This window comes from Patagioenas fasciata, chromosome 13 (genome assembly GCF_037038585.1).
Source record: "Patagioenas fasciata isolate bPatFas1 chromosome 13, bPatFas1.hap1, whole genome shotgun sequence".
Taxonomy (NCBI): domain Eukaryota; kingdom Metazoa; phylum Chordata; class Aves; order Columbiformes; family Columbidae; genus Patagioenas; species Patagioenas fasciata.
In genome coordinates, this window is record NC_092532.1 from 22,537,397 (window position 1) to 22,681,575 (window position 144,179).

The 144,179-nt window shown below is 41.1% G+C and overlaps 1 protein-coding gene across 4 annotated transcripts; it reads right to left on the reverse strand.

The window, feature by feature from the left end:
* Positions 1-26,779: 26,779 nt before the first annotated feature.
* ADAMTS18 (ADAM metallopeptidase with thrombospondin type 1 motif 18) lies at positions 26,780-94,873 on the reverse strand. 4 transcript variants are annotated; one of them, XM_065848580.2, is made up of 23 exons: positions 94,627-94,873; positions 94,380-94,458; positions 92,207-92,523; positions 67,662-67,944; positions 66,423-66,622; positions 65,611-65,694; positions 64,622-64,781; positions 63,900-64,005; positions 60,505-60,642; positions 58,906-59,059; positions 57,840-57,935; positions 56,890-57,038; positions 52,235-52,407; positions 50,381-50,511; positions 50,121-50,244; positions 48,662-48,906; positions 40,652-40,793; positions 39,063-39,189; positions 34,591-34,795; positions 32,156-32,347; positions 31,667-31,879; positions 30,227-30,374; positions 26,780-27,058 (listed from the first exon to the last, which is right to left on the reverse strand). In XM_065848580.2, the coding sequence occupies exons 1-23, from the start codon at positions 94,726-94,728 to the stop codon at positions 26,943-26,945; spliced, it is 3,684 nt and encodes a 1,227-aa protein (XP_065704652.1). In that variant the 5' UTR covers positions 94,729-94,873; the 3' UTR covers positions 26,780-26,942. The 4 variants fall into 4 exon arrangements, with proteins under 4 accessions (XP_065704652.1, XP_071670452.1, XP_071670454.1 ...); XM_071814351.1 differs by having other exon boundaries at positions 64,622-64,823; XM_071814353.1 differs by having other exon boundaries at positions 64,622-64,823; positions 94,623-94,706.
* Positions 94,874-144,179: the final 49,306 nt, after the last annotated feature.

Genomic DNA, 144,179 nt, shown 5'->3' on the forward strand with positions numbered 1-144,179 from the left:
GGATTAATTCCATGTGGCATGATGATTTTCTGTTGGCTGTAGGAGGAAAAAAATGAAGCTCTCTCAGACTCATGAGCATTTTAAGACTTCTATTTAATTGTTTTTCTTATAAAATAATATAATCTGGTTTTTAGCTGTCTGACTTGAACAGATAGGTAGCATCAACCATCAATAACATGCCATACTAATGTGGCCTAACACTGGTCTTGTGCTGTTTATTTGAAAGCAAAAACGGTGGGGCTTTAAAATGCAACAAACACCATCTTTTTTTGCTCAAAGGAGCCAGATATCCTGTGTAGCCATGACATGATCTCCACCTCACCTTCAAGGAAATTATAGTTATCTGTCTAAAATGTGGTTGCTCAAAAAGAGTTTGATCCGCTGTTTGGTCCTTCTCTGCAACCTGCCTCGGCAGAGGAGACAAAACCGGAAAACACCACGTTATCACATTTCTTTCTTTGTTAACAATTGCTTTAAGATAAGAAATGAAAAAAATTACTTGAGTTCTGCTGATGGAAATGAAAACCTAAGAGGTAGGCATTGTTACTGTTGTTATTATTATTATTATTGAAGTGGTAGGAAGTGCAGCGCTATAAAACCTCACTCCTCCTTACAGACCATTAAAGGTTCACTTCACACTTACATCTCTTTTTTCCAGACTGAATCCCGAATCATTAATTTTGCACTTGATGTTCCTAAACGAAAGCTTTTTTGAGGCAAAACCTTCTCTTGATGTCTGAATGCACCCTGAAGATGTTCATCACCAGAGCTGTAAATTCAAGACAAAAAGCCATCCAGGTACCTTGAATTTATTGAGACTTGAAAGCAATAAGATGCAAAGACTTTTGTTTTATTTCCTAGCACCATACAATGTCCAAGCTTTAGACAATATCCTTTATTAATAGCAATCGGAGAAAGCAAAGCTGCTGAAAATAATATATGGCCCAAGACACTATATGAAAGGGTGATAAACTAGATTAATGATTAAAGGGAATCAAACCAAATCCTTCCTCCGCCGCCTTGCCAAACTCAGCTTACAGATCAAGTAGTTTTAAAGATAAAGTTTAGAGAGTAAGTACAATCTTTGGGTTCTACAGGTAAGATACCCCTAACAAAGAGATAATCTGGGGTTTTTTATATTCTACCTACCTCTATAAACTTATTTTTATTCTTCTCTTTCTCATTTTCTCTTTAATTTCCCTTTTGCCTCTCCTTTCCTTTCCAAGAGACTTTTCTCTCTTGGTGCTTCACCAAGATCCTAATTAAATTCAGAGATCTTAAAATCAGATTGAAAGGATTTTGACAAGAGTGAGATACTAAAAATTTTCTAAACTGTCTATAGGCATTTATCTACACCTTTCAAAATGCAATGTCTTTTAACTGTGACCCTAATCACTTTCTGAGGAGAGTAGACCATGTCATTCCAGTACTGGGTGTGTTACACGACACTTCTAAAACCCATTTTGCCAACATTTTTATGTGTCTCCTTGACCTGTCTACAGGAAATTAGTATTCAGACAGCTTTGAGAGGATGATTTAAAATCTGATCTTGAACAAGTCACTATTTTTCTAAAAAATTGCAAATGTCTCTAACATTTCATGCTCTGAAACTCTTTTTTAAACGATGCTCATAACTAGGTTTTTATGGTGAATCTTTATGATTCAGAGAAATCTAATCTCAGAGTGATTTGTGCCCCCCCGCTTTAGCTATGGATATAACTTTATAGTAATCTTAGGATGTGCACTAGTTGTCTTCTATATTCAAGGCCCATTAAAAGATTTATGTCTGAAGCCAAACGGGTAAATGCACTGCAGGTTGCACAGTTTCCTAGTGCATCATGAGGCCAATTGTCTTCTGTATGTGGCTGAAGCGAGAGGTTTTCCAGACAGGAGTTCCACAAGAGCCAGGGAAGACTTCAAAGCAGCCACAAAACCATCTGAAGATTTCCGTCATAGCCCACAGCAACTGCAGCCATCACCGTTGTAAAACACTTGTCTCCGTGGGGGAATCTGTTGGGGTAACAGCAGAGAGGCACTTGGCATAGCTCTTCATGTGTGTTAAACACATTTCTATCAATGTGAGAGGAGACTTCACACGACCCAACAAAAGGCACAGTGTGGAAATAAGCTCTGGCTGTTTGCTTTCTGTTGTGAGCAGCACAGCTGTACTGGCTGATACTAATGAACCTGCAGCTGTGATCTCTGAGCAAAGGAACCGGCATGGCGCACAAGCTCCCTTTGTCTGCTGGCTCTGGGACACTGCTGCCTGCCCTTGGGTCATGACTGAACTTGCTGCACTCCTGATTTTCTACAGAGCCATTCACAGTAGTAGTGTACGCAAGGAGAATTGCACCTTTGCCTCTAGTTTGAACTGGACATGAACAAGATATTTTTCATGGTCAGAACACAAGGGTTGTTTAACTTTGGGGGGATTTAGTCCTTAATTTTAGCATAATTAACCTAGACTGGAAGGTGGGCTGCTGAGAAATGCAAGAAAATCCTTTTGAGTTCAGAAAACTTAGAGGTCATTGCTTGAACCTGCCCGTCCCTGTGTTCTTCCACTCCTGCGCCAAAATGGAACCATGGACAGTCATCCCTTCATACTCATTAGGTCTGTTCCCTGTGTGACTTTTTCCTTTTGTATGGCATAAAATTTGTTAGTCCTGTAGAATTGACAGAGTAGTAGGGAAGTGGTTTGGATTATTTTCTTTCTCTCTTATATTAACAACAGAGTTTTAACTAATACGCCACTTCAAAAGAGCAGTAATGAAATGCACAAGTCAAGGAGAACACAGCTGTGACTTTCAGAGTTTGCAGGGCTGTCAGCGAGAGAAGCTGCATCTTTACCTGTAAAGTGGGGAAATTCATTCCGTAAGACTTTGAGAGAAAATGAATTTGGAACTTCGCAATGCTATTTATTCAGAGTCACTTTTCAGCATATAACTACTTCTTAAAGTTCTCGTAATAGTCAGTAAGAATCTCATAAGCATCTCAATGCACCTTACATTCTTACCTCTGTCAAGAGCCAGCAACCAAGTTTATAACAAGACCTATCTTCTTTTATTTTGCTGGAGAGACTCTCTTAATCAGTTCACAGCTGCCTGGTATGGGTCTAATTTTATGCAGGAAGGAGATGAGCATATCCTTACTGACTTAGCAAGTTCAGAGGTATTTTGCTTTGAAATTTACAAACAGATAGGATCCATGACTGGAATTACAAATGTAGATAAGCATAACGCATTTAGAATTGTATTGCTTTTCTTCTAAATTGTTTCTCTGCAGCTTGTCATTGCTTGTGTAACATATCAGCAGACTCAGGACAGGCACAGGAACACAAATGTCATTGGGCCACAGTCAAGAGCAGCACGCAAACTCTGCTTTCATATATGCAAATACATATTTTAAGATTGTTCACATTTGAAAAGAAAGCTGTACATGAGATATATGGGAGAATAACAAGGAACTAGAAAAGTTCAGCTTTAAATGTATCCTACCACTATGTCTGGAACATCTCTACTGCCTTCTGTAGAGTTTAAATCTGCACTGAAGAAATAATTTGGCCCTGGAACTAGCACAGGACTACATTGTGTAGGTCTAGGCAGGAGTGTGCTGAGCTGGAGGAAGAATTGGGTCTGTGTGGCTTCAGACCGTAGTTTCTGCCTTGAGTCCCATCAAGCAGAACAACGGCTAAAAGCCTGTATTAAGCATCATTCTTTAGCTTAGAAGCTAATGTCTTAAGGGTTTTGGTGGTATTATGTATACCTCCAAGCAGGTACTTAGCATCTAATGCATTTTAATGGAAGCAATTTGATTCAAGACTTTAAATGTTAAGTGATAGCTCATATTGGGTTTTGAAGGTCCAAGCAGCTTAAGCCTTACTAGTTTTGGTACCTAGGGTCAAGCTCCTCTTCGTGTTCTCAGAATCGTATCTGTCCTTCCTGCCTGTAAGGTGTGAACACAAGTGTGACCTGGTCTCCACATTCTGGGTTTCCTCTAACTGGAGAGCAAGAGGGTTCAATATGGAGGGCTGTACCTCTTAGAGTCTGGGCTCACACCCTCTGAGGTACATGGCCTTCAGCTGGCACAAGATGCAATAGGTGCTTACCTTTATTTAGGGTGTAGACCTCAGGTGCTGGAACTAATTAGCTCCTTAAACCACTGCTGAATGGAAGGTGCAGAATGAAAAAGCTTTTTACCTTCAACATAGTCCTTTCCAAATTAGGAGGAGATGTTTGCTGAGGACAGAAAATACCTTGACCATGCTGTAGTTGCACTATACCTGTTCCATAGGTACGCAGAGCACCCACAGTGCTGGCACCTCTCCCGGACTCTGCGCTATGTTCACTTTCAGTTTCAACCAGTTTAGCAGTAAAAGAGTCTTCTTTGGCAGTGGCTACAAATCTCAGAATTCCTGCTGTGAGGAAAAGTTTAAATATTCAGAAATTCCCTTTCAAAGCATTAGTTGAAAATCACTATAAAATATTCTGCACTTGTCTTTGTCTTTTATCTTGTGAAGAAAAGCAAAACCATAGAACATGAAGAAACAAAATCTGTCTTTGACCTTACCCTTGCCTGGATATATGGAACTAGGGTACTGTTAGCAACCGAACGTGTTTGCAAGTTTAATGATGTGGTGGCCAATCTATTCAATTACAATAACAGAGCTTAATCACACTAATATCAAGCTCTTAGAGACCTGAAAGTCATATTCTGCTGATACTTGCAACTTTTCTTCTACCTGTTATAGAGCACTTGGGTATCTGCTACTTTCGGCAAATTCAAGTTGACATTGTCTCAGAGAGGCGAGAGAAGACCACAGCTGCATGCCCTGATTTCCATTCCCAGAGAACCTGAGCTGGCCCAGCTGTGGAAAATTGAGTTGTTTTCTTGGTCCAGGGCAAAAAGAATCTGGTAAGTGCTGTTCTTGTTGGCTGTTTTCAGGGCAGAAGGGAGGTCTTTATGGCAAAACCCTCAGGTAAAAACACTATTAGAAAAAGTTTTTCAGAAATTTTTGAGTTCTGTGTTGTAGTTCTTGATTACCTTTTTCTAATGGTCAGGCTGCAGAGCTGTCCCTTTGTTCTTCAGCTCTGTGTTTAGCATACAGGAAATTACTTGTCTTTCTAAGAGGCTATAACTGTAGGCTTTGAAACTGTAGTTGGCTTGATATGTTCTCGGCTTGCTGACTTTGCTTTATCCTCTTAACAGTATAAATGATCTCATGTAATAGCAAACCTGACAGATCTTCATAATTGATCACTATTCCTCGCAGACAAAGCGCGCAGGATGCAAGCGGAATGAAGCAATGTAAGTATTGTGCAATTTAAGTATTGATTCTTTTAATAGCAGTGCTGCTTTTCTCTGTAAGTGCTCACCTCAGCAACAAGAAATTATGGAGGGAAAAATAGAAGTGGGAAGTAAAATTAGACTTAAATGAAAAAAAATATGTAACTGATAATTCAGTGCAAGCCTGCCAAGGAGTCTCATTGCCTAAGGGTTCCGCTTTACAGAAGGTCCTTAGCTATGCTGATAGATTCCTTTTGGACTACTGAAAGCTGAACCAAGTATAAGTGGGGGAGGAGTAATAAATCAGGCCTGCTTGTACTAGACACAATTTAGTAGTGTTCAAAACCCCTTTATACCTTTAGAATGATTTAGAGATGAGTGATTGGCATGGGCTAAGAGGTGCTGTGGGCAATGGGTAGTGTGGTGTGGGGAGGGTTGCTCACACCTCTTACAGCAAAATTATAATCTAGTAAATTGTGCTTTCAAAGCCTGATATCCTTGATAAACAAGAAATGGCAATACTTATTAAAGCGTAGTCCAATCATTGTTATACCCTGACACTGGAAGAGACAGGTGTCAGGTTCTGTTACTGCTGAAGTTTTCACAGCATCCCAATGATCTCTTTTGAGCTGTGTGAGAAGGCACATTGGCACATACGATGCGCACACCTATTCCCAAACCTGCGAAACCACTGCAGGAACCCTTTAACCTGTTCCTTCATCTTCTCTTATGCACCACCGTCGTCTCGCAATCTGCTCCCACTGAGCATGCCGCAGTTGTCTAATGAATTTCACATTCAGATGGTTGACTCGCATGGCACTCCACAGGGTCATATAAATGTTCTGAAACTGACAGTTGTGATTACAAGTTAGTTGGGTAAGAAGAGGACCCCTGGGCGCAAATCTCTGATGTACCTGAAAATCTTTTTGGCAGCAGTGACTAAATCTATCCCAAGCCTACAAGGTCAATTTGCAGCTCGGTTGCCATCTGTATTTATCTGCATCACACACTGAAATTTTACTCTGACAGTGATTGGATCTCTAGGAAATACCTCAAGTAGATTATTTCCATGGATAGCCTGTAATCCTTATTCTCTTGAAACAAGCTTCCAGGATATGTTATTCTCCTGATTATGCCATCTTATGTGAAGTTTTGGGGTTTGTCTTTCGAAAATTGCAAATCTCGGTGGCGTGTAACTTGGTACACCTTGGTCAGCAAGTTCTGCTAAATGGTGGAGGGAAGGGGTTGGCTGCTAGAAGGGGCAAAGAATGCAGTGTAAGATCAATAAGTGACTTAAATTTCTCGTGTTAGTTGTGAAACATATTGTGAGGGCACTTACAAATAGAAAAATATGGAAGATGAGGAAAATCCTGTTACACATCCAGTCTCCTTTCTTCTAGGGATCTTCAGTTTCTGATAATTTGTCATTAGGAGTTTCTGCTGAGAACTAATGTATTTAATGAGAGTAATAGTGAGACAAAACACTAGATAGCTACAGTTGTGAAAGCAATCATTCCTACGTGTATTGTGTGGATTTTAGAAACAATAGCCATTTTAGAAGCAAGCGGAGGGCAGAGGAAATCAGACTCTTGAAACTGGTTTTAAAGTATTGAGCAAGTTTTAAAGTATTTAGCACGAGTTGTTTGAGTTTTCAGATGAGTCTCTTGAGAGAACCACTTGTCTCGGTCCATGATCAAGGCCGTATGTGGCCTTCTGCGGTATAGGGGCATGCCTGAAATGGAAGAAGGTTTTAATTAGGATGTTTTAATTCACAGAATGAAATGGCTGATCCTTTTTAACTCTCAACACAATCCACTTCTGAACTGTTAGATATTGGAAAATCCTTTGAAGTATCTGTTTGATCTTGAGACAATGCAGCTGGGCAGCTGGGACTTTTGTCTGGTGTTTTTTGGGTATTTGGGGGGAGGAGGGTTTGGTTCTTTTCATGAACAGAAGCATGTAAAACAAGGGGGCTGCTCAATGGCTAGGAAAAAAACCTCTTTTTTTTGTGGTAGACTGTAAAATGAGCACTGATTGGGAGGGAAAGTAACTTTCTCTAGCTCTGTCTTATACACGTTCCTTCAGTTGTGAAGTATCCATGTAGCATGAGGGTTCAAGAACTTCAGCATTCGAATGCTGTCACTGCAACTAACTGCACCAGGGCCTAGTATAACGTGTGCTGAAGTCAACAGGACTCTTTCCATCAGCTAGAATGGATGTTGGATCAGGTTCGACACAACACAGAAATGCAAGCTCTGCAGCTCTTGCTCTCAGAGGAGCGCTCTACGATGTCAGCTGAAGTCAGCTCTCCATTAGCTAAGTTCATATTGTCATCTGCAATACTGAACACAGGCCATTCTGCAAAATAAGCCATGTACTAGAAGGCAGGGATAGGCACTAGATGTAGGTGAGTATAATACATATCTTCAGAAACACCATCTCTGTGTGCATGTGCTATGATGTGCGTTATGCAAAGTTGCTGCTCAGCAGAATTAGTCTTTATTATTACTTAATTTTGATATTTAATCAAAAGACTGTATTTTAGAGCTAATCAACAAGAAGTGTTCCATAAGATAGGGAACTAACATGCAGGGAGATGGATGTGCAAAGGTTTTTTCTGAACCTGTGCATTGATGTCCTTCATGACCCAAGGCAAAGTTGCTGTAGCTTCCTCCATCGTTATTCCATTGCTAAAATAGCAATAAGGTTTAACTAGGGGCCACAAAATGCTACCAGTGTTCTCGTGTGATTGTGGCATCTTGATGTTCACAACCTGGAATCTTAGTCCAGTGAAATTTCGCTTTTTATTTACAGCCCTCTAAGTACATTTCTAGGGCTGGATAATACAGTCTTTGTCAGAGTTACAAGCAATAAAATATTACTATATAGCTGGCATCTCTGAAGCCAAAATACAACCCAATCAAACTGACAGAACTGATAAAATTCAGTGCTGCAACTCTTGCAAAGTGTTTGTAGCACTCTGAAGTGCTTGACTACGGAGTGGTCCTGAAATCAGTGTGGTTTTGCCATAAAAGCAGCCAACATCAGTGCCAGAGAATAGTGTCCTTCATTGCACTCAGATCTTCAGGCCAACCCCATTCTCATCAGGAACTGGTCACCAGGGGCAACTCCAAAGTACTTTGCTGCTTTCATGCAAGAAATCTAAATTAGTAGAAGATTCAGGTGGAGTTGTATGTTTTCTTTTGCTACCAGAAATCCCTCTGTCCTTTGCATCAATGAAACTGATTGATTCTAAACTTGATGATTCTGTTGAAAAAAAGGTTTTCTTGTACTCTCTCCAAGTCTAGTAAATGGGAATGGAAAACGATAGTTACAGTAGAGGGGGGTATCATGTAGATGGTGGGTCACAACTCCTGCGGTCCAGTATGTTGGGGTGGTGTATTGTTTGAAGAAGTAATCTACGGCTATGTTATAAATGTACCTTCAGCACAGAGTATTCTTTCTCACTTTTTTTTTGTTAAAAAGCCAACTTTGTGTTAGGTAGCAAAGCATTCCTGTGCACAGGAAGAGGAAGTTTTGGTCTCATACTATCACTGCCCATTTGATGACTGGAGAAAATATTAACTGTGTGCATCTTAACTGTGGTGATATGGTACCCAGCATCACAAGTGCCACTCCTCCTGTATACAACTCATTAAAGAAATTCACTGATTCTTGTAGCTTATAGAGCCTGAAAGCTCATTCAGTAACTGCATGGCTTTTAACCACTTGGACTTTTTGTCCTCTCTTCAGCCCCACAGGAGCAGCACAAATTTAAATGAAAGACGATTCACAGTGTTTAGCAATAACATGGTATATGTTAACTTGTAAATGTCAAATATCATTAGCCTTGATGGGAGGGATGAAAATGAGTGTATTCTGTGCGCTGTTTGTGACACAAGCTTGCAGCAAAAATCCCAGCCCAGCGTGTTTCCTACTGCTTTTCCATTTTGCTGCAGGTGATACCAGAGAGTTAGGCAAAGAGAAACAGATTTTACTCGTTCTAAGTTGCATCTTTCCTTCTTTCATCTCTGCTCTGCTTATCTCTCGCTGTCGTTCAGTTTCCCCTCTAGGAGGAAGATTAAAGAACAATATGGAAAAACAAAGGAAATAACAAGAATGTTTTATTTTAAGGAAACTTTTCTCAGAGTCTCTGCTTTCACGTGCTTGCCTTCAGATTTTAATTTTGGTGTTTGTCTTTTTGTGTTTAAACGCATTCCACTCTGTCATAAACACTCCTTGTGCTCTTTCCAGCGTCAGGAAGGGAAATCTGGGGCTTGAATTGATTGTGTAAAGGTGCGGTTACAAGGAGAAGCAGATGGAAGAGAAAACATTGGGAGAGATTTTTTGTCTGTCCAGCCACCCGTTCATTTATTGTTCATTTCCATCTGTCTTTGCCTGCATTCCAAGATCGCATCGTGTATGTCTCTAAGTGCTGCTAAGTGCCAGAGATTTGACTGAGTGTGGCACCCATGCTACCGTAGCTTGCTTCAAGAAGAAATAGGGCTTAGTTATACTGAATTGGGTTTGTGTTCAGTGGTTTTTATAGCGTATTTTTTTTACACATAGTTGTTCATGGATCTGCAGAAGACTTTTGTGACAGGTTTATTGTGTAGCCCATTTTAAATAAAGACGTGTTGCCTACAACGTAGGAATGTGCTTCAGGGTTATTTTCCTTCAGTGCTCATATCTTTATTTGTATTGAAACTTTTTAATCATTATTCTAATTTTTCAGCTGGATTGCCTCTTGATACTTTTTGTTATTTTCTTTAAGATTTATTCAGCAATGTACTTTGAGACTTCGTTAGCCTGGGGAAGGAAAGGAATTCAGCAAGGTAGCTGGGATTATAGACAGGTTTTAAGGTGAATTTCCTGAATTCTAAGCAGGTCTGATCCTATTGGTAGGTGTTACTTTAGAAGGCACATAAACTGGAGTGTGGAGACGCTAATGCTACTTTCTCAATGCCAAATGGCTGGTTGAAAAGCATAGTTACCTAGTATTAACTGCTTACTGTTGTACACACTGTGCTGGTAGTTGTAAAGTGCTGCAGCCTCAAACACTCACAAAACCTGGCGGTTTTAAGCCCACTTGACACTGTGTTCACATAAACACCAGTATTTTACATGTGAAGTGAAAATCTGCGTATGTGTATATATCAAAATGCTAAGCTGGTTGTTCAGATTACCAGCAGCTTTGGGTTAGAGAACTGAAATGACCCAAACTAAAACCACTAAAATGTCACTGAGTCCTGCTTAGAATAATGATGGAAATGTGCAGTGAGCTGAATGATGCAATGCTAACAATTCCTGGATATAGAAAGTGAGATATAGCTACTGTAAAGTCAGCCAGCCAGAGCTAATGGCCAGGGGCTGATGTCGGGAGCTTTTAGGGAGAGACAGGGTAGATCTGCATCTGGGAGGGGATGTGTGTTTTGGAGCAAGATCAAGAGCTGGGGGTAAGGGTATTTATCTTCAGGTCATCACAGCAAAATGGTATTTTTAAAGACTTAAAAATACAAATGCTGACGTCTTTCAGAACCTACTGTTTTGTTCTCAGTGTGGTTCTTTTTTAACTCTTCATTCAATCATTCATCTTTTCTCTGATTTCTTGTCGTGAAATAACAACTGTGTGAATTGACTGGAAAACTCTACAAAATTACATAAGGCTCTAACAGATTCTCAACCTCCGGGGGGTGGGATCCTTCTTCCTATTTTCACGATCCTTGTCCTCTTTCCTCTTGAAGATAGCTGCACTGATTTCTTCTGTTAGCTCTATTTGTGAACTAGTTCAATGCTGCATTGAATATCAATGCAGAAACAGCTCAGCTATGATATGCCACACAATCCTATCAGCAATTGCTAAGCTGTTGTGGAAAAAAAAGGATCATATGCAGGTTCTTTCTCAAGTTTGTCTCAAGACAAACATCTCACTTACTGTCTCAAGACAAACATCTGTTTCTTTGTGTAGCTTAAATACGTTTCTAGTTTTTTTCATTATTATTTTTCCCTCACTTGAGAGCACTTCTTTATGCAGCAAACTTCAGTGGAAGCCATTTGAGGAAGAATTATAGGATTAAGAAACATAGGATTAGAAACTTTCTTCATAGAAAAGATTGTTGTTTTCTCTCTAAACCATTATTTTTTGGAGTACGACTGGAAGTTCCCCAAAACTTCATGCCTGAATTTCTGAAAAGAGTAATTCATTCATGATCTTTTCCATATGTTTTATAAAAAGAAATAGCTGTCTGTACTCGATTCGCTTCAGCAATAGGCATTCAAATATTTGTTATATTTTCATAGTGGACATAGATACAACATATATTTTTATGTCTAGTAAATAAATATTTTTTCTGTTTCCTGGGCAATTTCTTGGTATCAGCCTTTCCGCGATACCATCCTATTGAAACCTTAGCTGTCATGTTTTGTTTCCTGCCTTTTTATAACAATTCAGTGGTTTGGGACTTCAATCATAATCCATTCCTCAATCTGATTAATTTTGTTACTTTATTTTTAAAGTTGCGTGGTGACCACAGAGCTGCCTCCGTGTTCAGAGTGTCCAACTTGGTTTGCAAACTTGGCAACACAAAATTAGGAATTGGTGTTGGCATGTACTGTTCTTCGGTGTTCTCAAGGGACTTTCCTGGTATGAGGAGTCTCCAGTCTGCATAAAAATACCGCGACCGGCTCCTTTGCCATAGAGAATGTGAGAACATACAAATATTATGTCTAACGTCTGCTGAACTCTGACCAGCTGAGTATGGGAGATGTCATGTTGGAAGCCACCGACTAGAGATTAGATTGGTTTCTCCATCTTCCTTGACTATTGAGACACTGTAATTGGGTTACTGATTTCTTCAACATAGTCAATCCCATCTGCAGAATATGTTTTCCTGTAGTACTCCTATTCAGCTCTGCAGCAACCAACTTCATCATCATTTTCCTTGGCACCTCTGTGTGCAGAGATAACTGGAGTGTTCTTATGAGATTGCTTAGGATAGTACTAATTTGTGAATGACTACTACAAGTTATTCCAATAGCTCATTGCCATGTAGTGAGACGCTACTCACATTTCCTGAGAAAAGAATGTTCCTGTTGTGAGAAATGCACTGCATTCTCCTTAATTGTCTATGAAAGAGGAAGATACAGCTGTTACACTGCCAAGTCTTCCCAACCCCACAGTTACCTGGCAATAAATACTCGGATAGGAGTAAGATTAAGCTGTGAAATTGAATCGTATCTCAACAGATAGTCATAAGCAGCCTAAAGATGAGGTGAGTGCATCATATGTTTGACTCAACTCTGAGAGGAAAATTTGTACAGTTATGTTCTACCTTTAAAGGAAATACCTAAATACCTTTGCTATTCTAGATCTGTACTACTTTAAAAGACACACAATACCTCCATTGCACTCTAAGGGAGATCATTGGTTCTTCTGAGCCAGAAGACATGTTAAAAAATGACAAAAGGGAATAGGGTCCTATTGAATTTACCAGATCAAGTTGATGAATTGTATGCAAAAAGGGAGGCTGGAAGTATAAATATGTTCTACATCCTTTCCATGACAGGCCATGGAGTATTTATTATAAATGGAAACATAAAGCAGGAATAATCTTCCCCATGACCTCACTGTGACAAACTGGCTTTCTAATTCTTGCTGAGTGCTGATTATGACTTGGCTAACATTCTGAGCTCAAGATGAAGCATGTGCTAACTTGCAGGAATTCTTACAAATAGGCTGAGCTATTTTCAGAAGGGCAATTTTAAGGACATATTCGTGTTTTTATTTGAAGGGCTATTTTTTCTCAAAGCATATGAGTAGACCCACATATGGGCAAAACCTTCATGAAAACAATATGCATGCAATTGCTCACTTACATATTGTGTTTAGTGTCTGGTTCAATGAAGCAGGTTTGTGAAGTGGGGGTTAGAGAGTTTGGTTACATGCTATGAAAGGCACTCTCATTAAACATCTTCTTGGAGGTCTATATTAAAGGAACAGGTGAGACATTAATATCAACTGAGAGAGGATGCTACTGGCAAAGGTAGCTTAGAATAGACGGGTATAACTGGAGTTAAGAGGTTCCATATTAAATTTTGTCACTTGCTGGCAACAATTGGACTATATGTACAGACTTTCCTCATGGAAGGAAGCAAGGATCCTTCTTCTTGTGGCAGTGTGGCTGTTCTGCCATGTGTTTCTATACAGTGCTTTCAGAAGACTGGAGAGAAGAAATACAGTGAGAAGAAAACCATGACTAGTTCTGTGAAATTAAGAATTGTGCCATTCTTCATGCAAGGTTTCCCCTGTGTACCATCCTTATGATTTTACCATGATCTGAATTAAGCCAAAGCTGCTTCTGGTCTGTGCTTTGCAGGTGGCAATGACCTTAAGCACAGACTTGCCAGATCTGTCTGACCGTCTCCTCTCCAGACCTATAACTGTGGCTATGAGGAGCCAACCGTTCTAGTGTGCTCTGAGCAGTGTAACGTAGGCTTTATACTGCTTAGGTTTAACCTGGACAGAGTTTAATCTAGCAAGCAGGACAAGCCAGTGAGATCTACCTAAACAGTTGTCTTGTTGTTCCACACCTTTTCCACGTTGCATGATGTGCTCTTCCAAATCTCACACCGACCTTTGACCAGTTCCTCTTATACTTACATAGCAATGAGCCATAGTCGGGGGACCTCTGCAAGATCTTTTTCCCATGGTTTTAGAGCCTGTTAGCGTTAACCTCTGTGCAGTTTTGTTCTGCACCCTCTGGATCTGTAGATACAGGAACAAGGGCAGAAAAGGTGAAAAGTTTTCAGGTCTTACTGATACCGAATAGCAAGAATAGCACACTTCTGGGGATGGTAGTTACAGCATTTTTTCTAATAACGTCCAAAAAGTGTCTAAAGGAAGAATTTATCATTCATTTTGTAATATTCTAAACACCTGTAACTTGTTTTCAAAGTTTTCCCATATGACATAAGAGTTTCTTTACAACTTCTTCTACTATCTCACCATGCAGTCTGCTTCTGTGATACGACACTTCTGTTCTGAAATTAAGAGCACTAGGAGAGATCAGTGGAGGGAATTGTCTCGCATGAAGAGTGTAAAACATCAAACAGAATGAGCAAACACCTCTTTTCACTTCCGCATGAGCTGTGGGAAGTTTTTGCTTCTATGAAGTTTCACACACGGATTTTAAATCTCCTAAATCTGTGAAAACAGAGAGGTGGTTTTGTTGTCTTGCTGTGTTGTGTATCTCATGTTCACAGGATAACACAAACTTGTACATAAAATATAGTGGAGATCTAAACATATGCTTGCTTAGTACTGTGGGTTATCCTGCATGTCAGGTTTTTAAAAAGTGTAGTAAAATAATTTCTGGTAGATGTTTAATTTCATATGTGTGAGAGTTATGTTGAGAGTGTTATGCCAATGTACAATGTTATTCCTGTAAAATGGCTTTACTCTGACTCCAGAGGTGAACTTTAGTAGTTCCATGCTTCAAGTTCTCACCAGCTACAGCTGTAATCTCATGTTCTTGCCTGCCTTCAAAACTTAAAAAGAAATCCTCTGGTTAGTAAATTGGGGATAGAAACAACAAAATAATCCAAGCTCTGTGTTTTGAAAGGTCTATGAAGTTTTCAAAGGAATGTTTCTGTAGTTAAAGATCTGGGAAGCAACAGAAATCTGCCAAATTGTCCTCTGAGAGAGACTTAATGGTTCTAATTTTGCCATTCTGCTTAGAATGTTTTCCAGAGGCTTTGGGGGAATATCAAATGTCCATTTACAGGGTAGTTCACCAGAGAAATGGTAGCATTTCTTTTTTAAATTAGAAGACCCTGGAGAGATATTTTTGCCCCGAATCATTAAAGGTTAAGCACCTGGTCACAAAGATATTCACTCAAATCCTGCCCTTATTTTCAAACCACGGGAAGGTGGACGCAGCTTAATGGTCATTGATATGAGAAGTTGGATATTTTTCCAGGGGCCACAGAAAGTTGGTCTGCTCTCAGTTCCTTGGGTCCAATGAATGAACCCAAGTCCTAGAACAAAATTGCAGGTTATGGCTGGACCTATATGTCGGCTCAGAAGTTGTTCCCATCATTGTTTCTTCAAGCCTAAACTCTGCAGTGTCTTATGGTCTTAATTGGTACCTCGTGGGGTGATTCTAGTTACAAGGTTGTGTCAGAACAAAAGGTTGTGTTGGGGGGAAATCTGAATCTGGTGTCACAGGAGAGATGTTTCTCCATAGCAGGTGTCTATAAACGTGTAACACTCAGCCACCTTGCAGGAACAGAGGTCAAATACTCAGGAAGGGACCTCTAGGCATGTCTGCTCCAGGGGAACACGAGTATTTGGCTTGTGATGCTTAATACAGGATATGTTTGAACCCATAGTACAAACGCACACACAAAATCAAACCAAAAATCTGTACTTAAATACACTCAGGACCAGGATAAATCATACAAGAACAAACTGCAGGACTTTGTTAACTACGGCAACCACTATGTGCTATACTGAAGAGCTGAAATAATTCTAGTATTTGTAAATATCTAGTTGGAGCAAAGAGGATATGCATATCATTCCAATTCTCATGGTGTATGATTTTTAGTACTTACTATTAATAAGTATGGCTGGGAAAGGGAGAGGTGGAAGACACTACTTTAGAGATGTCCTGGTTCTTTAACACCAGAGCCTTAAGTTTGAGTTGGAACTGGGTGACTGAAAAGTGCTTATCCCGCAAGTCTCAGCGCTGAACACCACAGCATCGTGGCACAAATTCCTCCCTGGCTACAAAAGAGACGAAAACCAAGGTTTGTGGAGGGAGATGGTGTAAGCGTGCGTTTGTCAGCTTCTCTTCTGGTGGTGGTGGTACCCACAGTCCCGCTGGTGATGCCCTCAGTGTCTGCTGAGCTGCCACCAGGATTTCAGTCCTTGCTGTGTATGGAAGGCAGCGAGATCTGAGTTTGTGTTCCAGTGGCTGGGCTGATGGAGGAACTGCTTGTGCCTGTGGGAGGATAAAGGGGCTGTGACTCTTATCTGGGATAAATGAATACTGTTTCTCCTCCTCCACAGATCTCGTGTGGAACCTTTGTGCATATGTTCAGCTTCTGCACAGAAGCAAACCATATGTGCAGGTTAGCTCTTCCTGAGGTACAAAAAATAAGAAACTGGTAAACGGCAAGAGCCCCACATAGCTGGGGAGTCTCGGAACTGAAGCCTTGAATGCTGGATGACAGTAAATTCTTAGGGAACGGGGAGAAACTGGGACAGAAGAGCAGCAAACAGTGCGAAAGGGAGAGGAGAAGCCTGCGCACAGCGTGTGATCTCGGTGTGACCGAGCGCTGCGTGGTGAGCTCAGCCATGTGAGGCCAGCAAGATATTGAGTGAGACCTCATTAAAATCATCTGGCCCTCATAAGGGAGGTTTCTTTTTCCTTGCGATTATTTTTTGTGTGTCGAGGATATTTAATTAGGCATGCAGACCTGGTGTTTCTGAAGGGAATTTAAAGTGCACTCACAGCTATTTTTAATATATTATTATACTGTTTCACTTGGGGATTACAAACACTGCACGTCTATAAGAACAAAGAAACTGTATGTCCGAGGTTGCAGCAATGGTTCATGAATGACTTGATCCGTAGCTATGGCAGTTATCTGTGTGAGATTTTTGGGAGGCAATAAATATCTAAGTAGAAATTCTATAGCATCCCAAACTGAGCAGCATCTGCAGGGTGTAATTGTTTCTTCTTTGACCCACTCACTCCCCTGCAGCTATTCTGTGGCATATTAATATTAGGTGAAACTTTGGAGAACCATGGTTTTGATAACATTTTCCGTAGCATCCTAATTTTTCATTTCAGCTGATATTTTTTTTCTTTTCAATAATCACAGTTATAAAAAGAGACCATCTCAGAGGTTTCTTGTGTATTATCTAGTGGTCTTTGTAGCAAGAAGTATTTTAGCCAGCAGTGATTTAATGGGCAGCTGCTGGAAGGGTGAGGTGCAAACTGGCAGCTTCGTTACACTCGCACACGTTCCGCATCTTTCTGTCATGGGGCTAAAGTTGCACGCACTAGCGCAGATGTGAGACCCTAAGTGTGTAACTTTGTTGGACTTCTCCCCTGAGTAACTTTGCAAAGGTAAGCTCAGAAATCATACCTGAATGTTTTTCTGTGGACTCTTAAAGTTGAGGGCTTTTTTTTTCCATTCGTAGAGCTGGAATTTAGCACACACAATGAGTGAATGCAAATGCTAGTCCTGATATGAACTGGGCCAATAGGTTCTCTTATCTTACTCGAGAGACTTCAAATTTAGGTTAGCAGAAGGTGTAGAATACAGACACGCCAGCAAAGCGGGCTCTCCCTGTGAATTCCAGGGCAGCTCTGAGGATCTCTCCCTCTGGACTCTGCCCCTTTTGTTATATCGCATGGTATAAGGGTTTTCAGTGAATAGCAATGTTTTGATTTAGAAATGAGCGCATAAGAAAAAGGTTAGGTGAATATATATATATATAAGCATACACGTATAGTTGTTTCTAAACGAAATTTTGGAAATCACTTAACCCTCAGACATCACTTTTCATACTTGAGCTCTCACCTGAACATTCATTTCTAGAATTGTAAAATGATCAAAAATCTTGTGTCACAACTGTTAGGTAATCCAAGACTCCTGCTCTCCTACTGTATTTATTATGAGGTAAAAAGCCTATGAAATTCATTGCTGGCTTTAGCACTGTAGTTGTAACACAACTCCCATCTCTGTAGGAGTTCACCGAATTGCCGTCTGGCTCTCGGTTCCTCACACTCCTCACTAGGTGGCTGTCTAAGAACACACATAACCTTTTCCTTGCTGAAAAGCATCTCTCACTGCGGCACGGTTCCCTGGTCCCACGCTGGAGAGCAGCCTCTCACCAGCAACAACAGCGGCCGGGCACCGGGCAAGCTCTGGCCCCATACCCACTGGCCACAGATCCCTTTGACTAAACCACCTTGTTCTTCAAGGCAGAATTGTTTACATCAACTAAGCCCAAGCCTCACTTGAATGACTTCTTGCAACACCAGATTTTTGAGTTCTCTGCAGTATTCACATGAGTTAGGTAAAAACAGGGAATAGGTAGACTGTTCATAACTAAGGTTAGTTTGTTCTTCCAGTAAGCTGGAGAGGAGTGAGGCAAAGCAGCTTCCAGAATCTGGAAATTGTGGTTTGTATGTGAAGGGATAGACTATGAAAAAAAAGAGTGCTCTTTGCTTTACAATCCTTTTTGTTGTTAAAGTCCTTATTACCAGATGTGGCTTGAGTTTGGCTTGTATGCAGCGTATGGTTATGAATCCTTTAACTTAAGGGAAATTATTTCTGATTGAAATGAAAATTGGACCCCAAGGCTCAGGCTGAACTGAGCTTCGGGCATGTGTCTCAGTTTTCCAATGCTCTTCGTTGGAAACCCTGACTTAAGAAGGAAAGTATGCCTGGATCTATCTCCAGTCCGTGTGTCATCCTATTGTCTTCAGTGCTGCAGAATACAAAGCGGGGAATAAGACCACACAGGATTGCATCTTTTTAAAGCACCTCTCAATCTTTCTTGCAGGGTTTGTGTTGCTCTGCACTACCCCAGAGAGACGAGGTAGGAAACAGGCAGCATATTATCTCCTTTAATGCGATAGCAGCAAAGTTGCATCGACCCATGGCTGGGAATGATCTGAATTGCTTATACACAGAGAAACAAAGGGGAAGGTGGGAGAATAGTAGGGACTATAAATGTTATCTGTACTTAATCAGTTTTCCCATCACTCTGTTTTCAACAGGATACTTACATTCCGTAAAGCAATTTTTCTTTTAGTTTAGCCTTGTTGAAAAACCTAGATTTAGCTGACACTTTAACAATTTTCAGTTGGAAGCACTGAAACAAGATACTTAGTCTGAGGGCTGGGTCAATTCCGTATCTTCCAGAAAATCTCAGACTGTGAAATACTTTGTTTCCTGTCATCAGGACAGAAAATGCTGATTTACAACTTTCCAGTGCCTTCTGGGAGTTGTAATTCGCTTGTTCTCTGCCCAGCTCTGGTATTTTTTGGCACCTTGCGACTACACGATACCTTTTCCACATGAAGATAGATGCATAGTTTTAAGCCTTCGTTTGCCATAAATCTTAATTTGCATATTGCAAGTTTAGCTGAAATAATAACAAATTGCCCAAGTGTTTGTGCCTGGCTGTAAGGCGAGCATGAAAGCTTGCATTCTTGGCTTGGAATCCGCGGGATTAATATGAAATGCTAAAACATTATGATCAAACCGTGCAGCCTACACCTGAGGGGAATTTTTCTCATGGAATTCATAAAAATGTCCTTATTTCTCCTGATTAGATGTGACTGTTAAGGTTTAAATAGAAAGCAGCAACTCGTACTTGGACAGCAGTGGGAGCTTTACTGTTCCAAAGCCGTAACTTTTAATCAGCGCTGTTCCCTGTCAGAGCAGATTACCCCAAGACACTTCACACCCCCCCAGCTTCGGGGGGAGCTGTGGAACGGGAGGAGAGAAGCAGTGAAAAGGGGGACGCAATTGTCCGAGAGAGACGGGGCTACGTGCCAAAACGTCTGAAGGGTTCAGGGCTGTATGATTCTCGCATTATTGGGACTTTATTTTTTAATCGACTGCTGTTTTTGAAAAGGCAAATCCACTCTTCGCCTTCCTCTTCTCTGTAGTTAGTATGCCACGTAACACAATTTGGAAACTGAGGTGTAAACTCTCCTTTCAGGAGTTCTTTGGTAGCTGAAGGATGCTGGCTGGGGTCCATGCAGTAGACACGAGGTTCAGGAGGTTAATGAGAAGTTCAGGGAAGAGCATTTACAAAAGCCAGCACCAAGAATAACCCACTTCTTGAAGGACTCTGTTCCTGGGCGAAGTCTGATTGTGCAAATGAGGAAGCTGGGGAACTAATTTACTCTGGCTGTTTCCTGAATAAGGAGACATAGAATATATGAAATAGTTTTAGGTTTTTTTTCTACCTTAATTATGTTCCTTACATATATTAAAAAAAAGAGGTAGGTCAACAGCCTGGAAGAATTGTACAGTATGAATTGTATAAATGTGGGTAGGAAGAGTTTGAGTGGCAGATCCCAAAATTGGTCTTGTTAGAGGAGTCCTTACTCTGAACTAAAAGACGCCGACCTTTAATCTCCCTTTGTCACGACCTCTCAGCAGATTGATGCTGTTATCAGTACCAGTCAACACAAGGGCCCTGTTGCATTTGCCTTCCTGCAGGCACGAGGTGCAAGTTGTGCCTGCCCTGAATAAAATTAACCATTTAACCAAACTAATCTACCATCACCCATTATATACCCAGTTGTTTGAACTTGTGGTGCCTGCAGCGTGGCAGAGGAACCTGGAGCCTTCAGCTCTGCCTGACAAACAGCAACGTGGCTGCTGAAACTGAGCAGGGTTCTCCGAAAATGTGAAGTCCAGGGTAGAATCACTGTGCTAAGGAATAAATGAAATGGCCGATGAGTGTCCCAGATGTTAAACGTGTCTTAGTGAGTTACGTGTTTGAGAGCTGCTCTCAGATCGGTGGGGCTGATGTAACATAGACATAGTCCCAGTTAGCAGACTGTTTCTGACACGTGAGCAAGCTGCACGCTTATCTCAACAACAAGCTTATCACAAGTTCACGATTTTCATGACAAGTTCCCTTGCAATTGAGAAATAAAATCTATAAAGTCAGCATTAGATGTTAAGTGGCCACAAGGCAGAGCAGGAATTCACATTCAGGAGCCGTATATCACAGCAGCCCCTCACGGTCTCAATAGCTGAATGCTTTTCAAATTAGATGTTTCAGTTTGTTTATAGACCATTTTGGTTTTGCAACTAGTATTTTGGAAGTGGACACCAAAACCCTCAAAATTAAATGGTGGTAAATGATACAGTTTGTATAGAGTATATCTAATGGGAGAGAACTGTTATTGTCTGTGTTGGTTGACTTTTCCCACCCACCCGCAAAGACAGGAATGAGTAAGCTGTGGTAGTTCTGGGCAACTTGGTATTTGCCATAGATTTTAGAGTCTGGGGTGATGAGCTTGCTGCTGACAGGGGAAAATCTCTGCCTAGAAATGAAATATTCTGATCCAGTTAAAGTATCTATCAATGGAGAGTTCTGCAATTCCCTTAATGGACTTGGCAGTAGAGTATCTTCATGGAGGGTGAAATAATGATTTGTATATTGAATCTTATTCAGCTCATGTGGATAAATACTGACATATCATTAATACACTGAATAATCTATGAACACTTTCTGCAGGGTTTATCTGTTTGTATCATTTGGGAGAAAAATCAGTGAGGTGATCTGTTTGGATACTACAAATATACATAGAAAGGTTATTCTGTCTTTTTCAATCAAAAGTCCGTCCCGCAGCACCCGCGGGGACTCACCCTGCAGAAACCACTACGGCAACCAGTCAGAAAGGGCGTTAGAGATAGGATTAAGCATTTTGTACAATAACAACTCTTGAATTCTGCATTATCCTGAATCTCTTCAACTATAATCCAAGTAGAGCTAGCAGAGGGCCGTTATTTCTGGGGTGTTGGTAGGGAATTCCTGCTTTGGGGAGAACGCCTTCAGTTTACTCTATTAGACAGACCTAATTCAGATATTATGGTGATATGAGAGGGTGAAAATCCCGAAGAGGGAATTATTGTGTACACTTTCCATGAAATGTTTGCTTCTGATAGATAAGAAATCCATGAGTAACATTTCCATTATAAATCCTTTCATATTACTTTTGCATAAGCTTTTATGTCAGCTCTCCTATGTTATTACAAAAGGATTAATGAACATTATCACAAGAGAGCATAATAAATTAGTTCTTGGCTGCTTAAGTCACTGAAGGGATATTAAATGTCTGTCTTAAGTTGCAGTAGAGTGTTAAGGCTGGAAGGTGTGGTGACAATAGCTTGATTTTATGCTTAGAAAGTAAGCCTGGAAGTTAGGGCTTAGCTGAAGGTTCCTGCCTCCATTGGCAGAATCCAGAAATTAAAGTGTATTCTGCTTATGGTGGAATACTTCTTACTATCGAACAGAAAGTACATAGAATATTTAGTAGTTTGAAGTATAGGTCCCATGAGAGATGCTTTTCTTCAGGGAGCATGAGGACAACCGGTTTTGAGTTACCACATTGCACTGTGAATTGAGATGTATACAAGTGTTGTCTCTAGTTCAGCCCAGCTGGGACATCCAGGCTGTTTCTGCCCCGGTATCTGTTCTGGAAAACAAGCGCAGTGCTGCCCTCAGCCCTGCCTGCTGTGTGCTGGCTGTTGGAAGGGACGTTCTTTGGGCCGGGGTGTCCCTCTGCTCACCTCCAGCCGGGCACAGGCGATGACTTCCACGGGCAACGCGGTAGAAATGCTGTAAATAGCAACCTCTGTCTGTGCCGTTTGCAGCGCGAGTCTGAGAGTCACCGTGTCCCCACTGCTGGTCCATTGCTGCCTGTTCCTGCGGGAGCAGGTGTTTCTAAGATGCAAGGTGAGGAACTTTGGGATGTGATATACATTGAAGGGTGGGTTCCAACCCAGCCTGGACCCAGATATGTTCTGAAGAGCAGGGGGTGAAGAATATTTGTGATAGTGGTGCACAGTGTGCAGGAAGGAGACAGGAAGGTCAGCTTTATTTGGCTGATGTTCATACAATTTTGGCTGGGGAAAGATTTAAGGTATTTTATAGTAGCTGCATCTCCTCATTTCAGCAACTTTTTGGAACAAAGACTTACTGCCTTTGCAAAAAGTGACATCTCTGTAGTCCCTGATGGCTGCCAGGCCAGCACTTTGAATGACAGTTACCACCTTGGTTAGGACTCGGCATTGAGCACACAGCGAATGCTGGATCCCAGCTTCCCTGCTGCTGTTCCCCTCTACTGTCCTCCCAGAGCCCAGCAGTGCGCAGCGTTTGCTTTGCAAACAGAGTCAAGATAAAGTTGTTGAGTATTGCTCTTTCAGCTCTTATCTGCATGGAGCTGCATCTGAACCGCTCTGCAGTGCCCACACAGCGAGCCACCAGCAGCACTTGTTCTGCTCATCACAATGAGCTCACTGTTAACATGGCCTTTTCCCATTGTTTCTTGCTGTACCGTTGGGACTGTAAGCCTTTGGTGACGTGTACACAGTGTTGTACACAATGGGATCCTAGTGACTCAGTAGGGTTGGACTTCTGTTACAATAGAAATAATAATGTTTATTTATTTTATTGATGCTTTTGAATAGGATTTGCTGAAAAATAAATGAAATAGGGGATGTGGATCATGTTACCATAAAACCACATGTAGGGAAATGTTCATCTGTCTCCAACATTTCATGTCTTCTGGGCATCCGAGATGGTTGAGTTTGATTTACACAATCAAGCCATTCATTAAATATCTGTTTGAGTTGAGGCAGATGCATCCTTTACCTGAGTGATGAAATCTGACTACAGGAAGCGGAGTATTCCTTTGTGAAAAGAGCCAATTCTGCTTTATAAAGTGAGCCTTGCAGCAACGTACTTCTAGAAAACTGCCAAGCTTTGTGTACCAAATATCTCTGTGAGGGCTCGGCAGTAAAACATTTGTGGACTTGGGACTGATCCAACCACACCATAGCACATCTTTATGCAATATTTCCTCTTTCAACATCCATCTCCAACACTGTAACTCACTGACAACCGTCAGTTCATTTTAATTCCAAAATTCTAGCCCAGAACACAAAGTAGTTTAGAGTCTGAATTATTGTGTGGGCATATTAATTACTTAAATCACTAGCCCAAATCATGTTCAAAGAGTGCTTGCTGGGAATCTTTCAGGAGCAGACTGATCTATTGCTTATTATTGCCTACTGGGTGATGCTGTAAGTCAGAAGTGTGCTCAGTATTTCCTATCAACACTACCCAATCTTGCTTTCTGTCCGAGTGTTGGTGAATGAAGCGAAAAATGGCCAATATATGTTAGAGAATGCCTATATAAAATGATCCAGTGAATCTATGTAGTCCCTAATAGGGGCAGGCTGGGAAACTTAGCAGAGCCATTTTTTAGAAAAATAGAAGTATCCCAGGCAGATGGGAAAGGCTGAGAAACCTAATGCTACGTTGAACGAGGCTTCTTATCTTGCAAACCACCTTGCATAGAAACACATGCAGGGAAGAATCGCGCTGGTTCTGCGATGCGCAAGTTTCCGCTTCCTTTGGTGAGAGGAGTTATAGGTCGGTTTTGTCTTGCGCATGGGGGGAGCAACTGTATTTCTGTGTAATTTAGCGTTTGTGTTGTTATGAAGTTAGGTCCATTTTGCCTCTTTGTGCCTGAAATGGGCACAATCCAATTGCTTCAACGGTAGGGTGGTCATTCAAATGAGAATCATCTTCTGCTCTTAAAAGGCCGCTGCAATATATTCACGTTGTTGAATAAGCAGTCGTGCATTCCTGGTTTGCCAGTATAATGGGACTTTCCAAAGTAGAGGAGTTTCACATGACCTTAGTGCGTACGCCTGACTTTGAGCGCCTGAAAGGAGTGACCTCCACCCCATTCATCATAACGGCTTGTTAGCACTCAAATCCAATGTTTTGAGGGTTCCCCACCAATATTAACCCATACAAGGGCTGAAGGGCACGGCTGGGCAGAGGTCACCCTTTGCTAGGGTTGCTAAATTTCCATTGCTGGTGTGGTGGGCAGGATGGGCGCAGGCTCTGAGTCACAGGACATTACACAGCACATGAAACTGGATAACGTTTTACCTAAAGCTACTATGGTATAACCAACACAAAAGCAAAAAAATGCGTGTACAACTTCTATTACTTGATATTTACTTATAACCTCCATATTTTATTCTTGAATTTTACAATTCCAAATATAATGAAACAGTTAGAGTACTTTATTACAAAGCTGATAAAATAATTAAATATTACACTTATATTTTTTGCTTTTTTTACACCATAATTCATACTTTGTGACACTACCATTTTCTTTCCTCGGGTGTCACTGAAGGAAGTGAGCAAAGAAATATAAAGGAAAAACTATGCATTAATAAATTAATTATTTTACATCAAATAATAAAAAAGGACACAATTACAAAAACAAAACAAGAAAAACCTCGTAGTTTTCCTAGGAAAAAAAGGTTATAATTACACAATGTCCAATTTTGAGACAGAGCGATGTAGGTTGAGATATGTCTCCAATCATCATTTCTTAAAGTATCATAGAATAAATGTTTTTAATTTAAATTGTTGCGAAAGGAACTGCTAATTTTACGTGCCCACTGTCTGGTATTGGTGCTGAGCTGGCTACTCTTACCCTGAAAAGATACTTTAAAAAACCAGTAAAACTGAACTACATTCATCAAACAAAGTTGTGGGATTGGGTGGAATTAGATAAATATGCCCCTCATAGGAAATTACAGCAGGACACGGCTCTGCCTCCAAATGGGTTTGGCAAATGGGTCTGGTGTTCTTCCAATGCAGAAACTTCTAAATGGTACCATTTGATATATGGTGTCACCAAACATCTCAATACTGAACGAGTACAAATATCATTATGCTTACAGTTCTTTTGTTTGCTGGTGCATTCTGAGTTAAATAAAACTATTGGGAGGATGTATAAAAATAGAATTGATTTTTATTCAGTTAGAATAAATCATCCACTTTTTCACTTCTTTTTCATATAACCTGTGTGAATAAATAACTACTTAGAAAAGTTTAGCATGAATTAATGGACTGCAATATTCTTGCTATTTCCTTTGGGTAATGGATTAATCAAAATTTGCAGAGAGATTTAAGATTGAAAGGAAGACGTTCTTCAGTATCTTGGCATTCAAGCAACCTAGCTTCTGAGAAAACTACTTTAAAATGTCAAGTTTCAATTACAAAATTACATAACTAACGAGTTTAGAAAGTTGAAAACATAACCATTGAGCTCAATAAATCTGAGTTCCTTGAGTTAGTTGCAGTATGAAATTCTATTTTACTTGTAACACAGCAATATTAAAAGTCCAAATATTCTAATGCTGAATGTTTCTAGGAATACGTTTCAAGTTGCTCGTTAACCACCTCTGAGTTTCTACACAAAGCAGAAAATGAATTCTTCACAGCTTGCCTTCCCAGCAGCAAGTCTAAGAGAAGCACCATGTATCTCTGTAGTGCACCATTCACTTCTGGCGGCCCCAGGCGTGAGGCTGTGCTCCCAACAACAGCCGCCGGCGAGCGTCCTTCCGTGAGACTGTGAACACCTTCCTTACCCTGGGACCATAGTACCATAGGAAAGAAGAAAGGAAAGGCTTTCGATAGCGGGATCTGTCGTGCTGCCATGCTGCAACCTTCCTCCTTGAGCTCTTCTGCATTCTGGTGAATTAGCCAGCAAAGGCTTCCTTGCCTTGATTTCTTCCTCAAAACATACAACAGTGCAAAACGACACCTCTGAAGAACGAGTCTCAGTGTTCAAGTGATCTGGAGTACCCTGTACTTTAGCGAGGTCAGCAAATAAAGAAAAAAGAAACATTCCTTTTTCAACATATCCAACAATTACTGCACCTCAAACATTCCCTCGGAAAACATGTCTCTTCCATCAGTGGTTTATGTGGCACCATGTCTTGCCTCAAAGCAAAGTTCATTCCAACGTAAATTGAAGAAGAGCATCCTGTCACTGAAGGGTCCAGATAATGCGCTGCTATCAGTTCTTCTTTGTGCATGATTTACAGCACTGCTTGCCATAAAATTTGTGGTTACAGACACCATGCTGGGGTACCAGGTGACACCACGTGAAGAAATCCACACAAGAAGGATCGTCTGAAGGAGAGAAAGCCAAGCCATACGGTAAGACAGTGGTTTAGCAAGACTCCAGGTCAGGCCTATTCTGCACACCCGTATGCATTTGGTAGTACTAAAAACACGACGGGTGGCTCAATTCAAAGAGGAGCTAAGAACCAGCTTTCAGCTCACATATACTAGTTTCTTGTTTAATTTGTTAAGAGATGTTTAACTTGTTAATTTGATAGAGATAGAGCTAATATAACGGGAGGGTCAGAGACTAAAGGAATTTAAAAAGTTAGAGCACATTTTGAAGTTCAGGAAAACAGGCAGCAGTTCCACTGTAGTAAGTCATCTGTGTTTTCACCTCCGATTACAAATGTTGTTCTAAAGCCAAGTGACCTTGCTCCATGCTCACTGCTGATTGTTTCTTGCCATCAGCACCACAAGGAGCTCCCCTGCACCCCAGAGCAGCACCAGCCCCAGGCTGACAATGTTTAGTTCTGAAAAGCATAGCTTTTTATTTATATTTGCAATTAACTGTATTTTTCAATTAAGATTTTATTTCACTTAAATTCATGTAGAGACCGTTTCTATATACAGCCCAGTTGCTTTAAAAACATTTCATAGCTGCTCTGTTCTATAGTTTTGTAGTGGATGCTTTCTGTTTCTTTAAAAGAGCAAAGTGATCATTCATGTGGATGATTTATAAACAAATTCACCACGTCTGCAAAAGCAGTAAAGACATTTAAATGAGGTTCAGCAAAATTTATGGCTAAGCTGAAATCTCCTGTGAGCATGGGAAAAGATTCCAGTTCGCTCTCAGAACTACTGTTTACATGGTCAATAAAAGGAATTTACAGGGAGACAGTGAAGAACAATCTGGGCACCACTGTCTGCGCTCCCAGATCAGCTGAGCCACACAAGATAAATGCTCCCTCCCTCCCAGACAACTTCTTGTGGGCCAGGAGTCCCTCGGTCCTTCTATAGGAACTGCTTTTGATTAGTTACCAATTGTTTGGGTTTTTTTTAATTCCCTTTTATATAACGGCAAAGGTGGGTTTGTATACCTTTATCACCCTCAAATTTATTTGAATGAGTAAGAACAAAATTTAATAATAATAATATATTTAAAAGATGGCATTTTATTCCTCAGTTTTTAAAAAGAAAAGCCTGTCTGTAAATGCTAAAGGTATGTAAAGAAAATACCCCCGCAGCCCTTCCCTGCAGAGCAGTGCAGCATCGCTTGTGTTCAGCTGGGTGTCAGAGGGGACGAAACGGGGAGTTCAGCGCAAAGCGAGGAAAGCTGTTCCGATTAAGTTAGGAAAAAGCTCTCCTGCCATGGAAGGGTAATTTTGTTAAAAAAAAAAAAGCATGTATAAGCACTGAGGAGGCAAGGTTCATACATCTCCATGTCCCTTTTGAAGATGGGAGTGCAATGCTACCATTACAGAGGTATGGCCAACACCTCTACCCTTGGGACCTAAGCCAAAGACCATTGGAGTGAACACAAAGAGTCCCACAAACTTCAATGGCTGTGGCTCAGGCCATCAGTTCCTCATTTTTATTTACTCAATATTGATAAGTTGTTTAAATTTCCCTTCATTTTAAGCAGTCGGATTTACTAGGAGTTATGGTGACCGTAACTGCATCTAACAGAGGGATGGAAATGACCCAGTTTGTCTAGGAAAGTGTAAACTCTCCCTGAAACAATAATTTCTTGACTGTGATCACTGAGCTGGAGCTGCACGGCTGATAATAGAGACTGATTTGCTTCAACGTGATTCCAGCACAGCTGGTTCCCTCTTTTTGCTGGTTTAGACAGAAAGTTAGAGAGCGGTGGCGAGAGAATTGATCTCTAGAGCCTGACGACCCGGTTAAAATAAAGGGGAATGGGCTCCTGCAGATGTGAGGAGAGAGGAAAACAGGCCAAGGCCAAAATTAATAACAGACATTACTCCAGACATGAAATATAGCAGAGGAAGGCAGGGGTGAAAGAAAAGCGCTTGCTGTATCGTGACAGAAAACAATGTAATACAGAAACGCCGAGATACAGCAGCACTTTTTAGGAAGGTTCATTTGAAGTGTTGAGAACATTCACTTATGAAAACAGCAGAACTATTTACTTAGCCCTTTTAGGACTATTTCATCTATATATCCATGTTTGGATTCAGGTCCCCTGATGTATCAGTTTGATACTCTGCATGTCTGGATCAGTCTGACCGGAGCGGGATGGGTTCTGTGCACAGCGAGTGCCAGGAGCCGGCACAGATCGGGGTGCTGCTGATGTCAATTTACGGGATGCAGGGCCAGAGTGTGCCCTTTGTTCCCAAATCCATTTACCCCTTCTCCTGTAATCCGGCCTAAGTTTCATAGAGGTTACTTTCAGCTCCCAGTTTTAAAATGGTAACAAGACAGTTAATGTATGGTACTTTGAAAGTTAATGTTTAAAGTGTTTTAGCAAACTGAGCTAACTAGTGAATGGACAAACCTGGACCTCCAGGAGCTTTTCTCCTGCAGGTAAGTCACAAACTGTAATCAGCTTGTGGGCAAATACAGGGCATGGGGCTAATGTACCTCGTTCTGTGGTGGCCTGAGATCATTTCACTTCCATCATTCAGAATGGCACAAAACATCTCATTCCCCCTGCTCCTCTAGAATTCCAAACACACTGAAGGGGCGGAGAGGGACAGAGCAGCCACAGGTGGGGACAGAGCTTCACTGCACATCATACGCTGATCAGAAGCAGTAAGAAGAGGAAGTACATTCTAAACAAAGCTTTTTGTGACTCCTGGGTGCAATCTGAAGCTTGGGTAGACTGAAAATAAACGGCAAGTTCTTACTGCTTAGTTCAAAAGTCGCTATTTTTAATCATAAAACATTAGCAGCATAGTAGGTTCCTGTGTTGTTCAAAAAGACAGCAGAAAGATGCAGAACCAAATGACAGGCCTTTTTTTTTTTTAACATATCCCTGTTTTTAAACTCTCCTGCCTCACGTACACTCCCAAGTCTGCTTTAAGAGGGTTCACTTTGAGAAGAGAGAGGCTGTAGTATCAGAGAGTAACTGGAAAGCCTGGGAAAAACTAATTTGTGTAAGGAACACACCCAACAGTAATCTTCTGCAGGTATAAGTGGAAAAGGTGATTTTTGCTGGATATAGAGCTCTAGGCAAGCAGCGCTGCTGTGGCATGCAGAGCTGAGCTTTACCTCTTTTCCCAGGGACCGGGCAGAAGTTGGTGTTGCAGGCTCTCAGGACGGCAGGTTTCTGATGGGGCAAGCACCCTGAAGCTGGTCTCCCGTGGCGCAGGCACTGTACGCTCCGGGTTTGCACTCCCCCTCCACACGTCACTGTGCACTGCAGAAAGGGGGAAAGCAAAGTCGTCTTTCACTGCACAGATTCTTGGGGAGCCCATGAAAGCTGAGGAGTAACTTTCAAAGGCTTCAGATGAGACTTCCAGAGACCAAGGGGTCAGGATTTGTGTTGTGCCATTCAGCAACCCCCATCAGGACCGACTTCCCCAAGATGTGTGCATCTGTTCTCCCTTCGCAGAGTTTGGTTATTTAAGGACTCTGGTGAAAATTTGGTTTCTTGCTTGGGCATCAGGACAGAAATGGAAAAATTTAGAAAACCTGTTCCTGATTGTCTGCACTGATTTATTTTGAACGCTGAGCCCCTCGGCCCAATCCTGCTGTCTGAACAAAGAGAAAAGTCCCACAGGAGCCATAGTTATGGCAGCATCTGGGGAAAAATGCTATGCGTTTACAGCAAGATCTATGAAGTATTTTTTAAATGAATAAGCCTTTTACTTGTATGTGTTTCATGAAAAGTTGTCTTTAAGATAAATGTGATCATTTTCATCTGATTGCAATTGTCAGGCATACATTGTTTCATGTAGATGTTATTAAATGCGTGTGTGTGTCGTTGATATGTGACTCATAAAGCAGATAAGTTCCAGAAATACAGAAGCTTGTTTGCAAGAATGTAGAAACAAATACAGACTGATCCCATAATTAATCATAGTATTTAGGGAATTCCAGGCAATCTGTGCAGATGCTAAAATACATTGTGCATATAGATATGTAACAGTTCAACCACAGTGCAGTTTGAAGAAGACTGAGAAGAAAGCATTGGAAAATGAGTGTGGAATGTAGTGCTGCTTGAGCATGAATAATATTTTTAGGTGACGTTCTTCAGGTGGACTCTTGGTACTGGAGATGTCTCCTCTGCACAATCGAACATTGGACTACAGCTCAGTGTAAGACTGCAGCTAGCTTTACTCCAGGGAGCTTGGACTCACATTGCTCTAAAGTCACAGTGGTGTGGTCTTCAGGTGTTTGTGCCACTCTCACCAGTGTCCATTCTGGGGCATATGATACGCACTCTTCTAGGTTTGGTGCTCTCTAAATCTGTCCTGCAACCTCAGCTTCTAATTATGGTGGATACACCGTCCAAGAGTCAACAGACACATCACAGTTGTTCTGTTCTTTAAAGCTGTGCAGTGAAAAGCACTGGGGGATGCTACTTGAGCTACTGTGTAGAGAAACTTGCCCCTTTTGTAAACTCCATAAAAGCCAAGACATGAAACAGTGCTAGAGAAAGCGCTAGGTGGACAGGGAGAGATAGGTGAGAAAGTTTTCCATTCCTACCTGCTGCCAGGGTGAGGAATACCAGCCAGACACCATGTTGTACACCGTTTGTGATGGACAGGCTCCCTTGTTACAAGTTTCTTCCAAGTTAATGTCTGGTTTCTTGATGTTTCTACATCTTCTCTGAGGAAAGGTGATCAACTTCCCATGGATGCTTTTCTCGACGCATTTTAGTTCTCGCTTTTGTACACCTGGGCCACAGGAGGCTGAGCACTGCAAAAGCAAAGCACACCTTTGAAATCGACAGAAACCCATTCAGATAAAGGAGAACGTTATGTGCAAGAGACCCCAAATTATGTGAAACTACAAAAGCATTATATAACTAAAGCCACAAACACCATGTTTCATAATGCGTAAACTGAAATATGGATCCAAGTCAGTGGAAGTCCTGAAAAACAAAAACATCAGGGTACCTCTAACCACATCTGGATGTAAAGAACTGGCAGCAAAAGCAGGCAAGGGAGACAACAAGGAGCTGCAGTGCTTTACCTCACTCCAGGAAGAGATCACCCACTGGAGTCGCTCATTTTTGGGGCAGCGTCCCAGCACACAGGTCTGCTGGGATTCGGGTTTGCGGTCTCTGCTGCACATACTTTCGGGCAAGATTTTAGCATTGGGAGAACCGGTACTTTTGCAGTAGACATCGCGCTTCTTAACACCTCTCCCACAAGTCTTGGAGCACTGTGAGGGAAAGAAATACTCACTTGAACCAGAGGAAATGAAAACTGGCATTATTTTATAGCAGAGCATAGAAACTATGGCTAATGTGCTGTGTAGCTCCCATTATAGTACAAGTAAACTTGACATTTTATGGGTAAATAAGTAACAGTAACATCTGTGTGTCTCTTCTAAAACATTGTTCTAAGTGCTCTCTTAATTTAAACTATGAACTCGTCCAGCCCCCATGTAGGACAGAAAAGCAATATCCCTCTTCCGCAGATGAGGAACATTGGACTCGTAAGCAAAATGCTTTTTTCCCTGGACGGCGAAGTTGAAAGCTGGTCCTAACTTCCCATCGCAAAATCTCCCACAGCAAGATGTTCTCAGCTATTTGTTATTTTGTCCTCACCTTGGCCCAGAGGGATAAGACAGAGGCAGAGAAAACCACCCAGGGAATCTATACATAATTCCTTCACCAAATGAATTTCACTACAGGACAGAATCTGATACAGACAATGGTTAAGAAGTTCGACCAGATGTATTTCAGTTCCCAAGATTACAACTGAGGCTTAGGACAAGTCACCAGTGAATAAATACACATTGCTGCACTTTGGTTCAGTTGAAAAGCCATTCAATAGTTCTCATTGCCCTAGCATACAACAAAATGCACAAATGAGCCATTTCTGATGAAATAATGAAGAAATAAAGAGTCCTGAAATAATGCTGCCAGCTTTCCACCTTCTTCTAATTGTCCTCCTTGTTACTGATGGTCAAGGTGCACATTCCAAAACAGAATCCTGTACTATCACCATCCGTATTAAATCCCAAATGTTTTTTAGAAGTTTCACGAAAGCAGAGCTGTACTGAGGATGCAGCAGAAACATCTGCATGCTGAAAAGCTGTGGTTTTAGTCTTTCCCCCAAACAAACAGAAGCTGCTTTCATTAAAAGTTCCTCTCATTTGTGCAGCAAGGCTGGGTATTTTGCATTTTTTTCCTCTTAACTCCTCTGAGTCTGATAGAGCAGCTGTCAGCTGAATCTTAACATCTTCACTAACTTGTGCAATAGGCCTGTTCACTACACTTCAGCAGGACTTGGGAGCTTAATTTTCATAGGCTTATTTGAAAATCCCAACTTGAATTGTACACATCCTCAAGAGAAGGAAAATAGCTTTTTTAGTATTATTTTAATTTTAGAGGAAGGAAAGTTGAATGTGTTTAAAGACTCTGCTGTTCCTTTTTAAGTATCTAATCATACCCGCTTTTTATAATCTCCTGCCACACTAAGGTTTCCTTCACATACAGTGGAAGAAAAAGTCACTTTTTGACTGTTCAAACGCTGTTAGGATGTGCTATGGAGCAGTTACTCATCTGCCATAGTACAGTACAGCGCGCTGCTCAGCTGGGAACGCTTAGGTCAAGGTGTTCTCGGTCACCTAAAGAGTAACAGCACCAAGAAGTGTACACACAAGTAAGAGATTTTCCAGAAATTTAAATCTACATTGAAGGTAGAAGAATAAAAACAATGTAGCTCCTTTTGATATAAGTGTACTGTCAGCTCTCTCTTAAATCCCGGTGCCTCGTTTATCCTTACATTAACAGCTTATACCAGCATCAACACTAATGAAAAAAGGGCAGAGATGAGTTTTGTGTAAGCGTGTGTGTGGTTTTAAGCTCGGGCTGGTTTAACGTCAGGCGGGTCATGAAGCAGGGTGCGTGCACACAGAACCTGCCCAGGGGCCCTGTGCTTCTCATGGCAACTCACTGCAGCCCAACTCTGCCTGCAGGCGAATAGCTACTCTAACAAAGGCAAAAATACAGAAGAGATTAGCAAACACGTCAACCAGAAATTCATCAACTCACAGTTCACACATATGTGCGCATTAATATGCAATCTAACCCCAGATATTTCTTCATCCTTTGTCTGTCATCTCTGAGAGAAGTTAATATTGATGTGGGAAGTAGTCTCAGAGGGAGGTTAATGGCTTTGAAGAATGCACAGAGCCTTAAGTTATGAAATCGGAAGAAATTATCCATCTATTTGTATGTACCAAAGAGGACACCATGTGTCCTCGTCTGGCAAGCACTCCTGTCCTGGTACCTAGGAAGGTGAGTTGAAATATATACATAGCTTAATGAACAGAACCACTTGCAAAATACTGATCTTCACAAAGTTTGCACTATTCTTTTTGAGCAAAGTTTTGGGCAATATTTTCATTATGCCAGCAAAAAAGAAAAGAAAAGAGTAAGCTTTTCTCCAAGTTACCTGGGACCACAGACCAAGGCTCCATTCGGGTGGGCAGTCCTGGCTGTTGCACCCCCGCACCTGCGCAGGGGTGCTGATGGGACACAGGGAATGCGCCACGGCCTCCTCTCTCTGGAAAGCCCTTTTCTGGACACACTGAAGGAGACGACTTTGCTGCCCTCCTCCACAGGACTTGCTGCACTCGCTCCATTCACCTGTTGACCAGCTTAAGTGAGAAAAATATACATCCATTTAGCTTTGGAAAACCAATACATATGAGCCACCTGTCAAGTGTGAATTGCTCAGCACTCTGCTCAGCCTGCTCTCAGATGCACTGATATCTGTTCAAGCAATCAAAAAGCCTTAGTTATGTAAGCTATCTTTAAGGCATGAAACATTTTGCTAGGGATGAAATAGAAGTCACACAACTAGAAAAACCAGTATTACTTATGAACAGTTCTCATCTACCAGAACCGACTTGCCCACAAACCCAACCTGGAATCTGGAATTCCACGGGGACTGAGGGAGATGCTGCTGTTGAGGCTGGTGGGATATCTAGAAGATCTAAGGGTCTGGCTAACAAGTCACCATTCCTTTTTAACCACATCTAGGCTTTTAATTGAAAAAAAATCTCTCTAAAACAGAAGAAGGATGAGCCTCTGTCACTTTACCTGCCGGGGAGACCTCCAAATACACTAACAGACCTGAGGCCAAAGGAAGAAGCCAGATAGATGGAGAAGAGTTCTGTAAATCCATGACATTCGATTATTGGAAAGTTCTGCCCTCTGTCACGACATTTTTTCCTTTTTACATCCCTCTCGTAAGACAGGGTGGAGGAGGAGGATTCACCTAAGCGGATATAAGGGAAAAACCGGCAAGGCAGGGAAGGACTGGGACCAGTTTAGCTGAACATGCACCTCCCAAAGCATTTGTGTGTAGTTACACAGGGCACCCAGCATTGGCAAGGTGCTGTCCAGGGCTCTTTATGTTCAAACTTACTGGCCTCTAAAAGAACTTGCTTTCTAAAATCAGCACTCTTATCACTCCTGTCTGGAGGATTTAAATGTCTAATAAATTTGGCAGACAGGTGATGCGGAATCTAAATAAAACAGAGGAAATTTAACAAGCAAATGCTGTTGGGCAAATCTCTACCCTGGTCACAGGCACCCTTCAGTTACGTGTCATGGCACTGAAGTTACACAGAGTCTGAAGAACTGTTGCACTGTCTCGGGTTTGAAATGTCAATAGCTGCTCAGTATTTCTACCGCTGACGCACTGAGCGGTCCCCAGACCTTGTGGACACTTTGCTAACGCACAACCAAGTGTCTCTGTCCTCAAAGGCTTACGATGGAACACCATAAATAACAACGAGATAGGAAAACAGAAGCGAAGAAGCAAAGGAGATTATGACTCTTATTCAAAGACAGGACTGAATTTATACTAAAGATTTTAAACCAGCACTTTGCCACCAAAAGGTTCTCATCTCAAATTCAACTGTGAAATCAAACCCACTGCCTGTCTCTTCACGTCTGCCTGAACACAAAGCTAAATTTTGTTTGTAAAAAACATAAAAAGCCTGTTTTGGGAAAATCCCTTTGGGAACAGAAGAAATCCCAACTCTCAGTCCAGTAACTTCAGCAACCGCCAAAAGCAGTGGGAAATATAAAAAGCGCTAACTTAAGGACAAAGAAATATTAATGTGAAAAGTCAGTAGTTATGTGATTCCAGAACACGACAGAAGTTTCCTTTTCGTCTCCTTTATAAATATCTGGAGTATCGCAATACAGACTTCTAGAAAAAACTTATTGTTTTAATCCATTCTACAACTTTTAATTATTTTGCCTGGATGGTTCTGACAATGCTGATGGGTAGAGCAACCAGAAGTGTTCATTTTATGGTTTATTCACTGTAACTGCCCAGAACATTCCCCTTCTTGCAGAGGAGAAAGCAATAAACCTACTTGAATGTCCTCTAGTAAACCGCCATTTTCCAAGAGTATCTGGGCTGCGATCCAAGAGTATCTTTCATTAGCTCAAATAACCAAATAATTATGACCAGATTTGGCAGCTCTGAAATCCAACAACAACAGTGTGCGGTTCTGCCGCCTCTCTGTGTTCTTACTGTTGGGCCGGTAGTTTGTTCCTACTCAGTCTAATAAGTCTTTGTTCTTATGCAGCAATTATTCCTCTCTGACCTTTGTAAGTCTGCAGTCTCTTTTATGTCACAAAACTGACACGCTTGTATCTCATCTACTATTCACCTCCTTCCCTTGCCTATTATGCTTAACCATATTTTGGTTTGCTTTATTTGTTGGCTGTTAAGTATTCTTTGTTTCCTCTGTGGTATTTATTAATACATTTTTTGCTGTTGGCAGTCTTGGTGCTATGGGGTGTATTACATGCCATGACTTTCTGGGCAGACCACTGGGCAGAGATATTCTAGCATAGTTTCACTCAGCTGAATGGCAATCTGTTAATTGAAGATACGGTCCCACATATAGATCCTCCATACATTAATATATCCCAAGGATTTTTAAAATAATTAGCAAGTTGAATTGGTTTTGCCTATAGATGGCTTGAGGATTTCACAGTTTTTCTTTCTGTAATCTTTTAGGGTTCAACTCACTAATTGTTTTAAAGTAGTAAACCTAAGAATATCAGAGCAATTTCAGCATATAAAACATTTCCCTGTGAGTCAAAATGGACATTCAGCATTTTCAATAACAGTGAATGTTCAAACTACACTGTGATCTCTGGCTGATAGAAATGGGAAATCGTGTGTGTGCTCAACAGAACTGACTCTGATTTTGGTGAAGCTTTATAGCATAGCAATGCTGCATCAAAATGAAGGTGTGCACCAACAGCTCCGAAAGACTCCTAGGAACATGACAGACACTGCATTTCTGTGCGCATGATACTGCGCTCCTTGGATAAAAATACTTCTGGCAGAAGATAAATCACATATGAACAGATTGTGTTTGGCTACAAACATGACTTAAAATTGATACTGAGAAAATCATGTGGCTAAACACAGTCTAAAGAAACTGCTGAAGCAGGAACTTGGGGCTCTCACGTCACATCTTACAGTTATTTAAATTTTATCTCCATTGTTTTGTGGTCACAGTGTATAATTTGCCATTTGGATTTTGTGTACTCTGCTGTAATTTTTCAATTTTACAGGAAATTCCAAACTATTACTGGGCTATTTTTTAGTGTGTTCAACATATTATGAACTATGGATTTTTAAGTAAAAACAAAACCACTGTAGAACATATACATCTTTTTGCTTTGCCCCATCATGCTCTTCCAGACTAAGGGAGATGGGGAATGCTTCCTATTAAACTTCATTAAATGTGGTGCTTTATGAAGTATGGGGGGCAGCACTTCGCTAATTGCTTTTACAGACCATTGCATTTATGACCGCAAAGCAAAGCCCGGAGACGACAGCAGGGCCGGAGCTTTCCTCCATCTCCTCTGCCTTCTGCTGCCTATGCGCTTCAAGGTATCTCCAACTGTCTATTTTCCGCTGAAACATGTTAATTTTTTTCAACTTTAGAAAAATCTCCTGTTCTGGAAGTCAAAATGTCTCGTCCAACCTAGTACAGCTTTTCTGATCTCTGATATAAAATTAAAATAATGCTAAGGTTACAAACTTAGGAATCCAGAAGTGAAAAAACCAGCAGAAGATGTCCAATGTGTCCTTAAATCTACCTGTTTATATTCTAAGCCGCTTAATACTGTGTTTAATTATGTGAGCACACAACATTTTTCTTCCAAAGGACCCTTACCACAGCTACCATAAATCAGTGTAACTCCCTTGTTTTTAAAGGAGTTCTATTGATTTAGACCAGCTGGATTCTAAATGCTTATCTATATGTCAATGTCTTCCTTTGCATCTCACCTTTCTTTTCTTTTTCAGAAATTAAGATTGTTCACATAGGCAATGTCATCGTATTTATTTTTGTGGGCACCAGGAGCATTGCTGGTGATTTGTTTGGTTTAGATAGTCCTCGTCTTGGTATCATAATACTCTGTGGGACATTTTGTCCAAAAATCACTAATTACACTTCACAAGATCCTTTTAAGCTAATCTAATCTGTGGAATCTGAGTCATGGGGCCAAGCTTCCACGCGGGGAGTACCACTTTACTCGGGAAATGGTCTTATTGGTTCAAGGTGAGCAAAGGTGGCAGAACAGGTCTCCGAGTGACTGAGGTTTGCTCAGCGCACACAGCCAACCCCGCACGGTGACGGAGCCGCCGCGGCCCGCGGGAGGGCTCGCTCAGCAGCCTTAGAAGTACCGCCTCATTATTATCCTTGGGCAGAAGCCTACACAACCAACATTGTTCAACAATTACTGGTTTACGTTACAGAATAAAGCGGGTTCATCCAGCAGGCCATACACCTCTGTGTGCCTATCGGAGAGGAATTCTTTTGTGGCAAGCTCAGTCACGACACATAGCAAAAAAGGTACAAAAAAAGAAAGAGAACTCACAATGCTGGGCAGGGATTGGTGTTGCATAGTTTTGTTTCACTTAAAGGCTTCGTCCTTGGGCCACAAAAGGAGGAATTAACTCGTGTGCGATGATCTTCTAAACAAATTGCTTTGGCTGTAATGTGTCCTATGGAAGTAGGAGAAAAAAATACGGTGAAATAAACGTTTACTCAAACTATAAGAGAAAAAGTAATAGGGCAGAATTTTAACTCAACAAGTCCAAGCTCATCCCTGGTACAATTACACTGACTTGAACTAAATAAAATAGGATTTAATTTGGCAACATGTTTTTAACGTTAATTTCCTTCTCTGTAACACAGTTACTATTGAAGTCAGATGAAACATTTTAGTTATAAACAGCATATTTGCAGAATCTTCCCCCAGCAAAAATGCGGAACTCTTCAAATCCTAATTCCTCGCAGAAACCAGCAGCACTTGATCAGAGCTCTGCTCATGCACATGCAAACTGCAACGGAACACTGTGCAGCTTTTTACGGTGTATTTTACATGCTTCGGAATTCCGCAGGTTCCTGTACCTGAACTCTACCTTGTGTCAACATCAGGACACATCACAGAGAAGACTACAAATGCCCCTGATAGATTCATCCTGTGAGATGTATCATTCACCTCACACGTGGTTCACTGGGCACAGCAAGTCACGTTTGGAAACAGGATTGTTTCCATCATCTTTGGATCTACGCTGCAACCTTCACTTGTTTCAAGGGGAAGCAAGAAAAATACAGGTGTTGTGTTTTATGTCTGCAGTGCTGCTGGTGGGTCTGTCTTCCAGAAACACTTTGACAACACCCTAGCAAGATATGCCTGAATTTCACCTGGACTTTTTTGCCAATACAGGAGCATAACACGGCATTCCCTTGGTCAGCCACCCCTATTCTTTGATATTAAAGACAACCGCATCATATTATCTGATTTATATGACCCAGGTCCAATTTAAAAGCCACTAAAATTTAAATTCTCAACTTTTTCTGTAGGACTCCCCATGCCAGTTTTCTGCTTTCATCACACCCCAGAGTTACTGTCACTGACAGAACAGCCTGGATTTAGAAAAACAAATAAATGGTCTGCACAAAGTAAGCACCTAGAGGAATATGGTACTAAGAAATCCTTAGCTTATACAGAATTTCAGACGTTGACCTGGCAGAACTCAATAGTTTCAATTAAACAGTGAGAGGATCGGGGTGCAACTGTCAGTAAAGGTCTTGATAATATTTTAGTCTTCAATTACTCTCTACAGATACGGTAAATTTACTCATTATTTGGTATCTGTGTTCCCAAATTACAACATTATCAAACGACATATTTAATCCTCACATTACTTCAACAGCAAGATATCATATGCATATGGATTGACCTAAATGACCGCGTCACCATAAGTGACAGGAATTGAGAGTGGCACGACTGTTTTACTACAAAGGAAGCACAAAGGTCCTCCATCTATAAGCTGGCAGATTAAAAAATAAGGTCCAGGCGTTCAGCGTAACCCCCTGTATGTATTGATACCCATTTGCAAAATTAAAAGCAGCTGAAATGTTTGCGATGCTTTAAAAAGCGCTCAGAAGGTCACTTACCACCACCACAAGTAGTCGAGCACTCCGACTGCACCGTCACCCAGGAGTAGCTGTGTTTCCTGACGGATGTCTTGTTTTCATTGTTGGTTTTGGAAAACGTATATTCCCAAGCAATCCCAGGATTCTTGCCTTGTAACAGGATCTATAGAGGGTTATTTGGGGTCCGTTTAAAAAAAAGGGGGGGGAGTAGAAGAAAAGGATTCTGTCATTCTGAAGGAAGATAAACTAAACATAATATAATATACTTACACACACCATATTTGTTTAAGAAATTGCAGGAGACCTATTTTTTGATAAACTAAAAACCATCAAAGTCATTCCTAAAGAGCAAAGTGTTTGCTTGCACTAACACCTGCGGGGCGTATATCAGCAGAGTGCAGAAGTACGTGGCTCAGCACCACGCTCCGTCAGATCAGAAGGCGTTAGAGAGCCTGGGCAGAGCAGCGGTGCCTCGACTATTCATCACTATCTGATGGAAATGTTTCGTAAGATTTAACAGCCCCTTCAGATGAAGGAAAATGTTTCTTCAATACACATTTTTATTCTTCCAAAGCTGTCCAACTGCTGATATCAAAAAGTCCAACTCTGTTAAAACAGCTGTTCACAGTCACTTTGAATCTTGAACATCAAGTCCACGGGCATTAGAGTTTCTAGGAAAACCAGGTTGAAATAATATGTGTTCACTCTACTGCCCTTCTCTGAAGGACAAATTGAGACAAATATCTAATGTGTAGGGTTTGCGAACACGAGCTTCAGGAAAAAATATGGTGCGTTAACCCTAACGAGAACTGAGCCATGGAAAACCATCCCTAAATTAAACCAATTCCTTTTCTGGTTCTTCTTACAGAACAGACCTCAAAATGCTTTAATTTGCTTTTACTCATTCAAAGGTCTAGGAGTCCAAGGTATTAGCACAGATCTCAGCATCTTGGGCAGCCAGAAACAATGTCAAAGAGCAGCTTTATTTTCTCCTTTTTTTTAGAAAAGATCTGGCTAATGTATGAAGAAAGTCAGATTTCTCTTTCATGGTCCTATGGGGATGCACTTTTTCCCATTTCAGTAGGTGCTCTGTGTTCCTTCAAGCAGACACTGAAATTCTATCTGGCCTTTTAGTAAGGCATGTGTCGAAAGAGGAGGAGGTTTTGTCCTTACCTCAAGACCTTGTGTAAGGGTTAGCCCTTGTCTCATTTGATTCTGACAACTGTCATAAAACTCTGCTGTGTCACTGGCCAAAACACACATTAAAGCTTAAAACTTCTCTAATAAAAATATCTCGATGCATTAGACTGAGCACTTGTTTTCTAAAAGCGCTCTTTACATTTTTATAGTAGAGGTAAGAAACAGAACAAATGCATCCTGAACAACAGAATTCAGAACACGAGAGGATGAGAAGAGAAAAGCAGCAACCAGTTTTACTCCTGTTAGAGCAACATTCTCCTGGTGCTTCAGGAATGAAGAGGAAATGATCTCGGACGAGTCAGAACAAGACACATTCGCATCTATCGCTTCAGAGAGCAAGCACCCAGGGATTCCAACTCTGGAAAAGTAGTGGAGACAAAATATTGTCGGGCACAAACCCATCTACATTCAAGTGCCTGGCACTCAGCTGAAAAATAGTATAATCTAACGTTCAACCAAGTTTTCATCAGGACTGCAATACTATTGGGAAGTTGCAATTTTGCCAAAGTAATGAGTGTATAAAAAGTTTTCTATCGGATTTTCAAACATTCATTATAAAGTACTTCCTTAACAAGCCAATAACTGAAGTCTGCACATACAGCCAAGTTATCAGACCTACAAATTTGGAAAGACCTCCAGTGCTAGTCTACTTAACTGGATGCATTCCAGCATCTCTTCAGCCAACTGGCATTTGCTCCCAAATTTACAGCTGGCAAACAACCTCCTTAAACATTTCCAGTTCCTCAATAGAACTGTTTAATGCCTACCTTTAACACAGCAGCCACCTGACTTCAGACACAACACTCGGCAGCCCTGACCGCAGGGCGCAGAGTTATAAAATTTACAGCTCCTTGAGTTTGAAAACCACAGACTCTACGGCTGGAATCCGCCACGTCTATTGTGAAGAAAAAGAACTGCGGGCACAAAATGTTAAAACAATGGATAAATTGAATTCTCCCTAGTACCAAACCTTTTCCTTTTGCTGCTAATTTTGATTTCAAAGCTAAACCAATGCACCTTCTGAACTAGCTGTGCCTCTGCTCCTTTGTTTGAGATTTTTTTGCCCACGGCTATCCTAAGTTTCCAATACAATACTCCACTTTGCAGGTAAAATTTTTAAAGAGCCTATCGACATTGCTTTGTTATGACTGACTCTGTGCTTTTCAGCTGGTTTTTATTGTAAGATGTGTACATGAAGCTACTTGCAATACACTGAATTAAAAGAGATTAATTTACACAAGATAAACTGCTCTTTCTTCTGTAACGTTCTGTCCAAGGTACGGGAAAGCATCCTAATGCCTGCCATGGAACGAGCTGAAAAAATGACTCATTATCTCTGTAAAGGACTGATAGGCATTTACAAATCATGTACAGAGTGAAGCTGAGCATAGAGAAAAAGCCAGGTGAAGGAATAGCTACTGTTGACCCGTATGTGCTTCACGTAGTTTCATCTTTACTCATTCTGCATGTGCTTAATTTACAAAACGGGCTCAAACGTTGAATCTCAGCAAACACGGTAGCTTAGACCTGAGTCTTCAGATTGCCTCTACATTTCCTGGGCCACTCCCGTGCCTTGTCAGTCTTTGGTAATTTCTTTAGGTGGATGTAACAGTGAAGTGGTCTGCAGTGAGGCACCAGTCACACCAGTAAGGGCAGAAGCTTGTGTGGAACAGGAGTGCCTGCCTGTGTTACGCTTGGGAGACCTGCAGTTTGCATCCACCATGACTCTACATGTGGTTTAATGAACAGTGTAACATCCACCATCCTAAATCAGATTCCATTTTCTCTCTCCATTCAAGATTAATTCCATGGACTTCTATGAATGTACTCTGTTTTCAGTAGGGTAAATCTAAGCATGCAGCACATGATGCTGGTGGAAACCTGTTTAAAACAAGTTTTAAAACAAGATTGTTGTCTTGAGTGTGCATTTAACGGATGGGATCCTCAACAGGGCCTAATACCAGAAGCTTCAAAGGAAAGAGAGAGAACACCTGTTGGAAAGAAACAGTGAAGGAAGAATTACCCATTGGTTACTTAAGCCAAACCTTAAAACAGAAGGGGTTTTATTCCTTCAATATTTCTAACACAATCTTAACTAAAAGGAAACTATTGTTTTTGAAGAAAGGTCATTAAAAGGAAAAAAAAATATCCTTGAAAGGTCCTGTATGATCTCATATCTGCTTCAGCTGTTTCAAATTTATCTTCTCTAAACGTACTAAATGTACAACCATCAGGGGTACTGTCCAGCTAATCTCTCCTAACTACAGGAGAACCCCTTTATCTGCTGTACTGAACCAACATCTGTATCTTGTAAGCACATCTTACCTCTCTTTAGCTTACTTTCTCTTTAGGGAAAATCAGTACAAATTTATGATCTAGTAGCTAATAATAAATGTAATGCTTTAACTGCAACTTGGCTTTCTCCCAGTGGCAGCGAGATCATCAGCAAAGCCATTCCACCTGGCCTCCTTTCTCTTTTCCCCCTATTGATAAAGAGGAAGTGATTTACTGCTTTTAGACGTATTCCTATTTTGAAGCTCCATTCTCCTTCTCTTCCAGTGAATGTCTGTCTTTCTGCAAACCATCCTTCCACCTGACACTTACTGCTGTATGTAAAGAAACAATATTTCTTCACAAAGATTTCACAATTCCTTCATTCAACATTTCTCCGAGTTTGAGACAAACTTAAGTGAGGGCACTGATCCTGCCTCCACCTGAAAAACTTCCCAGGGCTTTCTCAAAGTGGCTTTGAGTTTTCAAATCAGTCACTTCTCCACCCCTTTATTGACAGAATGGAAAACCAAATTACTAAACTCTTACGTTTTTAACTTGGTCCATCAATCCCTGGTCATGCAATATTTTTCAAGCCCACAGAGCAGTGTTCTCAGCAGTTGGTGGTTCCCACCAGCAGCCCTTATTTGCAGGGGATTAAATAAACGAATCATGAATTTACCATTTGTTTCTCCTGAAGTTAAAGATTTTGCAGTTAACAGAAAAACACTGACAAGGTCTTTGAGTGGAAAGTGCTGACCTTAGATTCCCTATGACAAAAGGACAGACAAATGAGCCGAATATATTCAACTACCTTAAAAAAAATTCAGCATGTTTCCATTTAAGATGAGACAATTATGCTACAGAAACCACACTTTGAAAACCTGGTATTAATATCTGATCCTAGATTATCATTTAGCTATTGTATTTCTACCCCGTTGTCTGTTATTTCATCAAGCCAAATCTGACCATTTTGGGAACTGCTTTCTGAATTCAATAATAATTTTCGCTTCAGCTTTTATTTGTTTCTACATACCCACAATCACCAAAGTATCAATAACACTGACTGCAACTTCAGAAGGACGCAGATACACAAACTCTGAAGGGCACTGGGTTACCAGGTTTGCCTTCCCTCCACCTCCTTTGCCTTCCCTCCACCTCTGAAATCAGTTCTTGAACAACTCAGAAAGGGTTCTGATGAATTCTAACATCTCATCACGCATTTACATTTCCAGTAGTTGTGGTGAGGAAATACTAGTCCTACACACTTAATTCCACGTTCTTCTCACAGTATTCGTCTCCTCCTCAGAAAACATTTGGCCACTGCAGTTTGTATTTTTAGTCCCATAACCTAGTTAAATCACAGATTCACTGCCCTTTGTCTTCTTCGGTATGACTCATTCACCAAAATTACATACATTTAATACATGTAAATATATATATGCGTTATTTCTTTTTTTGTGACATTCCAGGGTAAATAAAAAAAGGGCTTTATCACTTTCTTTCTTGTCTCTTATGCATTTTTGAGCAGCGTTTAGGACTGCGAAAGCGGATTAAAAGATACAAGCTCAGCCAGACTATCGAAAAGCCTGACAGAAAAGCAGATGCATAGGAAGATAGTGTACGATAAGATACAAATACAAAACTTTTCATGGGACTGCAAGCTGAACTTACGTACGAGGTTTTGTTGTTTGGTTGGTGTGTGTGTGGTTTTGGGTTTGGTTTTCCTCGTCTGGGTCTCCTCCTCTCCTAACACATGCCCCAGGTGTCTGCTTCAGGATCATATTTTGGGGGATGAGCACGGACTCACCAGGCCTGCCCGGGCCCATCCGCGCGGGGCTCTGGTCACACACACCCGATCCTGCTGGATCCCTGCGGGCTGAGCCGCGGTGACAAACACCCCGAACCCGCACCGCTTGAGTCACCGCACTAACGTCCAGCAAAACTATGGCTATGAAATGAAACAGGCACGAGGTGTGTTAATCTGTCTTTCAGATCATAGTGGAATAGCAATAAATACACCTACAAAACCTTGTGTTTTCTGCCCAACGAAATAATAAAATTCCTGCATTTATGCCTGCAGTCCATTCCATTTCTCAATACCTGCAGTGTGCATTTTTACAAGGGCTCGCACTGAATTCTTCTGGAAAAAAACTCATCTAGAATAGAAGTATTAACTCTAGTTTGAATAGAACCTAATTTAAAAATGAAGAAAAAAATACCTGTAGATTACAGGAGCAAGTTGAGGTCCAAACCCAAAAGCAACCTAACTGGATACAAAACTGCTGGTAGGACTTAGTTTGTATGCTGCTTTGAAAATCACAGATAAGATAAACACAAAGTTACAATGAAGTATGGTAAACAGTCCCTTCTTAGAGCCTTCTGTCAGTTCCTGGTACTTGAAGTAGGATTTGCTTTATTGTAACTGCTGCAAACAGACCTTCGGCAACATGTGTGTTTTCTCATTAAAGCATATTTCTTTTGTTTTCTTTGGCATTTTTGCTGCTTACTGGTAAATCATAAATATTGCAGATCTCTGAACACGCAAAATTTTGCATTTTGTTCAGAATTCAGCTTGTTGAATGTCAGTTAAATTATTGAAAGGAAAAAAATCGTAACTGCAGCTCATAGATATATATATATATCTATCTAATTGGGGAATACGTAACTGCAACATTTTCAGTCATTAGAATCCCCAGTTACCGAGGCCAGTGGTGGAGGTATTTCAATAAAAATACAAGGGAAGTTTAAATAAGCTCTCAAAGGAGCAATAGCCTCCAGTGAAATGTTAAATCTTAATAAAACTGTTTAGCATAATTTGATAGGATGAAAATAGAAGAGTTATTTGGCATTAAAACTTTTTTCTTTAATCTTTATTCTGCAAAATATGTGCAGGATACACAGCCAAGTTAAGTCATCTTGCAGGGCATTTATTATTCATACTTTAGCTCTATAATAATACAGTTCAATCTACTTTGTATTATGACAAATAAGATTCCTGAGAGTTCAGCTTAGCAGTTCATAGTATTTATAAGAGTGCTTGTTTCTTTGGTGTAAGGTCGTTTTGGGGATGCTTTGCAGGGAAGTCTGTGAGTTGTAGACCAAACTCTTCCTCGGACTAAAGCTTCCCTATTAATGCACATACCCAAAATGAAAATTCAACTGAGAAAAACTGTTTTTAAAAGGCTTTGCAATCATGATAGTCATTTGTGAAAATACACACCCTTAGCCCACGAGAAACTGTTGTTCTAAAACATGTGTTCACCCTAAAGTACTTTAACATGTGTTCATGGTCCATGAACTTCAGCGGTTCTTAAAGCTAGGTTTAAGTACACTACTCAGTGTGAATAGCAGCAAGGCTCTTCAGTATTCCAAATAAACACTGTACTGAATAGTTGTGACAGTCTAAATAATCCTTGAGGAATACATTTCACGTCGCAGCTGTCAGTGTAACAGAACACAGCCGTGTTGGGGACGGGGAGTGCTCAGCCATCGGCTCTCGCTGCACTTGTGCGGCTGGCAGGGCCGGCGGTGGGTGATGGGGTGAAGAACTGCAGGTTGCTGCCCCAGAAAGCAGGGACAGAACGTGCTCTCCCGCTCCCCCTGTGCACGCCAGAGAAAGCCACCCGGGAGACAGGGACCTGAGCAGAGCATCGCTGGAAGGAGTGGGAAGGGACGGAATCCCTTCTGGGGAGGGCTCCTTCCTTCACAGGGGGAAGGGTTCATCAAACAGACGTCGCAGAGGAGATACAAAGACTGGCTAGAGCTTTCTAACAAAGCAGGGAACTAATGTAGCTAACAGGGAGGAACGACTTTGGCGATTCAGCCAGAAATTGACCCTCAGATGTTCCGATGCATTTTGAAAGAAAATCTAGTAAAGTCACCTAATGCAGAAAGGGAATTTTCTTAGAAGTATTAGTGGCCAATTGCAAAATTGGAACAAACCATGTAGGTACCAAATTTACTTCCTAGTAACTATATTTTCAATACAGTACACCTAGCATACAGAGTAGGTGACACAAATCTGACCGGAAGATAAACATATACAAAGTCCATTATTTGAGATTCTATCCCCAATGAAGCTGAATCAACAGAAATTACAGAGCAGCCTATGTGTGGTTCATTGACCACCTGTGTCCCAAGGCAGATGTAGAAGTGGCTCCATGCACCTGCTGTTTCAGCAGCATTTTTTGAAACAGTTACCATTAAGCCTTGCCATGATGTTCCGTTCCATTTTTACATCCCCAGATTTTATTGTGTACCATTAATGGGACGTGTTTATAATCTCTATTACCGCTGTGCAGCAACTGAGAAATAACGCTATATGGTGTGTTTAAGGCACTTTCCTTTTCACTGAATTTGTGACAGTTTACTGAACTTGAGACCTTGATAAACTGGTGAAAGGCCTTTCAATCTAGCATGACCACACAATTAAGTCTGAATACTATGGTGACTCAACGCTATTCTTTAATCTTGCTGAGAGCTACAGTGCAGAGCTAAAGCTGTCGTTACTAATTCTGTAATAGACATCAAGGGAAGAATAAACAGAAGAAAGCTTACTTCAAAGACCAGCGTCTCATTAGTCGGTCCGGCTGCGTAGAGACTCTCTGGATGGTTAAAAGAGCGTTGATAATCAAAAACTGTTCCAGCAAAAGAGAACTTTCCTGGCCAGTCAATTGTCCAGTCTCCCGTCAGATAATACTTCTTGCTGAGGTTGCGCACTGCAAGGTAGCTGGTGGAGATTTCCATCTCGTGGAGCTGTATGCTGCGCGCTCCTGCCGGAACGGTGACCACGGCATAGTAGTCTGAAATGAAAGAAGTAAGCGACGTTTTTGCAGCTGGTGTACAGACAGAGATGCTCTGTCACTTCTGAGCCAATTTGAAAATGTTGCAGTTATTGCAGACAGCCGTTCTGATCCACCCAAGTTACTTCGTTTCCACAAGGAGAAACCGTTTCTGATTTTAACCCCCTTATGCAGCCTTTAATCAGAGTAACTCAGAGGTACTTCAATTCCTGGAATTTTTCTTTGTGACTAAAGACAAGAAAAAGCAAGTTCACCTTAGAAAAATGCAGAACAGACTAATGGTCGTTTCACTGTAATTGTTTTACCATGTTTTCCCTGTAGTGCCCTACAGTAGTCGGAAGGTACTACATCATGGACAAGGCTTTTGGGGTGAGAGGCACTGGGGTGCAGAGAGCTTTCCCAAATTCCCATATCCCACCGGATCCCTCTGCTGTGAGCCACTCTGAGCATGGAAAAACCTCACTCATTTCACAGCCAGAGGAGACACCGCTGACCATCGCCATTATACACTGCACACAGCTAGTGTTGCAAAGCATTCTCTGTAGAGTCTTTTTCTAGCATTGTACCTCTGCATTATTATATCCTAAACAATTTCCTGGCATGTATCACAGTAGTATTGACATGTCTTATGATCAACAGTAAATGGATCCTCAAGATACCCCCATGGGTAAAGAAACATTATCTGCATTTTATGCCTGAGAAACTGCAGCACGGTGAGATTATTTCACAAGAAGCCTGTGACCGTCCACTAAAGCAAAGTCCACCTCCCAGTTACTGGATCATCCACTGCATCAGCTGGACAGCTTCCAGGCAACTTCGTTTGAAAACGGACATGGAAATACTGTCATGTTTGGCATTATGCTGTGTATTGCTTTTTATATCTTCTACAGGCCCATTCCACTCAGAGCTGCTGACAGCTATTTTTTCACTTGCCTGGAACCTAAAATCTCTTTTAAGAGGAAATTCACACGTAAAGGGAAAACGTGGCTTAAGAAACAAGAGGAATGCTTGCAAATTAGCTAATCAAGACTTATGGTCATAGCCTTCTTGTTACCAGGAAACAGGGAAACTGTGAACTCTCCTCTCACTCTCCCTGTGATTTTCAGTTCACATCTGGACATTTAGCCACTGCCCTAATGAGCAAGGAGCCATATATATTACATGGGGTACGGCAGAGCAATGAGTTGATGATCATGTGGAACAGCTTTCCTTACCATTAGCTTTGTGCTGGATCAAGTATTGGCCTTTAAAGAACTTGCACGTTGAATTATCTCCTTTACAAACTCCACAAGCATCCAATACAGCTTTGGAACCAAGTCCATGATCACACCCTACTTGCTGCAACCAAAAGGCACAAGTGAAGGACTCAGACACAAGGGAATTCGAAGAAACAGCTGCATTTTCCATAAAGGAGTCAATTGCTCACTTAAAAAAAATAGACATTAGGATTGTAAGAAACTTAATTTCATCTTACTTCACATATTCCATCAATGCAAACATCATATTTATTTGGAGAACACAGAGTTCCATCCTTCACTTTGCTGGACATTGCGAAGAAAAAGTCAAAGTCTTCAGCTGTGCAGTACAATTTACATCTGTCTTCCTCTGGGGAAAAAAAAGAAAAGAGAAAAGGAAGAATGAGCAGACCTGCAGCACAATTATTGTGCTGGTTGGTTGGTTGGTTGGTTGGTTGGTTGGTTGGTTTAGCACCCTGCTATTGTTTCTTCCTGCATCCTAGACAACAGTCCACAAGCATGAATTGTGTGTGATGAAACTTCTTCCTGGTGAGGGTGTCAGAGCCTGGCCCAGGCTGCCCAGGGAGGTTGTGGAGTCTCCTTCTCTGCAGACATTCAAACCCGCCTGGACCCCTTCCTGTGGAACCTCAGCTGGGTGTTCCTGCTCCATGGGGGATTGCACTGGATGAGCTTTCCAGGTCCCTTCCAACCCCTGACATTCGGGGATTCTGTGATATGAGGACCCCAAGATGGGCAGAAATACAGTCAAACACAGTACCTTATATTATGCTATTTTTAAAGAACATGTGGCTTTGACTGTTCACACATAGAAACTAGAATTCAAAACCAGTGTGAAAACGTGCACGTTGCGTTAGCTCTGCTGATGTGGCCCTGATTTTAGTTCCACTGGTCCACGGTTTCCAATCTCATTTTTATTATGAGAAATGGGAGATCGCAATAATTTTATTTAATTTTTAGTTAAAATTTGAAAAATATATAAGATGGCACAAATATATAAGATGGCTCACCTGAAATCTAGGACTGGGCTCAGAGTTTCCCCTAACAAAAGCACTTTTCGTCTAAAACAAAATCCCAGCCATTGCCAATCAAATTTCTTCTTCGATATGGATGGTATGTTATGCTTATTCTCCCTATTATACAACCTCCACTGTTCATGCTGTGAAACCGTATTTCCTCTTTCCCCTGTTCACATTGGCTATTAGGACACAGGTTTCTAAATACCCACAAAAATGTCTGCAAAGACTTTTGAAGAAAATGTAATCAGGCTATGAATGAAAGTTACCTGTATGTTTATATCTGTATATAATGACACACTTACCATCACAAGCACATTTGGACAGGCAATAAAGGAAGCAGTTACCAATGTGACACAATCCAGCCACTTTTACTCAAGTAGTAGCAATTGCAGCTACAAACTCTGCTTTCAAACTGCAGAAAACATTTGTTGTATCTGATAAAAATGAATGCTGATTCAAAATATTTGCAAAATTAAGATACGTAAAGTAAAAATAAACTTTGCCTGCGCAAAATAAATAGTTACTGAGACTTGAACTTTATAAAGATCTCTTAGTAAAGGATGACTTAAAAAATTTATGGCAGTACATAGTTTGTTTTTCCAATTCTCATGGGACTATACCAGCAGAAAAGTCAAAAGGTTGATTTATTGTTACATGTCAGAATCTGAGAACATTCCAAAGGAAGGAGGATTTCGGCAGTGTTATTGCGGGAGCTCACATTTCCCATGATGAAGAAGCCATGGAAATTGGTTTGGTTTGGTTTTACACTAACTGATATGTAACATAAAATGAAAGAGGGGGTAGCAACAGCCAGGAGAGAGACTAAAGAGAAAGACTTAAACTCACAACCAAAATCCCTTCTGTTTGTTCATACAGGCAGCATTGCGCAGGAGGCCGGATTCAACTACGCTAGAAAGCAAACACATCTCAAACAAGCCAACTGAGTTTCTGTTTGCTTACATCAGGGTGGTATTTCCCCAAAGAATACGGATGAATTACAGTTCATAGCTCACTTCCTGCAATTGCTTTTGCCCATCAGAGCCGTGGCAGAATTACCTTCCACTTTAGTGTACGGCTTCCACTTGTAGTACCAGCCCCGGAAGGGTTTGCTGTTGTACTCCGCACACTGCTGAGCACGGAAGTCCAAGCTATCCGCTGGACACGGCTGGTGGTTACAGAGCTGGTAAACACGACTGGAACCCTGGCAGAATTTACCGCCGTACTGTGGCCTGCAAAACAAAATACAAAACAATTCTTTTGCAAAACCTACTTTTTATGTGATGGGCGTGTTACACGGGTAAGAGAATACAGAGAAAAGGAGAGGGTGTATTGTCTTAGGACGTCAGTATTTCCTAAATGGGCCGTTAATTTTCAGGTTTTCTAAAACCAAGCAAAGCAGTTGCCATGAATTATCTGCTTGCATTACTGCAAACTCAGCAAAGATGCAACCATCTAGAGGTGAGGCATGTTTTCAGTAATTTAAGTTTATAGGGCCATTTTGTATTGCCTGGTTTCAATCCTGTTACGCAGCTATTTTCACTCTGCTGTAACCCAGGAATGAACATGTGCAAAGAATTACCTATCACAATAAGAGTTAATAAATTATAACAAAACACCGATCAAACATCAACAGAATGAATAATTACATTTGGTTGCTCATTTGTTTTGTAAAGCATTCTGAACAAATGCTCTTTTAACCAGTCAAAGGAAGCAAGAACTACGCAGAGTTGTTCTGTGTCTTGGAATTCATGGAGAGCTTTAAAAAAGTCACATCCACTTCAGCAAATCCTACCGGGGCATTTTCTTTAATTTTGGCCAGAATGAAAAGCCCATATCCTATTACTCTGCTACTAATAGTATCTTACCAGGATAATAGTTTTGAACTGTTCGGTCTATGCACATGGTTGCAAAGCAACGTAAAATGTACGACTCGCTCTTTTCAAAGTGACCGAGAGGTCTCACAAGCTGCTGAGAGATGTATCCGCTCACTTTTGTATTCCTTACGGATCTACATAGAAATTCCCGGGTGTTATTTTTGCCGTTTCACAATGCTCAGGTGTACATCTGTGAGTACTGTGCCAAACCTTCAAAACACCGAATTCTGAGTTGTTTGCCATACTGTACTTTTTTCTTTTCATCACATGAAAAGAAATGGAACAATGCTGCATTTGCATAATTGATATAATGATTTTTAACAACTTAGGGAATACACATGCTTGGAAGACATGCCATGATCTTTCAGTGGACAGCTTGCCCACATTACACACATAAAGGAAAAGAAATAGAATACCTAACAATAATAATATAATATTAACTAACAATAATAATAATACTATAAAAGATACAGATGCAACAATTTAGCCTGGAGTTATATGTTTAAAACTCTAAATACTATGTTATAATTATTCCCCATATCAAGTATCCCATGTATCTTAGCATGCATCTGACTGGAACGATATGGAGACAGCTTGGTGCAACATGGAGGAGAAAATCCTGGTGCTTTTTCTGTTCACTTTATTAAAAATGTTAGCCCTCATATGTGTAACCCTCTGACCGAGATGGGGCTTGGGTTTTATGTTCTGAAGCAGCTTTGAATGTACATAATATCTGCCTTTTTCAGAATTCTGGGCTACAAAACAGTCTTTGAAAGGAAGAGGTGGAAACACACCTTGTTGCTCTATTTAAAACGCAGCAAAATCTGTTGTGGAAAACAATAATAACAACAAAACAAACCACCAAAAAAATCAAGCAAACAACAGAAAACCACAACAAAAAACCCCACAACTTCAGTGTCTTTTCTTGAGGTCACCTGCTAGCTACAGTGACACTGGGTATTATGGCAAAGGTATTATGGATATTCACTGCAATGCAACACAGTGAGAAATGCTGGACTGAATCTGATCAAGGAAAGTATTTTGTGCATTACAAAAGGAATTAGTCACCAAAATCCTTGACTCCTATTTCTTCATGTTTTGTAATCACTAGATTCAAGTGACAACACTTCTGCTCACGTTATGACCATATTATCATAGTATCACAAAGCTAGACTACTTTATTCTGCGTGAATTTGAAAGGCCTACAAGGTTTTTCACAGTCTTCATTTTTAATTAGTATTTTAAACAGCATAATTAATTCATATCAGTTTTCATCTGCATTGTCTGTAATCACGGTTAAAGCTGTTGTACACAAAAGATTGGAAAGATGTGTTCAAGCAATTTGATTGCATACATGCCTAGAACTCCATTCTGCTCTTGCTGAACAATGCACTATTGTGAGGTGGGCAGGACGCAGTCCCACAGACATGATTTGGGTATTAATTTAAATCTCTCGGGCACTCTTCACGTTCTTTCCCAGCTAAACTATTAAATTATGCAATCTATTTCTATCTTGGAAAAGTACCTCAACTGTAAAACGTCGTGATGTATGAAAACCAGATCCAAGAAATTACACCGTGACAATTTACAGAAACATAATGATTTTAGCAAATCTGCGTTGTATGTTCCCCAGCTGACCTCCCCAGGTGTGCGTTAGTGTGGATTCATCCCTAAGCGAGGTGGTAACTCAGAAGCCGTTTGCAGAGCTGTTCGGGAGTGGTCACCAGGAAGGGATGTGAAGTGCTTGGATATTACTTGCAAGAGAAGAATTTCATAAGCAGCAGCCTGAACTTGTGTTCTTCACCTGTCTTTAAGCTCCTAATTAGATGCGTCACCTTTAAAATCACTGGAAGTGTAGAAATCGCCCTCAATGTACATCACAAGTCAGTTGCTGTGAAAAATGGACTGCTTATTGAACAAGCTCATTGCAGAGTCCAGTCACTGCTTCAGAGATCTGCACCCCTGTCCTAATCTCCTACAGAAATACGTTTTATTCTTTGTCATTCTCAAAATTTTGCTATCCCAAATCATCAAGCTTTTGGACACAATAAACATTAGCTCCTGCACAAATCTGGATTAGGGAAAGTGAAAGAAATACATTCTATTTGAAATAATATACAGATATGTACTGAAACATATAAACATCTGAAATACATTGCAGGAGTTCAAAAAGAAAGGAATCATTATTCTTAGTTTCTGTGTATTTATAGAGGTGAACTGTGAGCAGTGACCAGGTTATAAATCATTCTATGTGGCGTAACATTGAAAATGGGTAGTATCATTTTTCTAATGATTCCACATTATACAAAAATGCTGTGATGGGAAATGCAGCTCCCTGGGTGCATTTCCGTACACCACTTATTTACAGTCCTGTCATTTCATCACTCTAACGCCAAGAGACTTAGAGCATCTTCTCTTTGCTCTAACTGAATTATCACTAACATGATGACATTAAATTTAGTATTAACATGATGCAGTTTTGGTATCGAGTCTTTCTTACTTGGTTACATCAAGTCTTGGATCAAGTCTTACTGTAATTAGAAGACAAATAATTCTGAATGCCGGTTTTAAATACAAAATGCTACAGTGACGGACACTCATGTTAAAGAGCTGCTCTTTGGAGACCATTTGAAATCAGTGGACATCACTGGACACTGTTCTGTCACACAGGGAGCGCAAGGGAAGGCTTATCAACAAATGCAGAGAACAGTGTGCATACACACAAATTTAGCAGGCAAAACAGCGACCAGAGCAGGAAGACCAAAATATATCTATGACTTGTAATTCAGACTCTGCGTTCTCTTGCTAAATAGTTCAATAAAGGCAACTAACCAGGTACTTTCATTTATCAAAATACACTGAGAAACAACAGAAAAGGTTGAGAAAATGCTCTGCTGTGGATCTGCAAAAATTGTCTTGACTGAGGGTAATAAAGACTATTTTAACTAATTCACATTTTCCTATAACATAGTATATGAAGCGTGGCTATTATTACTGCAGCACTGTATAGTAGGTGTGAGGCCTCTTTACAGCCTCATATAAACTGTGTCATATTTTCTCTGGTTTTATTACTGCAGTGTAAATGCTGGTTTTATTGTGTGCGATGAAGAATACGTGTGTCTATGCCTGTTGAAGTTGTGTATGAAATAAAACAGTGAAATCCTTTTTCCTTGTAGGTTGAAGTTAATTGAGTACTCGCGAAAGACGCTGGTCAGATAGCGCTTTACCTCTACTTCAAAATAGTATTGTAAGGAACAGCAGTATTTACAGTGATAACACATTCACTAGAGGAAAATACCAGAAATGTTTCATGAGTTAGCATAAAATTCTAGGGTTCAGCACCTTTATTCTGACCTGTGAAACACAAAAGAATGCAAAGAACATGACAGACATAGAGACATCTGTCTACAACTATTTTGATATTGACTTTAAACATTTTTCGTTTATTGTCCTGGATAATACAATCTCATCAGAAGTCTTAATAGCTTTTAAGACTCTTTTTCCCTTGCTCTTAAATTATTAGGCGTGCATATGTCTGTGTGGTGTTTCATCACTTCTGCAGGTATTTGATAAAGTGCAGGGTCACAAAATAAACTGAGAAGGCTGGGCTGTAAAAGTTCTAGTACTGTAGCAATCTTCAGCCAGTCACTGCATTCTAGCGTCGGGACATGTTTCTGTCCTTCAGCTACTGACTGGTCATACTGGACACGAAAGAAAGGCCTTAGAAACATTTTCACACATACTATTTCCCTACAGAAATGGACTCTGTTATTTTCTTTGTTCCATACACTCAAATAGTTAATAGAAAAATAATACCTTTTCATATCTATGTCTTACTTTGGATTATTGCAGTGTCTTTCTTGATATGTGACCCCACCTCCACAAGTGCGGGTGCATTCTGACCACTCGGACCAGGCAGACCACTGGCCGTTCACGGGCTTGGGTCCGTGATCACCGTATTTGACACACTGTCCTCTTCGACACCACTGCCAAAGGAACGCCAAAAGATATCCCAGAGTTAGTGGTACCTACTAGATGCACAAAATAAAAAATCTACATTTAAAATCTCTAGTGCTTAACTCTAATAAACATGAGGTCGCCCACTGAACTCAATGAGAGTTCACAGTAGAACAAGGACCTGAAGTAGGACATGGACCCACACAATAGTATAGACAAGTAATGCCCTAAAATTTGTCCAAATTCTGAGCTGAAGATCTCTGAGGTACCAATTTTCAATTCTGTGCTGTCAGAACCTCGAAACTTCCCATGTAATTTAAAAATAGTCGATATTCTACTGGAAAAAAAAAAAAAAACATTACAGCAAAAGAAAATATTTTGGGTAAGTGTAGACGACTGTAAATTAGAAGGTTCAGCTAAAACCAGTAACCATGCTCTTTCAGTAGTGATCACTGGCGATAATACGCATGATGGCCATTGTATAGCAAATATTATGGCTTAAGGAATGTTCATATCACAGTGGGATTTCAAGCCTTCATCTAACTTCTGTCATAATTAATGGATTTTCTTACTGATTTAGATTTGCCAGATATATTTTATTCCACAGGTCAATGGGAGAGGCATCGCTCCCCACCATCACATAGATGCCACTATGAGGACCAGTCCTGACTATGCACCGCAATGCGGTCTCTTACAGAGCAATCCAGAACTCCGTGATAGCAAACTTGGAGGGATCTGGATAACACCGGTTTTGACCGGAGCTGGTATTTGACCCAATAAAGTCTAAAACCAAGTTAGAATGACACTGTCCTCTTTATAAAAACACTTACCATGCTTATTCCACAGGCTGTTCCTTCCGCTGCTGGCATGAACTTTGTCTCGCACCTGTGACCCACTTTGTGACACCAGAGAGATTTGCATATATCCTGAAAAGAAAAGAGTACTCGCTACAGCACACTTAATTACCAACGTTTCCTGGTGCTTAGAAAGAGTAAAAAATGATATCAACCTTTGCTACTATAAAAGCCATATAAATAAAAACTTTTCTGATTTTAGAAAATCCAAAGCTAAAGATTCATAGCACAGCCATATCGTGTATATTGCCTTTGTGGTTATACACCATTTCAACATATTTTTTTTAAAAGTACTTTGAGTGTGAGACTATAATAGAATAAAAACTGCGTTAAGAAGTTTAAGGCTAAAATGTTGATGTCTACAGTGATTATAATGCTGTGGAGATACCAGATTTTCTGAAACACAGTCCCTTCACAGTGCTGTTCACTCTCTCTTCTTTGGTTATTAGGTGTAGAAGAAACAGAGCTGCCATCACCTGATAAATGTGGTTAGCATAAAATCAATCCAAATACTCCAGGATAATAACAGCAGTAAAAGAAATTATAATACTTCTTTTCAGAATGAACACTCCAGAATATTTAATAAAATGTTTTCTCTGAAGAGATCAGCCAGGAGTGTAGCAGTCACTAAAATAATGGGTTAATTTAAATCAATCCTTTGTCACAAAGTCACGGGTATAAGTTATGTTTTTATTGTTCAAAATAACCCTATAGATCTTCTCCAGACTTTGCTGTCAATGCATACGGATCAACCAAAATCTAAGAAAGTTCTGATCAAACCTCTACTGCCTGTTCCTTTCCCTTGGCATAACAGGGAAGGGCTCACGGCTCTTACGTGTTCAGCTGCACTCCTTATGCCTCCTGCAAAGAACACATTTCCTTCTGCAGCTCCCCTGTGACATGCCCCAAAAGAGGCCAGTACCTTCAAAGCTAATTGCCAAGCGAGATAAGGTAGAGAAATAGCCCAGACCTCTGAAAAACGCCATATTACTTGGACTTACTTAGTGTAATTCTAACTTTTCAAAAGTGTATCAGTAGGTACCTTTACAAAGCTGAGGTTGCACAGTTTTGCTTTCATTCCAAATTGCCATTTGCACTGGGTATCAGCATCATAGATCTGCCCTGGCAGTTTGTCAGGGTATTTGTACTGTCCTGTTTGCTTCGGTTCATCAATCAGGCAGGCAGCTTGAGCTGTACTATAACGAGAATGTATATTAATCATGATTATGATCTTCATATAAAAATAGTTAAATTTGTTACAGACCAGCAAAACCACATCATGTGGCATACAATACCTTTAACTAGCTTTAGAGATATGCACTGAAATGAGAATATCTGCTTGCAGGAGCCTAAAGATCTTGACATCTTGGTGGTAGCCTGACCTGCGAAGTTTTAAGGAAGCAGGAATTTGCAGGCTTTGGGACTGTTGTGACAACAAGAAAGAATGATGTCAAATTCTTTTCCTCCCTTTAATCTTGTGTAACCAAGAGCAAGGCGATCTAGTCTGCTTCTTTCCCTTAAATGTATTCCCAAAATAAGGACTCAAAAGGCACACCGTCTCATTTCGGCATTTGTTTTGTGTGGACTGACAAACAGACGGCAGCAGCAGCTTGTGTGCTTTGGGTTGCCTGTATCCACCTTAAGACCAAAGGTACCCCCATGGTCTAGTTTTCTTTCCTTTGTATGTGCTTGAGAACCCATGTATGCAGACGGCCACTCCATGCTGGATTTACCTTGCAAGTGTCAGTCTCTCAGAACTTCTTGCTTCTTGGAGGTCTTACATGACTTTTTAGTTTACAATTTGTTTGTGTACTCAGAATATCATCATTGCAGCAGAAAAACATCACCAGAACTGCGGCACCTCTTCTGGCTCTAAGATACTAACTAGGAGTTCAAGGATCAGATCCACAGAACTATCTAGTTACTCGATTCTCACTCTAAGGAATTAACATCTAAAATGCCTGTCTTGGATCTGGCTGCTAGTACCGCCTACTCATTTTTTAATAAGCATGTATAGTCTACCCATGTACGACAAAAGGAAAGTTGTACAGGAAAGGACTGCAATTCTGATGACATTAAACATAGACCAAAAACCAGCTCCTTTAAAAGTATCATTGAATAGTGCCAACATGCTGGAGAGATAATTGGCACCTCTCTCTTTTTCCCTCTTCCCTCACTCCCCCCGATATGAGTCTATGAAAAATGTAAAATGTCCTTACGACATGAGCTAGACCAAGAGAGAAATTCCAGTGAGCCAGGCCACTAATGTTAATTTACATTTTGTAATGACTTTGGTACCGCTGTGTCTGCCCTCTTTTGTGTTCACTTCCTACTAATGCTCTACTAAACTCAGCTGCTGACAGGAATGCCTGGGAAAGAATGATATGCCAGCCATTACCGCAGGATATTCATGGAGGGTGAAATTCGTTCTTGAAACGAGGCAGGACAAAACCACTTACATGCCATACCACCTCTATGCTTCCTAAGTCCAAGTGTGTGGGCTTAAATAGTACATTGGTTTGAGCACATGTTAAAAGAGGTGAATTTCACACTTCACTAATTTTTATGTCTGTTCAAGAATTCAAGCCCATTTAATAAAGATACATTCCCTGGCACCAGCCCAGATTTACATCTGACCTACCTGAGAAATTTGTTGAGATACTGCCTGCTGCATACAGACCAAGAAAACACTCCATTGTTCCCTGTGAGTGTGGGAGACATAATATTACCCTCAGCTTTTCTACAAGGATTTCCTTCTCCATCATGAATCATACCAAAGCTGAAAAGAGAACCAGGTGTGAGAGTGAAAATCTGGATTAATCACAAACAAGACAAGATTTGGGGCAAAAGAAACACTTTCTGGGTGACAGCTCTATGCTTGAACTCCACAGGGAATGTGGAACTCATCCCTTTCAATCCAAAGGGATGAAGACATATGCACTATACAAATGACTGTTGGTATGAACAAAGCTCCAATTAACAGCACTCAAATTCTATTGTCATCATACACTTATCTGATGAGAAGAAGATCGTCATACTTTGCACAGGAGCTCTGCAATGTGAGCTAGTGACAAAACACTGGTACATAAGCACCAGAGCTGCAGACTGGCAGAAGTTTTGCAGTGTAACCATTTATCTGTCCTGAAGGAGAAATGTTTTGTGGTGGTGAGATGCATGGAAGTAGTGGGTGAAATCTTCAGTCACACTTGTACTTGTCTATAGCTCTACCAGCTTGAAACATGCATGCAGTCTGAGCCTTTCTTTGCCTAGAGATAACACTTGTTAACGTGAAAGGTGCAGAGATCAGAACCCAGGGAAATATCAGTGTCACACAGCTGTAAGAATAGAAGGTAACTGTGGTCCTCATAGGAGGCAGCACTACATCGGTGCATTCAATCTGTAACAAAAGGGGCATTGAATGAACTGGATACAAGGTATGAATATAAAAATACGATTCTTTTCCTCATTTCGGCCACCAACTTGCTATGTTATCTCAGGCAGATGGCTTTGTTTTCCTCACCTTTGTTAGACACTGTCACTCACTCAGTGGGAATACTGCCCCTTATTGGGTGCTTTGCTCAGTCTGCAAAGTCTGCTTTCACTAGGAGAGGTGTGAGGATAATATAAAGAATGACAAGCGTTAATAAAAACCACGTTAAAAACGATAAATTAGGTGAAGCTTATGGATATAATAAAGCTAATTTTCAGTCTTTTTCCTTTCACTGTTTTATATTTACTCACTGTACAGGACATCTGTGGATTTCAATGTGTTTTGAATAGAAATTTCATAATCTGTTACTCCAACATTGTAGCACATTGGCAACTTTATGGATGTAATCTGTGCACATGCAGGGAATATCTAATTTACTGGACTCAATCCTCCACTGTTATAAATCATTGCAGGCTCATCAGAGTTACTACATGCATTGCCACCAGCTGAGCCTCCAAACTTGCTAAAATATATGGCTTCTTCTATAAATGGATAAAAAAAGTCCCAATGGAGCTGGTATGTTAGAATCAGTTATAAAATAATAACTTTGTTCACATGCATTGCAGCCGGAGAATGCACAGTTTACACGGCCACTGACACAGCGGGCTCTGAACTCCTGAAGGGACTGTTAAGCTTTCAGGTAGAAACACAAACTACTTAAAGAAAACCATACAAACGTCAAACAACTGAAGCTACTCGGCGGATCACAGAGTGTGACCTATACAGTATGCAATATTCTCCTACTACGAAATCCTTAGGTTAATATATTCCCAGTGGAGCTCAGCACCCCTGAGGCTGTCACAGAGCTTTTTCTTCCAGGAATTTCTGTATCACACAGACCGAATTCTCTTGTCTTACCTCACATGAACACAAACAAACTGTAATAAATACATGTTGTATCTGGCACAGATTTCTTCCAGGAGATAAGATTCATGTTATTGGACAGGAGTATGGAATTATCCCAAAGAAAGGCTGAATAATCATATGAGAATCAAAGGCAGTGGTGGAAAAAAAATATATATTAAAAAAGTAAAAGATTTCCAAGCAAATAAGAAAATAAACAGGAAGGAAGGACATCAAGAGACTAAATGGGATAATTCTTTAAAAATAAGCTAATGGCCTGATTCTTTCCTAATACTGATCGAAGAGCATTAGAAATGTACTGAGGTCAGTGGAATTGCGTTAGTGTGATGGGATGATCTGCCACTACATATTTTACATATTTGGTCCCATTGAAAGTGTTGGCACAATTCCCATGGGCTCTACTGGTAGCTGGATTACTCTTTAATTCCTTGTTTGCCTTCATATGTACAGAAACCTGTGAAAGGGTCACTCATGTAGACATTAGGTCATAGTATATACTGTAGAGCATATTTGTACAATGAAAACTAAATAGTCCTGATTCAGTCATGCAAAATCGGAAGGATTCATGCCTTGATCAAACAGCAGAATACAGTACCACTGCTTTTCAAAGATATTTTGTGCAGTCATGTTGCTGCACGAAATAAAGATCCTGTGCCCGTATTTTATCCGACTCTTGATTTCAGGCTTGTACCACATAGATAATCTATGCTTCTATAGTGCCAGTGGTTAGGCAGACTGCAGCTTCAGCTATGCTAAAACTGAAAATCTGAGCCATGCCAAAAGTTGGGAAAAAGTAATTCAGAATTATTTGGGAAAACAAACAAACAAACAAACAAACAGGAGAGCAAAACCTAATCATCTTCTTCAGGTTTAATTCAACAAGTCAGAGAAAAGCTGAAGCTCCATGGAAGATTATTACAGATTTGGTTTGAGAGACAGCAGGCTCTTAGGAAAATTACAGTCTCCTCACCACAGAAATAAAATGGAAATCCCATGGATATACTTACAGAAAGGCAGAAATCACCACAAAGGATGTTTTTAGCCAAATCATGCATTATATAGGTAGAGGGAATCAAGAAGGACATGTAATGAATGGTTCCCAGATCCTGCTGGGAAAGGGACCTCTGAGAGACTCCTGTAAGCTGCAGAGTCCTTTTTCTCTTTTTGGAGCAACCACACTGATACTAGATGCAATTTGCCTACCAGAACATGGCAGCAATGTGAGAAGCTTAGACATTACTGTTGTCAGCTTTACTGTTTGTTCTGGTTATCACCTGGAATATATAAAATGTCAAAAAATAAAAGGAAAGCACCCCAGGCAGGTGATTCACCATTTCACGCTGAAGGACACAGCTCTGAGTGAAGTCTTGACTTTCTTTGCCCTCAAACCACCTATAGTTTCCCCTCAAATTAGAAACAGCTGTAAGGTACCTCTATCAGAATAAGGTCCCTCTGCCTATGGCAGTAAAATCAATAAAATCCCACAGTGGTTATTTTTATGATTGTTGAAGAGACAACATTAATAAGGCAAATGCATTAACTGGATTGCTCTCTATATGCTAATCTTTATATAGCTCTCTATAAACGATCTGTATTTAACTGATTTATATTAACTGGTGCAATGTTTCCATTCACTTACATATTTATTTATAGAAGGAGCATGTAAGACTCCTGAAACTTACTTGTGTCCAGACTCATGAGCAATTGTAAAAGCCAATCCAAGGCCTGTATCTTCATTAATGGTGCAACTACGGTATTTGCTGCACATGCCACTGATGGGTGCGAATCCTGACGGAAGGAAGCAGTAGATTAGCTTGTTCCTCTACAGAATTCCGAACACATATATCATCTCCACTGATCCTAATAAACCGGTCTATTGTGGTGCATGAAGATGGTTGTCTACTTCATCAGGTTTATCATGGAACAATTACAGCAGGCTTTTATGTGACAATAAAGGGACTCCTGTAGGAGAAGTATAAATCAACCTAACCTCCCAAAATACACTTTACTTGTCAAGACTATTCTTTCCCCCTCATGCCTTTAATTCTCCTAAGTTAGGGAGGAATCCCACTCCAAAAGGGCAAGCAGGCACAAAAAATAAGAAAAAAAGAGTGGTTTAGAAATATGCGCAAGATCAAAAATATTCCTTGAAGAGGTGACAATCCAAAAGGATTATGTCACATCGCTTATTTTACCACTTCTGGAGCAACGACACCAGTAATATTCTTTCTCTCCTAGGTACCTCAAAAACAAATATGTACAAATACTACTGTTCTTGCCTCTTCGAGAAGGCTAACATTATGTGCAAAACGGACCTTTTAATTTTAAAACATTTCAATACCTATTAATTAAGATGCTGCTGTTGCTATCTGAAAGTTTTTTAGAACGTGTTTTCATCCCATACCTAAAGTATCACAGGGCTCGTTTTTCCAAGAGCAGATATCAAAGCCCGTAAGCAAGATGGCGTGGTCATGGCGCTTCCCGTTCTTCCCAACCAGGGCCGACTGCCATTGACAGAAGCTGTTGAGCGACTGGTCTGCGTGGTGGTTAATCAGTAATCCGCCCTGTAGGTATTTCAGACACAGAGACAGGGTGCTTCCATCAGTCTTGAGAAAGGTGATCATAAGAATAAGAGTCAGTTAGGGAAAAGGGATTAATTTTTCATATTCATTCTACATACACTTATGCATTCCCATGTTAACTGTGATGACCAATTCAGGTGATGAGTAAATCTTTTACAATTGTAAAATAAAACTTCACCTCTCTCAGATATTTTCAAAGTCAGTGGTTGGAATTACAGTATACAAATACATTTGATTCCTGACGAAGCCAAACACTAAACCATTTCCAACCTTGTGATTAAAATGTTCGGAGATTTCTGTGGAGGAAAAGTATTGTCCAAGTAGATCGACCCATCACAGATTGTTTCTCATCACAAGAGATTTTGTCTTCTTTTGTCTCAGCAGCCTTGCCAAAAGAAATGGCTCCTCTCCCACCTTTTGTTACACACTATCTTCAGTTTGGGATTTTCCACTCCTTCCCCCTTCTGATCACCACATCCTGGAAAGCCCTGTTCAAAATACTTTATCTATTTAAGTAGCACATTTCTCATTCCAGCCATTTCTCTTCACGAAAATGCTGGAAATTGTTAGGTTTTATCTTTCCAGAAGTATTTCAGTGTTTCTAAAGAACATTTGTATGAAATGAAGATTCCAGTATCAAAACCTGAGAAGCACTGAAATGCAGGAAAGTGTGATTTTTGGAGGGTTTTGTGATTTTAGTGTCCTTCTCATGCTTTATGTCTTAAGAAACCTCTAATGGAAGTCCATGTACATAACATGGGAAGAGAAGCAAATGAAGCACATATCACACAAACATTCCGACACAACTTACAGGCTCTTGTTCCAAAAGAAGAAGGCTCACAACAATAATGTTTATATCACTTCCAATTGTTCCATCTTTAAACAGACTAGACACCTGCAATGATTATGGAAGAGGAGATATCATCTACGTGTATTTTTTTTTAGCCTAAAATATGTATTGAGTTATTGCATTGGGTTTCGATTTTCCATACAAATTAACGGAGTTATATACCTCATAGGATTAATCCAAAAGAGCTTAACCCAGAAGAATTATGCCTCAAACCACAATACTTATTCAAAAAGCCTGAAGACCTTATATTGATTTTAATGGGCTTTGCTCTGCCCTTGCTCTCCTGGATCAGGTATAATCAAGTTCAAAGGTCAAGTTTTGTAATGCTGAACTAAAGAGCAAAGCCACAAAGGAAAACATCTTTCTAGTGAAATTATACTATTTTTCTTAAAATACATTTCTGCTGTCTCATTTCTTGCTTTAAGGAGCGACAGCAGGCAAAATAGACTAAGCTTCATGATACTAAATGGAATTAAAGTTTCAATTTCAGAGCATCTGCCTTTTTTGTACTACACAAGAAATATTTGAGAATAGGAGTTTTCTTGGTTTTTTGTTGTTTTTTTTTTAACCTACGGTACTATTGCCAGAGCTGTGATAACCTGGGGATGTATCTTAAAGAGTTGTTTTTGATGCAAGTAATGCTTTAGATGAAACTTGAATAAAGGCCTGCATAAGGTGCCCCTGCTCTTTTTGGTATCTGTCTAACGAAACATCCTATTCTGACATAACAATATTCCACGGGCAAAACATACTGCAGTTACACCACATCTTACCATATTCATAACTGTTAAGATGTACGTTGTTACATTTTCCTTGCCATGTTTCTCCAACATTTTTTTATCTGCCACAACAAGGGTTTCAACATTTAGACTCCCGTTTTTCTGAATTTTAGCAGACGACCTTTTGTGCCTTGCAGAAGCCCCATACTCATCCGAGCGGACGTACATCTCTTCTGTGGGCGGCTTGGGTGCATCTAAAAGGAAATAAAACTCAGTTTGGAAAGAGTTCAGATCACCCATGAACAGTTTCATCAGAAAATTTAGTATCACAGGTTTAGAGCGTCAGATTATTGTTACAGCATGTGATTTAATACTTATGGCCAAGCTCTCGTATATTTATTAAAAAAGACCTGATGCATTCCTGCGGGAAGAGTGGCTACAGGGAGAGAAGGAAATGGGAGAACCACATTCGTATGCAATCAGCTGCTTAAAATAAGGAATTAATCTAATAAAATAGTAGCATCTGTGGCAAAAAAAAAAATACACAGAATTTTTAACAGAATATCAACTTTTTTCCTTCCTTTTGATAACTTCCTGAGGTGTTTGACTCGTGCTACTTACACGGCAGTTGGTAAAAAACCTCCTTTCCACAACAGATGTCCACCGTCAGCACAGAAAGGAGACACGCACCCAAGCAAGACTCCTTGGGTCTAATGAAGGACTCAGAACAGACCTTGGCAGGATAATATATTCCAATATGTTTTTTAAGAGGTGGCTCCAAAACCTTGTTTAAACAACTTACATGGGAGGTTCTTTTTGAAGATGTCAGTTACCAAAAATTTCGTTATCAAATGGTGAGGTTCTGAAAGACTTATTCTCTGTCCTGTCAGAAATTAATGATTCGGAAGACATTTTCTCCATCTTCAAGTCTAATTAGTTATATTTCCTCAAACTAATAGAGAGCATTTCAGGGACTTGGCATCCATCGCTGTGCAAAACCAGCAGTCTAAACAGAATTCCTTACTGAAAACTACATGAATGTCAAGAAAATCAGGCAAGGGATCTTTTAATCGAGGTAGAAAATAAGAAAACTAAGCGTTGATTCTGATGGCTTAATAAAACAGATAATTACATCAACTTAAAGGAATTTTCTCATGTCTATTTCACTTTAGAAATGTGTAATTTAAACGTAGTGTGTCTCCATCACAATCATGACAACGAACCACACCTCAGAATCACCACACAGTCTCTAAGAGCCACTATCAAACAAGGAGTGAAAGTTTCCTTACATACATTTCTTGCGACGTCCACAAAAATGTTGCTTTTGAAACCTTCCATGGTGGAAACCGTTCGCTTGAGCATGATACTTGTGGGCACTGGGAATTCTGTGATGACCAAAAGAAAAGTATTTGGGATTGGACTGTACTGTGTACCGGTGCACCTTCTCTTCTGCGGTTCGTTTGTACAACACGTGAGGATGGTGTCCAGCAGGTGACGTGTAGTTGTGTTCCTGTGCTAGCTGCTGAGGTAATGGAGATATAAGGAACTCGATCTTCTGCGTCCTTATCAAACCTGACTAAAAAAAGAAACATCGCCACAAATTAGAGAAAAGACTGTCAAGGTTGGGAGCTGGAACATGCGAGCTCTGAAAGGGAGCTCCCTTCAAGGCCTAGACAGATTGAATTGTGCTCCTCTAAGTTACATTTACTCAAGATATCACCTAGACAGTCTTCCCAATTGAAGCGTGTATTGTTTCACTTTGCAGGTGACCACGTTTCATGTTTGGTAACACACAGAACGAGAACGTTGTAGAAGTGGCAGCACAGCACCTTTGCACAGGCGCATGAATGAGTTAATAAGCAATATTAATCCATTCTTCACAATATAGATTCGTTTGTGTGTTTGTGCACAGGATATACAGTCTCACATAAAAAGAAAATGCGACTTCTAATAAACGCATATATTAGTAAAAGTAATTGTTTGAATTAAGATTCAACTTTGCAGCACAAAGTATTTTCAGATGAGAACCCCAGACTTAGGGTTACTCTAAGCAGAAACGTGAGTGTATTATGGTACAGCAGCACACACTTGAAGCATCTGAACATTTTAATACTATCATTCAGTAATCAACTCACCACAATTTAACCATCATAAAGGCAGTTTAAAATTTATGCTCTCCTACAAGAGAAAACTGATCAGTGAAAGCAAGTATCTGATTGTTTTCCTTCTTGGATCCCTGAAAGACAGAAGTAAGTATGGGAAAACTACGCTGTATTTTTCACATAGTATCTGTGCATAATACTGCACATGTGATGAAGTGTTTCCAGGATCAGGGCCAGGGAAATGTGGGTGGCACTGAGGAAGTATTTCCATGCAGCTCATTAATCAGTTATGATTTTATTTCATTTCTCGGTTTTGTAAAACATGTTGTAATAAACACCCTTTTTCACAAAGTCAAAAACCAAGAAGAAGTTTCATCAGGTAATTCTATTACATTATATATACACGTAATACTAGATACAGATTTTTGGTTTGGATGAGTGAGACTCTACCATATGCCAACACCCTCCTGCCAAAACTGACATCCCACGAGGACTACAGATCTCTTATGTTCCAGAAAAATATGTGCAGACAAAGAAATGTCAATTGAACCATCTTGTCTGACATCTTAAGTCCTCCCTGATCATGATTCCACCTCTTTGAAAACACACCCATTGGATATGTATCCCCAGGCCCTTCTGAAACGGGTGCTTTCCTTGAGCCTGACCTCCAAGGACCAGAATGCCAAGGGTATCAGAAACACAGTAGTCTGAATGCCTAACGTAAGCACTGAATTTCTTAAGGATTTGTGGAATTCTCTGCACTTTCAGAACTGTTTCCCATGAGGGAACTCAACAGAAAATTAAAAGCAAGTGAAAATAGAAGTTACACATTAAATCTTCACATCTTTAACTGTTTACTAAGCTAATGATAAAATTGACTTTAAGTCTATTCTGGTTGAAAAGATTTCTTAGAGACGTATAGGTCCTCAACAGTCTGTAATCATCCATTATGTCCTTTCCATGGCAATTCACTTCTGTCTTTCCAACTCAAAGGTATCTTCGCAGCACTCCCTAATCTGGGCCTAATCACAGCGCTCATTAAATCATACTGTCATCTTAATTTTGAGAATAGAAGAGATTCCGTATTATGAACCGGGAGGGTCTAATTGCCTCCTGAAAAATAATAGGAAAACAAACACAGATGATATTCTGATTACAAATTTGCTCCCTCTCCCTTCTTCAGCATGAATTCATAATTACTTGTCTCAACCTATATCTACTTAACATTCTATATGAAGGTTAAAATTGCCTCTGTCAATAAGAGACAGGCTTTAAATAATTGACAAGAATTTTACTTGCCTGCTCACTGCAATAAGTTGGCATATTTCAAATGTCAGATCACATTTGGTCACGACAAAGTACTTTCCTTTAAGGAAGAAGACTACTATTTTAATCCTTATGATGTGTGTCATCACACAATGTAAAATGGTTCTGAGAGGCAATCTTTATCTACTAGAGTGCACTGATAACTGGACACTGCTAAATGATCTTTTTGTTTCAGCTGGAGAACAGAAACATAGTGAATCTGGTTTTTATTTCCCCATTTTAAAGGTTTCAACATCTGAAACTATTCCTGTAGGATTCATTTTGTAAATGATTCAAACCATATGAAACAAAGGGGGTTTCTACATTTTTGCTGTAAGAAACTGTCCCTGATGTACACCAAGCTTCAGCCCTAAATGTTACTCCTATATTTAACATTATAAGGGTGGGTTGAGAATTATGGGGTGGGAGGAAGCGAAGCAAATTCTGGGCCCCGCTCTGCACGTATGTTGCTGCATCTCCACACAGCCTCTAGCTGACTGAGTCCTTACAACTGCACTCTCTTTTCCAGCACAAATGACCTTAAATTTCCAAATAGACTTCTTTCCTTTGCATTTTACATCAGACACATCCTCCAAATTCAAAAACGTTCTGTCCAGGAGAGCTGCCTTTTTTTGATAATATCTAGTTTTATGAGGTTGTCAAGAACAAAGGGGGGTTGCCACAGAACGATCTGAACACTCACTCAGCCACAGATCATTTGCCATTTATTCCAGCTATGAGATGGATTCGAGGATTCACATTCAAATAATCCCTTTGGTAACTTCAAAGTAACACTGAGAACGCTGCCCTGCACAGAGGTGCAGGCCTCCGGGCAGCATCGGCCATGAACTGTTCTTGCAGGTTCTTGAATTTGAGCCTTAGGCGACTATGGCCATGTTGGCTGGCAAACAGGCCAGCTGAGAAATGCCAGCGCACAGAGGTACGATGCTAACACAGAACAACCTTCACGAATTCTATACTGCTAAGAAATTCCAGTTTGTTGAAGGCCAGATTTTGGTTGGTCTAGAACCTGGGGATTGTGTTGGGGGTTTTTCGTTTTGGTCGTGTCTTTTTGTCTTGGTTTGGTTCATTTGGGTTTGTTTCGTTCATTGGGTTCATTTGGGGTTTTTTGTTTGGTTGGTTGTTTGTTTTCTTAAGGATTTTTTCTATAAATACATGAACCATCTCCGTGATTATGAGTTAGATGCAATACGTTTATCTAGCTCAAATATTACAGGAGGTGAACAAATACTGTCAGAATTGTCATGGAAATGTATACATTTGGTTTTCCTAGTGCTAGCATAGCTTTAAGTATACACGTGATTCTCCCTGAATCGGAACTCAATCATATCTTTCCATTCATTTGATGGGTTTGGGACCCACCAAGGAGAGGGTCAGGTAGGTCAAAACTCCATTTTTATTTCAGATTCCCTGCAACTATAACAGCATGAGAGGAAGAGGGATGACAAAATCTAACATTTTTACTAAGTCTAGACAACACAGCATGAAAAAGACCAGGGACTCCTGTCTATTCCCTCTCCCTCCCGCTGTGGCTCTCACTAATAATAGTAGTAATTGTGAGAACATGGTGGGAAGGAAAACCCAAGAGATTGCTCAGCTGGAATTTGCTGTTCGCTTGTTCTTCCCTCACAACACATATTTGCTGTCCTTCTGTAAGGGATATTCCGCGCCATTGGAAAGTAGACAGAAAGGCATACGTTGATCTGTGTGGCTAGCAAATAATTTTGAATCACTAAATTAGAGGAAAAGTTGAGAAGAAATGAGAAGGCCACATTCCTTCCACTTATTATTTGTTATTAAATGTTTGCTTAGCTTTGGGCAAAAGGAATTTTCAGATCCAATATGTCTTCGTGAAATTCCTCAGTATCAGGGTGTTATCGCCAAGGTAAGGCACTTGGTTTGTTGGTGTGTCTCAAAATGAAACCTGGACAAGAGAAATAACAAAATATCTGCTCCAAGAACTTTTTAAATTGAAATTAGGGTATAAACTGAAAAATGAGAGAATTTTTTAAGCCACTGAAATTTCACCTTAGCTATACAAAACCAGTTAAATCTCCCACTGACTTCAGACCCACATGGAATGGCTTTGAGAGCCATGCTCTAACATACCTGCTTCCAACAGGTCTCATTGGCCTCTGGCTGGAACAGCACAAAGGCTGCTCCCATTTGTCCCCCCGTGTTCTTAGACTCCGAGTGAAGCCTTTGGCAGCTCATCAGCCTGTAAACCTAATTCATTTTGAGGTTTTGGCATCTCCAAAAACCAGACCCTCCATAAGAAACACAGCAGTGAAAGCAAGCAAAGGACTTTCAGAACCTACATTTCATGCCTATATTTTAACAAAAGTAAGTTCTGAGACAGCAGACAAACTCTTGCTCTAAACAAGCAGAGTCTCATGACTGTGGGTTCTCTGCATACAAGGCATTTTCATTACATGCTAATTAAACTAAAGGCAACAGCTTGGCCATATGCATATTTAAGTTACAAGGGTTTCATAAACCAGATGCAAATAATGAGGTAAGAAGCATAATGAAGTGAAACTGAGAATTAAAACACATGAAAAAATGAATTGCAATGTCTCTGCTAAGCATAACTACTTAATACTGATTAAAGCAGTTAAATTACAGTTTGTAGGAAGATGGTACTATCTCAACTAAAGCACTAAGAAGTTTTCATGTATGGTTTAAGGAATACTACTTATATCTAGAGTACTTTATTCAATGTTATGAGTATATACATAAAACTAAGTGTTAAACGAAACACCGTGCCTTAACTGATGGCAGCTAAAACAATGGTCACAGAAATCAATGAAGTCTGTATGATCAGATGGGTGTGCATGTGCTCAAGATGAAAAATCTCTCAAGAGGAGGAGTTAAATGTAGTTTCACATCCATTAAAATAGTTCCAAATATTCACGCAAAGTTATAAAAGACCTGACAAAAGGCCAACTGAAATTGGCATAAGGCTTCCCACAGACTTCAGTGGACATTGATCCAAGACTTCTGTTGAGATATTTCCCAACTGTCCAGCTCCTAAAAAACACAAATCATTGATTCGAACACATCTTGACGAGAGTTACAGCACGTAAAGTACAGAGACAAAGTACAGGTTTTAGTTCTACTTACAACAAATAACAATGTAAATTAAGAACTTCCTTGAAATACAAAAAACAAGAACAGATGACCTAAGAACTACAGTTGCTGGCTATTTAAAAGTATCTGAGGTCAAAGATGCCTATGTATCTAGTATTCACATCACAATATTGTTGGGACCGTGTCATGTCCCAGCACATTGGAGTCTTTCCTCATTCACTTTGCAGTGAAATCTCATTAAATTATCATAGCTGCAGTCCATTTTAATCAAACTCCCACTTTCTGCCCTGATGCTCTGCCAAGTCTCTGGCGCTTTGGCATCATAAAGGAAACACAACAGACCTGTCTCTGCCACCTAAGAATTCCACTGCTGGAATTCCTCAGGCTTCCCTCAGGCTTTTTAAGCAGATAATGGTAGTGCCTTCACGAAGTACACAAATGATCCCCATGCTGCGATCAGCCGTCCATTCACTCCGCACGTGCTCCCGGGCAGCAGGTGGCAAGCCAGCTCAAACTAGAAGCAACACAGCTGCTGAGAGTGTGGGTTATTAGCCCAAGCACAACATCACATTTATGTGTCTACATGGTATTTTGTAACATCTAAGTCCACGACTAGAAGCTTGGAGAACAGAAACAGTGAGTTCAGATCCGTTCCAAACGTATACTGAGAGAAACCCACGTGGAGATGGCTGCGGACTGTGCCTCTACCAGCAGCCTGATACAAAACCCTGTCAAGACAGCAGGAAAAGTGCCGGCTGTTTAGAATGGGCTTGGTGTCAACCCTGGAAAACAGGGTAAAGTTATCATTTTCTCACACATGCCACAGAATACCAAGGAGAATAAGGTCCTGTTAAGTTTGCCAACATTCGTCTTATGGCTTTCTCTTTCCTCCAAAGCACAGATATTCAACCAGTACCAGTACGAGGTTGTTCAAAGCAATCCTGTCTCATGTAAGCAGTTTAAATAAATTATTGTTTCCTTCGAGAATGTGTAATGAAGTAGACTCACCTCCTGGGATGGGTTAAGTTGGTAGTCTGAAAAATACGCGAGACTATAACCTTGCTAAAGTCATAAGCAAAACTACTTCCAAGAATTATAGCGAGCAGCACTGTACAGCCTGACCTGAACTGGAGATACCCGATATCACTGACTTTGTGAGAGATGGGTTATTGAGCACCTCTCAGGTTAGGGTCAAAATGTCAATGCTCTGGAAAATATAATCAAAATGAGCAAATAAAGATGTAAAATTAGGTAGGAAAAAAAAAACGACAAGCAACATATCTGGCAAAGTAGAAAGGAGCAGAACTTGCAGAAAGGGCTGCTGAGGTGAAAGATATCTTTACTATCGGGAAGCATCATGAGCAAACAGCCAAACCAAAGGCAGTAAATCACGGTAATTAAAGACGTTCATTCCGTCTCCGCTGTGACCTACAGCCCCTTGCCTGGGTGGGAACTGCAAACGGGACAGCGGCAGCTGAAGAGCTGAGGCGGATTTTGCCTCCATTTGTTGCTTCTGTTCCCCCAGGCGGGCGCTTGGCACCGCTGTGCCCATGTTACTGCGGCTCTGGGTAATTACACCGGCTTCCCAAGCACAGTGACAGGGACATGATCCATGAATCTCCAACAAAAGTGAAAGGTCCGGACCCTAAACCCATACACAGGTGGTTAAATAAACACTTTTAAAGAGTGTTTAGGAGCTCCCATTGAGTTGAACGTTGTCTCTGCAAGTATTTCCAGAGTGCATTTATACCAATTTGGGAAAGAAAATGTTCTGGGAAACTAGTGAGAATGGACTCTCATGAGGTTTCCAATAATACACATGTATTATTGTAGTCAGAAATCCCATGAGTAAAACTTGGAGCCTGTTCACATTTGATCCTCTCCCAAACCAGGCAGCACGAAGGCATGCAAACACACTCAATGAAAGAGAATTTCAGTTAACTAAACTTTTCCCTCGCTTTTATGTCTGCCAGAGAAATTCAGCCATCCTTCAGACAAGCCTTGAGTCTGTGCACGGGCAGTTACTGATGACTAGTGCGGAGTCAGGCAAGTAAAATGTCATGTTTTACTGGACCGGGTCCTTGGCTGATGAAAATAACCTCAGCAGACCTTCACTGGTTTGCAGCAGGTTGGAATATCTGGCTCAGAACCACAGCAAACGTTTAGGTTCAGTTAACAGCCTTTACACACACTAAAGTATTTTTATCGTGACAGAAGCATTAGAATCACTGGTCGTCTACTCTGACTTGAGAATTGTACGGCAGATCATATCTTCCTTTAGATTCTATGTGACAAAAATAACTCAATTGATTCTCTTTTCTAACATAATACAGATTTCTCACCAACATAAAACGTTAAGGGTTCTTAACACAGCATTTTACTATCTGAGGATCTGACAGGAGGAGAGTGCGATTTTTAAATTGCCAGGCTGAGTTAGTAATGAAAGACTACTCTGTTTAGTTGCTCAAAAGAAGTGCTATGCAGAACATTCAGCAATTATTAAAACAAGGTAACCAAATTTCATGTCTTTAATTATTCCCATATGAACAAAGACAGTGTTATCTCTGAATAGTGCCTTTGTATTTCTGCAGTTGACTGAACTTGTTTAAAACATTTTTATGAACCCCTCTGTCAACATATGGCAAATAAGGAAATATCCTTATTTGTTCCTCCACTTAAGGTAATTGAACCAGTCACATTGGTATTTAAATGTATTAAATTGGTATTTATTGCAGGGTAATGAGATATTCTAGAACTAACACAAATTTGATTGCTTTGCCACAGATTAAATCCTTGCTTGTCAGTATGTGAGCTCCCTCACTTCGCTTTTTGTGTGTGTTTTGCCTTTTCTTTTTAACAAAAGCAGAAGTAGGTGCGATAAATGAACAGGAGAAAAATTACAGCATTATGACACTAACTATACACTATAACTCTATAACTATATAACTATACACTAATAATATTTCAGTTAAGTGCCAAAGGTTTACCAAGTTGCAGTCAAGATCACTTCTTTAATGATTCCATCAGTATGGTTTGCTATAATGGTTCTGGAAAGCAATTAGCTAAAACCAACAGCTCCAATTTAGGCTTGGTGGCTGTACAAGCGCTTGGGTACGGCCTGTTTAAGCAAATCCCTGCAACTGTAAGATAAAATCTAGATATTTTACTAGTTATGACGGTTCTGAAATCCATCACGAAGTAAGCAGGAAACAGCAGGATTGTCCTATGAACGTATTTATGCTTCACTCTTCCAAAAAGAGGCAGCCCACTCCTCCTCACGTGGTGTCTTACAGTTGATTTGTTACTTATGGTAAATCGAGAGTAACAGAAAAACCAACCTCAGAAGGCAGTTCAGCCTATCGCCTAATCTAGCACCCATGGAACCGAGTGCACGGCTTAAGAGCATCCTTAAAGCGGGGCAAGAGGTGCACCTTGCGGAAGTTCTGAAGCACAGAAAGCCCATGCCTCTCTGCCTTCTTATTTTAACAGCACGAAATACAGCACCACTTACGTTCCTCTTAAATCTCCAAAATGTGACTTCAAGATGCCGAGATCTTTACCAGACCTTTGGACAGGGCAGAATTTCACCCTAAGGGTGGCTTGCTTTGAATTATTCATGCTGCTCAAAGGATTAGGTGCAATGAAAACGTTTTGGCAAGATTCTCCTCCTCCCTTGTGTACAGTTAATCGATTTTATGTGGATGGAATTCAGATGTACTAACATTCTGGGGAAAGGGCATGCCTACTTAATGAACCTCCCACTCCTGTAGCTGTGGTAAAGGCTAAACCAATGAGATTATGGCATAGTGACACAGAAAATGAATAGTTAAAAAAATAACTGATGATAGATAACTAAAATCAGTACTTGGAAATTCTTTTCCATAGGTACTTAGCATTAACAGATGTTTGCTTGAGTGTTTCTGATCAGGAACATTCTTCCCTATCAGACACGCAACTCCAAACATTAGAAGTCGTGCATCAGGCCTTGAAGGAAACAACACTATCAATTATGAGATTTTTAAAAATAATGCTGAAAGGCTTTGGTGTTTCATTTTCTTTCTGATTTCTCAAACCTTCTCAATTGCCTTTTTAAGAGGTTTTTTTTACCCTTCATGATCATGTGTACTTGGGTTGGTTTTTTTTAGTGAAAACACAGCTTTTCCTGTGATGATGGGACCTTGGCAGCTGGAGCCTTCAGAACATTCTATATCATGAGTGGCAGATAAGCCTGTAAGGCTCCCTCTCCCTTCCAGGATACCCTGCTGAAGCTGCAGCCAACACAGAGACACCCAACGCACTTGGACACCACACAGGGCCGGCTGAAGGTCGACCCTTCCCTCTGTTCAGAGCTCTTGGTTTCAGAGTGACTTACACTGATTGCCTCCAAGCCCCAAAGCAAAAGGCCTAGACAGCGGCAGTTCGCCACCCATCCCCACTTTTCCCAGCGAAGATCCTCCAGATAAAAGCTTCAGCCTGGCAGAGCTGATGCAAATGAATCTGAGGGGGCAGAAGATCTGAGCCTGTCTGACCTGGGATAATTTGCATTCAAACAAAATAAATCCAGCTCAATTCCCATAGCAATTTTCCTTTGCTATGAATAGCTCGGGCAGCTCCAATAACGAGGAGCTCGGGTTACATCTGATTGCCAGCTGTATTGCTTACTAAGAAGTTAGGTCAGTGGTTCTCAACCTTTTAATTTTCCTTGTTGGAGTATACATTGCTATGGATTAGTTACATGAGAGAGTGGTCACAAGGAACTCTGTAGGGAGCAAAGTATCAGCTTTGCTGATATTCCACATACACAGACATATACATATGCTGAAATATCTATGTGGGAAGGAGAAAGGGAAGGGAACAAAAGAGCTTAGGCCATTAAGGGAATGGAAAACAAGAAGCAAAGATGGCCCACAAGTGAGAATGTTGGGCTGGCGCCTGGGTTATCTGGATTAAACTCCCTGTTTTTCAGCAATTCAGCCTTTCTGTTCCTTATTTCTCAGTTTTATAGGCAGGCTTTTGTACTCAACCCAGTAAACGCTCAAGAGAGACTTTTGAAGGCTCACATTTGACCCCAGCTGGGTTGTTCTATTAAAACGCCTCCATCGTCCTCACTGCAAACTGCCATCCCGAAGGCTGGGGCTGTACTCAGCACCCTGAGCTGTGACCCAGCGCCAGCCGCACCAAGCACAGGAGGCCCAGCACAGGCAGGGTGGCTGCACCGAGCAGGACTCCGAGACACGTTCCTCACACACAGCTCTGCCCCCGGTCTGTCCCTTGTCACATCACCGGGGGGGGCTGCTGCTGGGTGACCCCATTCACAGGAACAACAACGGTACAGGGTGAGTGACCCAGAAACCTGCAGTTGCATTCACTGGGGCCACACAAGTTTGCTCCTAACTAGGAACTCCCTTGCTGTAACGCTTTCTGCTTTCCACACGCCTATGCAGAAAGTGGGATTGCTTAGCATCACTGTGAAAGGAGGAGCAGGAAAGAATAAATTCCATCTTCTCTTCCTTTGCTGTTATCACCTCTTTGAAAGAGGGCAGCAGCCTAGGTGTGTCTAAATCACCTTTTTTTCCCCCCCCACTACATGGAAAATCAGTAAAACCTTGAATGCAATTCATACTATTGAACTATAAACAGGGCAGCAGCATCTCAAAGATCCACTGAGTTAAAATGAGACCTCACGATTTTCTGGTTTTCATAACATTAAGAAACCTGTAGAACGGCAGCTCTGTTAAGCATTTAGATAACCATACAAACATCCTTGCATCCCGATCTTAGATTACAATGGACATTTACATAAGCAGTGAGCTGTTTGCTGAGATAAATGTAGTAACTTACATCTATATTCCATGTCATGAAAAAGCCTCATATTTGTAGGCACCATTTATGATCATGAAACCTGCCTTCTCAATATTTCTTCATGAAAGCATTTGCACAGCAGTGTTTTCAATGCACTACCTTACAAGTCAGGCTCTCAAATACAGTCTCTGCAGCACCGAAGATCAAAATAACCCTGTGATGATCTCCACAATCTCAAAAAACAGGAAAGATAAAACGACAAAGGGAAGGTTGTGCCTGAAAGCAACTTTTTCTTCTATGAAATCCTCTTTACATTAAACTGGCCCAAGAAATCTAGAAATCTATTGCCACAGATGTTTCCACTATGTTAAACACTACAGACCTTCTTATTGAAATACTAACACAGTAAAGAAAGTCACAATTATCTGGAGAGCTCAGCATGCTGCAAACTTACAAAAGGATCGTTAAAAACAAACAAACAAAACACAAAAACCACAACAGGAGAACATTTAGGATGCAAAATTTCCTCAGCAGCCTGACCTTTCTGCAATGAATCTACTGAAGAGTAGGCTAAGCAAAGATCAGGTTAAACATAGGTTAAGCAAAAGGCTCCAAGAAGAGGAACGCGCTGTCAGGGTCACAAGAGGCTCTGGGACACCAGGGACCCATGTGAATTACAGACACTTCAACCTCATCTGCAGTGCCCAGTCCCAGGGCCCAGCTCCCACAAACCAGGTAATTTCTCTACTTTCATAGGCAAAAATTAGAAAAGGGAAAAACGTGGTCCTCCCATTCCGAGTGTCTCTGAAGCTCCGAGTCGCTTGCGCAGCCACTGCTGGATCATTCTCAGATCCTAACGTCACTGTTGGAGCCTGTCCTCAAGCCTCTGTCCCTCACATCAGGGTGTCCCTGACTTCTCCCCCAAAACAATCTGGGTGCTCGCTGGCCACTGAGGAGGCACCGCCTGCCACAAGACTGGCGCGAAGGTACTCAGGTCCTATTTGTGCCCACACATTTTTCTACACGTGTCTCCAGCAATCCTGCCCATTCTCATTGCGAATTTGCCCAGCTTCACGTGCCATGGCTAAAGCTGTGACTGTTCCTGCAACCCATCTGGATCATCAGTCACTCACTCCACCTTTTCTTCTTTCCAGGTGGTAACACAAACAGAGGAAAAGCCAGAAGGACCTCTGGCTGAGAAACATTTCCTCTCTTCGCAGCATGTTACACTGCACACTCCTCCCACAGCCTAAAACCAGCTGGGTTAATGGAAGTAAATTAGTCACAAATAGCACCATAGGGAACTTGAATATTTTGAATGTATACCATATAATCAGGAAATGCCCACCCTCTTTATCTGTCAGGAACAAGGAAGCTGAAAGCTTTGTAATTTTAAACAGCCCATCAGTTGCTATGAATCAATCAAACATCTTGCTGGTGTGCACCAGAGCACCGGGGAGATAAGAGAGGGTTTAGTGTGCACTCCACACCCTGCTGGAATAGTCTCAGCCCAAGATTCCACCTCTGACTGCCCCTGTCCAGAGCATCTCTTTATACAGCTCCACTGAACCCCCAAAAGGACAAGAACAGAACACTGACCTTTCATCGTTTTTCAAATGATTTATACTAATCCTCACAAATTTCACCAATCCAAAAGAAACTTGATTTTTTTCAAGAGCAAATAGATTTTATAAGATAGTTTGATTTATACTGATTTATTCCTTTAACATCTACTAACATATGAAGGAAGTCATGCAAGACTGCTATACATTCACAACATTATCATTTTTTGCGATAACCCTACATCCATCACTTACTACAAAAACCAGAGAAACATCACATCAAACTTCTCTCTAAAATTTAAGTCCCTTCCTGGAAGAAACACAAAAAAGTTGATTTAAATCACGGAATCACATAAATGATAATTACTGTTTTGCTAGTGCATAATATAGTGATTGAATGGCAGAAGAAACAACACCTCGAAAGCACTGCCTTGTGCAACTTCATGGAAATACAAATATATTAATATTTCACAGAAAACTGACACTGAATTGCACCGTCCTTTGTAAAATCAAGATTAAAGGATTGGCACCAATTCAGCGCATTGTATAGATATGTACGTACATATATACAAACTCATCTTACTTTTTATCGGCAAGTAAAATGCAAAAGCTTGGGTGCAGAGGCTAAGCTGTGACTAAGGGCACAGGGCATATCCATGGAGGTGTTCGGGAACACGTGGGCACCATCCAGAGCAGGAAGCAGCCCCATGTGGAAATCCTCCATGTCTTCTGTTGAGCCCAGCACAGAGCAGGGCTGTGGGGGCAGAGCGACCTTTGCTGTGTACAAATGCTGGTTTGCAGAAGACAGACCTCCATTCTGGGTGAATAAATCTCCTTCTGTTTTGTTTCTCACACTAGAGCACGTTCCTGACTTTCCCAAACTGCAATCTTAAAAATTATTAAATAAACCATGTGAAAAGCCACAACAAAAAAAAATATACTATCCTCTGAGCCCTCCAGCTATTCCCAACCCATTTAGTGTTGCAGTGCTGTTCTGCACACCAGAAAGCGAGTTTTCAAGAAATGATTAGAAAATGACAACAAAAATAAACTTCTCATGGTACTGTAACCAAAAGAGAACCTGTAAATAGAGCTGGTGCAATATTCATCGGCCAAGACCAAAGTCTGACACATTTCTGTTCCCCCCTTCAACTGCCTAGGGTAATCAGCCACTCTTTCTGATTTGGCTTCTGGTCCAAATTGGCCTTTCATTGGTATTTCATCTGTCACACAGGCTGGAGAAAGCAAGTCTTTGTCACCATACCATCAGTCTGATGTTCAACAACACCTGGCACCAACTGTATGCTGTTCTGCCACAGCTCCCACCCTGTACTTGAGTTCACGCATGGTCTTCATCAACTGAGACCCGCAGGACGCTGTGCCTCGGGCAGTTGAAATGACCACCCAGCACACCCTGCTGAGCAGAGGAATCACAGGAAACAGAAGAATCAATTCACTATTTTTGTAACAGACTACATGTTCTCATCTCTGCAGTTATTCAGCGCTCCCACCAAGAGCAGAAGATGAATGATGCCTTGCCCCCTACAGGTTGTTCCCAGGATGACAAGAGATAATATTGAAATGAAATACTCTGCTGTTAAGTTCATTTCTCCAATATCTTTGCACATTTTGGTACATCAAAAACTGTGAAGTCCATCTCCTGTCTTTCAAGGGAAACAAGTCTCAAAAGCTACCTTCCTCTTTTACTCCTAATGCCAGACTTGACTTTATCAGGACTTGAATGGGACTGGGTCAAGCCACCTCTTCACATTTACTCTTGAATTTGTATTTGTGGTGGCCTTTGTGCTTCCTTTACTTCTCCATTGTCATAATACTGTGGCAACAGGGCAGAACAAGTAGAGTTGACGCTAGTACACTGAAACACATCGGGCAGCTGCAGGCACCAGACACCGAGCACTCCGGTGCATTTTCTACCAGCAGCTGGTTCTCTGGGAAACCTCCTGAACTCCTGCTGCATTTCAGCCCTGGCCGTTTCGGTGCGAGCAGCCCAGGAGAGCAGCATGGGGCAGCCTGCAGACGGGTTCCTTTGCCCTTCAAGTAAGCCATTCCCTCCACCTCAGCCTGGATTATTCACAAGATGTGTTTTGGGGTCTGCCAGTACAAACAGACATGCTTCACCTTCTTGATGAGCCAGTGGTCACTCTCCATTTGAAAAATGTCTTTCTAAACCAGATAGTAACTGTAGTAATGTGTCCCAAAGAAATGGTGTGCTGCTTGACTCAGGGGCCAAAACAATGTAGGGAGGGAGAAAGGAGAGCTCTCCTGAGGCCAAGTTCTGATCCAAACCAGTCAACAGAAAACTCACCACGAGCTTCAGATGAAGCCCATAAACCAGCAAACACTTGCCAATGTGAGGGGGAGATACTGTGCTGCAGGATCAGTAAACATCAGCTGCTCACTTGTGTCTCAGCCTAGAAATCGCTCTTTTTCAATCCCTTTGCTCAGGCCTTTTGTTGTTAGAGGTAGGATAACGATCCAATCATCCATACGTGATGTTCAGATTGTGAAAAATACCCATATGGCCTTCAGCATGGCTTCTAGCATGAAGAGAAACATTAAAACACTGGGGGCTGGAGAAACTGCTGTGGTAGGCTGGTCTCTACACTGATTTCACAGGCATCTATGGCACACAGTCGTAATAATAATGAAAAGTGGACTATAAGGAATGATCCTTTTCAGAAATAAGTAGCAAAAGAGTGCAAAAGCGACAAAAGTATTTTCATGTTCATACTGTAATTATCCACAGTGGGCTGCAAAACATTTATCTTGGCCCTAGCCCAAGATGGGTATTTTAGTCTTTAATTTATACTTGCATCTAACAAAACAAAGAGCATAACTTTCAGTCAGCTGTTAACAAGAACTGAAACTGAGGAGCCACATTCTTAGAAAAGTTTCAGCTTTCTTCTCTGACACTGTGCTATGGCTTTTATATCTATCCCTTAGAGCACTGGTTTACACTTCAGTTAGAATATTAACTTGAAATATTTATTGAGGTTTAGCCCAGCCTAATTTTTAAAACTTACCGAAGATGAGTGTGTGGTGTAATACAAGCCTGTTCAACACAGAATTATTTTTAAATACTCCCTCTTTTCACTATAGTGCAATAATTTGCATGAAGAAAAAGGAAATCTGTTTCTAATCTCATTACTTGAAAAAAAAAAAAACAACTAATTATATTCTGGTGTTATATAAATTTTATCTCTCATGGCAAAGCAACTGCAGATCTGAAGAATAATCCATGTTTCATTAGTTTGTGTATTCTGCCACAGAATATAATATTACGTTCTTAAATGAGTTGGAAGCCACACTGTGCTGCGGAGTATAAAAACAAAAGTGAGGGCTCAAGCTAGGTCAAGCATATTTTGTATAGGTCCATTAAAAATCTCAGCCATTAATATTAATAAAGATGTTGAGACACAAAAGTCCTTCAATTACCATACATTAGGCAGGCAGGCACAAGCATTCAAGCGATCCCACTGTGAGCAGCAAGGACGCAGTCCTCAAAGAATGAAGCCATGAGTGCGCTGTGTACATTGAGGGGCAGCTAGAAATGCTAATGCCACAGAAGAGTGAAAAAGCAACACCCGATTGTCTGTGCACATAAATATCACTTTATTGCCTCAGCTTCCTCTTGTACAAAGCAAGTTTGTGCTGGACCTTGTTATTCCTGTAAGAATAACTTCAAGACCCATTATCCTTGCCATCAGACTCTTTTCTTCGACTAATTTTTGGCAGGAACTAGCTGGGCAGCCACATGTAAGATTCAGGAAAAGGATTTCCATCTGACTGTACGACTTGTTTGTAGTTTTCCTTAGTTTGTGAACTAACATTGTAAAACAGAAATTGACTTGCGTGTTCCAGAAATTACTCCGGACAATAATGGTTCCCACGGTACTGAGCTTCAACCATCAAGACCCACTCACTTGCATATGACCTGATTATTTGACATTTCTTCACCCTCATTCTCAGTGACTTCCGAGCACGATAAACAATAAAAGGTTACTGATGTCAACCTATTATGAGCCAGGATGCTGTTCTCATCTAACACACAGTACTGAAGCTTAATTAATACACGTTTGTAAACTGTGCTGAGCTGCAAGGCATTACGATTTCAGGTTTCTTCTGTAAATGTTTACCTCGAAGCTTTACTCAATGCTCTACTGTCTGAACCAAAGATAAGTTCTGCTTCCATCAGCTATTCACATAGCTGGTCAAATCACTGTCAGAGCAAATCAATAGGAAATTCCTTTAGCATACTGTAATTTATGGTAGACCTGCAGCAACAGAATTGGGATTAAAATGGGATAAGAAAAGGCAAGAAAGAACCAACATTTCTGCTCCCAGTGACATGATCAAAAAGACAGAGGAAAACCTTGTTTGTAATGTAATTATCCATTAAAGTTCAATTCAGATACCATTTAAGGGCTAGTCAGAGCCTTCCTAACACAAAATGAGTGTTTTTTAGAAAGAAAGACACCAGAGCTTCAGCCCATGTTACTCACTGCAGGTCCCTTGCCAGCTCTCACCACAGAGATAACCCAGTTTAACCCTCTCCCGCCAGCTCAGGGAGCAGAGACCATTCCAAATGAGGCACACAGAGTTCACACCTTCCGTATGAGGTCAGGAGTTGAGACAGAGGGAACACTTCTGGTGACTAAAAAGGCTGCTGACCTTAATGAGATCACTGTCAGGTTATCACTGGACACTGCAGCTCCCAAAAATAGAAAGCGGATATTTTCTAGAAAATCCTTAGAGAGTCATAAATCTGTAAGTCATCACTCCTGCACAGGAGAGAACAAAATCTGATGCAAATAGCTCTGAAATTGTCTTAAACAATTGACCAGTATACTGTAGGTCTCCCAGCTCTGGATGCCTGTCCAGTATGGCTCCAGATTTTATCTTGTCCCCATCCATGTCCTGCAAATCTCGAAACCACTGATGTTGAGAACAGCCTGTAGACCCCTATCCTTCTCTCACTGTTGGCAGTGCCATGACCTAAATACCATCTCTTTTGAAGAGTATGAGATACACTGGGCATCAGAAATACAAACCCTTCCCTAAAAGTCGCAAGCTCAAAACCATCATCTTGAATATTTTGTAGGCTTAAATGTAACTGTGACAAACACAAACTGTAGGGGCCAAAATGACTGAGGGAATTATGGAGCTGGTAACAAACTCCCAGTGACCACCCAGACTGGTGATGTCCAGGCAGCCTACGTTGAATCAAAGTTCCCAGCTGAGTACAAGTGTGCAAATCACAAAGCTGTCATCAGAATCAGGGCACTGGTGATGCAGAGGCCAAAAGGGAAGTGAGCTGGTGGGGAAGAAAACGTTAAAAAATTAAGAAGAAAGGAAAAAAAAAAAAAGCCTAAGAACTGCTTTGCTACCACTGTCTGCACAAATTAATGGACTCCGGCAGGGCCAGGGCACAACCAAAGTACTGCTGTGCTTTCCACGCACTCCGCTGCCAGGACTGGGCTGCTGGAGCTGGACTTGAACTGCAGTTCCACAGACGGTCATTGTGTTTTGGGTAAACAAAAGCCTTTACAATCCAGGTCTGCAAACCTGGTATCTCCCTCCCTTTCCCTGGAGCAAAAAGGGGAAAAAGGCAGAAATAAAACCTTGCTTAGGTGAATTATTAGTGACCAAAAGCAGCTATTAGTTATTAGAATCTGCCTCTAAAAAGAGAAATATTTTGGCTGTTCAGCAGTTCGCAGCTGTGAAGAAGAGAATATGTTGCATCTTGGCAGCAGAGATGGTATGGTCCAAATGAAAATAGTGGCACTTAAAATAAAAATCCTCATTTACATCAAAGACATCCTGTTATGAAGAGGTCAAGTCTGCACAGACAGGTCATCCTCTCCTGACCCTTAGGAGGGCATTTGACTATAAGCGTCTCTCTAATGGATGAGGGAAAGTGTGGGAACTAAGCTCTGTGGAAAGACTTTGTTAAAGCAAGAAAAATGCTTATGTTTCAAGTATAGAGTCTACTAATTGCTTTAGAAGTTATGATGAGACTGCTGATTAACAAGAAACGGCCAGGATGAGCTGCCTGTCTGTGTGCAAAGGGACGGCTCCCTGTTTCTGGAGCTGCTCTAAGGCTGCAAGCAGCAGTGCTCGCAATGGCCTGAAGTTTGGACCGAAACTCACCTACGAACAATTTCAATGCTCGTCCTGCCAGCTGAGCAGCAGTGACTGAGAGAAGCAGCTCCTGTGGGCACTCCTGCAAGCACATCCACAGCCCACCGCGTCAGGCTGATGGAGCCAAAGTGCTCTCGGCAACAGCATTTCCTCTATGTATTTTCAAGGGGTCCAGAGTTTTCAATATAAAAATTGGAAGAAAGGCAACCTCTATTACTTTTCCCAGATTATTTCTCCATCATTAATCCTCTTTTCCATTTCTTGCCCATCAGGAATCAGCGGGGTCAAAATGCCTGGGATAACAGTGGCTTTGTCTTGCAGAGCTAAAGCCGGAGTTAAACAGAAAGCTTATCAGACAGATATGGAGAAGGGCAATCAATAATCTAATCACACAATTCATTCCCCATCAGCAGTCAATTTAAGGCTAAGACCAAAAACAGTGTCTTCTATTTGTCTAGTATAATAGAAAATATCTTCAAGAATACAGCTTTTTCCCACTGTCACCTTATTTTCCTGTAAAGACTTTTCTTCATGTTATATTTACCATATTATGGAGTGAATAATGGCAAAATGTCCATCAAAACAGTAGACAAAATGATGATCCTTTAAAACACAGTCTTTTTTATAAGGGATGGAGATGCAATGGTGTGTGCAGAAAGCCAAAGAACTCACGTGCCAGGTGCTGTCCCTGTTGTGCTGGTAGAATGGCAGAAAATGTAGGATTTGTATATTGACTTGTGGATGGACTAAAAATAGCTTTGAGAATGAGTCACGTCACCAGTTTCTCTTCAAGGTCCCACTGGGCCAAATGTTGTCCTATTTTTCCAGCCGTAGGTTTCTAAAGGAACCTCATTGCAAACAGCAATTATTTAGTACTTTTACCAGCAGCCTGGCTCACTGAGTTTGATGGGAGCTTGTCTGCGTAAGAACCCTGGGATTTGTCTCAACATATTTAATTGGACTTGAAGTGTGAGCTCTAAGAATAAGAGGCTGTTGTTAGCATGAACTTAAATAACGCTAATACAGGGTGCAATTAAATGACTACAAAGAATGGCTACACGAGTTGCCTTGCCTGCCTCTTAGGTGGTCAGACTGCATTAAGAAGCTTTAATTTTGTGGCTTCTTTGATACTTTGAGCAAAGTACTGCCCTCAGACATGCACACACAACCTCCATTGAATTAATGCATCTCCTGTTTATCTCCATCTAACCCTTTCTCCAGTTGTAGCCTCCTCTGACAGCTCAGTGAGTGTAACATGATTCACCCTTCCCTCCTCTTTCTCTTCCCTTGACTAGACACCAACAAACATATCAGAACTTGAGACAAGAGAAAGAGGCCCCTTATAATGAAAGATTCAGTCACATATTATGACAAACAAAGGAGGGCACTAGCTGGTGCATGCAGCTGACGCCACTCTTCCAACCGAGGTACATAAATAAAAGGGGGGAATGGCCCAGGTGCAGCCTCTCAGGCCTCTGCACTACTGTGTTTGCTTAGGCCTGAATTTGGCCTCAACAATAAAACTGTGGATCATATAGGTTTAAAGGACCCGAACTGTTTGCGATGTAATGGCAGGAGGGTTTCTTTCTGTTGTATGTGCGTTTCTTTCCTCTGGGTACACGTTTTGTACTTGTTATGTACCCTCACCTGCCTGCTCCACCAAATAGCAGCAACATCCTCACAAATGCTATACAATAAACTACTCATGCACTATGTTGACTGTTTTCTATGTTGTGTGTTGGACTATAGCGTAAACTGGTTTGACTTTGAAAGAGAGAGTTCTTGTTCACAAGGGGAATGTGACTTCTGCTCCTAATTGCAGTTATAAATTAGTTTTAGGAATGTCTCCAGAACACAACTGGAGCACTGACAACTCAGGAGTTCTCTTGTATTCTGCCCCGATTTACTGTGTGACTGCAAACAACTCACTTTGTACAAGAGATTATGTAGAAATTGACCTAACACAAGCAGCACGTAAGGAGACAGAATGGAAACAAAAAGTAGCATATAAAGAGAGACAAACACCACAGTTTATACACAGACTAGGAATACATTAGTAAGGCTTTTAGAGACAATCTCATGATGAAAGTGGAGTTAAAGATGGTGGCTCTACAATAGATCTCTCTTTTTAAAGCAGATGAGATAGCACAAGGTGTGGATGAGGGTGGGCACAGGCATGAGGTAGGAATACAGATACAGTCACACTGAGCGAGTCCTAAAAAACTGTTTCTTATTCCAACAGTGGCCAGCACCGTATCCCGCAACAACACTGAAAAACCCCTGCATTCTGTGGAGTTGGCACAGTCTGCCTCCCAATTACATAGCTAAAGGCCATTGTAAGTAATAATATATTACTAAATAATAATAGTAATAAAACATAATTAGAATAAGTAAGAATTAGCTCAAGTTAGGAGTTTGGATAAAGAAATAATTTGGGAAGAATGAACAGCTTGAAGTGGAGAATGTGAAGAGAGGATGAAGCACGAGGCAAACCAGTGGCATGGATACATCAACAGAGAGCACAGGGACTGAAGGGAGCTCCAAGAAGTCATGTTGAGTAACAGAAGAGTTAAAAGTAATACGGAATATCAGTGCAGAAAGAGGTTGAAGATTTTGCTTTAATTTCTGTTTGAGTCACATTAAGAAGACAGAAACCAGTTTTGTATTTACTCACATAAATGGCCTCATTGACCCAAAGTTGTAAAAGCCCCCACTCCTGAGAGTGAGAACGTATTAACAAAATACATGAAAATGAAAAAAAAACCATCACAATTTCTTTGGAGGGAATGTATCATATTCGTCAGTCAGGAACACGTTTTTCTGAATGTGTACAAAGTACATTGGCCTTTGAGTATTTCTGATAAAATGACTGAAAAAATAAATCTATGTGATGTAAAACATAAGCCTGAATTTTAGACAATCTGTCACACTCTTATCACTAAGTAAGTATGGTGCTGCTACTCAATGCCTGATGATGAAACAGACACTTAGGAAGATCTAAACAAGGTTTCTTGCATACAAGTTAATTTCACTAAAAAAATCTATAATAATAATTAAAAAATCACAACTTTCTTGCTGCATAACAGATGCTCCAGCAAGTAATTGATGCTGACTGAAGCTGGAAAGGGCAGCAGACAGAAGAACGCAAGTTCTGTTGAAAATCAAAGCACCTCAAAACCTGGATGATGAAAAGGCAAGAGCCACTATTCATAGTAAACTTGTACACATTCTCCTTGAATGCTAACGTAGTGTGCTTATTCAGATAAAGAGCATAGATCCAGTTTTGCCTTCTGACACATCAAGAAAATGATGTTGACTGATTAAAACATTTGCTCTCAAATCAACAAATTAGCATAAAAACGTGGGGCCTTGCTGTCAACTGAGCTATTAAGACACGACTAAGATACACACATCTCTTAATAGATCTATACCAAAGCAACAAATTCTTGCTCCTTTCCAGTGTTAAGGTCGTCCTGCCTAACAAACCGTTTCACATAGACTCTCTCAAAAGTCTGCTCTGCAGGCAATGGCAGATAACAGACAGCTGAATGACTGAATACTCTGGGTCATCCAAAAAATTAGATCAAAGAGTCCCTGTAGTCTATTGAAATGCAATTGCTTCCAAATCACATTGTGGTGTTCCAGGCTTGAAAGAATGGGTCACTGCAGTTTTGTTGTAGAGAAGCTATTGCTAATGAAAGGAACAATGGAAAGATTAGTGCTACCAACCATATAGAAGAAACACCACTTTCGGTTTAATTGCGGTGAACAAAGCAAATAGGAAAGAAGGGTAACCAAGTGACAAAAGCAGTTGGTGCAAAGAGGATATAGAAGCTATTCACAAGGCTCTCTTGATGAGAGCACAGCATCCAGACTTAACATATGATTACTGAATTTGGACGGCAGTGAAAATGACGTGGTTGTTGTTGCAGACAGCTGACGACACATTTTTAAGAATGCAGCCTCACAAACTCACAGACTAAGAATCCTCTTGATAATCTGCCCGGGGTTCATTAGGTGCACTGAAATTAATAAATGGATAGGAAGAAAGGAACAATTATACTTTGTGATACCTGCTCTGCAGGAGGTTATTATAAGTAAAGGTTTACTTCATTTGCCAGTTTAAAACAACAATTTAAGGTGAAATCTATTGAAACTTGGAACCGATTAAAGAGAAAGAAATTCTAATTGGTGACAACCCTGGTACTGAAGGAGGTTCTGCCATAATAAATTTGTTCATGCCACAATATTTCTTCTCTTTTGATCAGTCACTGTATCTTTTCTAAGTGAAGTTTACCAGTCATAACAACCTCTATGTCGAGACAGAGGTAAAAGATCCATTTCAGCCTCAGTTGAGATCACCACATTCTGTTTCTCTGTGACCTGAGGCAGACTTGAACCCTCCTCCTCCAGACAAGACCTGACAAGCCCAGCTCCACTTAGCTCAGAAAGCAAGTTAAAAACCAAACTGTGACCCAACAGGGGAGCTCACCCAGACTACAACTGGCGCGTGTACAGGTAGAGCACTTCTCTTTGAGGAATAGACAACCACCACAATAAAACTGTTGGTTTTCTGGTTTTGTTTTCTGAATAAGTATGGTAAACGCTAGCAGCTGTGAAACGAACCTTCCGCAGAAACAACTGAACACATCCGATGTTTAACAGTTCAGCACTACAAACACAACAACAACTTCAGGCCAGCTCCTGGCACCTGGGCCAAAGTCACATCTGCAACTGTTCCAATGAACTGTAAGACACGAATTCCTCTAACTTGTTGAGAAAAAAAATAGAGCATTCAAAATGCAAGCCAGACTACTTCAACCAGTTATTAGTGCTCAACAGCTCTTCCTAACCAACCACCCTCAAGTCACTGATTAGTATTTCAAAGGAAACACTGGGTGTCTCAAGTGCTCCTTTTTCAGTCCCATCACACAGTTTAATAGCCCTTATGGACAAGTACCTTTGCAAAACAGACCCAACATATCCTCTGGACCTCAGCCACAAAGCACACAGATAAATAGCTTCATACACCCAACACTTAAATGTCACTGCTTTAATCTGCATCCACAGGAGGCTGCTTTGCAAGTGCAAGGGCTCAAGCCTAAAAACCATCAATAACTATGAATTCTGTAGATGCCTCAGTAAAGAGTTCTCTGCAGGCAATGAGCACCATCAAATGTATCCTGAAGAAAATCATTTGCGAGTGATAGTTTTTCATGAACTTGGATAACAGCCATAAATGGAAAATATGCAATGATAATATTTAAAACATTCAGAAGAGATCAACTAATCAAAACTTACAAACTGAAATAAGGCTGGAATTGTCAAAGAAACCTAAGGGAAATTGGTTCACAACTCTCACTGAGTTAGGAAATTCACCCTTCCCTGAAGGAGCTGACAAACCCAGGTGTATTTTTTTTTCTCATAAGCTTATAGATTGATCTTTTTTTCTTTATTCATAGAAGTTCACAGAGGCAGGAAGGACATTTACTTAAGAGCAAGCAAAAATGTATGAACCGGCACAAACTATAACAAATGAAAACTGCTATGGGGTAATTACCAGGGCTACCAGCCAGTCTCCTGTTTGTTTCCTGAAAGACTGTGATCAAAAAATACAAAGGGTGTGATGTGCTTCATCAGCTACAACTAAACCACTTGTTAAATGCAATAGCAACTAGCAGTACTAGGAAAAACCACCAAATGGTGTATGGTATCTTGACTATTATCTGAATGACATACCTTCAGCTACTATTCCATATATGAAAATGCTGATTTGTTGTAAATAAACACTTACCAAGCCTACACATGTAGATATTGCTACCGAAGAGGTGCTATCATTCCTTATAAATCCCTGGTAGAAACACTGCTCAATTTCATGTTCCTGAGAATTTGAGACTCCATCTTTCCCAAGTACCTGGACAACAAAACTGCTGCTTAAAATGGTCGAAGGTTTAAGTTCTAAGTGAAGTTCCTGTCCAAATGCTGAAAATTTGTAGTGCAAGGAACTCTTTGAACTCTGAGTTGATCTCTTTCTCCTAGTACTGTGCAAAACATCATGTGAAATGTACGATCCACTGGAATCCACTTTGACAGGTGTCACAAACACATAATCTGTAAGGATAAAAAGTTAGCTATCAGTTTTTGTATCCAGAAAATAAGGCAAGCGTCACTCTTACACAGTAAGCATCAGGCTCTCGCTATGGCATGAACCATCCCCTCATTTCGGGGACAGCCTGAATCCCTGCAGGCCGTGTGTGCACAGGCTGACTGCCTGAATTCACCCCTGCAAGTCACACAGGCTCTCAAACAGTGTTTGTTTCCTTTCTGTCCCACTGAGAGGCACAGAGCGACCAGCATAGCTGTGAACATTCCCACAATCGCTCTTCTGAAGACGTTTGTCATCACCAGCAGATCTGTAGCTTTTTCCCCTCCCCCTGTATTAATTGCTGTCAAATGTGAAGGCCGCTCTGGTCGGAGAAGTTTCTTCCTTCCTAAGAATGCGGCAAATATTATATCACTGTAGGGGTAACCATGATGGAGACTTCATAGAACTGTACCATTTGCTCAAATGGATTAAAGGATTAATTTATTAATGCCTTAACTGAGACCTCATCTCTTTGTAGTGACTTGATTAGACCGGGTTTCAAATTGTAACTGACCTTCAGCAGAAAGAGATTACATCCTACCTAATAACCTTTAGCCAGCCATTGCTAATTGCATGTCAAAGAAGTTTATTGTTTTGGATAAAATATGTGAAAAATTGCAAAACTATTTGTGAGAAGACTAAGATCTACTCACAACCACCTAAGAGAGGAAAATATAGAGGCCATGATTCTGCTGGCTGTATAAGCAGGTGCCTAGACTGAAATACATTACCAATGCTGTTGATTCAGCCCTACAGGGATTACTTGTATCCTGGAAGCTGGGTCTGAATTTTAGCTGTTTGCTGAGCTAGGACCTTTGCACCTATTCCTGGTTATATGAGTAATTACACTGAATAAACTGCTTCCCAACCCCATTTCAGTTTTGAGCTCTATTCTTCTGTGAACACTTAAACATGTCCATGCATTTGACAGCAAAACAATGCATTTCTCTTCCTAAATTGAAATAACATCATTAAAAAGAAGAAAAGCCCTTCCTCCTTGTGTTGTAACAGATGTTGCAAAAACTATCAATCTCTTTGCCTGAATAGGCTTTATTGGACACACATTAAGCTGAAAACATAAGCAGTGATAGGTTGTTTTTCCTTAGTGGAAACAATACATCAAGAGCTTTCACTTTCCTCAAGTGGTGTTAATCAACCGCAGAAGTTGAGGACGCTAAGCAGGCTGGTGGCCAAAAAATGCAAGCAGCTGCTGGAGAGAGGGAATCCCCCAGGAGCAGACAGGGTGCCAGAGGGTTTTCCTTTCTGCACCCTGGTGTGCTTCCCTATTGTACTTTGTTTCCACTCGCACCCAATAAAAAGCATATACTGCACTTCAAACTTCCCAAAGTCATCAGCATGCAAGTGTTAGCCTCTGCAACCTGGGAACAAACAGCTCCTGAGCTCTCCTTGCTCTCCAGATTTGTTTTCTCTTACCCTGCATTGCACGGCTTCTTCTGCTCTCCCACCCAAGTCTTTTCACTACTTCAGTCTCACTAACAGACACAGAAGGTTTTGTTGTTGTGGCTACATGCACATTCATCTTTCTAATCGCTCAGGTAAATACAGATGAATTCACCATCTCATTCATTTGGTTTGCTGTTACATATTGCTCCTTTTAGCTTTTCCACACAGGGCTTAACAAGTTAATCTCTGCTCATGATTAGCTATTTTACAGCAGCCAACTTGCTTTCACTTCATGTTCCCCAAACACTGTGGTTTCTTCCCTTTAAATGCTCAGTCCACCAAAATCAAAACAAAACAAAAAAAAAAAAGCATCCATGCAAATGTTCATATACACAGACACAGAAAGAGCTATACAAACCATGATTCAATTCATTGATGCTGTCACTGGTTAAAGTTGCTGCATGAGACATGCAACAGAGGCAGCACAGCTGAAGGGTCTGCAAAAGAAAAAGAAAAAAAAAAAGAGAGAGAGAAAAGGAGTATTGGGCGAGATGTACTTGACAAGGGAAGGCAGAAAGACAAGGCACACAAGGCACCAGAAACCGTGCAGTAACCTGGTATGAAAGTACACGAGGTGACTGCAAAATAAAGTGCTCTCGACCTGCCTTTACAGCGCTTCCAAGCCACGGGAAGGTCGGGAATTGCATGGAGCTGCCGCTGAGAATCGCAACAGGTAAAGTCCAGACGACAAGCAGGAGACAGTCCATGTTCCGCCGCGCACCTGGTGTGCTACCTGCTCCCCGAAGCGTGCGGCGGGCGAGCCCGGATCCCCCGCATGGTCACCTGGGCTCTGCCCCGCCGGCCGGCCCGCAGCGCCGCAGCCCCGCCGTGCGCGGCGGCGGAGCCCATGGAGCGGCGCCCAGGTGAGCGCGCCCTCGCCGCCGCCGGCGCGCACGCTTTAAGCCGCCGCCGCCGCCGCGGGCAGCGCTGCCTCCGGCGCCGCGTCTCGGCGCGGCCGCCGCCCGGGGGGCGACGCGAAGCGGAGCGGGCGGGACCAATGGGGAGGCGGTGGGGCCGGGCCGGGGCCGGGACTGGGACTCGCGGGCGGGGAGGCACCTGGGAAAGGGGGTGGCGTGCGGCCCCCCCCGGCCCGCGGGGGAAGCGGAGAAGCGGCTGGGCCGAGCAAAGGCAGCGGCGGTGCCGGCACACCTGTGAGGATCTGCAGAGAGATGGGGGGACCTTCACTGGGGCAAGGGGAGCGCAAAAACGGGGGGCTGACCCACAGGGCTTAGTCAAAAGGACCAGAGTTTTCGTGAGGATGCTGGGAGGAGGAGTGGAGCCCTGTATCAGTCATCCAGCTCCCAAAACACCATTCACTTGGAGAGAATATGTTGTTACTTTCTATTATTATTAAGAGTAGCTTCATGTGAAAATAAACAAACAAATCAAAGATGGGGTTGCCTGAGAAGAAAATACAGCTGTGGTAGCCAAGACCACTTACTGAATACTGAATGCTGGTGTCCACAAAAGAGCAGCCTTTCACACATACTTTTACATGTATTGAGCCCAATGCAGCACCAGGTTCTGGTCTCAGTCTATTATACTGGGTTACACTTTCCCTTCTACAGAAAACTTCAGTAAAAGATCAAAGATCTAAATAATCTGTATGGAAACTTAAGTATTGAAGTGAATGGGAGCAGCCCAGGTTGGAAATCAATACAGAACTTGTTTCTGAATGGGTTTGGCTGCACTTGGAGAAGGGTTCCTCACCTCGCGATCTCCCCTTTGTGCTAGACAGTTTTCCAGTACATGTCTCAGTCCAAACTCACTCAAAACCTCCCCTGTCCCAGCGCCACACCATGAAAATAAACAGTAGCTGTGTCAATGGAAGGTGCCTCACTGCCCCAGCTGGCACACAGGCTGGGGAGCCCCACGGAAGCCGAGGTGAGCTGGAGGTCATCGTCTCTATCTACCTCCTTCGCCAGGGTTTTGTGGTAACTACTTTGGGGCAGTGCATTCGACAGATCAGAGATATTCTCCCTTCTAAAGCATTTCTTGCCTTTAAACAGTAAATAAGTTCCCAGGCGTGGAATTTCTCCTTCACCTCTCTATTTCCCAGTGGGTTTCACAATATCACCTTGCTGAATATACCATGACAAACTTTCAAGATCTTTTTCGAATAGTGTACCTCTCACCGCCCACTGAGTATATTCAAACGAAATAGCTGGGTACAGATTTGTGATGGTCCCAGTGGAGCAGAACGCATACAACATGCTGTGCATTGCTGATAATAAGAGAAAGATACACAGTTATTGGGCTGTCATTTTGTTATCGGCCCTCAACACCCTGAAGAGACTTGACTGTTTTCGGCAGCTGACCTGACTGGGAAGACTGACATTTGATCTACTGTGAGGGGAGGGAAATAAATACAGTCCTCTAGCAATTACAAGAATTGTTTAAGAAAGAAAAAGACAACTTTCACCATAAGCCTAGCACTACTGAAGGGAGTTCAGCTCTTGATTTCTGTGCAGTTAAGATTTCACCCTGGAGATTTATAGTTTCTGAGTATGATCAAAGAAGAAGAAAAAAAACGTGATGCTTCTTTGCGTGACGATAAATGACATGCATCCAAATTTGAGTTGGCATTAGGCAGGGCATCCCAACCTTCCTAGGCCTCTAGGCAGCAACACTGACCAGCCAACATGCTCAGACAATATCGTACTTTGCTCCCTGAGTCAGTCAAGATCCCAGCAGTGATGGTCATAAACATCAGAGAATCCTGCAGGCAGCTCGTTACCATGTGCAAACATAGTTACCATGCAAAACACTAGAGAAATAAAGCTCCGCAGTCCGCGGTGTAGTAAACAATGCAGGGAGGCCTTTTCCTCCCCCCATCCCCAAGCAATTCCCACCTCAGATGACCAGCAAGCACATATTCCTTCAGACATAAACATTACCATACTGCAGCCTGTTACTGGACTATTCTCTGTTCTCCCTAAGCTGTCAGGTTGGATGTTGCTACCACTTTTTGACGCTGATCAGTTCTGTCATGTTTTCAGTACACCTTTTTCTTCCCCTACTTGTTTGTATCCACCTGTTTTAAGTGCGTTCCACCTACATGAGAAACCACTCCATTACCGCTGAATACAAGAAAGTGTGAGGACCCAGCAGAAGCTTGTCACCCTTAAGCAGCATTGCTCTACGGATAACAATACCCTTCTGGGGAGGGATCTCCAGCGTAGAGAGATCACTGATGATGTACCATGACTCATGAAGTCAGGATTTCTCTTGTATCTGCAAGAGAAAGTAGGGGTTTGATGCTCTGTACCAGCAGCAAGCGTCACTTTCATCGCCACACCAAGGCTCACGAGAGCATAGCCCAAGGTTCACCAGGGCTTCTCATCCACCTGCTCTAGGTAGATCACACCTGCACGCAACGTGTCCGTCGTCTTGATGTCTACATGCAAAGATGTTGGGTGTTCTTGTCTCTTCGTGTTTATTCTCATGAAGATGTTTCACTCTCGTGAAGCACAGAAGTCCTCTGCCGTCATTTATAGTGAGCGCTCATTAACCACATGCTGGGTGAAACTCATTGGGGAGAAGTCTTTATGGAAATCCTTTTACAAATTAAAATGCCCATCTTTAGAATGAGCTGGTAGTCTTCAAAACCCATCAAGTTCATCTTTGTTCCAAGAGGCTCCAAAGTGAAATTATGCTCCAACGCTGGTTATGCTCCATACGTACCACGACTGCTAAGGCAGCTTTTCTTTAGCATGGTATTAGTCATTCAGTGGTCTCAAGGCATTTTGTTAATTTATATAATTTGTCTAAGTTGTTCAGCAGCTGTAACTCAGTTGTAGCAGGACAAAACCTCTAGCTGAAGAAAACACGAGCAAGTGGAAAATGAACTTGTGGAAGGGTTCACATAGATTAAGTGTAGTTGCAGGGGTATGTTCATCTGTTATCAAATGACATTTGCACGGAGATGCGTACGTTATCTAAACCCACTCGATATCATACAGTTTAGGATAAGGCCAAATCCTTTCAGCTGGCATAAATGATCACAGCTCCTCTATCTGGCTGAGTTACAGAACCTGAGAAGATCATCTACTGTGTCCTTCCTGCCAGAAAGATCCCTTGTGCAGAAAGGGGATGGGGAACAAAGAGCGTTTGTGACTGAGGTCCCAGCCGCAGGGAAAACCTCACATGTGGAACGGGGGCACGGCTGGAACACCACACAGCCTAACGGACCGATGCTGGAACAGCATGAGCACTTGCTCTTACTTCCAGGGGTAGGCTTATAAAGCATCAGACTGTACTGCAATGCCCATTCCTATACCACAATCTCCCCCTTCCCCAACTTTTAAAAGGCTGCTCTCATAAAAAGAAGCGATGAGGACTTCCTTGTTTACTTCCATGAAATCTGCAGCTGACCACAGTATTCTCAAGAATGGAAAACACCAGTCTAGTGCACTCCCAAAAGCACTTCTCTGCATTTCTAACCAGTGGACAGTTTATAATATGAGCTATATGAGCTACTGTAGTAAAGCTGCTTTTGCATGACAGCTTATCGCATTCTTGAGTGATACATGGCATGGCCTACAGCGTGGCACCGGTTATTCTGTATGGGCAACTATATTTCAGCTGACATGGAAACTGTATAAGTAGCAAAAACATCTACTGGTTGACGTAGTGTGGTTCCTCCATTAATTCCTGTTCCTTAAGGGCCTAAAAGTTCACAGAACAAAATTCCACCGTCTCACCAGTTTCTGTATTAAATTCTGCTTTCTGCAGAATCCTCCAAACGTGGTGTTAGGACTGATGTTATTTCCTCAAAGAGTCTCTAAACCCACAGTTTTCAGTTTGCATCCTATAAATTCTGGCAAACTCCATGTAATAAAGAGTAATCTCTGTGGAATAGGTTTTCACCACCGTTTACAGTAATATTTTCTGTCAATACGCCCCTAAATTCATTTCACATCACTTTTTAATCACAGCCACTGGGAAAGAAGCTTGATCCAGCATTCCTGCTGTACCCGAGCTCCCAACCAAATCAAAGAAACAATGTTTACATTTTTTCCTCACCCAATTTGCACGTAGCACTGGGCTGTTAGAGTCCCAAATAAATGCTTTTGATTACAAATATTAAACACAATTTTCTGCTTACATGCATTTCTCTGTATTGCACAGCATGTCCATCCTAATTTGATTAGTTCTACACATTTATTTGTGCTAGCTGGACATCCTACTTTCTGGCATGGAATATGGAGTTCCAGCTATCCTGCTGACTTGTTACCATTGTACTTGCTGTGGCCCCGCTACACAAGGGCTTTGGGCTCAGGAGCGGAACTAAAGGCACCTCCACGCTGGTGCCCGCGGGGGACACAGAGCAGCCTCACGGAGCAACCTTCTGCGCTTCTCTTGCAGGCAGTGCTGGAGGCTACTGCTTAGATTGGAGAGGAGATTAACTGACTTGCGCTTCTGGTGCCACCAGCAGTTTTTAAAAGGGGGAGGGGAGACCAAGGAAGCGAGAACGACAACCCGAGAACGACAACCCAAGGACTCCCCGGACAGCGTTCATTCGGCCTGGATCCAAATGTCACAAGTTGCTGCCGCAGTGTCCCCACACTCGGCGGCTGGAAAGGGAGCAGGTGGAAGCTGCAGCTCGGTACGTGGGGGCTCTGTCACACACGCAGACCAAAATCAAATGAAAATGTCCATCACTAATAGAAGAGAAAGAAAAGCTGCCATTGTGGGTGGCCCAACTCGGGCTTTGCAAGCACTACATTTTAGAAGAGTTTTCCTGGAAACTTGCCAAGTGTAATTAAAGCACAGGTACCTCCAAACTCACAGAACTCTAATAAAAACAATTATGCCGTTTATAACGTTGCGCACATGCCAAAATTTGTATTTATACAATGGATCAAAAATGGCACCGGAGAAACCGTGCAGTCCAGCAGGTTCAAAGATCCACTATACCCACAAGGCTGGGCAGCCTGCAGTCACAAAGACACATTTAAAACCCCTGTAAATGATTTCTAAGACACCAGTATTGGTTTCAGACATACTTTGGCATCACGTGCAGGAAGGAAAGCCCAGTCTGTGTTCCATTCAGCCAGCATCTGCACCCCAGAAAAGGATAAACCAGGCCAAGAAAGAAAATCCATATGGAGGTTTCAACCTCTGTCTTCCAGGATAGGAATGTATGAGGTTACTCCCCCCCACCCCAGAACAAATGGCATTGGGATGAAATAGCACCTCATTCATTTCTTATTGCTCCTTCTTTTCATCTCTGGAAACAAAATATATAATACTTGTTTCATCCAACAGAGGCTAAAAGGTTTTCTTCTCCCATACTCCTAGTAGCGCTGCTTCATCTCACCCGAGCCTCACATATTGTCTTGCTTTTTCATTCTGTTTCTCGAAGGGACAGGTAACTTCATGGATGCGACTGGTTCCCACAGCTGCCAGCAGCAGTTTGGATTGCTCTGTGAGATAAGATCTCTGGTGATGATTTTCCTGCTGGTATCCCGTTAGTTTCAGGGTGAGAGTCTGAGCTCTGGTGTGAGAATCTCAAATGCACTCTGGGGAGTTCATTTTTCCACAGGGCCAAGGATGCACAGCCCCACTGGAGAGCAAGGGGAACCCAACCTGCTCAGCATTTCTGAAGATCAACCCCTGCACTCTTTTGAACAGCATACACACCCTGAGAAGAATGTTGCCGGGAAGATTTAGTCTCCAGGCCTTTTTACACGTGTTTCTTCTTTTATTTGCTACTAATTTCATGGGCCAAGCAAAGAAGAAAATTGGCTTCCCTCTCCTCTGAATTTCATTATTTGCAGATTTTTTTAATACAAGATAATGCTTCTTTGGCTGGCTCCTGGGATTCCTCTATTAAAAACTTCCCCCTCTTTTCACATCAATGAGCCTTTGTTACTTCAGCCTCCTCGCTGGGAACATAGATTGCAAAGAAGTCCAGGAGCCTTTTCAGTCCCTTCGGTGTAGCAGTTGCAGAATGCCCACAAATACTTTGTTTTCCCATTTCCTATGAAAAGTGGGTGCTTTTGCTGCTGGTTCAGTGTGTGTTCATCCTCCCTTTGGAGCTGTCTGCCCAGACCCACCACCTTCATCTCTTTCTTACTCAAAACGGACTTCTCGGTGGGAATTTTAACTACAGCTTGGCAATCAAACAGGAAAATGTCTCCCACAGAATTATGGAGCTGTTCCATATTTGCTTCTATAAGAAAGGGCTTACAGCACCCTGCAATACTATACAAAGAAGGCGTTGTCTCATAAATCTGCATAGATATTCTATTTGCTGTGTACTGAAAGACCTCAAACTCTTGTAGTCTAACAAGAGTGGGGTTTGTGTTAGACATTGCAAAGCTGTATTTTTTGAGGACCAAGACTCTCATTTCTTGTAGGCTATTTTGCACCACAATGGCAGCGAGCAATCACTTCACAGCTTTGTGTAAGGGTATTAACTCTAAATATTTAACTTGCTTTATACTCCTTCACTAGAAAAACAAGGCGTTCATGACCCACCATTTATTTTCTGTGAATAAGGACATTTTTGCCACTATTTTTCTTGCCAAAAGATGACGAAGAAAAGATGAAAAAATACGGTAGTAGTAACTGTACAGGACCCCCTGAGCCAGGTCCTGAACAGATGCAGAACAGAAAATGAGTCCCTATCCCAAAAGCTCAGCTCACAGTTTTTAATTAACCACAGCCTTCTTTGCATCCCTAATTTGCAAACAACATGATTGCCTGCCCGTGGTGTTTATTTCCAAAGGGATTTCAGCGTGTTGAGGAGTCGGTTGTTTTGCAAACTCAGTGTTGCACTGGTTGCTGTGACAACATTCAATAATATCTTCCGCTGTGTGTGTACTGAGTGGAAACGGTTTGATTTTTGTCTAATTTCAATAGAGGTGGAAGTTGGGAAGAAAACTGAATTAAATCATTTTAGGCTGTATGCCTGTAACGTTGGAATTACCAGGCCCTCTTCAGCTGAATTAAGTACAGGTAGCGTTTTACCTTCATGGTGGTAATTCTCAATTTAAGATTAAGACAAGCTCTAGTGGAGCAGGCACGTAAAGGTGGCTGGGAGAGCTACAGCACAAGTGACTTTTAGGCATATTACAATAAGAGAAAGGTAGAATAGAATATTCGTGAAAATCAAAGTCATGCAGGTTGCAGCTCTACTTGGCAAACCCTTCCACACGAGCCTAACGCCGGGTATGTCCATGTTCGCTGGGAGGTGCCTTAGAATCAAACCCCTTCCCTTCCGCTCCTTTAAGAACTACAAAATACTGTTCAAGTGCTCTTGTTTTGCTCCATGGATGAACTCTTCAAGAGTGAAACATTAATAAAAGTCATCTCATGGCCTTTTCAATCACTTTACTTTTAATGAGAGAAGCGTTTTTTTAGCTTGGATTTAAATGAGATTTAAACCTTCTTGGCAATGCAGACACTGCAACATTGTGCTGGAGCTTCATAACCAGAAACTGAAACTGATTGGGGAGTAACCTGACTATTTTTTACCCGTGCTGGCAGGATGACTTTACTGAGTTGCATCCAGCGGAAGAGATGCGCTGAGTTCAGCTCTGCCCGGCCGGCGCTGCACGATGTGTGCTGGGGTGGGCATATGGGATCTTGCAGAGGACTATGGAAGGCATCGCATGTGGAGCAGACACACTAAGGTAGCTGGGAGAGTTACAGCAGAAGTGATTTTTTAGGCATATTATACTAAGAGACTTAGCCAATAGGACTTAGCCATGGTCAAGCAAAAACTATTCTACAACTTGAGTTACCTTGGCCCATTTTTGAGATCCAGAATCAAGTGGAATTAAAAGTAAACCAAAAAATGTAACAGATAAAAGACGAATTAGATTGACAAAGTACTTTTATGTTTTATGACCTGTAATAGTCAAAGTTGCAAGATTTCTTTCAGGATCTACCTTTTGTGTCCCTTTGATTATAGATACACACTTCCTGTCTTGTTCATTTGCAACCACACACTAAGGGTGTCAAGAGCAGGAACGCACAAATGCTGCTCTCATGAGTAAAATTCTCTCACTGCAAACTGAGAAAAACAGGCAGTTTATTAAGTCTCTGTTTTCCAGATACATTTTTTCTGAAAGCTGCCTCATCACAGTATAGAGACAATGCGATCTGAAAGCATATTGCTTTGGAAGAGCGCCAGCCATCTGGGAACCCTTCACAAGTACCTGAAATAGAAATAAGGTAGGGCAGATTGAGGTGAGCGGCTTCCAGATTTTACCTGAAAGCTCCGTAGGTGGCCTAAGGCCACTTGAATCTAATCCAAAACAGGCACCTGGCTCTGGCCTGGATGCCTGCCAGTTTCAGAGCATAGTCTATCCCTGAATTACGGTGTCTGGACTGATTTCATGGCTTATTGTTGTACGTCTTTTAAAACTAATTCCTCACTGAAAGATGTTTGAAATTGAAAGCTTTCTTCGGTTTCCCACTTGATTCTGGAGCTGCAGCCACTTGCCTTCCCGGGCCCAGGAAAACCTGCTCTAACAGTTGACTAAACAGAGCTTAACGCTTTGGTAGTGTGCAGGTTGTTGTTCTGGGGAGGGGAGAGAAAAGGGAGAATGAAGGCTTGTGTTATGGCTTTACCTTGTTGATAAACATGCCAAGCTACAGCTTTTGTAATGTCAGAGTTTCACTAAGTGCCTGTGCTGCTTAACTTTCAAAGCACTTTTTTATAGGTGCAAAGGGAGCAATCTACTCGCAGTGATTAAAGCCTGGTTGTTTATTAACTACAAATGTAGCTTGTACATGCTAGCCCCCGAATTATCACAGTGCTTTTATTATGGCTCAGTCTTTCATATTTCAGTGAGATTATTCTAACTTCTTCCTTATGAGCTGCCCGGAAGCAACTCTACTATGGAGCTTCATGACTATTGGACTTTTTTGGAATACTAAGTCAGACTTACTCATACTCCAAAACTCCGAGTGGAGGAAAGAAACCTCATCTAATCCAAGTATGAGCAGTATAGTTCATGTTTCCTCCACAGAGAAATAAAATACTTAAGGGAGAATTTAGCAATGGATGATACATGTAAATATGAGAACTTTTCCTTGAGAGCCACATGTTTGGCTTTTGATGTTGACATATTTTAAGTGGAAAACACTACGGGATTTCTTAGTGCTACAAGAGCAGCTTAAACGGTAATGTATTCATCTTTCTTCTCCCTATCAGGTCTGTCAAAATGGTTTGTATCTTCATGATTTTGTATAACCAGCAAATCTAATCCTTACCAGATGCCTAGACTTTATATTTCAATGTTGCATACTCTCAATTATGCTGCTATCTGCCCATCTTAATACTTGATTATTATTATGACACTGAGCATTCTACTTAGTTAAACTTTTAATGAAACAGAAAGGCAGATTTCTGCAAACTCCCTCCCTATGTTGTGCAGCCTTAGAAAACATGTTCCCGTTTAAACAGCCTAGAAAGGAATTACCTGACCAGAATAAATATCAACTGCCTCAGGGCATGTTCCCTCTCAAATGTTGATTTGAAATTGCTGATCAAGTGTTAGATTAACTGAACGACTTACAACTCTCAACTAATAAATACCAAAGCAACCCGGCTAAGAAAACAACAGAGACCATTGAACAAAGAGAACAATGCCTACGTCTGCAAAAATCACTTGGAGCGGTTTGTCAGGTACCAGGGCATTACAAAGAGAAGGGATTTCCACTGAACCATCCTCAGAGCTAAATCAAAGGGTGTCTGCTATTTCCCACCTAGAAGTCTAATAAGCGACTCAAAGGATTTAAAGACTGTTGGGCCTATAGAAAAATTGCAACTGACTGCAAAGGCAGGGGAACACAACCTGAGATTTATGTGTTGTACCAACAATAATGGAAAGCCCAAGACAGACTGAGGGTTCAAGACATCAACCTACTACATGTGTTTGTGGAGCGTGGAATGTAGGAAGCTTAAGGCTACTATATTTCTGTTCACGTTTTCCCAGACGAAATGAAATGCAGTGAGACTAATGTGTCTGGGATGCGTCCTTGATTTATACACGTACAGTAAGTTCAGAGTCAATTGGATTTACTGTGCAAACACAGATCACCTATTCAGTGCGCACACATTAGATCCTCTGCACCCTGAATGCATGGGATCCATTGTTCATATATTGTAGGGTAGATCTGACCGTATGCAGTAGATAAGTCTGCATATAGCCCTCATCAGAGTCCCGAACAGGCATCACGTTACCTCAGTTCTTCCTGGACAAAGCATGCAGATAGAAAAAGAGGACGTACCTGGAAAAAGTCAGATGTAGCCCTAAGTAAACTGCGCAAGTACAAATTTCATTTGATATGCTTAGTAGTATCATTAGAAATACATACCAGCTCAAAGAAAAAAAAGAACCAAATCCATAGATGCTTGAAATGGACAATGCCATTTTATTGGCCTGAGTGCTCAGTGCAGAGAGATTAGAAAAATACGTCATTGGCCTCTCCTGTCTGAAGAGGGACAGAAAGAAGTGCCGGTGTTCAAGACAGAGATACTCCTTGAAATATTAAAAGTCCAGTAAGCCATTTTCCTTACAGTCTAATAGATGTGTTTGCTTCCTGTACACTAAAAATCTTGACCTTGGCCACAGATTTTAAGGACTTTAGGCACTTTTTGAAATGTACTCCAATAAATTTGTGGTTTGAACAGGTTCTGCAGTCCTCAGATGAGGAAAGACGGTGCTTTGTATTCAGTAACTGAAGGGCTCGGAACTCCAGAATGTACATTCGCACATTCCCTGCCTTGGACTATAAAACTGGCAAGTCAAATGATGAAGTAATTCTACCCTCAGCAATGTACTATTAACATTTCAGTATACTAGAGGAAATAACTTCATTTGGAACAGTTAGTCCAACATGAACTCCGGGATGGCTGAACCACTGCTCGTCCAAAAGCCGTGCTGTCTGCAGCCTGCTCCGACCCCTGCCCCGCGCCACTGCACCCCGACCCACCTTCCGCACACACTCAATGACTGGCAGTTACAGAAACACTCTAAGACAGATTCTGATTTCATTTGGCAATGTACACTCAAGCTATGATATCTTAGCTGACTCCTGTTTCTTTGGAAAAAAAAAAAATAGGGCTACTTTTTTCCTAAAATCTGCCTCATTGAGGCATCCAGTGCTAGAGGGACACTCCTTGTTCAACTCCAAACTTATCTCAGTAACCTAACTGAAGCATACCCACAAATATTTCTAAAACAGTACGAAAATAATGCTAAGCAATTTTTCTAAATTAAAATGGTAGGATTCAGGCAGTCACAAACTCCGAAGCACTCATCTGGTGATTTTTGCATCCAGTCCCTCTGCATGCTCTGGCCTGAAGAGCAGTCAGTGTGGAAATGGTGGAACTTGCTACATACATCCAAAGGATATGCTAAGCCGAGTACACGCATAAAGAAATTCTTCCATTCTACACCATCATAACATCGTATATCCTGTCTCCACCACAGCCAAGAAGCAAGCCAAGGTAAGTTCCCTTCTCCAGGAAACCTGAAATTCCACGCAGCAGATGCCGGCAGCGAAGCCCCGCGTGCCTCTCTTCAGCTTACACGTTCTTCTCTGGCTCCTTCCAGGTCATTTACTGAACTCAATGGACACAGAACATAGAAGACAAAGTCACTGCATGGGTCCATTGGGACTTTTGAGGACAGAAAGGCTCGTAAGTAGAAATGAAGGCAATCACTCTTGGTGAGTAAGACTTAGTATGCAAGTAGCTAACACTTGCTATGGCAGCCCAAACACTCTTTTCTTGCTTCACAGGAGGACTTAGCTGAAATAATACATTACTGAAGATTTTGTTGTGGAAGATGGTGCAAGACTGAAGACTACTCTAGAATGATCCCTAAGATCGAAGACTATTCTAGAAGGCTATTCTAGAATACTCCCTAGGACTGAAGACTACTGTAGGTTGCCACTACCGCCACCCGAAGAGCTCATCCCGGTAGTATATCCATAGTTGCTGGAGAGGAAGATGGCCCTTCAGAGGCCGCTTGAAGAGGAGGTCTAAATGGGACAGCATTCCAGAAGCGCCTCCAGCAACGGCAAAGTGTTTTTCCACCCTGGTAAATATAACATGCAGGTTTAGGTCTGGCACTGGCCTCAAAATCAGCCACACAAGGTCTGTTGAAACCTTGAAATAGCACCAAGGCCACATGCTCCATCCTCTCAGAGCCCTGCTCAAAGACATGGCTTGGTGACATTCATTATACAAAAGGGGTAGAATTTGTTCAGTGTCCTTAATTTCAAAGAATTTTGGTAGTTCATTTTGTTTGAAAACTTCTCATTCCAAACTTTAATCTGTAATTAGCTGCTGTAACTCTTCAGGTTAAACCTATAATTTAAATTCAAAAAACTTTAAAACTGTCTGGACAAATTAGATGTGTACTTAGAATCCTGGCACTTCTCCAAGCCAAACAGTGTCTGGTATTATCAACAGTGCTAATGTTACCAGAATAATTAGGAAGCTTTACAAATCAGCATGACAAATTAAAAAGAGGAAAAACAAAAATTTCCGAAGGCAAGGAGTTTTTAGCACTCGTTTAAATCTAATCTTCATGGCTAGATTTGTTTCCATAAACACACGTTTGTTGTAATTAGCTACTGAGACTGGAGCTTAATGAGTTTAATAAATATTTCAGACTGTTAAGAGATGGAAGTGGCACTGTGATGACTAGAGATTTTCTGCAGTTCAATGAAATATAAATGTAGAGGAGAAATTAATAATTAAAAGATAATTGGAATGGCTGAATCACACATTTCCTCAGGGCACCACCCAAGTGGAAAAAGTTACTAGGAACTGGCCATGGACCGTAAGCTTCTAAACACTTGTCCAGCACAGGAACAGAAGATCAGTCTGCTGGAGGTATTCATTAAAGAAACCTGAACAATTATGCACAATGCAGACAGAATATGTTTCCCAAACAGTGGAGGTATTGCTAGTTGTTTCAAAACTATTGTCACTGCAGCCCCTGTGAATATCACAGAGTTTGATGATGCCCTGTGAGGAAACAAGTAACAGGAGCCACATGCAGAATTCCAGGGCTCATACGTCTTCAGATGACACCCCTCCCTCATTTAGCCTTCTGGCCGGTAAAACACCTTCCTTTTTTGTTTATTTGTTCCTTTATTTCAGAATATTTGGATTTTGAGATGTTATGGGAAACACGAATTTTCACACTGTTTGGATTTTGTAGTCTAAAGTGTAGATGCAAGCGTGGTTCACTTCCATGTAATCCTGGGGTGACCGACTGACTGATGTAGGCCACCTCTCTCGACTCAGATATCCGTGTCAGCAGAACGCACAGGAGGCCAAGGCACCACTGCAGTCCTAACTCGAGCATTTTACATCACAGCAGATGCACGAGAACCATCTTAAAACCGTGAGATAAATGTACAAGTCATTACATCATTAGGAACTCGGGACATTACCTCCTCCTGACTGCCATCACTAAAGTTGATAATAAGCATCATATCTTAGACCTAAAAAGCAAACTTTTGGAATTTGGAACTTCCTTTTAGTACTGACTGACTGTTCTTAGAGCAAGGGCAAGTTTTGCTTTTAGATGATGAAACCACTCATCAGAGAAAATAACTTACATGCTGCTTGTTGTGAAGATTCTGGATCATATGCTGGCTTCAGGTGCCTGTGGCTAGAGACACGTCTTAAAACCGGCCAAGTAAAATTCACTTCCATAATCTTGGAGAATGCACTAAACCAGACCTTGCAGTTTGATGTAGAGTGTGTGCCCCGGTTCTCAAGAATCTCGTGATTTGTGTTGCATGGAAGATAATCTACGGATAATTTAGTCCATACTGTATAATAATTCACTACTTCAAAGGAAAAAGAGAACTGTGCATTTATCAGATAACTGTTATGTCATGAAAGGCTGAAAGATATAACAATAAGATTAAACTACAGAGATAGGAAGTTAAGTATTTAAATGTTAATGTGGAAACGCTTGCCACATACCATCAAATCCATAAAAAGTCTTATGATAGAAGAACACACCAACAATGGAGAACTGACTTCAAGCCCTTTCTCAACTGTTATTTCAGTATTTGATCATAGGTTACCATTCAATACTAAGGTGTAATCTAGCAAGCAAAGAACATTTGGAAGGAGGCTTTGGAGAACTACCCCTTACTTTGATTATCAACAAATACGAAAGTTGTTGCATTACTGTGGAGTGCAAATGGCATGTCAAGGAACACTGGTGAGGCTTGCCCTTTACTTCTCTCCGACTCCTTAAGTGACCATGTTAAATTAGTCTGACTCACAGACCAGATAAAAAGGGTGAACAATCTAAACTTGTGTTTGTGGCTGGGTTTTCCTTCTTTCATCCCGCCTTCCTCCGTTTCATTCAGCGGGCCTGCAAACGGAGCACCGGCAAACTCGTTTGCCCAGTTTGACACGTGGCTCGTTCCACATGCAGATGCAGAAGAGGGGAAGGGGGATTTCTGCATGGGCTCTGCATGCCCTAAATTATCCCTATTTTATTCAGTTCAGACAGGCGCTTCCACTGGTGAAGAAGAAATATAGCAACATGTTAACCATGAATATACCAACCACAAAGATCAGCTTATCTCAAGCTGTTCATAAAGACAAGAAATATAATGAATGGCAAAACCGGGAATCTGCTGTCGTCACTTTGTAATACTCTCGCCCCATATATTTTCACAATTCTGTGTGGTTAAGTCACAGAACTCTTCAGCAATTGTACAAGTTGTGTAGCATGAGGTGGAAAGATTTTAAATTGCTGAAAGAAACTAGGAACTTTTTCCTTTCTTTTTTCCTCATGGGTTTGACAAGTTTCTCATCATCCTATCAACAGAGGGCTCGGTAGCTGGAAGCTGCTAAACAGCATATTCAAAAGAATATGAACACGGTTCAAACAATAAAGATTAATAAAAAAGAAATAATAACTGTAAATAAATAAAGCTAAACCAAAATACGTTTGACATTTTGCAAATAAATCTTCAAAACTCAAGCCCCATGAAAGTATATTCTCATGCACTCCAGTGGAAAAATGTGATCTCAAACCAGATGTTTATTTTTCAAACAAAGGAAGAAGTAACCAGTCCGTTTTAGTCCGATGTCTTCGTTGTGGTCTAATTAATCAAATCAAAAAGAAAAAAAATGGCAACGATTTGCCAAACACATAAAAGAGATGTCTGCTGCTGAGGACTGAGCAAACAACTCCCCCAAACTGGCGGGATTGTTTCTGGAAGAAAGAATTTGAGAGTCTTTTGAGCTTTCTGAACTTTTTCTCATAAGTTGTTTTCAAAAGATCAAATACAAATGTACCATTTATCAGTCATACTATATACAAGAATTGGGGGTGTCTTTGAAATTGTCTTCACTTGAATTACTGCATCTACTTAAAAAAAAGGATCTGTGGAATTTTTTTCTGCTAGAAAAGGCCCCATTTATTAATAGCTCCACTGAAATATACAGGACTACAAAACTGAGCACAGATGCAGGTGTTTGGTACATCATTTATAACATGCATTCCTGATGAACTCAAGCAAGTAATTTCTATTCACCTCTCAAGTAAAAAGCAAATACCAATACTTGTATGAAGTGCCTTCATTATAAGAATTCAGGAGTTGATAGATGCTTGTTTCTTGCCTTATTTCCAGCAGCTTGCCAGGGGCAACCTTGGTGCCTGATGGCAATTTACTGACCCATTTTACACCTATCGTAACAGCTGTTTCCAGCGAAATCCCCTGGTTTTATATTCATGTCGTGTTTATGCTCCTACATCTCGGACGTGGCTCAGAGACATCACTGAACAGATTCCTGGAGCTGAAAAGTAACTTTTTCAGTTACCCAATATAAAATATCCCTGAGGCAGAAACAACTACGAGATCCCTGGTATTATGCTAAATGGCAAAGAGTTTAACTTATTCACTCCAACTAGAGATATAGAGGGAAATCATATCAAGCATAAGCAAACAGGAGATTGTACATTGGAATAATAAAAAGAATGTGCAGGCACAACTTCTTGAACGCCAGAGCCACATGTTCCCACTCAGACACATTCTGTGAACCAACACACTAGGAATGGTAACCACAGCCTCTTTGTGCTCCACACACAATATTTTAAGGCCAATTAATCTGTGCGTTCACACACCCTCTGTGTGGTCTCCTGGCCCGTCCAAGCACATTGCTCATTGCTGGTGCCATCAATACCTTGCTCTGCCAGGCCAAGATAATGCACTGAGTCTCCTATAAGGTTGTTAAACTGGTGCTTCCACACAGAACCAGTTCATGCGGAATAACAGGAGTTTCATCGCCTCCTGCACCAGGGTGGACTTCACCTGTTCCCAAAACTGGCAACACCGAATGTCAGAGAAAATGATTGTAGCACATTGTGGCTGCTGCTCTGTGCAAGGGTGTAAAATGGTTTTCTATCGCTTTATTTGATTCCAGCCTCTCAATAAAATAGGTCAGCGCCCTAAGCCATCTTTGTGCTTTTTTATAACCAATAGCAAATGGAAATTTGCACACTTACAGGCAAAGAACAGCCCCAATGTCAAAAGACATTTTCAGCAAGAACTGTCAAAGGACGAATACATGAAGAAGATACAGAGGTGTATCTGGGGACATATGCAGATAGCTATGATAAACCACAGTATATACTGAAAAATGAGATATGTAGTTCTGTATGTTTGAAGTACTAATTAAGTTATTGGTACTGTACAGGGAAAATAAATTTCTGATAACATAGCTCTTATCTATCACTTTCTTATACATATCAAGACAACGAGTTTTCTTAGTGATATCACCTGTTTTACAGGCAACCTGACACCAAATTATCCGTGTTTATGTTCTGCTTAATCATAATTGTGAATGTCCTGTTTCGATGAGTAAATTGAGTATTCCCCGCATTTCCAGCCTAGCAGAGGATCCTTTACTAATAGTGATTAATATTACTATGTCTTTCACTGTATAATCACAATATTGCCATGTGCATACACCCAGAAGACTCTCTATTCCCACAGGACATGCCACGGAAGAGTCTTTCTCAAGGGAGTTGAACATTAGGGTAGCAAACAAATCAGTTGACTGAGATCCAATTGCTTAAAATATTAGTTGTTCATTTCAGCACGGTACAATCTTTAAGGATCTGAAGAGCTAATTAATTCGTTAAATCAAAATCCCCATTAAAACCCAAGGGTTTTTCCCAGGCTATTCTGCAGCTTTAGGTTTTGCACTCGAGGGTTTCTGCAGCTCAGCGCGCTACCTGCGGTTTGGGAACATCGCACTGGTCACGCAGTCGTGGTCGTCAACATTGACAAAGGAATACATTTAATCTCACTAAGGTCTTCAGATCTACAATTATTCTTGCTTTAGAACTAAAAATGTCTGCTTTCATCAATATGGTTATAGTTTTCTTTCTGCCATCTACTGAAGTCAGTGAAGTATCTCCATTACAGCCCAACCAAAAGACATTTCCTCTCAAAAGAAGACAGCAGCATGTTTCATGAAACAATTTATTTAAAGAACATCTGCTTGAGTTTTCAGAATGTCGCTGTAGGATATGGTTACACTGAACTATAAGACAAAAATGTCTGATTTTACTGTGTTCTGTATCTCAGTTATTAAGTCAATTTTATAGGACCACTTACGTAGGCTGAAAGTTTTCCTAATAAATCATTAAAGGATATTTAGGCCTCTCTCTCAGTTTGTGGTCTTTGTTTGTTTTCCAGTAACCACGAAACATCTGAATTGAATTATCTAGTAAATTTGATTACTTGTACTCCAGAAGTTGTACATCTTCAAGATACGGGAATGCCGTTGCTACATCAGCAACCTCGTGATCTAACTGCATGTAAATCACTTGATGCTTCTTTCATTGCATCGAACACATAGGTGTTCAACCATATGCAAGCAATATTGTACGGCTTCAACTTTTTCTGAAGTTGAATATATACATTTTGAAAAATATCTACGCTTGGATCACGTCACATGCCCTGTTTGACCTTTTTTAGCCATGAATCACTGTCCCTGCAGCTGATGAAGAAAAAATAAGATGGTGTCTTGCATAATGGTATAGGCTACATGGCTTTAGGACTAACGGTTCTGAAAGAGGGTTTGTGATGATAGGTGACTATTCTGTCCATTCCAACAAGTTCTTTAATGAAATAGAAGCAATTAGGTATAAGAGTGTCTGAATGTTCCATGTGGATATGCCTCACCTTAGAAAAATCTGATTGAAAATTTTGAAACAACCTTTAGAGAAAACTCCATGTATTTTTCAGAATTTAGTTTCTTCAAAATAACCAATAGCTGATGGGTCCATCTTGATGCAAAGTGTTTCTTTTCTACATCCTCTCAATATTTTTCACAAGACAAGGCATGTATGTTCCGGTCAGCTGCGTGTGTTTGTTTTGCTGCAGCCGTGGTGTAGATGCACTTGGCACAGAGGAGATGGTCAATGGGACTGCAGACCACCACAACCTGCTCCCCTGCACTTCCTAGAATTGCGATGTCTTCATTTAGACAATACACTCTTTTTTTGACACGTGAAAGCAAAAGTAAGAAATAAATATCAAAGATGACACAGTGACTCTTAATTTTCATCAACAATATGAGAAACCAGTGCTTAAAAGAGAGCTCTAAGTATATGCAAAAACTCTTCAATTAAAACCCCCAAAAATGGTTTAAAAAGAGCTCAAGGCACTGGAGAGAGTGTAACCCATGACATTAATTGGTTATATCCCAGGAGGTGTTCTTCCATGGTAGTATTCTTCAGCAGAGGGAATACAAAAGTTAATTAAATTAGACATTAAATTAAGCATAATTTTGACACAATACCGTTCACTGGAATTTTATACAATAAGCTTCCAGAATTACTCAGGGTCAATAAAGAATTGCCTCAGCAATCCCCCGTGGCACAGACATTGTTCCATCAGCCAAGACAAGAATGTGCCTCACATTCCACTATTCAAACTGGGCTTTTAAATGTTTAGATTTTTTGGGTGACAGAGTGAAAGAAAAGGAAAATGCACAGTGTTTCAGCAAACAGTTCAATATAACATGATAGGAGCAAAGAGTCCTTCTGCTCCGCATTGCTGGGCTGGCCCACACAAGCAGACGAGGAGGCTTTCCGGCGCTTTCCGGCGCTCTGCTTGTGTCGCTCCCAGACACATTCCACATTTCCTGGCTTTGGGCACCATCTGTAGTTTGCATATTCCTTTAGGACGCCAAACGTCCCTGGGAAAACAACAGCGAAAAACCAAACATACACAATACGCAGCCCATTCTCACACAGCAGAAGCCTCAGTTGGAATATCTAGACAATAACGCCTTTAAATAAAAAATATTATCTCTAGGCAGAACTGTATTTTCCTTGTCCCCTAGAGAATCTTTCTCTTGTTTCTGGCTTTGTTTTTTGACAGTGGGTGCCCTGCTTCCCTGTTGTTTGAGGTAAAGAAATCTATAATAATGTCTCTTCTTCCATTAAAATGTCCCCGCAAATGACTAGAGATAAATTCACAGGATTTTAAATGCCTCGGTGGATACAAAGTTGGAAAACTGAAGTGTTTTATTACACACTAAGAATATTACACAATGCCACTAAACCTAATGAGTATGAGCACAAAGCACACAGGTTGGTTCATGGCGACACAGCTTGTCTGCGAGCAACAGAAGCTTCAGTAACAGAGGTTACTCTTGCACACACGTCTGCCCATAGTTTTATCTTACGGATCACTCAGGGCTTTCAGGATAAGGGAGCGTTCCTACAGAGGAAGATGGCGAAAGGAAGCAGAGTAGCACCCTTCCTTAACACATCTCCATTTTCAAGCTGTTCCAGAGGGGAACTGCTGAGCATTGAATACATTAGTCACCATGTCCACATCCAGGGGTTTGGTATGACCGAGCCTCAAGCAATGCTGCACTCTGTGAGGAGTGAAATGCCTGCATTTTACATGCACTCAGTTTTGTTATTATTGAACGTTCAGTGTACAAATTCTCTAACCTGTGCCTTGGGTAAGGCTGCTGCAGTCCTGAGCTTTCACGGGTCACCATGAGATGCTATTATGGCCTAACGGGACTTTTGTTCTGAACTGCACCAGGTTGTGGCACTGTTAAAAATGGAGATTTGAGAGCAGCAGGAGAATATTGCCTGAGGCCTCAGCTGTTCCGCGCTATCAGGGCAGCAGCAGCAAAGCATATAGATCTCCTCCAGCAGATCCATGGGAATCTGGAGACATTCAACCTATACCCTCCCGGGCCATACTCTTTAAGTATTTCTCTCATTTTAAGGATCTTCATCAAAGCTCCATCTCATTAGTTGTCCTGTAGAAGAACATTACCAAGATCTTAGTTCCATCATTTGCTCCTCTGAGGTATTGTTTATTATATCAGCTCTTTCCAACAAAGATATATCATAAAGCAAGATACAAGACCTCAGCAAGGGGGTATGTATTGCACATAAGAGGAATGCACAGTTAACAGATGAGCGTATTTTAGCATCCAGGACCTGTGTGGTTTTGCTCTTCTTTTTGTCTGGGTGCATATTGTAAATCATGCTTTAGAAGACTGACCTTTCACTGAAGAGGCATAAAGCTGGGGTGAGAAGGATTAGGGGAAAAAGACTAATACAAATATCATTAATTTTTACTACTTCTGTTGCTAAAAGGTGAGTACACACGAGAAAGCAGCCTGCATGTAGCTCTGTCCGTCACCTCCCCAAAGCTGAGCTTCACATGGCACTTAATTCTGAAAGAAGTAAGGCCGAGGAAAGACAAATAGATGTTTTACCTCGTCGTGCATGTGGTCCAGCTAAAGCAATAACAGCTCCACAGAAGCAACCCAGCCCAACCGCAGCAGCCATGCTCTCTGTTTACACGTCCTATGTGAACGCTAGGGGGTTGCTTTGTTAGATTTCCACAGAGTTCGCAATAGTCCAGCTCCGAAGCCCACCAACATTGGGCTTTTTGTTTTCCAACTTGCACCAGGTTTTCCTGCAGCTCTTTGACTTGTACGGACTCGTGCTTTGTTGTTTTGGTTGGGCAGGAAAGGCACGGCAGGATTTCACAGGGAAACTTAAGATGCTCTCAAGAATCTTTGGTTTCAAAGCTATTAGTAGGACAGTTGTATTGAATTTTGGGTGGCTCCAGGCTCAGAGCCCCCTGTAGCAGGCACCCTATGGTACGTTATTGCCTGCTTCCAGGGAACTAGTAGGAGGTGATTTTTTCTTTCCAATATGATACAAATAGTTTTTATTAAAGAAAATATGACTGTAGAAAGGGATGCTGTCTTGTGATGACTAAAGGATCTTTAACCTCTTCAGTGCCAGCACAAAACTGGCGCTGAACAATGTATAAACATCTTCTACCACTATGAATTAATTGCTACATTTTACGTTTGACATGAGACAGAAGAGATCGCTATAATATATCTCAGAGATACATTTTTTCTTTCAGCACCTCTCACATGCTTTTCATATCCACCCATCAAGTAGCCGTCCTATTTAAATTACAAACTCTTTGGCCTGGGACCCTCGGTCCACCCCTGTTGATAGGTTTGCACAGTGCCTGATGCAATAGGCTCCTACCTTCAGAGAGTTCTGCACTGCAACTTAATGATGTCAAGTTTCCCAAAACTTATATACAAAAGGACATTAAGTTTGTGAAGTAAGGATTCAACAACTAGGAGGTACCAGAATTAAGGTTTCCTCTGCAATTGTCTGTATTAACATCAGACTGTCATTATACAGCCATATGCCTGTACAAGAACAGACAATGCTTGCTACAGCTATTGAACATTTTATGTTGTTCCCTTCCTTCAGTGTATAACCTCCTGCATTCCCTGCTGCACCTCATCAGATCCATGAGTCTTCCATAACTGCCAAATGTGCTGTGGTGTTTTGGTTGCCTGATTTAGGAAGCATAGTGCTCGGATTTTCAAAGCAATTACAATGTACAGCACATTTCGACTCGGAACAGATGTCAATGCAATAGAGATCTTGCCACATCTGCAAACCAGAAGCATTAGCTTGGATGTCTCAAGTTGGATCTCCAGAAAATGAAGAACACAGCGTTACCACCTCCAAAGCCTTGGTTTAAATCACTTACTTTTGCTAATTACATAGAAGTGTCTGCCAGACATATAGTTCACCAGACACATTTCACTACACGAGAACTGATTTGTCCTAATACTTGAATCCTCTGTCTCTTTTACTGTAGCCATGACAGATCATCTCAGAGATCTCTTTGAGAGGGCAGTTATTTAGCAGCTTCTCAGAGCTAAAAGCTGATTTCAACCTGTGTAAACTAAGCACCTGAAGATAGGTACGGTTCTCATTAGATTTCTGTCTGGGAGGAGAATTTGCCAAGGTCTTCAAAGGGAGTCCCTGTGTGATCCTGTCAGGTTCCTAATCCAAATAGTGTGGAAAAACATGGCCTTAGAGCATGCTATGTCACACATCTGTGGCAGGTTCAGCTACAGCCTCAGCAGTAAAATTCACTGCAGCACCCAAGGAGATGAATTTCTTATAAATATCTACCAAGCAAAACACACAGGAGTCCCCTCTAGTTCACCAGAGCCTGATCTTTCATAAGTCTCCATTGATCTAGGACTTTTCTTATAGCACTGGCTTCTTTCACACTCCTCGTTGCTGTTTTAGGCCGTGAAGGGTGCCTAATGATCACGTTGTTATCTTACAGCAAGATCCACAGAGCAGTGATCTCTTATTTTTCTCTAATCAGTCTCAAGACATAATTACCAGTTCCGTTCCTCACAGTGAGTCTACCACATAAAAGCAGCGTGACATCTACCTGGTCCACTAGAGAGTCTCACCCTCACAAACCTCTTTCTTTGTTCACTTTTGTTGCCCCTGGGCTCTATTTTACCCAAATCTGTGAAGCTCACTGCCGTCTTTGAGGGCAAGGAGCAAAGAATCCCAGCAACAAACCACCAGGACTGCCTACACTTGCAAAAATAATACACATGGACCAAAATAATACACATGGACCAAAGAGTGCTTACGTCTTAAAGTTCCCTGATGCTGGGGTGAAGATTCACTCTCCCCTTAAGGAGACAGATATAAGAGTGTCTTCCCCTGAAACTTCTGTATTATTTGAAGAGAAAATAGTGCTTCGCTGGAACAAATATCTTGTGTTACTTCCTGATAATCCATTTACAAGTACAGATCTAAAGCACAACAACCCGTGGGTGGTTCTGAGATCATTAACAAGACATAAATCTTTTAATAAATAATCCTACATCTTAGGAAGACTGGTACCAACTTCGACACTATTTCAAAGCCTGCTGTGCAGCTCGGATGGATACCAGTGCTGAAAAAGAACAGCCTGAAGCTCGGCATGGCAACCCCGCAGTGGGCAGCTTTGGTCTGTGAGTGGTCATATTGTGCTCTTGCAGGCGCTGCTCTGCAGAAGCTACCAGAGGAAGAGGCCCATATACTGTGGTGGAGCATTAGCTATGTGTAAATCCAAGTGTTTGCATGCTGTCAGATGAAGCCTACTTAACACAGACTGTGTGCGCAGCATGTAAAATAACCGAGTGAGCACTTCCCATCCCAGTGTGCTAAGGCCACCCTTACAGCAAGGACTGGGAAAGAGAAACAGCTGACCCGACAGTTTTCATTTAACTCTTTCAATAAAAATACGGTACACACAGTCTCTAAAGGAGTACATGTCTGTGGAGACAGCACCAGGAGGAAGAACTTGCTGGGGGACAATAATTCTGGATGTGCTTTCCCTGCTAGCATGGCTGTAAGTGCTGGGTGACCTGCAAGGTGGCTGAATTCAGAGCCCGTCTGACTGGAATGATAATGCCTTCAGGAAGATAACAAATGAGATGAAGCATTCAAAATGCCTTCTTAGCCTCTGATGGGATGCGAGGAGCTGCCAGCAGAAGCAAAATATATACGATCTGCATTTCAGCTGCTTTGTGTATGGAAGCGCAGCGCTGAAGCAACGTGGAGGGTGTGCATATATTAATTCTCCCTCCATGTGGCAGGATAGGTAGAGAAAAAGCCAGGAGGAAGAATTATAGCAGTGTCCCTTTTATTCTTGTGATGTTATTTGCAGTCAGCTTTGTCCTTTCAGTCAGTCATTTACAATTCTGCTGTTTGTTCTATGGATCGTTACAGGACCTTACACTTGGCCCACAAAGCCAGAGTATTTTGCATGAGGACAGTATAATTTTGATATTTCTTTTAGAAGTCTTTTTTCTATTCTAAACTGCTTGCTAATACAGAGTTAGTCTATTCTGTTGGACAGTAGCACAAGGTCTAAGACAGGTTATTGGGGTGTATTACAATGCAAAAGACCTCAAACAACTGAAGAAAGAGGCTTTGTGTATTCCCTGCCCCAGCTGACTTGACTGTTGGGTAGGACAGCAGCTCAGCGTGCGCTCAGACTCCCTCTCTGCCTCTCATTGTCTTCTCTGAGACTCCGCTAACTCTATATTGCTGAGCACAAGCGTTCGTTTGTTTATGCTCTCCTCCTCGCCTCCACCCTGGGAATATATATAATGGAAGAGAAGTACTTTGACCCGTTCTTACACTTCACAGTGTTCTGGCGTCAGCCAGCCTTCCATGTGTCGTTGCTATGGTTAACATAATAGTGTTAAACTAGCACCTCCCCAGTGAAAAGATGTAACAGAGTGCTGGTACTGGGAGGTATGCAGTCACCACGCTGCTGCCTCTGCCAGCCCCAGCTGTTAAAGCCACCGTGAGCCAAACACAAGATAATCAGTTTTTAAAGACAATATGTGCAGCTCTCTCTGTCCTCCGACTCTTGAACTTCACGATTTTGCCTGCTATGGAAGGCAAATCTGTTACACTGCCTGTTATTCTTTTAACACTGCGTAGAGACTCTTCATTCACACTATTACAAAAGCTTTTTTCAAGGCAAACACTAATTCAGTGGTTTAGTTCAAATACTCTGAGACTCAGAATTAGATGTGAAGCTTTAAAATCGAAGGGACTTGAGTTTCAAGGGACACGTGACACAGAAATCATATGACTTGCAGCAGTGGGACACACAATAAAGAAAGCTCGTTTTATCAATGGGCATATAAGGCTGGGATGTGAGAAGGTCTGTATGTAGTAGTAGCAAAAAATACTTCTTAAGTGATTAGTGTGCTCTTTTATTTTCTCAGCAGCAAGCAAGCATCTTCAAAATACTATTTTTCTTACTTTGTGTTACGTGGGACTACATACATTCTTATATCTCTTACATTTAATGGATTGAAAAAGGGTGGACCTAAACTCATTCTTCTTGATGAGTGAGTTGAAACTGCCTGGAAATAAACAGGCTGCTCCACTGCCTTGGCTCCTTAAACATTGCACTAATAGTGTATTTCCTCACATAATCAGCCATTTGTCTCCTGTCCTACACTACTGTCTAATTGCTCAGTCCTTGGCAAATCACTCATTTCTTATACTGAGCAATTTAACCATTTAAGCCACATGCCCTCAAGATAATCTCTTGAACAGAACAGGATGTGCAACTGATTTAGTTTAACAGTAAAGTATTCATAAGGAAGTATTCCATAGGAAGGCATTACTGGACTTGTCAGAGCACAATAAAAGAATCACAGCACTTGGTGACAAATACTTCAACACCCAGCAGGAGGTTTTCCCACTGGCCACCCCAATCCGCAGTGCTACCAGACGAGCGTATCTTCCTTATCATTAGATCAAATCTCAGTTTTGCATTACTTATAAAGGACAGTGTCCTTATAATTTAATTAAGGATTATTTTATATGCTTAGAAATTGAAATGATCTGTGAAATATATATATACTAAGGCCATATGCTTTAACACCTATGAGAATGCCTTCTTTGATGAAAGATTTTAGCTATATGATCTCTGCTGAAACATCTGAAGCAGCAGTTCCCAGTGACAGTAATTGATGGGGCTTGTTACGAGGAATTTTAACTAAGTAGAATCAGAGATAACGATACGTGGTTAAGTAGTTTAGGCAGGATATCAGAAGAAAATTCAGAGTGAGATCTATTAGACAATGAAAATATTGTCCAAAGGAAGTTATAAAAGCCACATCACTTAAAACATTTAAAGCTGGTTTGTTTAAAGCTTTAGAGAGGATAATTATATTGAATCAATCATCTCCATTCACAGAGAATGAAATCAGCTTCTATTCAGAAGCATGAAATAAATGACTTAACTGGCCATTGTAATCTCTAACTGAGGTGGCTCCACATTTTTTCTTCAGGGGGTGCTGCTTTGTTTTCAGAGAGGAAAAACACCCTGAAAAGGAATTGATCTGGAAACCTGGTTGAGACAGCCTCCCAAAAGCACCGCTGCGCTCCCGTGTACAGCACATGCAGTGGGGTAGTGAGTAAAACAATAAGATCAACTATCCCAGAGTATCCCAGTTCTGCTAGATCCTGTACTTCTTACTGAAATTACCACTACGGACCACGACCATTAATAATATGTAACTGAATTTTTACCTCATCATCCATTTTATTGGAACACAAACAGTTCTCCCCACATGTTGTCTTGTAAAACCCCGTTCTGCAATATTAGAGGGATTGTCTATGGTGCGTTCTCCTTCAGCACAGTTCATCAGCTCCTCTGAAAGTGCTTTTTTGCTTTCCCATTCTGTTGAGTTCTGCTGTACGGATGATTACAAACTAGAATCCCTGTGTCACTAAAGCACGAGGTCATAACATAAATCAACCACTGATGGGAAATGTTGACAAGAGCGATTTATAAGTTTTCAACTCTGAACTCCATCTGATTGTTTTGCAATGGAGGAAATATGTAAGAACATCCATACGTGGGGCACTGGTGGGTTCCTGTCTGAGAACAATGAAAATCGTAATTGCGGTACAGAATTCTCATTCTGTAATAAGACTTTGTATTCAGGGCTGGTATCCAAATGGAAGTTTTGAAGCAGACATCTGTTAATAAAATATTTACTACTTTGATATGGAAATAAACCAGCAAGTCTGATTAAGTCCTAGACAATCCTTAGGGCAAAAAGTAAAACAAAATAACCCTCCCAACTCTCAGCTTTAACTAGAACGAACAATTACACAATGCATTAGAGTTATATCAGGGTTTCAACTATAAGGCCATTTTCCAATGGATTTAAATGCCACATAGAAAAAGGATCAAAGTTTGCTACAACGTGACCAAATATTCGCAGTATGGTGCACATCCCTCCAAATAAATGTCTGTTCTTTATAATTTAATATATATTCCTAATTCCAGAAAGACTTGGGTTCCCATTTAACTAAATCCTGGTAGCAATCCACTGATCATAATGAGATTATCCGCAGTTTATTGACTTAAGCCTATGCCTAAATCTCTACAGCAATGGCAAAATAATTTTTTGCAGAAAGGTATTTCTATTTTATACAAAAATATTTAGGACAGCGGTCTGACTTGTCTACAGTTTATTTTTAAAATTATGCTACCTAACTTTGCAAAATTCCTGGTGTCTGTGCATACACAAACATACGGCTTGATTTCACTCCTTTGTAAGGAAAGATGTGTACACAACGCACAAAAATTGTACAGGTACGTATCCAGGTACTTTTGATTTAACCACACAGCAGTTAAATGCATACATATAGACATATTTATAGATATAGGTACAGACCTACATATTTCTGTATTCATACATATTTATATGTCATAAATATTTATATGTCTGTATGTATAGATACACACCTGTAAAAATCAATATCATAAGAAGCAGAGAAAGTGGAGAGCCAGAGCTACACAGCACCTCAGAACCCATGTTTCAAATACATAACTACATGGTATTAACATAGATTAATATTTGAAGGGATTAGGAAGGAAAACCAACTCTCTCCAATGCTTTTCCACAATGTCGGTGTGGTTGTGACACAACAAAGCACGGATAGAACCAAACCATACACCTGCTATCGGCTGCCTATACGATCCTGCAGACGTCAATTTGTTCTGGAAAGTACATTTTACCGATCTTCCTGCAATGCAGCCTGTTCAACTCCATTACCTGGAGAGCTATTCCAAACAGACATTTCTTCCACAGCTAATTCATTTCTTCCATAGTTAATAACACCCATAATTTGCTTACCTAACCGAAACTAGCAACGGCAGTGAAATCATCTACACTAGTTCTCCATATGATTCCTATTGGTAATATAACTATACTCCTATGTAATTTGAGACACAAAAATGTCATGTGCTTTAATGTTACAAGATTTGTTTGAACTGACACAGGATGTTTGTCCAGAAATGTAACTCGGGCAGAAGGTCTTAACCCATCATAGATTTCTTTTTTCCTGTAATATCTTCTGGAACATCAACTATTTGACCTGTTTAGAGGATTTTTAAAAATATTCTTTTGAGGGCAATTGCAATAAATTGTATGTATTCATCCAGAATTATATAGGTTTGGTTTTCTTCTCATAAATGCCACTAGAATCTGCAGTAAAAACACCTAAGTTTGGGCATTACTTCTGTCTACAACGTATTATCCTATTTAGCAGTGTCGATGTCGGAAGAGTCCCTATTACCTTAAGTCAGACAGCGGTATTTGCACAGCTGTGGCGTCATGAGTTAGGTCCCCAAAATGAAGGAGTTAACTTTAAGCAACACAGGTCTGGAACAGTACTATGAAATTTGCTTTCAACTTCTTTAGCCTTAAGGGCTCCCATTTACATTTTTCTTTCCATGGAAAGACAAGGAAGTTACCTTTAAAAAATAAAATAAGAACTGGGAATCTATTGTAATTCACACTCTAGGAGCTGGAATTATTTTTAAAAATCCCAATATTGTAAGAACTGGCAGCTCTGAGACTGGATGAAAATTGCCCAGCATTTCCTCCAATAATTGCTGATGATTTTTTTTAAACTTAATTTATTTCCACAGGGTTTGGGGAGGTACGAAAATGCCTAACATGTCTGGCCTAAGAACCCGAGTGTGCTGTTCGAAGTATGATTATTTAAGAAGCTGTCTTAAACCATTTTTAGATTTTGGCGTGAGTACTGAACTGAGCTATAAATTTTCCTTTCCTAACTTTTTTGTGTCAGTATAAAGCCACATGGGTCTGTGACAGCCGTAACTTCAAGCATGGCGATGTGTGTTAATTGGAGAAGTCAAGGAAGAGAAACAAAATAAAACGCAATAGGGACAGGATCCTTGCTCCTGAATTCTAGAAATTACTAGAAATGCATTAAAATCTACATGACTCCCATGGGTCTCTGCACATCAGCGTGGCAAATCCAGAATTCTAACGCTCTCTGTGTTAACAGGCACTTGCTGGGTTTTATTTGTATAACTCTTACCTTTGATTTACACTTTCAAAACACAGAGAAAGGGAACTACTGCATGAATTATGGTTCAGATTTTCCACTCCGTACTTAAAGAAGCTAGATATAAAATCTTATATGAAACAGCTTTGAAAACAAGACTTCCTACAGAACTGATTTTCACCGCTCCTTAAAAGTCACAGCTGAGTGCACTGTATTCACTAAGGAGCGTGGTGTTACTTCATATGAGAAAGTGGGTTGAAGAGAGAGGCGGAATCTAAATGGTAAATATCTGCTGTTCAGAAACGGCAGTGGTAGGTATAAAATACGGCAGTTAGCTTGCGTACAATAAGGTACAGTCTTTGAAAAATATACACAGCTTATCCATGGGATTCTCTCCTGACACCCTTCAAGGAAATTGTTAACTAGCCTTGGTGTGCCGTCGTATTCAACCAGGCAGACCCGCTCACCTGCGACAGACGCCTACAACAGCTCCCTTTGCGGGGTGAGGATCAGCCCCGGCTGACACGCAGACCTCAGCCGTGCTCACCAACACTTCGTTTGTCTGTGAAATCAAAACTGCTATTTCCTGTGGCACTTGGAATAAAATACCTGTCATCAGCCAGGTAATTACATTTGTTTCTGGTGACCGTTGGGCTTTTCATTGGTCAAGATTTACCATGTCTCTCACTCTAACTGCCAGCCCCCGGGGAAGATCAGGGTCATGAGAAATGGAAGCAGGGAGGGATAGCTGAATTCACTCTTTACAATGGTTTTTCACAGTTGGTTTTGGCTGCGGACTGAACGGGGCAGCCAAGTGCAGCTCCAGGAAAAGCTTTCGGAAAGCTTCCCCACCGCAGACAGGTGGCAGCTGCAATGCAAAGGCCCCTTTTTGGGCTGAGAAATAGACCACATGGGAGCATATATTTAAAAATTCTAAACGTACTTTTTCTGCTTTTGCCGTTTCTGAAGCAACAGCTGCTTCAGCTGAGCTGCTGTGTTCAAAAGTCTCAACATCTTTTTCATAATAACAGATGCATTATTGAGCACTATGAAACAGTCTCTCTGGGGAAACAGGGCCTGCTCTCAGGGTGCCAAGAAATACAGATATTAGTAAACAGACAGATGATTTGTGAATTTGAAACTGCCTGGTTCTGTCTCTCACTGTGTTAATAATGAATTCATTACAGAAGAGCTGTAGTTCTCCTCACAATCCAAGTGAATCACCTTTTTTCTGTCTGGCAAACCAGCACATACTAATAAAAGCAGTTCTGATCTGGAATTATACAGATCTTGGAGACAATCTGTTACTGCACAAAGCCATCAGATTCCTGTGCAACTCAAAGGTTTGCACTATGGATTCTGTGCTACTGACTTCAGGTGGTTTCAGACTCTTCCACCTGAGGTAAGAAAAGAAACTACGCCTGTATGGTCTGAACAGTTTGCCACCAACCAGGGCTTCTGGCCCGAATTATGAACAAGGACAATCAGGGAGAAGAAAGTTCAAGGATTGCATGCCTTTTTGATCAAGTGTACTGAAATCTGGCTTAAACAGCAGGGTTTACTGGGAGGTTGCACGGCATCACCATGGCAGCCTTCACAGCCTTCTGGCCTCCGACCCCCATAGGCTGGCAACATATGACCAAGACAGTAGTTTAGCAAGGAAGGGTACAGAACCACCTGCTGCCGAAGATGCTGTCTGCACTGGTCACTCTACAGCTGTAAGTATCAGGTAGTAAGGTAGAATTCCAAATTATTAGGAGATTATGAAGTTCTCTGCTTCCAACCTGACATTGGAAGGTTCTGTGATGCCTCTTCCGTGGGAAAGAAGAAGCCCAAAGGAGAGCACGAGTGTGTTCAAAGTTTAATAAATACCTGCAAGAGGAGTGTGTGACGGTACACGTAGGATGTGCACTGCTGTCGCATCACTGCTGAGCCTGCACAAATGGAGGGGCAACAGTTTGGAAAGAGCCATCAGGACACGTAGCTTATGCTGAGTGATAGATGGAGGGGACACTGGGCTAAAACAAGATCATGAAAAGATGATTGCAGGAACATTTTGAGAGGAATGGACTGTGGAAAAAACTACTTGTATATGGCTTCACAAAGTGAAGTTTATACTATCTGCAGAACTCCGGTTATGAAACACAACAGCACCATTCTCTTGCAGAGCAATCAATGAAAAAGAACAAATTTTACCCAGCAAGTGATCCTGCGCTTTAGCTGCTGAGTAAACAACTGCTTTATACAACCTTAATGCAGCTCGCCAGTCTGTTGGAACCCGGCATTCATAACATTTCTTTAGCGAATTGACTTTGTCAATTCCCTATTCTAAGCAGAAAACAGAAGTTAAAATAATAAAAGGTACTACAAAATAAAATAGTCCAACATCAGGAAAGGGGTTTGGCAGGGATACTTTATGTCACTCACTCAGCTGTCCAGACAATTTAGCAAAATGATAAATGCACGCTGATCGTTAGATTATGGAGCATGAATCTGAGGAAACAGATGGTGTGGTCTTAGGTACAGCACGATGATTATGATGATGATGATGATGACATCCTTCCTTATTGCTTACTTGGAGGAATCACTTGGGGTCCTGGTCACACAAGTGTCTTAAGTTTGTGTTGTTTCTGGAGTACATAAGTAATGTGATCTTTGTTGGTTTTCCTTCGTTGGAACTGTTGAAGTCCAACAACAATGCACACTACTAGAGAAGTGTCTGGGAATTTCAATGCCCCATTTTTCCAGCACGATAAGAGCTGTACCAAAATATCTGTGAAAGATCAGTAATGACCCCTGAAAACTAGGAGATTGTGAAAGGCAAGTGGGACAATTACAGTGCTTGTTCTAGCCTCTCGGTGCCTTCCTTGGTTCCCTGAAGGAACGAACAGGTATAGGCACGGCAGATGGGAATTACAACAATCAGGAGGCAGCGTATTAGGTAAATAGTGCAAGGAGCTACATAAAGAGTGCTCGGTAGAAAAGAACAGTCACTTTAAAGCTTAGGTAAAATACTACACAAAGTATAACAGAGAGAAGCAATCCCAAACATGGCCACTGTTGTCCCTGAGGTCAGTTCTAAACACTCTGCAGCTGAGCAGCAGATCACCTGCCTCCCGTGCCCAGAGCCCCTCATGTGTGCCACAGTATCGCAAGGACGTGTGGACAAGATGTACCCTACACACTGGGACACCATGGGCCATAGCTGAGAAGAAGTTTTTGGGAACTGCAGCTGGCCTACCCCTTCTCTCCAGCATGTCTGGAATAAGATACTGGCAATCATCAATTAGATGTCTATTTTTAAGCGTATTTGCCAACAACGCTCACTGATACATCACCTTACTCCTTTAAGGAGATTAAATCATTTACCCTCTCAGTAAAAATTCTACAGACAATGTATTTAACTTGTCAAAATAGATGACCACTTACCTAATGAATACACTACTCAAAACTGTACATTTGTGTCATTTGCACACATTTCTTCTGTAAACTGCTTATCAGTGAAACAGTTGACTTTGACCAAGTCAAATCAAGCTAAGATGAGCATGGGCAGGAAATTCACCTAAAGCCATTTCAGACTGGCAGAGCTCTCTAGCTGTTCTTCTTGGCTGATCTGGGGACCTGCAGGGACAATACTGGAACATAAAGCCATATTAATCCTTTGAACATAATCAGTGTGGATAACACGTCTTTAAAAACTTATCGAAGTTCTGGTCTGACCAATAAAACTGTTTTACTTATTCCTGTGATCATCCACATCATTATCACAGAATCCCAGAGTGTCAGGGGTTGGACGGGACCTGGAAAGCTCACCCAGTGCAGTCCCCCCTTGGAGCAGGAACACCCAGCTGAGGTTCCACAGGAAGGGGTCCAGGCGGGTTTGAATGTCTGCAGAGAAGGAGACTCCACAACCTCCCTGGGCAGCCTGGGCCAGGCTCTGCCACCCTCACCAGGAAGAAGTTTCTTCTCAAATTTAAATGGAATCTCCTGTGTTCCAGTTTATACTCATTGCCCCTTGTCCTATCATTTGTTGTCACCGAGAAGAGCCTGGCTCCATCCTCCTGACACTCACCCTTTAGATATCTGTAAACAAGAATGAGTCCCCCCTCAGCCTCCTCATGTCCAGCTCCAGAGCCCCAGCTCCCTCAGCCTTTCCTCCCACGGCAGATGCTCCACTCCCTCCAGCATCTTGGTGGCTGCGCTGGACTCTCTGCAGCAGTTCCCTGTCCTTCTGGAGCTGAGGGGCCACAACTGGACACAATATTATGGCCATTCTGATCCCTAAGTATTATTTAGGCATAGAGAAAAAAAAAATACACTTGGATTTGGGTATTACCAACATAGAGCCAGACAGATTAAAAAGTGTGTTGTGTTATAGTAACATAGTTGCAATGACACTTGCTTCTCATTATATTTTTAAGAAAGAAGAATTTGTTACTGCGTAATTTCCAACTATAAACCAAAAGTGTTCTTTCAGGATCCTGATGTAGTCAGACTATATTGCTAATATTAGAACAAAGCTACATGAAGATCAAAACGATAACACGTCTTACACTTGATACTTTGCATGCAGTGATGAAAAGTTTTGATTCACATTTTTAGAAGGAAATTCTCTTCTCCTCAAGTGATTTTTCTAACTCTCTTTGAAGGTCATACCAGCATGGAAGCAAGTTGGCCTGAGTCAGCACAGATAGTAGCTGTGTCCTTCTTCACACCTTAAAGCCTAACTCATGTATTTTTTCAATTACAGAAAAAGAGTTCACAACCGTTTTTTAAACATATTGCATTTCAGCTTTAAAAATAAGCCTTCGGATATATGCCCTTTTGAAAACACAAAAAAGAGATTTCAGTTCAAAACTAAAAACCCATCATTCCAGTTAATAAAAACCACTTGTTAAAGCAAAGATGAGCCTTGGTGGAAATGTAAGTTTAAAATTATTTGGACTAAATATATGTGTAATAAAAAACCTCCCAGCAGAGAGGACACATTTTTACAACATATTCCTGTCATTTCTTGTTTTCTAGAGTACAGAAGCACTTGTACAACTGTACATTGAGCAAATCTCCTGGCAAACTACTACATGCAATCATTCTGGAAGCTAATGGAGCAAGGCAAAGTCTTCTCAGAGCTGAGAGACAGACACACTTCCAGGCACTCACCTAACACACAAAGTCTTTTACTTTGATTACCAGTTTGCTAATTAGAAATATTTTTATTTCTAAGATGACTTACTTGACTGTGGTTGCAAAAAGCCATAATTGCTATTAAGAATAACTGGGTTAATTTTCAAAAGTTGATCTCTAACAACTGCACTACAAATGCAATACTATGGTAATAACACAAAGTGATCTAGCTTACATGTTTATGCTGGTATAAATATATCTGCTAATGTGTGTGTTTTTTTCCAGGATTTGACTCATGATTGTCATAAAAAATGGCTTATTCAATTCACTCCATTTGTTAAGATGCTTGACTGTAGGTGTTAGCTCCTCTATAGTACCATCAGTATTCACCCTCTTTTTTCCCTTCCATTTTTCTTTCGTGTCACCATTAAATCAAATCAAAGCAGTACAATATAACAGAAGGTCCCTGTTGGTTCTTCACCCAAAGAGGAAGACCTACTGCCTCCTTGCAGTATTGGCAGCTGGGGACCCTTCTCAGCTAGTGAGAATGTTCTAGGGATCTTTCATTCTTTCCATTCTGAAAGTGGGAAAAGGGACCAATTGCCCTTGAAGCAGCAGGAAGCTCCTTCCCAGCTGCTGAGACAGGCAGAGATAGCAGCGGGGGACCCCGCTCGCAGCAGCTGGGAAATATCCATTGGGCTGTGTGGGTTGGCCTTCTGTGACTATTTGTGGAATCTATGTCCAGCTTAGGAATTCCGCACTGATGTTTTGAAGCTGCTCTTGTAAAAACTCATGAAAACTGGAATTCCATGGTGGCCTGTGTGCAGATCTTCAGTGGGCAGAGCCGATCTCTGTAAATGTCTATGCATTATCCATACAGGCAGTCCATACATGGGTACATGCTACGGACCTAACGCATACCTGTGATGTGGTTGCCTAAGTTAAGTGAGGAAAATTTAGACCTGTGTGTCCTCTTTTGTTGCCAAAATCAGGTGCTCACAAGCCAGGGCCAAGGACAAGACATTAACCTGTATTTTGACTGAACAAGTAGTGTGTTAAGCAGATAAGGTAAAAAATGCTGGTGTTCAGAGGAGACACCTTGCACTGGGAATCCCAGAATCTCTTGGAAGGGAGGTAGACATGCACTCTGGGGTACATGCCTCAGAGAAGAGATGCTGTAATGGATTTCTCATGCATGAAAGGTTATATGATAGAGCCACACTAGAAAGAATGGCTTTACTGCATGCCGAGCTTCCCAAAACACAAGCTCATCGGAAGGGAATTCACGGCACCCAGGTACTGACACTATGAGAGCAGACAAACCCGTAGGGCTGCTACCACTCCAATTAAAACACATGTTTTGACCCAGAGTCTTCTGAAGGATGCTTTTTTTCATCAGAATATCTGTAGTCTCCTTCAGTCTCAATATTAACCCACTTCCATGTTGGTTAGGTTGAGCACTTTGTTGATAAGAACACAACCACAACCAGGTAATTCTGCCTCTTCTCTGGTCACTCTACAATGTTGCAATCTCAAGCTGTTGATTTATTCAAATCCACCTGGCTTTGTAGTTTTCTTTGGATTGGCCTTTCTTTCTCCTGCTTTTCAAACCCCAGTTATCTATTGATCTGTCTCACGTCTCATCTGTTCAGTAGGATTTCTATTGGACAGAAGATATTTTTGACTCTAGAGAGTGCTGAGCACACTAACGGTGCTTAACACAATGCATCTTTGATCCTTTGGGGATCACACTGTTATGGAAAATCATCAAAATGGGAGATTAAAATCTCATCTCATCAAAAAAATACAGCACAGATGTCCACTTGTACGAAATCTCTGAAACTCCTTACAGGAATGCCTATTCAGCTGTCCGAATAACATGACATTTCAGATGATACATACGGACACAGAAGAGAGATCTATCTGTGCCTGTTCATTTTTTTCATCTAAACTGTTGACCTTTCTACCGTGTCTTTCTAACACACAGGTTGTATAATTGTTTCAGTGAACTGTACTTCTTTCTGTAAGAACAGTTTTGGCTTCAGTCCCATAGTGACAAACCACCAATTCCATTAATAAAATACTGGGCTTTTTTTCTCACAACCTTAATTTCAAAGTTACATTCAAGGAAAAATACTGCCCTCATCTTGGTTCAGATCATCTTGAATAAGAATATTGTAACCAATCCTTTTATGAGTTTCAATCCACAGTTTTCAAAGAAAAGGACTGTTTTACATTTAAATATTTCAGATTTATAGACAGACTGAAAACACATTGCAGAGATTTATTGCTGACTTTTTTCTTGCCAGTCTTACGAAGATGTGTCTGTACTGCCGACACCACAAAGATGTAAACACTCTGCATAAGAAATAAAGAGTAACCCCCACCAAGAACGAGATCCAGGCCACAAGACCTATAAAATGGCTGTGGGTGTTGCACCGTTCAAAGCATTCTTGTTTGCAGACTGCTAAACTTGTTGTAGTAAGGACTTGAAATGGACTTTTAAAAGTTTATTGTATGATGTGTACAGTACATAGCACTGTGTTCATACTCCTTGTGAAGAATATTTACCAGTTTGTTTTAAAAGGATGTGCACAAACGAATTCTACACATCAGCTTGTTTTATTTTTGCTTTTTCTGTTAGCACCTTCTTAATTTTTTCCTTCATTATCTTTGCTTTACCTCTCTCTTCCATCTTAAACAACATCCTAAAGCCTCCCTGTGATCATTCTCTCTCCTGTTTAGTGTATCTTGAACCTGTGCCTGGCAAAGAGACCGGGAGCACAGTCTGAGTACGACTGAGTGTCCACGCCGTGTGTGACAGCTCTTAGTACAGCAGAAAGGTTTCTCACCATCTCAGAAAGGGTCTGTACTTCACCCTGAAAAATACATGAATGGCTAAGTACTTCCCCATAGGTTATGTATAACTTTTGCTTTATGAATAGTGAAAAGATTAGCAAACATGCAAATGCCTGAGGCAACGTGTAAAGACAAGAAGAGGTAGACGAAGAACGGGAAAAAAGAGACAAAAAAAAAGAGGAAATCAGTCTTATTCATGAAAGTTGATTAATGAACAAACCCTTATTGTTTTGGGGATGACTCTAGGAGAACCAGTTTCAAAAAGAAGCAGTAATAAATTTTCATTCCAGCATCACTCTTGTTACCCAGCTGAGGTAAACAGGGCAGCTTCACAAAATTAAGGCTTAAAAGACTTTTGACCAGTTTCTCCAGCACCGTGAACCCCAGTACTCATCTCCTTTACCCACAGCTATGCTTCACTTCTTCACTCATCTAACACTGTCTTGATGCTGTTAGAATTGCAAATCAGTCACTTGCCACTTTTCAAGATCAACATTTAATTCATGTGCTACAACACTGCCATCCCCTCAGCTCCCTTAGGCACGGTTGCTGCCCCGAGCTTTGATTTTCCCCTCAGCAGGAGACCCAGCATGCTGGATGCTGTTGATGCTGCGCTCCTCCCATGCTCGCGTGGTTCCTGTTCTATATTGTTCCTGTACTTAAACTGGAAGATTTGGCTCCTGATTGTGAGCAACTGGAGTTTTCTTGCACATGCCAAGAAGAGAAGGCAGAAGATTATGTGCAAAGACTGCAGGTAGCTTTATAGAGACCCAGTTGGCCGCGAGGATGAAAGGAAAAGACCCTACTTGTGTTCCTTTAGTTTGACCCAGAAGATAAACCAGCACTACAGGTAAATATTATGCCCTCCCTCAGCTTCCTTCAAAAAGAAGGACAGGTTGAGAGCACTGCTTGATGGAGTTGCCTGCAAATGGCATTAGAATTGATACAGTTCAGGCTCCTTTTCTCCTGGTAATGAACAGCTTGTCTTGCAAAGCACATTCTAATATTCTGTGTTCAGTACCGTGCCTATTCTCGTAGCTTAACAATTTCATCTGAAGATTTATGTAAGCAAATGGCATCTGCTATGTGTCAAGCAAAAATATGGGCCATCGAACACTTTAATTTAAAGATGATGCCTTGTGCTGTGTAATACTAAATAGTGTCATGTGTCTGACATACCCATTAGAGCATGCGAGACACACCCTGCAACATGTTTTCAATTAATTTATCCTTATGGAGAAAAAATTGTTTCCTTGCTTGTGAGAGTTTTTTATTATTCTTAAGGAATTTCCTGGGCCAGCCTTTTCTGTAACTGAGGAGCATGCTCACTCGGCTGTCCTTGGAGAGAAGGAACATCTGCCGACATCTCCTTCTGCCTGCCGACAGCACGCCGAGGCCTCGGAAGTCAGGATAAGGCAGAGAAAGAAACAACTTCATCTTTTTGTATTTTTTCTTGTGCCATAGCACTAGATTGCTTTAGTGCAACATTTCTAATATAGACATCTGTAATGAGGATTAAAATGAAGGCAGAGGAGTGTAGAGGTGTAAATTTGATACGATCTCTTTATCTTACGCAGGTAAGACAGGTCTTTTAAGATCAATATTCTGAGCTGTTCTCACAACTACAGGGTTAGCAGAGATTTTCTCTTGCCCTTTCTAGGTTACTTGTGAATCTGAAAGGATTTCCAGGAATGTGAGCAGAAGCCATTGATCTGCTTGGTTTTCAGGGAAGGCGAAGGAGCGCCAGGAAACCTTGGAGAGGATGGCGTGGCCGTTAACTGCTTCTGATGGCTTCTTGGAACATGACTTCTCAGCTGTTTGCTTACCCCTTCAAAGTGCTGCCGTAATACAGTGCAACACAGGTATCATTGTTCCTGTAATCTGCAGGATAAAACTGTTTGAAAACTTCAAAAAGAACACTGATTTAAAATACAAAGCGAAAGCTCTCAGTCCCAGGGCACTTTGGGCAAAAGAGACGTGTCGATGCAGGGCTGTTATCACAAAGGTGTTTCCTCTGCCTGGGTTTTACGATGCGTGCCTGTGATATATTGAATTATTCATGTAATTGACTCCACTGTAGGGCACTACAAGGTTGAAAATTACCCTTTTACTTTGATCTTTAGACATTATTCTTTGTAATCGTGGGTACAAATGCACTTGCAGGCTGGACTGGTTTGTGACCCCATGCAGCCGACTGGTGAACATGAACTCCCCTGTGCCTGAAGTGGGACACACCTGTACTAAACCAGGCTCAAGCAGAAAACTCAGGTTCTTCTTCTGAAGCTTTGTTTTCAAAGCTTCCGCAGGCCCATGGGTTCTGTGAGTTCCTGTCACTTTTGAAGACCTAACTTTGCATGGAAACAAGGAACTCTGGTTATATCCTGAACTTTTATTACAGTGGAAAAGATTAAAAAATACTTCTGTGCTTTGAGCATTAAGCCACCGCAATTGTTCTGTCATTACTGAATAATTACTTACAACAAATGAAGCATTCACTGGGGACTGCGGCTTTTATGACACCCATCAAGCAGTGCAGAATGCTCTTCCCATTGGGGTCATATTAATAGCACAAATAATTACATGTTTCTGAGCTATAATAAAATCAGTAATAACCCAGCATATGAAACACAGAAATATGACTCTGCAGTTGATTAAGAAGAAAGAATTGCACTGAGAGCATGGTGTAAACACGATGGGGTTGCACCTTGGTGTGACATGACTCATAAATCTGAATGTTAAGAGATGGCTGAAGGTTCAGCTTCTTTCCCTCATTCTTCTCCTTTTGAGTTCCAGAGGGGCACAAAGAGCGCTCTGGGGCCCTGAGAGGTGAAGACTCCCTTATTGCAGACTAAGCATCAAGCTTAGCATATGAGTCCCAGAAAGAAAAAGCTAGGAGTGATTATTTCCGAACGTGGGCATCAACTGGCAGCGCTGCCTGGCAAGACAGACGGACAGGAATCTGAGGGAAGGGGGCTGGTATATCAGGAACTCTCCTGAGGCTGGCGTTGCTGGACTGAGGGTCTCTCTAGCCCTTGGTAATGACCACAAAGTGATTTCAAAGATGGTTTAAAAGCACCGAAACCTTTCAGCACGGGTTACACAGTCTCTGCTTCGCCTCTCAGTGCAGGGACCAGCTAGAACAATTTGCTTCAGTTCTTCATGTAAAGAAGAAAACCGGACAGCTTACACATGCATTTTTTCGATCAGTTGAGTATTTTTTCTTCTGTGTGGTCTTATAAAGCAACGTCATTAATCTCCTCACTAACTTAGGAAAAAGTAATCACATTATTTGACATGATCATTTCTATGGCAGTCTCATGGTTTGGACAGACTACCCCAATGCTTCCTCAGTGCCCAAGGCGCGGGTGGATCTGTATCATTCTGCAATCACTGATCACTGCTCCTTTCTGACAGCTCTGATATTTCACAGCTAGGATGGCAGTTTGACTGAAATCATTCAGCTTTATTCAGCAAGCACCAAAGACTTACAAATGTTCACCAGCCGCGCTGTACTGTAAGCGAGCTGACTGTAATGAGCAGACTTAGTGTTTCCCACTGACAAGCCTAATCCCTACGCCCGCACTTTAGCCTGCCCATCAAGTCAATCCCCATGAAAACCCAAGTTATATTTTCCCATCAATATCAATGACATGATCAAATCTTTTCTGGTACTTATCTTTGCAATCAGGTTGTCATTCCTGAAATGTCTCTCATACTTTCCCACAACAAAGACAATCAACAAAGAAGCTTGAAAAAACCACTATTTGATGCATACAGCTTTGCCTGTATCTTTTAAAGTTAGCTTATCCACTAAAGCTGTAATTAATTCTTATACATGATTATGTTTTTTCCTTCTGATCCCAGCTTAAAGCCAAATCTGTGCAATAGGACCAGCCACATGGAAAATCCTTCAGCTGTTAAACTAAAAACACACTAAATCCACATTTTAAAAGATGAAATTCAGAAACATGTAATGACTATTCCATGAACAACAACCTAACTCCATCTCATTTCAACTCAAGTAGCTATAATTTACATTGCAAGTAACCTAATTACACCGGACTTTTTAGCAATTGATTGTTCTTTGACCTTTTTGATTGGAGTGAGGAATATCAGCAGTCAGGATGCGAAATGCCAAATCACAGCGGTGAGTGGTGACTCATTCCCAAAGACCAGAAGGAATATCGGTGGAAAACCAGTAAAATCTGGAACTCTGTACACCTCCTACGATTCTCTCACACACAAAAAACTGCACAGCTAGGAATATATAACAGTAATTCACTGCAAACACCTCTTTTTAGAATTCCGGTTAGATTTTCAAGTAGTAAATATCTACTTCACAATACTTCTATTTCGCAAAATCAACACATATTGTGAGTTTCTCTTGTGAGGAGAATTTAATGCAAATAGAGACTGGTGAAATGAACCCTCATTAGTATTTCCTGCCTTTGAACACCAAGAATGACAGGGTTTCAGGGACTTACAGGCCTCTGAATGAACGGCAACAATAGGAATTGTCATCTCTGAGCTGTGCAGGAGCCATTTTGAAGATTGTCCAAAGAGCAGGGAGAAAGTTTGTACTTCTGCAGAGTGGACATCAAGGCTGAGAGAAGCCTGTGTTATGCCCTTGTCTCCAATTTTCTGCCCTGATTAATTACAAAGACTGCTAATTGTGTATTGATGTTAGTTAAAAGCAGTTGGCATTTGGTATCTGTCTAGTCATGTCAAAATTAAGAACTTTCTGTGTAAATGTTAGGTCAAGGCAAGTACCATAGTGGTTTTGTCTCATTTATTTTTGTTTAGAAATCCTTTAAACGACAAGTATTTGTGTTTACATGGGTTAAGAAAACAGAAATTAGAAAAAACCTAGAAAACTGCAGGGTGGAAGTGGTGATTTCTAATGTCATTTATCTATGGGGGTTCTGTGGCACGGTTTGTAAACAAAGAAGGGATCTGGTTTTCAGCAAGTTGGGCAGCTGGGCATCCATGTGTTGCACTGCTCCTTTCTGTTTACTGTTGTCACACATCGGCACACAAGTGAGGGGCTAAAGTTTGCTTGCCCTTCCCTGTCTAATGACACTGACTTTCTTACACAGAGCCTCCCAGCCATGAGACAGCAGTGTCCCGCACTATGACGGGGCCAGCTCTGTGCCTTGCAGTCCACTGAATTTCAATTTCCTACTCACATTTATATATTGTCTGCCTTTTCTTTTCATTCCTGTTTTTACACAAATTGATTGATTGGCTAATTATTCCACAATGACGCACACATCTGGGAGTCCAACATCTGGATATGTTCCCATTTAGTGCACGTTCCCAAGAGCAATCTTACATTGTCAGTGGTGAACTGCATTTGCCTCCTTCTAACCTATGTCTTGAAATAATGCAGAAGCTGCTGAGCCCCAGGGGTGGTACCTCGGTAACTGCTTTACTTCCAACCTTAGGGATGACGATTTCTGGAAATTCAGATGCAAGGGAGGGTTGGTATTTATCGGTTGCCAGTAACTCCCTCATGTTAGAAGGTCTTTGACAGAGTCTGAAAATTATTAACGGGTAAAATAAAGAGTCCCATCCAAACACAGATATTAGAAGTCATAGAACCAACAAAATGTGTGCACAGCATCTTATAATTAACGGCAAGGAAAGAGATTTCAATCCAACTGCAGAAAGGTACCAGCAGCTCCTGCTGACATCAGAATACTCACCCGGGGGCAGACCGAGAAAAGTGAGGCCCAAACTACTGCAATTTAGACAGCTGAGAGGACTCAGAAAAGGTGCTGATCTGTGCCTGAGACAAAATGTAAGTATGAAACTGTAATACTGTAATTATAATGTGAATTCTGCTCAGAGAACTATTTATTAATGCTGTGGCAAGGAGACTGAGCACATTTAAATGTTGTGTCTCCCTGTTGTACGTGAGCCATTGCGAGCAATCTGGAGGAGCTGCATGTCTTAGTCTTTAAGGACCATTCCAGTAGCATTATCTAAAAGACACATAAAGCGCACGGTACTGCTTATCTGAAGCCCCTTCATCTACAGTTTGTTGTCCTGAATACTAGGATAGTCACTTTCACATAAATATCAACCTTACGTTAAGTAACTATTTTTTCCACAGAACAACTGACTGAAGACAAAAGACTTTATTGTTTTAAAGTAAGCTACGTTAATTGAATAAGAGGATTTGGATTATATTTCATGTCTGACCCAGGTACAGATAATGGAATTCTGTTCCCTCAATTCCAAATATATGTCTCTCAAGATTAAGAACAAGGATTACCATTCACCAACTGCTCATGCTAACCTGGGAAAGGAAAAAATGCACGCTCAGCAAAAAAATTGGAGTTTATCAACTTCTAAAGTGAAGTGAACAGAATACGTCACACTGACAAAAACTTTGACAAATTCTAAGTAATTTCTCGTGATGACTTCTGGCCACTTTCTGTGAGTTTATGTAAACGTGACAACTCTGAAAGATTATTGAATCATAAAGGGATCTCAGGAGCTGATTTTCAAATGTTCTCTGTTCATTTATTAAAGCTTTTAAGCATAATATTTCCTCCGAGATTTATTAGGGAACAAATTTGTAAGCCACTATTCTTTTCCCTTAGAACAGGTGAGGTCCCCAAGGGGTTCCCAGAACTGTCTAGAACAAACTGTAAGATGCTCTGAATTGTGCCTGTTAGACTCTAGGGCCACACCTGCTCCTAATGGCCTGCAGCACAGCCTTCCCTTTCCTTCCCTCCTCCTTCATGTCACAGCAGAAATGTGTTGGCAAGGAGCTGCGGTTCGAATGCTGGAGACAGGAACTGCTGGAGGGCAGCCAGGGCTTTGGCCATGAGCCTCCCCCAGCACACCCAGCACACCCCACAAGCTGCTGCTTTAAGACTGGGAAATAGCTGTTGTGATGGGGAACTTTGCTGTGGAAAGGCTCATCACTCTGCATAAGTGGTTTTCTACTCGTGCACAACACAGACCGATGCTTCTGCATAGGGCACACAGCACAATTGTGACAGTAGGGTCATTATCAGTGTCCAGTAGGGAAAGTGTAATAGGTAATTGACACAATTTCCTTCTTTCCCTTATGATCTTCTGGCAATACCCTTGCAATTAACTGCCAGCTCATGTCACTTAGCAAAAACTACAACCTTGAAGAAAAGCATTTCTGGAAAATACTTTACACCATTTATCACGTGCAGAAGCAGGCTTGGCATGCTCAAAAGCTGAAATGAACTATAGCTCATAGTAGCTATGACATTATAATAACAGATGTCTATGCTGAAATGTTAAATTATACCTAAAACAAATGACAATAAAGACACTGCAGTCTTCAGGGCTGTTAAGTTTCCCATCTGTTCCAATAGTATGCAAGCCAATGAGGTATAGAATACTGCTGGTTTCTTCTTTTCAATACAGAATATGATGAAGAGTGAGTTTAATTGTTTGAGTGGAACTGAGTAACCCTTACTGACTGCTCAGGTGCTTTGTTTGCAAGACAACACCAGTGACGGACATTTAGACGGGCAGGTAGGTCAGACTGAGGAGCCTGCTGGTTGACTGGAGGTGCAGCAGACACTCAGCCATGTTAAAGCATTTTGTCTTCTGTCCTATGGCACAGATTGTTGCCACATTACCATGTGCTCAAAAATTACTCATTAGTGAGATTTTGTAAGCCAGTTCCGAGGTGGAACTCTCAACAGTACAACATACAGAGGTGTACAGGGCATACAGGTGTCTACATGTGCTCTTGCACTTACAAATGACGTGCACAGGTTTTTCACTGGTATCTGATTTGAACTGCCATTCTTCTCAAATGTCAGTTTTACGATTGTTCTTCTTTCTTGTTATTTAAAAATTATGAATGGATAAGACATAACGATCATGACAAGAGGGTAACGAAGTCTGCTCTATCACTAAGATAAAATTGAACAAGGAAAAAATCTTAATTAATAAATTAATGTGGTGAAAGATACCAACTCTATTGTTTTAAACGAGGTTCATTTGCTAAGTTCAACCGTGACCCTAGACATACACCTTACATCTGTTTAATTTAATCAGAAAATACAGTGTTAATTACCTTCTGATGTTTGTTCCGTACTGTGGCTTTGGCAGGGGAGGAAAGACAAATTCCCATGGTTTTAAACTAAAGGAAATGGTTTCTAAGGGATAAAAAACCCACTGAGGCTGCATGGCAGTGCATTAGTTAAATTTTAAAATCTTTGGGGTTTGTATTTGCAACACGCATGCTAAGATGCAAAAACGTGCTAGGATAACTTGTGTCTATTTCTTTGTATATTTGTATGAACTCTGATTAGTGCTTGGGGAATGCAGGAAGAAGTCTCTGCCGTTCTGAAAAGTGTACACTGTGACTTGGATTGTCATTAGTTTGCCACTATTTAAAATAAATCTACAGAAAGTCAGGTTTGCCCAAAGCCAGACTTGGAGTTAATAATTGCAGAGAGATTGGTATTGAGTGTATCTTGAGTTAGCAATAATGGAGCATTCATGCCAGTCCTGCTTCGAGGAGCCAAGCTCGTGGGGAACAGAAACACCCCAGTGCCATTTGTGCCAAGCCAAGGCAATCTGAGCTGCTGACTGTTCACAAAGGCTCATTTGTCAAATGATGTCAAAGGAATGGATCCATAATCGATCCTGTGTCTCAAGATACTTCTGGTCTCTTGAAAGAAAGGTAGGTATCAATTGTTCCACCTCTCACAGAGAGGGAAACGGAGGAACAAAAAGGTCCCACATTAGGTAAAATAGCAGAGTTCTTTACAAGTTGATCCCAGCAATTTGTAAACAAGAGAGGGAAGAATAGATTGGGTGTATCCTAGAAGATGCCACATTATGAGATACAAAAGTGTGTGTGTGTTGTGACAATGTTGCAGTATCTGTCCTATGAATACCATGGGTAGGAATGTGATTTTTCCATTGGTTATTGTCTTACAAGTTTGGGGGTCTGTTCCAATGAAATAACGGAAAATAATACACGGGAACTTGTATGAGGAACAATAAAGCCTATTGTCATGGATTGTTTCCTTAGAGATTTATCTGCTAGCTTCATGATCAATGGGGTAAATTCCTTCTGAAACACTGTACGCATGATATATGCATTGCAAAATTCTCACTCGAATGTAGCATTTTCCCCCTCATTTCCTATTGAATATGATATAATATACTTATTGTCTTTGTGCCTTAAAGGAACGTTTAATTATACGTTTATTTCTGATTAGTAATTCCACTTTTTCCTATATTTTCTTGTCACTTTGAGGTTGTGTCCCATTAACGTCAGAATCAATTAGGGTCAAATTCACCTAGCTTTTCTCACATACCTAATAATACTGAATTCAGTGGGACTGTTAGAGTGAGAAAGGAAAGGTTGCTTACTTTATAGAGCATCACATCACAGAAAGAGGTGGAAGAACCTTCACATCCTACGCTAGCAGCAAAAGCTCCATAAACAGTGTGTTCCTTTCATTGCACAAACGCTGTCAAGAAAGTTTTTTCCTCTGTACTTCAACCCTTTTTGTTCCCGTAAGAGCTACAAGTGTCCACCATTTGTACTCTATTTGAGTCAGGAGCTACTCCACTTAAACTGGTGGAATTACACCAGCTACAAAAGGTCGGAGGGAAGTCAAACTGGGACTCCAGCACAGCAAGAGCTGTAGATCAACATTAGCAAGGAGACAGATTATTTCTTTACAAATACTGAACGTAATACACAAAGTTGTGTGATTTCTCTGCGGTAGCTAAATAGCCATCAGGGCTCGTCTTTTTTCCTACTACATGTTGAATCCTTCTAAAATCTTGCCAGTCCTGTTTTGCAAACACTTTTCACCTGTGTATGTGCTACTCAAAACCTGTGCAGTACGATAGGAGAACAGGGAGTGCTGAGATAACATCACTTACGGATGTGCCTCTCTCCCACCTTTCAGGTTGTGTTGAAAAAAGGCAAAATCTCAAGATTAAAACAAATAAATCTTATTGCAGTGTAAAAGCAAAGGAAACAGAGAGCAAAGTCTTACGGAATAATATTAATGTGTAGAAACATCTGCAGCCAACAGCTGGAATAGGTGTGAATATTTCTGTCAACAACTACTATGCAGTATTTTCCCACACAGATTTTCTCATCTTATTCTCCCGAATATTGGAAACCACTCCCAGTTAACTGCGATTTACAAGTTGTGCGTGTGCACTCATTTTGGTCATTAATTAAAATACATAATGGAAAGTCAAACAAAACTGGTTAAAAACAGACTTTGTGAAACTTTAAAATTCCTTGAATTATAGATTTTAACTTTTGCATGGACTGGCAATAATGAACATATAAGTTGTCACAAATCCTCAAAGTCTCCAGGAAATATTTTCACTATTCTTTTGTTAATTAGCAGATCAACAATGCAATCAGCACACTCTGAATTCTGCATAATCTTAAAAATTCTGCCATTTCCAATACTGTTTTCTGCAACTGTCTCAAGATGAGTGCAGACGTCAAACGCATCAACGTAGCACACGGCCTTCTTTCCTGAGCCCAGGCTCAAGGTTTTGCTCATGTGCAGAACACAGTTCCTTTAACACTTTTTTCCAGGCAAAGAGTGATGAAACTTCTTCACAAATAACACACAATCCATAGTATCTAAGCACTGAAAACAACAGCTGCACCAGCTGTATTTCATAAATAATTGCTAAGTGCTTATTTCCAAGAGGTTTTTTTTCTGCCCTGTTACTTTTACACCAATTTCAGCATAAGCCACCTCCAGGACACACACACACACAATCAGAGCTGACTTCTCAATGTCTTTGGTGTGGTTCTGACATGTACTTGTGTCACCAAGCCTCCCCAGAGAACACGGCAGCTCCACACGTTCTTTCCGCATTTCTTTAAGAGAAATCAAACCAATTTCTGACCTTGGCAGTTTGGTTTTCTGCAGAAACAAAGGACTGGAACAGCTTCCCTAGGTCTTTGAGTCAGCTCCTGTTATTGTAAGCAGCACATCCTATAATTTTGTCAGAAACTCGTCAGCTTACAGTAAGAAGAACAATAGTATGGATCTCAATTGGTCCTGGGTCTGGGATGAACATCTCAAAGCAGATTTGTGTTGTGCAGTCACTAAGTCACTAGGATTGATTGTCTTTAACTGCTCTGTTTAAATAACCTCCCCACAGAACTGCAGCTGCCTCGGGACTCCAGTGGTGGGTGTGAAATGAGCAGCCTGCCCTTCGTAGAAACTCTAAACAATTCTCTCTTCTGTCTTTGTCTGAAAAGAACTGAGGTAGTACAAAGATGTGGGAGTCAGAAGCACAGAACATATTAAGAGGAATATTATCCAGTGGCTTTACTGACAACTCAAGGAATGAGAAGCTATTGGGAATGTGGCTGAGCATATAAAATTGTTATAGTAACAGGTTAGTAATGACCTGCCTTAGGATGACAGATACTCTCCAGCAAATGAACCAGCCCTTTGAACATCTTGCATTTCAAGAGTTTTGGGAAAACGTTGCGAAGGCCAATGCTGCTGCCCATCTTAGGTGGATTCCATTCCTAGCCTGTGCTGTCACTCTGCTCATTCACAATGCAGGGAGTGCAGGAACTTACTTTGGACTTCTACAGCTTCTCTAAATGGCAGAGAAAGATACGTATACAAAATTGTTACCACATTTCCTTAATATATCAAAGGGTATGCATGATGGAGACCAACAAATTACTTGTAATCTGGAGAAAGCAGCGAATGAAGAAGTCAGAGTTAGCCTTATTCATTGCTCTGGCCACGGGTGTTACAATTTTGCAAACAGCTATTTCAGGATGATGGATAAAACACAATCGATCCAACTGTATGGTGAGAAAATTAAATAACACCAAGCACATCAAGCAGTAGTGCATCGGCTGACCCCCCTGCGGCCGCAGACCAAGAGCTGCT

Coding starts and splice junctions, on each gene's coding strand:
- ADAMTS18 (XM_071814351.1), bottom strand. CDS start 94,728: ATGGACTGTCTCCTGCTTGTCGTCTGGACTTTACCTGTTGCGATTCTC. Junction 94,459..94,626: donor GGCTTGGAAGCGCTGTAAAG/GCAGGTCGAGAG, acceptor TTTCTTTTGCAG/ACCCTTCAGCTGTGCTGCCT. Junction 64,824..65,610: donor TTCTTTTGGAACAAGAGCCT/GTAAGTTGTGTC, acceptor ACCTTTCTCAAG/ACTGATGGAAGCACCCTGTC.